The sequence below is a fragment of the Gallinula chloropus genome (assembly GCF_964237585.1).
Source record: "Gallinula chloropus genome assembly, chromosome: 1".
NCBI classification, from domain to species: domain Eukaryota; kingdom Metazoa; phylum Chordata; class Aves; order Gruiformes; family Rallidae; genus Gallinula; species Gallinula chloropus.
The window spans coordinates 119,398,079-119,508,547 of NC_140085.1; the positions used below are offsets into that span (position 1 = coordinate 119,398,079).

The 110,469-nt window shown below is 45.8% G+C and overlaps 2 protein-coding genes across 2 annotated transcripts; one reads left to right on the plus strand and one right to left on the minus strand.

The window, feature by feature from the left end:
* Positions 1-36,630: 36,630 nt before the first annotated feature.
* HSF2BP (heat shock transcription factor 2 binding protein) lies at positions 36,631-73,735 on the minus strand (the record flags this gene model as incomplete). The annotated part of the gene is made up of 9 exons (XM_084279416.1): positions 36,631-37,142; positions 45,778-45,881; positions 54,666-54,783; positions 56,917-57,055; positions 61,973-62,122; positions 65,940-66,043; positions 70,458-70,659; positions 71,546-71,576; positions 73,596-73,735. 9 exons carry the CDS (start codon positions 73,733-73,735, stop codon positions 36,934-36,936), a joined length of 1,197 nt encoding a protein of 398 aa, XP_084135542.1. The 3' UTR covers positions 36,631-36,933.
* Positions 73,734-92,179, plus strand: RRP1B (ribosomal RNA processing 1B; the record flags this gene model as incomplete). The annotated part of the gene is made up of 16 exons (XM_084272128.1): positions 73,734-73,866; positions 77,277-77,359; positions 78,283-78,340; positions 79,068-79,153; positions 80,202-80,263; positions 82,482-82,611; positions 83,144-83,208; positions 83,771-83,934; positions 84,569-84,663; positions 85,480-85,577; positions 86,066-86,085; positions 86,522-86,650; positions 87,424-88,169; positions 89,767-89,913; positions 90,651-90,717; positions 91,810-92,179. 16 exons carry the CDS (start codon positions 73,734-73,736, stop codon positions 91,998-92,000), a joined length of 2,274 nt encoding a protein of 757 aa, XP_084128254.1. The 3' UTR covers positions 92,001-92,179.
* Between the last annotated feature and the right edge of the window lie 18,290 nt (positions 92,180-110,469).

Here is a 110,469-nt window from a genome sequence, read left to right on the forward strand (position 1 = left end):
GTGGGTGCAGAGCTGCTCAGTTGCGTTGTAGAGGCAGCAGTGACTCTGTCTCAGGAAGACTGCGCTGCACAGCCCCAGAAGGCGGGCTGGTGCCTCCCCTTCCCCTTGTGCCTTTCACTGCAAGTCAGAGCAAGGCTGCAAGCAGGATTCGCAGCCTTATCACCTCCTCCTGCCCCTCGCGCTGGAGTTTACATCAGCCCGAGTCTGGCCTGGCTCATTTAAACAAAGCCATCAAAGTAAAATGTCACCGTGTTTTCCTAAGCACGAAGGGGTTTAGAGAGCCCAGTGCAGCAAATAGCACCGTAAAACTCACTTGCTTTACAAGTCCAGTCTTGCTGATATAAACCAAAAGGCATACGCCAAGGGAAAGTTTAATAGTCACCTGGAAAAAACATTAACTGGAGTTACATCTATTTTCTAATGGCATATTGTGTATGTAACAAAACACCCACAAAGAATTTTGGGACCTGGGATGTTCCCCCTTCTAATTGTTTTCATTCTGGGGGCCGCCAGGGCTCTTACGTGCGCTTTCGACTGCCGCTGTGAAATATGTGTTCCCTGTTTGTTCTTGTTCTGCCTCTGCAGGAAATCAGAGACTCTGGCTTCCTGCAGGCTGCAGATGCTTTATTCTTTGTATTCCCCGAATAGGAAGTCCTGGGGTCATTCTGCCAAATATATGGAAACTTAATTTCATTTCAACACAGGATTAATCACTAGGAAGTGTCAGGACATTGATGGTTTGATAACAAGACAGTTACAGCAGAAACCTTTTATGGGCACCAGGGCTAAAGCATTTGGCAGCAGACATGAAGCTGCAAGTCTCCCCATCGAATGGGGAAGGAAGGCTACCTGATGAGAATTAACACCGGCAATTGTAATAGTGGTGTTTTTTTAATGCCCTGTAAAACCTCTCCGATCTTTTATGCCTTTTTATATTTTAAGAGGAAGGTAGATTGTTTTTGATGACTAACCCCTGTTTTTTGATGACTAAGCTCTGTGTTTTCTCTCTATAAATCATAACAGCCCGTGGTGAACATCCCCTCACCTACCACGGCCCGGCAATGGCACGCCTCCACTCGCGTGAAGGAAAGGCTTCCGACTGGCACCCTTGGAAGTCAGGGACCAGCCCCCTTCTGCCACTGCATGCCAAAGGGGGTGCACATCTCAGGATAATGCATACAACAGGAACACTGGAAAAAAAAACAATGGCTAAATTCAAGGCTGTCAGCAGTGCAGCGGAGTTTCACCAAGTGTGCTCAGGCTTTCTCTTTACAGCACCATTTAGACACAGCCACGGCCACGCTGCTGGGAGGTCAGCAACTCTTACTACTCCCATCCTAAAGGCCAGGAAAAGCGAGGCAAGAAGCCCGAGCGCTTGCTCTGTGCCCATAGAGTTGGGCTCTTTGTCAGCACTCGGGGATCAACCGCACTGGTCCTTGTGCAGGGCCCAGATTTTTGCTCGGGGCTCAGGACAGCTTGCAGAAGAGTCGCTTTACTCAGCATCCAGTTTTAACTGACCGGATCCCGACAGGACGACCCTCGTAACAGCTCCTCCTGCGTTCCCTTGTGTGCAGGATAGCTGTTACAGGCCACCCCTGTCTCTACTACTGCACCCCGCTCAGCTCATTGGGCATTTTTACACTTTTTCTAAGGTCTGGCTTTAGGGACAGGTGCAACACTGCTTTACCATGCCCCTGGACCATGTTCATCTTGGCCGCAGCTGGGACAGAAATGCAGGTCTGTAAGGGATTAATATGTTTTATGGTGAGCAGTTAAGGACAAGACAGGGTTGTGCAAAAACATTTCATTAATACAATGTCATCTCCTGCCTTAGAGGAAGGGATCTGCCTAAATCACAGTGTGCTTCTAAAAAAAAAAAAAAACATATTCAGTTTAGCACTTTCTACAAGGAGTAAACAGGGAGGGAGGAATCTCCTCTACAGTGATTAAAGCAAGAGCCCCTTCACAAGGACCAGCAGGCATGCAGTGCTCTGCCCAATCTGCTCCTGCCTGGTACACAAATGGAGCTGCCACCTTCTCCAGTCTAAAACCACACTGCAGCAAATGAGTATTTCAGTTTCTACCCTTTTGAGGTTGTGTGAAATCTGCTGTGGAAATGCAGTCGGATCAGACCCACTGTTATTCATGTGCCTCTTCCATCTCCATTGTCTGAAGCCAGAGATGAGGAAAAACGCATGTGTAGAGGGATGCCCTCCGCACACCACAGGGGACCACCCAGCTGCCATCACCCTTCCTGCGCAGCAAAGCTGAGATGCTCACCAAGGTCTTCAGCACCTCCACAGGCCGTTCCACCTGGCAAATCCAGCACCACAAAAACGTCCCTTGGTGAGCAAGGCAAAAACATCAACACCATGCCCTGGGAATAAACTGTTGGGTGCATGGCTGGTGGAGGGAGGGAAGCCTTGGGGGAGGAGTGCACCACTCTTCTATCTGAACCCCGCTCAGCAAAGCTCCCCCCTCCTTTTAATTAATCCCCTTCTAATTCAGTGGTGTGGTGTGGACATTTATGTAAATCCAACAATAAGCCATGGGATTTGAGCACGAGTTTAATATTAAACTCATGGTTAAACATTCTGCTGAGTAGAAATGGAGCAAAAAATTGGCTGATGTGCTTTGCTGAATAGGAATGGCTTGCTGTAGCTCAGCCTCAGTGGAGAAGGGAGATTACTCTGTGGGGATGATTCACTTCACTCAAGCCCAGACAACCCTGAGCTCTGCAAGCCAGATCCCACCCTGCTTGTAAAGGAGAGCTCGAGAGCACGAGAGGCTGGGATTGAGCAGTGATGCATGTGATGACTGCCAGAAGACACCCAAGACGTGAAAATAGCAAATGCAAAGAGGTTTGCTGCAGAGCGTCACTCCCCGGGGGGACCACACGAATCCGCAGGAGCCGCTGCCTGAATAAAGCGGTGACCTTACCCAACTGACGTATGGCAATTGAGTCAAACCACTGGCACTTCAGTCAGCTTCACTTAGGAGCACTTGTCTACACTACAAAACCTTTACCAGCAGCTACACTGGCTGATTTATGTCAGCAGCGTCTCCTAAAGCAGACTAAGCTTATATATTTGGAAGGGGGTGATCTGGAAGATTTATCTTAATGCCCTCCCTGAATAGAATGAGCTGTGTGCTGCTGCTGCTGCTCTAAATTCTGCTTACTCAGCAGGTTTTTCCTTACTTACCTAACCCGGTCTGGGAAATAATCTCTTTTCCCCAGAAAAACTTCAGAGCACCATCTTGACTGAAGAGACCAATGCAGCAGCAAACACACATAAAGAGGGCAGCCCAGGAGAAAAGAAATATAAATATGACAAGAGGCAGGAAATTTGGGATAAAAAAACAAACAAGGAAAGGCTTCCCAATGGTAAATCATTTTTGTTACAGACAAAACCCAAAGGAAAAATGCTAAACAGCTTATCACAGAAAGAGTCATGCTAAAAGCCTGTCACAGGGAGAGTTTACATTAGGGAACAAACAAAAGACATTAAGAAAGGCGTAAAATGTTGCCCTGAAGGACATGTCCTTTTCAGAAATGGCCGGGCTCTGGAGGACAGATGGATTGGGAATAAGAGGGAAGCTGAGAGACCTAGATTAAAAGATCCTGCTGAAATTTGTTGAGATATCTGTTTCAGTATCAAGAGTGTGAACTGGAATAGCAAACACCTCCCCCCCCCCAAAAAAAAAAACCCCACCAGTTAATAACAGTATTTCTTCAGTTGAAGGGTTTTACCAGAAGCCCTGTGAAGATTTCTGGTGTGCATTTGTGTAGCCCAGGGCATGAGCTGTCTACAGCCCCCCAGGCTGGTGGGCACACGTGGGCTCTAGCCGGCCTCTGTGCCAGCCAGCTCGCGCTGTGGCACGCAGAGATCTCCTGAGCATGGAGCTGGCACCCCTGAGGTACCTTCAGGGCCAGACCAAGCCGCTGGGGAGGTTGTTCGTGCAACGTCACCGACCTCTCTGTACAGCTGTGTGGAGCTGGGACCAGGGAAATGGGCAAGGGCTTCAGCTGGGGATATACCGAGAACAAGATGACCAGTGAGAGGAGCTGCATTTCGCAGAAAGAAAAAAAAAGAAAAAGGGAAAAAAAAAAAGGGATTTCAACACTTGTTCCTCACCCCATGCCAGAGCAGGAATTCAAGTTTGGATGGCCCCAACATGGGGAGAGCAGAGAGGAGAAGGGAGCAGGGGAAAGGGCAAGGGGAAAGCGTGGAGACAGCCAGAGAGGAGCGCCTCGGCAGGAGGCTCAGGCCGAGGTAAAGCCGACATGCCTGAGGTCAGGCGTGGGGAGCACTTAATCCTCAGCATGGCCATTCACTTCCTTGCTGTTTAAAAAAATCCATATATTTACAGGACCTCTCAGGGAAGGGAAGTTCTGTGAATCAGTGTCTGACTATTAGTTGGTGACCGAGATGAAGGCATTAGCAATTTGGAGCGACCCTTTCACATCTGCTCCCCAGGCATCCTGTTAGCTGTGTGCCATTATTGCTAACCCCATCTGACCTTGCATCGCTGTCATGTTGATACAGCACTAGTAATGTCTCTCACAGACCTGAGCTCACCTTGGGGGCTTTCTCTTCCTGCCTTCCAACTCTTCTTTCAAGGTCCTTGGCTTGTCAAAGTGTGAAATATTTCATCTTCAAAAGGAGGACTTTTCTTTCTCCACTGGACTATCTATCCCTGGAGCTTCTCACAGCAACCCATTTCCTACCCTAAGGTGGCTTTAATCCTATCATTGCTCTGTAGAGCATTCCAAAATATATACTGCCAGTTTTCAAGAAGTATGGATTGCCCAAAGAAACCCTGAAGCTGCTCACATGCTGCTAGGTATTAAAAGAGGTGGTCCTTTCCCCCTGTGAGCTGCCACTAGGCTCCACAGTGCTTCTCCGAGGCTGAAGGGTCACATCTGATTTCAGCTGCTGTTAATGAGGTCTTTCTAGTACACCACAGCCTGGCCAGGGAGGGATGGCATTCAGCTGGCACAGCCACTGCGGCTTGCCTGAGTTCACCATCCCTGCAACGAAGGAAGTCCCTGGAGGAGAAGTGCTGTTCAGGGCCCTGATGGATTAAATAAGTCCTAAGCCTTCTTCATGGCATCTTCCAAACTGCCAGCCAAAGGCATCCCCATGAGTTGAGGAACAGCAGGTCAGCCCACCCCGGGGCCACATGGCCACAGGGTGAGGTGACATTCAAGTCCATGGAAGTGATGGAGAAACCTGACAGTTCCAGTGGTTTCTGGTGAGATTAGGCACCCAGAATTACATTGGTCAAGGCACCTAGCAGGGATTTCAGAAGATCCCAATCTCCCAACGCATTTACTTCAATGAAAGTTGGGGACTGAGAGGCTGCCCAGAGCCCTGTTGGTCCCCCTGCCACCTGGAGCTCATTGCACATCTGGCCTTTGAGAGCCACTGGCATCCACCACCAGCAGGCTTTTGGGCCCAAAGGCAGCGTCCTCACCACCACCAGCCTCAGCTCTCTGCACTGGCAGTCACCTGGCAGCACAACACTCAGCTCGAGCAGTCACGCTGACACAGTTGCCTCTCGGTTGAATTGGACAGAACACGTAGCCCAACCACTGTGCAGCTTAACCCTGTCACCCTGGGCTCGTGCCAGCTGCAGGGGGACATGTATCACCTCATCTCACGTGGAAGATCCTTTAATAACGTTAACCCATTCAAACCCACGTTGCCTGGTGAGTAAGAAGCTGCAAGGGGATTCCAAGCAGCAGGTCACAGCTTTGTGCTGTCTGGCTGCAATGGATCCGGGTCAGCGCGAAGTGCCCTGAAAGTTGATTTACTATTTCATTGAGCCATGGCCTTTGCTACCTGGGAAAGCTGAATAACGTTTACAGAAATACCTAAGTGCTCCTGATAGATTTCACTGCCAAAAATTAATTTCCTTCATTTCCTCTTTTTCCTCCCACTTTCTCCCCTTATTCCCATTATTGTTTCAGGAGCAAAGAATTGATGTCAGTACCACGAATAGCTCTGAATTCATTTGCTTACAGCTTTAGTAGGGAGATCTTATTTTTTTTTTCCATTGGAAGGTTTTATTGTATTTATTCTCTCCTCCTCCTCCTTGCTTGCACCTATGCCTGGGCTCTTCCTCCCTGCACTAGCATTTCAAGACTCCCCCTCAGCTGCTCTTGTAACGGAGGCATCACTACTGAGTCATTCTTTTGCATTCAGCTGGTTGCTAATCCACCTTTTGCTGTTTTCTTCACAAGGGTTGTTCCCATCTTCCTCTCATCCATCCACGGCAGTGTGTGGTTTGGGCATTTCCACCCTCAGTCACTCCTGTTACCTCCCGTCTGAATTTTCTCTCTCTCTCTTCTCTGGAGTCTGCATTATTGAAGATGGTGCCCACCCCTCTCCCCTACCTGCTGTTTATGAATGCCTTCTTCAGCTGTTCTCCCAAGCTTCTGCCTCCCCCATCCCAAGATGAAAGCTGCTACCGTATCCCCCTCTTTACAGTCACTGTGGATGCAGCAGGGACAGCCTTGGCAACCTGTCGTTTTGATAATTTTCCACTGGAAATTGATTTCCCTGTTTTGCCTTTATTTTTTTTTTTTTTTTTCTGCTTTTGTTTCTCTGCTCTGGCCACTGGAGTCCTGAGACATCATCCTTCACCTCCTCCTCATTCTCCTCCTCCTTCTTCAGAGGTAACTCCAAAGGAAGGAGGCCTGGCTGCTCTTGGAGGTCTATGGCACGAAGTCCAAGCCTCTCCAAAAGCCTCTCAGTGCCTTGTGCCACTGAGGCTGGCTCAGGAGACAGCTGTAAGCAGAGCTCCTGCACAAGGTATGGGAATGGGAAAGGGAGGAGACCATTCCCTCCCTGGTGCTCCTAGACACGCTGCTCAGGTCTGTGGCCAGCTGTCTCCCTTTGCTCCAGCAAGGCAGCTGAGGTAGGATGAAAACCAGTGCCCCTCACACCATGGTCTAGTCAGAAGAATTGTTATTTCCAATGATACACACACTATTTAGCACATTGCAACGACTCTAAGGGCAGGTTGTTTGGACTTCACCAAAACCCTTGGTTTTCCCACCTCTTCCTTCAGTCCTCCAGGTCCTTCCCCTCCCCTGCTCTTCCTGCAGCCCTCTTCTTGTGAGCCCATAGGGCTGGGGACCCAGAGGATTTCTTTCTCAGGCTGCCTCTACTTAGGTGTCTAGAAGCTCAGAAATACCTGGGATGAGCATCACAGGAGGAGGGAATCACAGAGAGTGCCTTTCAGAAAGGAGCTGGGGCTCTATTGATGCATTTGACTCCCCACATCAGAAGCTGGTTGTCATTACCACAGATGAAACACACTTCAGAGGAGTGGGCTGTGGCCAGAGGCAGTGACTGACAGCTGACTGCTACAACACGGGAGAGTGCATGCTATTGTACATCCAGGTCAGGAGCTTTCATACCACATCCTCAGGGAAGGACAGAAACCACCACAGAGATCAGACCCTTTCTCATCCAAGCAGCAGCTCTGCCCTCCAGTACAGTTAAAGCCTCAGGAGCAGGGGAGACATCAAAACAGGCTGTCACACCACTAAGCATACCTGTGACAGCACCCTCGCTGTTGTCATCAGAAATGTCCAACGTGCGATATAGAGGTGGAAGATGGATATGGACCAGGATGTACTTCTCTTCCAGTTCATCCAAAAACCTTTCTTTCAGAGAAATATGAATACAGTCCACATAGCCAGGATATCAGCTGGCAAAACTCAAATATCCAAGTAAAGGGGAAAGTTATGTGATGTTTTGCCAACAACAACAACCAACCAACCAACCAAACCCCAACAAAAAACAACAAACACGCAACATTCAAACATACAACAAATAATTCAACCCATAACAGCTCCAAACTTTCAGCAACTTACTGGCTATTCAGTAGCTCCCAGTGCCATTTTTATTAGCTGTATAGGATGGAGATTATATGCTCTGATCCAGGTAACACCCTTAAACCAGCAAACGATACTACAGCTAAACAGCCTTTTCTGTGGCTTAATTATATGGCCCTGATCCAAACCCCCCCTGAAGTCAGTGCGAATCCTCGCCCCTGACTTTAATGACTTTGCACGACTGAATTCTCCCAGCAGGGATTTAATAGGGAAAAAGACTGAGGTTTAAAAGCTGCAAAATACAGGATATAATCTGTACAGCAGGAAAGCTGCTGATATACTTCCAATAGCATAGGCAGCTGTCATTGATGGGAAAAGGAAGATCCTGACCTCATGGAAGAGCTTTAAGGTTTGCATCTTTGTTTTCTGTTTATGGACTTCAGGAATCCTTTGGGATTTACATTAACAAACCAATGCCTAACTATAAAACACACACAGTCAGGGGGCCAAAACGCACGTCTCTGCATCTGGGAGAGGTAGGGCGTGTTGAAACCCACAGCTTGTATTTTTTTACTGTGCCAAATCTTAATTGTGTTGAAACGAATGGAAACGCTTCCATGGGCTTCAGCAGGATGACGATTCAGCTTGCTCTCTGGCAAGGGCTGGTGCTGTCAAAGCAGCATTGTCACACACTGTGGACTGTCACTTTGCTGTGTCCTTTCTATAGATGCTGCTTCTTTAGAAGCAAAGGTACTTGCATTAGCGTTGCATAAACAAATAGTCTAATGCTGTTACATTTTAAGGGAACATTAACTCAGAAGAGCAGCCAAGTTTGTTGACTAAAATGATTTACACAACTCTAAGGCCACTAAACAAGTATTTCTCAACATCTCATCAGCAGCTCAAGGGAGAAGAAGCTAAAAATGCCACAGCTCAACAAACAGTTCTGTGTTCCTACTGTTGGTAAGTACAACATGTTTCTTTGCAAATAAAAGACCATCAGGGCTTGTTTTAAGGAAAATAAAACACACCAAAACAAGAAACAAACTAATAAACCAGAAATAAATAAATAACTTGGATAATTTCTAACTGTACATACTGTCTTCTTCCCCTCCTTCCATTTCCCTCATATAACTCCATTACAGCAGCCCCAACAAGTCACCTGCAATATGCCCAGGACCCCCTAATTATCTTCAGACAGGTTGTTTGCTGGCTGGCCAAGAGGCAAACCCTAGTGTGGCTGATCCAACACAACAGCCCTTTGCTTGGCACCAACAAGAATGTCCAGGTCTTAGTAAACTCCCTTTACACAAGTTGATCATTCAAAGTGCTCAGGTTGCCTGAGAGATGCTGAATGTCCTCCACCAGCAAATATTTTGATGGGAGGTGAGCATGTTCAGCATCACAGAGACACAGGAAGTACCTCACAGGGGCCAGCCAGCCCTAAGAGCACAAGCCTATGCATGGCCATGGGGCCCTGTGCGTAATTCCAGTTTGCAGATGCGCCCTGTGATTTGTCAAGCTGCAATGGGAATAGATGCCTGTCAAAGCCCCTTCCCACTCAGTATATCCTAAAAAACTACATGAAACTCTACAAAAAGTCATCATCAATGAAGAGCTCAGTCAGGATCTCTACTCTGCTCACCAAAGGGAAGTTTCCAGCTGCCTTGCCCAGGAAGCAGTGTAAAGTGGGGATGGTTCTTCAACAAAGCAGGTGAGGGAGTGGTAAGACGAGCAGCTGGGAACTGAATTCAGGAAAGCTGTGTGCTAGCAGACGTGTAATAACAGAGCAGTCAGTCAAGGGATTCACTATCGAGGGAAACCATGCAGTCCCCATGACCTGATGCTTTTACATCTGGGCCGGCAAAACTTTCCTAACAGACACTCTTCAACCAAAAGCTGTCAAGCTTGATTTTTAGGAAGTGGGGGATGAAATGCAAAAAGTCCTCCCTCATACAAAGGTCAAGTCAGGTGATGACAGAGGATTTTAAAACATTGCAGACTATGAATGCAACCATTTAAAATACCTGAAAAGCGCTTGTCACTGTCAAAATGTAGGGGAAGCAGAATGGGAGAGTGTGGTCCACAGCCAGACCACAGGCAGGGAATATACCATGAAGCCAGGTTGGATGGGGCCCTGGGCATCCTTGTGTAGATCCAGGCCTGGAGGTTGGTGGCTCTGCCTGTGGCAGGGGGGTTGTAACTCTATGATGCTTGTGGTCCCTTCCAACCCAGACCATTCTATGATTCTATGATAAGCGCTACACTGCTCTGTTGGTTCTGGTAATGTCTATGTCTGTGGTTACCAAATAACAGAGATCCTCACTGATGTGTCAACTCCAGCAGGCCTAGCGAAGTGTGAACACGCCCAGCTTTCACAGCTACAGAAGGAGCTGAGAACCACTGTTTTATGTCACCCAGTCACATAAAACGCACGTTATGTCCTAACGGAGGCCTGCAAAGCGCTCGCCTTACCTCCTCTGCTAAGCCAGCTGAGAACATGTTCTGCTGTTGCAGTAAAAATGGTCAATCTGCCAAACGTCACATTTGGGCCATATGTCTTCCATCACATATAGTCTGTCTTTTCCATCAGGTTCCCTTCAGTTCCCTGTAAGGTAGTAAGAGACCTTCACTGTAAGTTGTCAGACGTCCTGCAGACTTGCAGCTCATTCCAGTCCTATATCCTTATTTTGCATATTCATTACACAGATCTATTCTGTGCAAGAACATGGCTGGTCTTTTGCCTGCAATAGGATTACTTGCCAGAAATTATTTTAAATAGAGCAGACAATGAGCATGTTATTTAGAAATGTTTTCTGATAATTATGTTCTGTCATCCTGAGCCAGAATGATACAACATCTTTGCTCAAACAGTTCCTGCACAGATGCTGCCTGAGACCGGTTCTCCCCCTGGTCGTTTAGTGAACAGTGCAAGAAGCAGAGCAGGAAAACACCACTTTGAGTAACATTTGGCAGCATCTCCACAGTGCAGGGAGAAGTCCATGAGCTGAACTCTCTTTACGTAAACACCAATAGGGGATAAGTCAGTACTCTTGAAATCAGTATGTCACCTTATTTCAACATCAAACTAAAGCTTGATGTGAAAGTTCAGTCAGAGCTGAATCTGGCTTTGTGATTTATAATATTTATGTAACTTAGGAGCCAGCATGGTTGTAAAATATCTCAGATATCTTTTTAATCTGGATAGTTTATATCCCAAATTATATTTAACTATTGAAGGATGGGAAGGAGGGAGAGTTGATGTTTGGGCTGGGTTTTATTTGTTGCATTGGGAACTGCCCCTTGGATGTCCATCCTGGGGAACAAGATCGGGAGCGTGACTCCAGAGCAGGGGTGAACTCTGGCCTTGGAGTCCAGAGGAGAGGCAGAAGAGGAGCAAGGAGGGAAAAATACGTCATTACAGAAGGGCAAAGGCACTTGGGATTTCCCCCCCAAAATGTATGCTACAGGGCAGGAGGCTCAAATGAGAAAAGCATGGGCCAAGCTTGGCACACGAGGCAGCCTGACCGACTACGCCACCCTGAGAGGAGATGGGAATGGCTCCGACGGCTGCCTGCATTGCTCAGCTCCCTCTCATGCTCCCTCCATCCATGCTGATAATACACATGTCCTCTGCAAGGGATAGAGACCAAAACCTGGGGGGGGGGGGGGGCTGAGCTTCACCACTGTGAGAACACATCCCCCGCCTCAGGCTACAAAATGGGGTCCTGCTGCCGCAACTGGCAGGACTGACCCCTGTTTCCAGAGGGGTTGCTGAGCAGCCGGATGAGCACGGGGGGCACCAAACACCCCCAGGTGTTCAGCGTCTGACTGAACAGTGGCAGCCCCTGATGTAAAGGTTGCTGTTATTTTGGATTTTTTAATGACTGGGCTGAAAGATGCTTCAGCAAGGAATTATATACAAATCATCTTTGGCATCTAGGGGGGGGCAGCAAACAAAATCTCAACAATTCACAGATTTCCCCGTGGGAGATACCACTATGTGTGTGGATTTTTAAATGTCAATTTTGACCTTACATATCCTATAAACATATACATTTATGCACATAAGTATATAAAACTCAAGAGACTTTCTTTGAAAGGTGCTTAACTGTGTTGGAAGGTTGTCCCACTTCCCTCCAGGCAGGGCCCTGAAATGCCTCTCCTGGCCAGACAGCATTCCCTGTCTTTCTCCACAGAAGTCTGGAGAAGGCAGCAAGGGTTTTGTGTTTGCTCCAGAGCCGGAGCCCCTGCGGAACTGCTGAGGGACTCGTGCTGCCCACCTCACACCAGCTCAGCAGGGGATGGACCTCAAGGTAGAGGCTTTGTTAAAAAAAACCCTGAGGCTATTATCCAGCGGCTGCTACAGCCAAAGCACCTGGGTGTGGTCTTGAAACTGCCACAGGTCCCAACACAGACCTGCTGTGGGTGGCACAGGCACAACGGTACACTTGGATCAAAGCCACATGCACCCACAAACTGCCATGTTGAATGGTTTGGTTTGTTGGGATGGTGACAAGACCTAAGGAGGCACGAGGCTTTGGTTTATCCATTTCCTTGGTCTTGGTGAGCCAGTGCTGAGCTCTCCTCCAGGACATGGTGACAGATGTCCTGTCTGATGGTTCCCCCTGAAAAGCCAGGGCTTGCTGAGTCCTAAAACCAGTCATCGCTGGATGGTCTAGGAGGCAGGCCCAAGTGATTCAAGCAGCAAGCAAGTGCCAGCAAGGGGATGACTTCACTGCAGTATTGAGCACACATTTGACAGATAAGCCTAGCAACAGGGACCCTGTCTGCAGGCTGACTCCCAGCAATCAGCTACTGCTCTAGCTGCCTGTCACTCGACCGCACTGCTGTGAACGTGGGAATGAATCAGTAACCTCCCATAGCACGCGTGCAATAAACAGAATATTAGCATGTGGCTCTCAAGACGACCTTTATCAGAGGCAGCAGCATTTATATGGGAGAATCTTATCTAAAAATAAGTGATTATCACTCACGTATACATAGAAATACCAAGGGCAAGATATGACTTTCTATAATGCGAAATGACTCATTTTCCCCCTGAAGTTCTCAGTGAGTGTGGAAGATGTGTACTCCTAAGAGTGAATCACTCCGAATGGCCACTGGGTGACTGGCTGAGTTTGAGTTTGTTGGGGAGGAGAGCTGACGTAAGGGCCCTGGGACTTGGAATGCATCGGCTATTTGCAGGGCAAGGACGGCAGACATTAGCACTCAGTTGTCAGTAGTAAATCTCCAATTGCTTTGACAGGTGGCAGATTGTGAGACAGGAATGGTTACAGCTTCCAGGGGAACACTTCTTTTCATGGAAAGCGGGATGAGGCCAAGGAAACAGCCCGTATTTCTTCTCTATATATACGTGTGCATGCGCGCACACCCATATGTAGCTGTAAAAAATAAAGCACCTCTTTTATAGATCACTAAACTAACTTGAACCCTCGTTTATACGTGCTAGCTCAACCCCAAAGCAAGAGCTCAACATTTCTGGAAGCATAGCTGGATTGCCAGCCTCCAGAACAAGCCTGGAAAAGTTCTGGTAAGTTATCTACGAGCTTCCTAAGCGTGACAGAATCCAGCAGCTCTGCAGCTCTGCATTCAAACCACTCCTGGGGCAATCAGTGCCCACAGTATGAAGCCTAAAGCGTGGTGGGTTTATTTTCCATTTACCCCAGTGAGTTAAATTCTCAGGTGTCCACATCAGTACAGGTGCTGATTGGCACCCCAGGAGATGGCACAAGCCCTGGGAAGGGGTGGCATCCCCTTGTCTTCCTGGATGCAGCCAGTCTGGCCAGCGTATTAGTTGTGACAGCACAGGAGAAGAGTTTTCTTCTCTTTTCCTGATGAAGTAGATGGAAATTGAGAGTGGCAGGACTGAGCAGGCACGGCTGCAGTGAGCTTATTGGGCACACAACGAATTCCTGACTCATTTAGGAGTGCCTCCCCCAGGGCATGGGAGTTACATTTACAGAAATATCTTACTGGAGACATGTCCCAAGAAAGGAAGTGAAAGAGAAGCGAGCCATGACTTTACAGATTAGCTCATAGCTGTTCTCAGTCTCCCTTCAAACAGTGACTAGAGCAGCCCAATAGCCAGGAAGGGAAAGTTCCCCAGGAAGCGCTGTCTTCCAGGGGGAACTTAGCAGCCTCCATAGCCAATGTGAACACACCTCTACTTGGCTGTAACACATGCCAGCCATGCAACACAGCTCACAGTTAAAACAGCCTGAAACAGCAATGCACTGACACCTCAGAAATGGCTGTGCCTGCAAGCTCATACTCTACGACCCACCATGTAGAGCTCCCAGCACACAGCCCAGTCTATGCCCAGCAAACTCAGCTCCTTACACTCAGCAAACCCACACGGGGTTCACACCTCGCTCAGGGACTGGCTGGCCATCGTTATCCACTCTCAGAGGGGGCACCAACACAGCTCGCCCTGCTTTTCATGAGAACTAGTTCTGCTGGGGTACAAGTTTTGCTGTGGGCTGCAAGAAAAATTGAAAATCAAACCAAACTTATCCAGGGCAAACTTGTTATGAAAAACTGTTTCCTCAGAGGGCAGAGCTGTCAAGCTGGATGTCCTTCAGACAACAGGAGAAACCTCTTTTGACTAACATGGTCTGCCAGAAAGGCTGAGATCCTGGAAGGACTTTGAAAATGAGAGGAAAACATGGGTATTTGCAGTACTGCCACAGAGATTTTGTGTGGCCTTGAGACAGTGGTTTAACCCCTCTGGACCATAACTTCTGCCGTCCTCCAAAGGCAGAGAGATGACAAGAAGGCCTGCACTTCCTCCCACTCCATAAGGGCATCGATAAGTCTAACACACCAGACAGGTAGGGATTTTCAGCAGATGAATTATTTGCTATAAATAATCTTTTCCACTTTAGTAATTATTCACGTACCTACTTGGACAGCAATAAATTTGTTCGTGATCTTCAGACAAGAGAGGGATGCAGCTGTACGTCATCCTGTATGCAGAATCTCTGCAGCTGCACAGCCACAGCCAGCTGCTGCTAAGGGAGGGATCTCTTAGCCAGCCTTATGCAGGAGTAAAACAGGAACAAACTGCTCATTTTTTTTGCTGCTGTGGAGTTACTCAGGTGTGCTTCCCAGTCCCATGGCAACTGGTGGTCAAAACCACAAAGAAATGCCATGCTAACACTATGACCCCATCCAAACATGGATATATTTGCATTTTCCCTTCTCGAGAAGAGTCTCAGAAAAACGTGCAAACTCCTCAAGTAAGTGCAGTCCTCGATAGCTAGTGACTCATGTGGCTTCTAATGAAATGAAGGTTTCTGGGCCCTTCTAGGAAAAATTGAAACTGCTTTGCTCTTACAGTGTGCGCTGGTGTTGGCTGGGACAGAGTTAATTTTCTCCATGGCAGCTGGTTCAGGGCTGTGGTTTGGGTTTGTGCTGCAAACAGAGTTGGTAACACAGGGATGTTTTAGCTGTTGCTGAGCAGCACTTAGAGACAAGAGCTTTTCTGCCTCTCAGCCCACCCCCTCAGTGAGCAGGCTGTACATGGTGTGAGAGGGGACACAGCCGAGACAGCTGACCAAGGGAGTATGCCATACCATATGACATCAGCATGTAAAGCTGGGGGAAGAAGAAGGAAGGTGAGGACATTCAGAGTGATAGCATTTGTCTTCCCAAGTCACCATTATACGTGCTGGAGCCCTGCTCTCCTGGGGATGACCCCAACTGCCATAGGCAGTGCTGAATGGATTCCTTGGTTTGCTGGGCTTGCACGTACAGACTTTGCTTTCCCTACTGAACAGTCTTTATCTTAACCCACGAGTTTTCTCACTTTCACTCTTTGAATTCTCTCCCCCAACCCCTCAGGGGTGCGGGGGGAGTGAGAGAGTGGCTGAGTAGTGCTCAGCTGCTGGCTGGGGTTAAACCACGACACAGTGATGAAGCGAGGGAAAGATGCCCTACAGAAACACAGACAAGCTGGGTTCAAGTCCCACTGCACCCCAGCTCTCCGCTGTGATTTCAGACAAACTGGGTAAGCATTAACTACAGTTTCCATTTCCCACCAGAGGACATTCAAAGGACTGTTACACCAGTGACTACACCCATGAGATCTGTAACGCTGGCACAAGTGAGGCAGGAGACTTCAAGACAACATGCTTGTTTAACAGAGAGTCAGGTTTTCTCTCTTGTAACAGGCAGTAGTTGGTACCTGAAGAACATTTTTGTGCATGAAGAAATTTTGCTAAGCATATCCCATTTTCAGCGGCAGAGATTCTCCTTTGGAGAATAATTAAGCATGCATATATGGTCTAAAACAGCCAGGAAAGAGACTGAAAATGTAGAAAATTAAAAGGAAATTATTTCAAACTGGAATGCTCTGACTGTGGAAACTAAGTTATAAATGCTTTTGAGAACCTGCATTTATTACTTGCAATAAATAACTTTTCTTCCAAACATGCCTTTGTGTGAGAGACAGATTAGCAGTGCAAGTGGAGCATATTTCTGCTGTGCAGAAGTTACTTATTTTAGAATAATGGACGTCACAAATTGGCCCTGCATAGCAACACTCATTGGAAAAAGATCACAGTTCCACTTAACACAAAAGTGCAATCTTGAAGCCCATTGAAACTGAAGTCTCTTCACAGGGCAAACACTGAAGTAGCTCCTCATTTGCGTAAAGCCGGACAATTGCTCCACTTCCATGCACAAAAAATTGCTTAGATATCTGCTATGCATGGGGAAAGGCTCATTAATCTCATTACAGCAAAGTGAACATCCCAAGGTTAAATCCTCCTGCTGTGGAGCACTTCTATAAAGTCATCTAAATGGGATTTATACCCGAAAATCTTCACCGCACGGTGAAGATTTGGAGCTTACCTTTGAACTGGAGGTGCTTCGTTTTCACTGTAGGAAAAGCATGGTTCTGAAAAACAAATTTAGATACATAAAGTCTGATTCTCCACTACATTAAGCCTGTCTTACAGCTGTGTCACGGCACTGCAAATCAATGGAGTGGCACCGGTGAAAACAGGCCCAACATAATGACAAGGAGAACCAGCCCAGGCTCTTTAAGAGGCAATTCATGCAGCCATTCCCTCAGGTTTTCTCTGAGTCCATTTTGCTAGCTGCTATGTGGCTGGAGGGTGCAAGCCTTTCCACCCTTGCTTGCTTCTTTTTATGGCATTGCTGTCTTTCTGCATCATAACTCTGCCTTTCCTTCAAGGAAAAGAAAACAATGAGACCTGGATTTATCCTCACAAAGCGAGCTGCCTTTCCTTACGTGGTTTTTTTTTTTTTTCCTGTGAGAAGCAATTACACCTGAATTTGTTCCAGTGCTTCTTTCTGCCTGGGAGGATGGCTGGGAGCACGGGCTGTAAGCCAGCGTAACTCTAAATGGGACCAAGGGAACGGTGCTGATTTACACCCACAGAGGATCTGTCTCATGAGGGTTTGCCATCAGGCATATTATTTCACTTCTGGAGTCTCCACAGACAGACACTAAGCTTCCCCTCAGAAGCTGGCCAAAATTGCTCAAAAATCTTGCAGACCGCTTCAAAGTCACCTTGAAACCACTTGTGAGCAAAAATGGGGCAGCTCTTCTGCTTGTCACCAGTCACATGCGTCTCTTCCCGTGCCGGCCTCCTCCCACCAGCACTCCTGTGGGATGCCCAGTGTGGGGCTGGGCCCAGTCTCACCGCCCTGTCCCAGACAGAGCCAGCTGATAAGGCACATGTGCTGGAGTTTCTCCTCATTCATCATACCAAAAGCTGCTCTTATGTGGCTGGAGCCTAGACACAGGAAGTCTGAGCTGGTGTTTAAATTTGCTATGGACTCTCCCTGTTCGATTAGGGAAGGCACTTGCCCATCTCCAGTGCCAACACCACGGCTTGTCCTCTCATCCACACTCCATCTGGTGCATTAGCTTTGGGGTACAGGGGGTATTTTAAGTGCCCCCCCCTTCCCTTCCCCCTGGCAGGCCCTGCCCCATCCCACTTCACCATGTTGAGGGGTTAAAAAGCAGAGGTGGGTTGCTTACCTGTGCCTGCACTCACTTCCTCAGAGCAGGCACTCTCCCAGAGTTTGGGTATAAGAGGCCAATTGGCAGGAGAGCAAGCTGGCTGCTGGGACTCTGTTCATTGTCAGAGAGCTGCTGGCAGGGGAGGAGGTGGCACAGGACAGCCGGCAGCAAGGTATTACCAGAGTCAGGGGAGCATCTGAGCAAAAACACTTCGTGTATGAGCACAAACATGCTTCAAAGAGGGGGGCACACAGCTCTGGAGAACTGAGAAGGGAAAGGAGATAGAACGACTGAGCAAAATCCTGGGGAAGAGTCAAGAGCCACGTAGGCACAGAGCAGCACAATGCACCAGCTTGGATGTTTCACACCTCTCTGATTCAGCCAAGAAAGGTTCTTCCTCTTAAGCACTGTGTGTCACACAGCCACACTGCTCTTTTGCCTGGGAAAAGCGATCTAAACCCAGACACGTCACCTCCTGGACACATGGCCCTGCAGCTGATGCTGTGGCCATGCTGGAGACAGCCCTGGGGAAGGGGGAACAGGGGTCCCTGAGCAGCAGGGTAGCTCTCTCATCACATCTCCCATGGGCGCCGCTGCAGCTGCGACCTGTCCATGTGACTGGCAGAGCTGAGTCACCCTTTGCTAGATTAACAACCACTGCAGAGGCCAAGCAGCTGTCATATGGTCCATCCCATTGCTGGGGTCAGACCACTTTAATTTTAGCACCCCCACATACCTTTCGGGCTACTTACAAGGTCAGAAATGGGGGGTTTCCAAGTGAAAGCTGTGGGTAGCCGGACCCACCCAGGGCTTCTTCATTCTGGAAATGACACAGCCAACTGGGCATCAGCCACTGGAAGACACAGACAGCTCCTTAAGGTGCCTGGGAGTCATCTGCCTGGGGTTTCTGATTTGGTTCCCCTTTGTCCAGAGGTAAAAGTGAAGTGCCACGACTCCCAGTAAAACGACAAAGCACAAAGATGAACTGCAGGGATTCACCCAGTGCCAAAGTAATGAATGAGGAAGAGAGGAATCTCTGCCTGCAGGACTCTTCTGTTTCATCTGCAGCCAGATGAATTGCTCCTCCAACATGCACACACCGTCCACTGACAGCAGGGTGGGCTTGAGATTCTCTGCAATGTCCAACAAAGTCTAAGCTTCAGCAGGGGCCAGGTAAAGGAATAAGTGCGGTGAATAAGTGACGTTTCAGGAATAAAACAAGGTAAAAGTGAAGTTTTGTCAGTGGTGTAGCCAGAAGTGAACACAGGTAAACACAGCTCACCTATTTCTAACTGAGACACTTCCTTCCTCTGTGTATGAGGAAGCAGCCACACAAGAGTTTACCCACCTCCTTCCTTACCAGCTCCCACCAAGCTACGCTGTATTATATTTAGTTGAACAGCCGGCTTCAGCACTGACCTTTAAAACACTATACAATCCTTTCTACACCCCCCCCTCCCCTGTAAATAAGAGAGCCTTCTATCCTAAGGACAGGCAGCTAGAGACACCCAGGCCACCATCCATATCAGGCATGTCCAGGTCTGTCCTCTAGCATTAAGGCCAGACAGCATGAGATATTCCTCTTCCAGATGACTGAACTTTCTTATCTGCCAAAAAGAGACAGTTTCCTCTCAAATGTCTACTGAGAATGGTCTCCAGGCCTCACTGGCTTCCAAGCCAGGCCTGGGAAACATCTGAAGGACCACAGACGACGTGCTTCGGCCATTCTGAAAATTTAACAGTATGGATGACTCAGTCTTAATGTCTGGGAATGTGCCCTGGCACCATTTAATTAAGTAGCAGAGAAGTAGCTTGAGGTGCTGAAGTACTGCTAAAACCAGGGGACAGTTTCAGGCAAGCACTGGCAGTCAGCCCTTCAGGGGCCTGAGCAGAGAGCACCAGCATCCCAGGGAACAGCAACAAAGCAGCTTTCTAAAGCCTCTTTGTTGTGACTGACTCACTCCAGTAACAGAAGATGTGTCAAATCACTGCCCCAGAGCATGTCTTGGATGTCTCTTATCTCCTTCTACAGAGCGATGTGGGAGTGAGAGGTCCTTTCTCTCATCCCCTTTGCACCCCAGTTCCCACATCAAGGAAACCCGAGAGCACAAGCAGAGTTAGACCCATGCCACAGCGTGTGGAAAATGTAGATGCAGCTGCAGCAGTGGTCCAGAACTGCGAAACATCCTCCTAAGAGCTCTACCTCTCCTCATGTCCTCCCTCCTAAGAGCTCTACCTCTCCACATGTCCTCCCTCCTAAGAGCTCTACCTCTCTGCATTTTGCCCAAACTTTCCGGTCAGCCTGCTCCTGTGGCTAGGTTGTGGAATCAACCCTGAACTTAACTTAACTGCACAAATGACAGCATGCAACTCGTTAATTAACGACAGACATGTCAGCCTGCTTGCAGAGAGCTACACACATGCCATGCATTTTTAACATCGCTTAGTAAACAGTGGTGATGAAACCTGATAAAGAATGCCAAATGTTTAGTGCTGATACGATGCCCAGACAGGTTTGAGTGCCTTTGGCAGACAAGGGAGAGGGTGAGCTCCTTTTCTTTGCCATCACAATAACCCAGCGGTCTTGCTAGAATCGTATCTGAAAGATCTCAGAGCTAAGCAGGATGTCCTGTTCATAAATCAAATCCCTGCAGACCTCTCCCTCGACAGGCTTTTCCCTTCCTGGACTGGACTTTCTGGAAACTTAACATTTAAGATTATAATCCTGCAAACATTTGTACACATGTTTTCCTACCTAGAGGCCCCATTACTGAAGTTAAATCTATGCACAAATGTTGACAGGACTGGCCTCCGCTTAGGAAGAGATTTCGTAATGCTTCTTTCTTGTAAGTTCCCTATTTCTAAACAAGTTATCTGTATTTTTCACACGACCTCATAACTCTGGGGCAAAAAGAGAACCGCATACACCCACTGAGTGACACTATAATCAGTTGCCTTTGCAGCCTTGCCCTACACCAGATTCGGGATGTGCCCGAAGAAGTACCTCAGATATTGCTCAAGTCTGTTGCACTTCCCTCCCTATTATTTAGGCAATAATAGCTGATGGGGAGGGTATTTCCTGAGAGTCATCTGGAGAAAATGAGGTCTCTGCCTTAGGTCCATAATTCAGAGAAGAATGTACCGCTGGGAAGTAAGTCCCACCCTATCCCCCTACGCTGGGCCTGTCGCTGTTACAGCAAACCAGCAAGTGGATGCTTGGGTTGGGGTTCTCAGGTGTAAAAAACATACATCAGATGTACATTGGTGCTTTCTCCAGTGAGCAGGTTCTCAGGTTTACAGTGTGACCGGTGATTTTGGAGACCCAGAAGGCTGCTCCACTTCCAAAGGGAAATTTTGCCTCAGAAGGTCAACGAATTGTGGTGCATGAGGCTGCAAAAAGGGAGATACACAATAGACAATACATGCAAAATACGACTGACAAGACACACGATCAATGGGTGATCGCATCACGTGTCGTGCACCAATTGCTGCAGCCTTCCCAGGACATGCAGGGGGGCTGCACAAGCAGCGGGGGCCTTCGCCATGCATCTGAAAGGCCTCTGCTTTATACAGGGACTGATCCAGCTGCACACTCAGAGGCACTGCTCTCACAGCCATAAGCTGCCGCCTGTAAGCAGCACTTACAGCTGTACTGAATTCCCAGCAAGCTGCACAGCAATGAGAGCACCACAGAGGGGTAGGCCGCAATTATTCTGTGCCAGCATTTCCTTGACTGATGTGTTCTTTGCTTTTCATGGAACCTTCTCCTACTTAAATTGTTACGATAGCAGGACTTCTTCTCAGCAGTTAGACACATATGTGCACACACGTATATATAAGTATCTATATTTTTTCCTAATGGAAAAGTAAATTTAAAAAAACACCCCAAAACCACAGGGATTTTAAAAACCTTGGATTCAAACCTGGAAAAATGCCAGTATTGGATATTCTGGGGAGCACATTGTTAGCTTTATTAATGTCAGCTGTGAGGAAGAGAAAATATGTTTTCAGCTCTGTACCTGTACAAGTACAAAGACTGCGTGTAGCACAGCTCCAGCAGCCCACAGAACTCGCGGCTGCAGGGCAGCAACGTGTTCACAGGCTGGGCAGGATTGATGTGGAGTATTTGGAGCTACAGGATATTCTCTCAAATTACTTGTTGCTGCTGTAAATTAGCACAGTTCTCCTAACTTTTTACCAGAGAGCTGTTGCCGTCGGCTGAGGTTTTAGCTGCAAAGATTCCTGTGGACATCTTAACACCAGGACTGACAGGCTATGGTTTCACAGTACAAAGGCATCAGTAGCAACATTAGCGCAGGCAATTAACATTGCCCTCCCTCCCTGTCCCTGGTGTCATTCTCTCACACTACCTAGCACTGCTGTCTGTGGGGCCACGTTTTGAACTCGCTTAGGGAATGGATCCAGCAGGAAAGTAATTTAAAAAAAACCCACAAGAAAGAATCCTTGGGTTTTGACCCAGCTCAGGCGTCCCACCTGCTTGACAGTGCTGGCCGAAAGCTGGCGGGCAGTACAAAAGAAGGCAGGGGAGCCCCAGTGCGAGGCAGAGGCCCCAGAGCCAAGGGCATCTACTGTGGAAGCCAGCAGTGCTGGTAAAGATCCATTGATGCAAAAGCATGGCCTGAGCTCCCCCGGCTCTGTGAACAGGGCAACCTTGCCTGATGCCTCTCATGAATGTCCTTCCAGCCCACGACCTGTGTGTTTTAGGGATTTGCTGAAGCAGCTGTGGTGTCCATAGCCCTTCTGGTGATTATCAGCGGATTTTCTTCACAAACCCATCCACCCTCCTTCTGGATCCACACAAACTTTCCTTAGCATCCAAAACACTTCCCCAAAAGGGAGCGAGCTGCTCCTCCAGCAGGTCATGGGATGGGATCACCCTGCCATGTAATGGAGGAGAGCCCAGGCATGGAGTGAGTGCCTCCTTGGCAAGGCCCTGCTGAGGGCAATGAGGCACGCACCATGGGCCAGGCTGACCCCTCATATCAGGCACGATGGTAAGGGGTTGTTACGGGGCAGGAGAGGTACTGTAGCACCTTCTCCTGCCAGAGCAACAAGGTAGCGGCCAAGGGACAAGTGGCAAAGGCCAAGGGGCCAGTTTATGCTTCTGAGTACAGTTCAGAGCAAACAAACAATGGGGACAGGAAGAAGTGTGTTGTCCCACTTCACCTACCTAAGAAATATACCTACTCCCCAGATTTCCAGCATTTTCTTTGAGAGCATCTGGTGGTGTTTCCTACTGGAAACAAGATTCTGGCTTATGGGCTCTGATTTTGCCTGACAGAGCTGCCACTCTTTTTGCACGGTCCCCACCGTGGTGGAAACAACCTACCTGTGGAAGATGCAATTCTTCCTGTTTCTTTAGTGCTGATCGATTGCACATTTTGGGCGGGAATGTCTGGATTACTGCTGATGTGAGGTATGGCAGGGTGTCAGCTCGTTAAGCGGCCAGAAGGTTTGGACATCTTTCACCTGCCACTTGGACAGCACATCCTGGCATTTCACATTTCCACCAGACAAGTACGTAAGCCCTTTACAAAAGCTGAATTTTCAAAGCCACCGAATACCCTGGTGTGACAGAACCGAGAGCCTTTCCCTACTCGCTTTAGCCTTCCTCCATTTGAAATGGCACCTACCCGCGAGCGTGGCTGAAACTCCACAAATCAATTGAAACTGAGTCACCGGGCTTGATAAAAGCAGACAGACGTCAGCGTAACCGGAGTGAAGCCCCGCTTCAAGCCTCTCCCGCCCCGCTGAGTTACAAGATTAATTAAAGGAATGTAGAAAACTCTAATGAAGGAACCATTAAACACGTCGCTAATATTTAAAGAAACCCGGCCAAAAAAAGAAAAACTAGCTAGAGGACGAACGTTTGCATTGTAAAATGTAAATTTACAGTGTTAACTTTCGCCATAATGGACAAACAAATATTTCAAAAAGAAAAAAAAAAAAAGCCTGCTCTTTTCAGCAAACGTTGACATTAACGTTGGCATCTCCTCACACTGGGGAAATTCTTGTCGTGCTTAACCCAAGTGTGACACAATGCCTTTAAATAGTTATCCATTACCCAAGCTTATCTGGGCTTGCTGATAGCCTGGTGTTCCCGCAGCACATAAAGAAATGTGTATTTTACCTCATTTATCTTGGGATACCAAGCTTGCTTAATCCACCCGCCGCCTCAGGAGGTCCAGCTGCCTGTATATTCAGCGTAAACTAAGAAGCACTTGGGTGCTTTGAATGATTCACTTGGGGCTACAGTCAGCCTTTGGAGACCTGACAAATCTGTCAGCTCAAATGCCTAAACCAGGGCGGGGTGAGTATGTACTAAATATCCATCTCAGGAGGCTGAAGGTTTGGTTCCCTGCTTATAGTTTCACCAGTGGAACCAGAGTTTCTTTTAAAAACCATGAATCTGTGCTGCCTCATAAGCAGATGCTTCGGTACTGCTGGAGAGTGGGGGAGAGAAAAGGTCCGTGGCGACTGGGGGAAAAGTCTCTTCTTCTGGGGCAATCGTAACATTCACAGTGGTGACAGCCTGCTTTGGTGAAATGAACCCATATTGGCCACAGAAGATCTTACTGGCAAAACCCTGTGCACTGAAGCCATGGTGACGCTGCTATTGCAGCCTTCAGAGGTTCTCCTCAGGGCAGCTGGAAGGCCACCGAAGGGGAAGCCTTTTTCTAGACCAAATTAATCAGCGGCCACAAAATACTTGTGGCAAAGGGACAAGCAGATGCTGATGGCCTCTCCCCACCACATGGCATAGCAAATGCAGCCCACAAGGCAGATGGCAACACAGGAGGGGAACCGTAATCCCCCTGCCCACATTCCTCGTGTTCCCCCATCTAACCCCTAGCAAAGGGAATATCCAGTGTGTCTTACTACAGATTTTCCTGTCCTAATGCCTGTTTGTGGCCATGGGTTCAGGCTGCCTGGTCTGCAGTCCAAGAATTTAAAGATATTGGTGAGTCAAACAGATGTGTGTGTGTGGAACACTGAGGAGACGGGGAACAGAGTAGAGTAGATAAACAACCATGTTACACTCTTTGCACTTCTGACAGCCCCACATTTTCAAGCCACAGAATGTAATTTTCATGCTGTCTCCAGACATAAGGATAACTGCTCTTCAGGAGCTACTTTTTGTGTTAAACAAATATGACATTTACAGATTGTTTTCCCTCACTATTTATTTGCTATGTCCTGAGCTAATGACCTTAAAAACTGCTCTCTCTGATGGCATTAATGTGAGACGATTTCCAAAAAGCATGAAATTGCAATAAACTGTCAAGTTTGCACAGGTGCATTAGAGATTAAGAGATCAGCCACAGAGCCATTAAGATCCATGGCAAAGCGCCCAATGGGACCAAGATCAAACCTTGAGAGCGTTTTTTAAAATGTCATCATTAGTAGAGAGATGCCTTGCCTGGCAGTCCCAGGAGTTCAACATACTGCTGGATTTTAACCATACCCTTCCGCAGTAGTCCTCTGAGATGGCAGCTGCTGGAATTTCCTATTCATCTCAAAATAGATGAAGCAAATATTAATTCTGCTGGAACAAAGATCAGTGGAGCATCCCCACTGAGATGTTGGTATATACTACTTAGCCTTCAAACTCTTCCTAACTTGCAGGAAGAGGGCATCTCACAGCTGCAAGAAGCCCATTTGCACTTGTTGGACGGTGACAGATTTTTTACCTACCATGAAAAACTCTAAGGAGACAGCTTTTGTGAAAAATCACACCGGCCACCAAAAGGTGGTTTTGAGATCAGTAACTGTCTTCTCTGCAGTCACACGAGTTTCCTTCTTACTCCACTACCTTTCCACATGGAAGGACTCTGGCCCTGGGAAGCTTCTGCAAGCTGGTGTGCCCTAGGGCAAAGATCCTGAGCTGCCTGCCTGCGGCACAGAGAAGGTGAGGAAAGAAATCAATCAATGTTCAAAATCTCTCATGCTTTCCCTGATCTTTTCCTGGAAGGACAGGCAAGTTTCCTTTTAACTGCATGGGAAAGAGCTCTGGAGCATCTCAGCCCAAAGAGCCACGAGATACGCCCCAGGCATACACAGGCAAATGCAGAAACATCCCTACCGCAGGAACGCAGGCGGAGGTTTGCTTTGCAGCGCTCACACATGGGGCTGGCTCTGCATACATGAGAGGCAATGAGTAGAGGGTTTGGAATGGTCTGGGAATGCCTTTCAGTGCTTCTCAGCTGAAAAGTGACATCACTGATGCTGAGGTCAGGTTTTGCTTCAGTTCTCTATTGGCAAACTCTCATTTCTGCCCTCTTGTACTGCTGCTTTTGCTCCGAACCATACCGCCCCGCAAAGGAAAACAAAGAGAGAAAGAACAAAAGTTAATCCAACTTTTTTTTTCTCTTCTTTTTCCCAAACTTCCTCTACGGCTTTTCCCAAGACAAAACCCGAAGTGTTCACGGAAACCCACAGTCTGTACGTTGAGCACATACTTCCAGTTACTTCTTCAAGTATTTTTGGAAGAAGACTCAAGCAGGAGGTGGCAAACGACTAGATCTGAGGGGAACACATGCTTGGTGAGCTGAGTCACCCCTGGACCCAGCCAGCTGTCTGCAGACAGCTCCTCTGCTGCTCAGCCCCGAGTTAGTTCTGGCCTCTACAGAAAATCTGCTAAACACCACACTATGGGTGCTGCTTCTGTAGCACTTCACTGCTGCCTGTGCTGTCCTCGTCCCCTCCCACCGGCACCTGAAGCCCTGCAGATGACATCGTTATCTGCACGATACCCAAGGGGCTTTCTGCTTGCTCTGTCGCAGACATCCAGGCCAGGAGACCATCAGGACGAGTGCTGCTGACAAGAGAGGGCTAGATCCCAGCCGCTACTGCAGTTCTCAGCCTCCTTCAGTGCAAAGGCCCATGTGCATCCTCTAGCGCTTAGCTCCCGGGGGAGGAAAGAGGGCAGAGCAGAGGAAGGTGCCTGTTGTTATGAAAGGGGTGGGAAGTGCAAGAAACGGAAAAATATTCCCATTGCCAGCCACAGACACCCAGGAGACCTTCTGCCCGTCCCCGCTGCTGCACCCTTGGCCTTGGTGGCTATTCTCAACTCAAGGACAGTGACATTTTCAAAATGAAAAAAAAAAACCCCAAAGCATCCCCTGCAGGGCAGGGGAAGGAAGGGAACCGTGGGAGGCCTTCGGGTCAGGAAAAACAGAAAGTCACAGCACCTACCTGCGTGCCTCTTCCTCTCTCTGCAGGTTGAGGAGAAGGCAGAAGGCAGCACCCCGCTGCAGCTGGGCAGTTCCCAGTGGCCCGGCTCGCCTGCTCACAATGGGCCAAGTGAACTCCAGTCACTGCTGCTGCTGCTGTTTTCCCTTCTCAATTCTGCCCTATCCCCTGCAGCAACCCAACACTCATTGCTGATGCAGAGAAGCCGAAATATCAGCCTGCTTGGCTAAGGCAGGATTTGCAGCCCCTTGGGGATGGCATCCCTGCAGCTACCCTGTGCCAGCTCATTAGAGACACGGGCCAAAGGCACCAGCAGGTTCAGTGGCAGGGTGAGGCTGCTCTGAGACCAGGTGAAATGAAGGAATTTCTTCAAGACCTGACAGGGAGATGAGGGCTGCAGGGACACACTCTGTGCTTGGCTTGGCTGTGCCTGGCTGCAGGTCTGGGAGATGTGCTGATCCACAGCCAGAATGATGCCACGGACCCAACCAGCTTCCCCCTTCTCTGGGCTCCCAAAAGCAGCTGGAACAAAACACATAGGGTGCTTTCCAGTTTCCAAGACACAGTCTGAGTCTTAGGCTGCCTGCTCCCCCTGAGCTGTATCTTTTATTTCCAAGGAAGTTGAGCTCTTCAGCAATGACCACATTCGACATTCTAAAAGCCTTCTGCCCCAGCCCCCCCAGGGGAGGGAAGGAAGCCAGGTCTGGCTGTGCTGTGGCATGAAGGAGTGCACACCAGACCTCCTCAAAGCCTGGCCCACCACCAGCAGCACACCAGCGCCACGGGCAACACAGCCACAGGCGGTGGTTTCTGCTTCTGGAGATCGAGGTCCCCAGGGAACAGGCCTACCTCTTTGCCCTGCCCCACAGGACAAGCTTTTGTTGCTGAGCTGTTTCTTCCTTCCCCACTCTTGAATTTCCTTTCTCACTTCCTCCGTAAACAGAATCTCCTTCTTTCTACGTCACTGTGCTTAAGGGCTGAACCCTTGGAAGCAAGTTTCGGTTTACTCTTCCCTTTGGTGCCAGAATGGCCTTTGTCCTTTTGTCTTCCCTCAAAGTATCCAAAAGGCATTGCTTAATTCTTTGTCTGCTCTTCTCTCATTTAGGATTTTAGCAGTCTCCTGCCTGGAGGGCTAGAGGAGCACAGGGATGGAGTGTTTCTCCCGTATATAACCTATGGTGGTGAGAGCAGGAGCACCAGTTTTACCCCTTCCTGCAACATAGGAACTGCTCCTCTCAGTACCTGTGTCCTGCTTTCACAGCACGAGCCAGAGAGAGCTCACGCTGTCCAAATCCAGACCACTGTATGTGAGTTGGGCTGAGTATAGGCAAGAGCAGCTGGCCTGGGGACACCTTTTCCACTGAGCTCTCTTTAACCAGGGAGGAGCAACATTTCCTGGGCTGGAAAGGATTTGCAGGACTTAGTGGAGATGGGTCCTCTTAGCAGCTTTCATAGGTGTCACTCATTACCCATGGGTGGACTACCAGGTCACATCACAGCTACACAGCCCAGCCAGGAGCCAGCTGGTGGCTGGGAGCAGTAGCCTGGGTATCCTTGACACCTCAGGCTTCCTCTTCTCCTTCCTTCTGCCACCTATTACTTGGACTGCAGCGCTAGCCAAGCGAAATGACAGCCCTTTTGTGCCTGCCAAGACACTTACCCAAAGACTTCTGCAACCCAAAAAAAACCCAGTCAGACAAAGGGGAGTTATATGAAAGGAGAACCAAAGCAGAAATCTAATTTGGAGGACTGAACCCTCCAGCACACTCCCTCTGAAATCAGGAATGCTCCAACAGAAGCTCAGCACCTCAGCAAATCTGATCCACGTGGCTCACCTGGGCGCACAGGAGGTTGGTGACTGCAAAGGGAATGGAATCCACATCTCCAAAGCCCCAGATAAGCCTGGCAGCTACACCCTGCCTTGTCCTGGAGGGCTGCATCTCAGGGCCCAGCAGAAACCATGGAGACATTATCCCCTGGCCACAAGCACAGCACATGCTGTGCAATCTTCCTGTGCCCAAAGCAAGCGTAACGCAGGTCTAAGAAACAGCAAATGAGTAGCAGCAGAGCACTGCAGTGGGAATGCTCAGTTTGGGTAGTAGCATTTCAGGGTTTTTGTGGCATTAGAGCAGTGCCTTAGAAACATTTTCCAGTCTTCTACTCTCTGCCCCTCTTGTGACAACCTTACTGGTGAAAAGGTTTCCAGTGGGCCACCCCTGACCGCAGACAGCCTGGACAGTAGAAATATCTATCACTACAGAACACTCAATTACAATGAAAAATTAATGGCAAATGCACCTCCTCTCTTTCTCCACCCTGAAAAATGTGTAACATTCTGGGGCCAGCGGCTTGTGGGGTACCAAGCACTCTGCGTCGCTCAAAAGCTGCCTTTCTGCAGCAGCTTCCCCATCAGTTTCACTGTGCTCTTGGGCTTGTAATCTGCCCTTGACACCTCCCCTCTCCCCAGGCCACTTACAGCAGCACTATTGTTTTTAGCAGCTCAGTTTTTCAGCTGCCTTTTAAGATCCCCAGAGGCAGTCCCTTTTTTTTTTCTGACTCTGTTCCAGGTCGCCATCAGTGCTCACGAAATTACTCCAGTGCCTTTTGGTCCATTGCCATTTACAGCCAAAAGGGTACCTCCTTTCCCTTGGCTTCCTTACCCATGATCTGTCTGCTGCTAGATTAGCTGCCTGGGCACTGGAGACACTGGCTGTGCCTGACAAGCAATCTGGGAAGGTTTCCGGGGCAGTGTTACACGCTGTCAGTATTGTTAAGGCTGAATAGCTCGGTGGCCAATCAGGGCTGCACAGGACATCATTGCTAGAGAGGCTTCCTGGAGGGGCTTCCTTACGGGAACAGGGGTGACTCACTCCTACTCAGCTGCTCTTGGTTCAAAGAGATTAAGCTTCTGCTTGGGACAGGGTAGTAATGATGCTCATGGAAATCACTCTGAAGGCATAAACAGTTACTGTGATGAGAGGGAGAGAAAGGATGCGTCTGGGAAGAACAGCATTCGCTACTGGTAGCTTCTCCAAACAGCTTCCGAGTGCCTGGAGAGCTCTGCATCCCTTTGCAACAGGCACAGGGTGAAGTATCTACTGCATCTTCCAAACTGCAGCTGCACCCAGCCAAGCTGTGAAATGCATAGAACAGTCACAAGAGCACATGTATTACTGTATGTGCACGCTGGGGCTCTTGTGAGCACCATGACAAGCCTACTCATGCAAAGAAGAGGCAACCACCTGCCACATGAGTGCTGTGACTGCGTCCCCATGGGTGTTGCAGATCCCCCACAAGTTCCCCATCTTCCCTGTGAGCAGCTCTGCCCACACACCTCCAGTGCCAGCAAGGTCTGCCGGGGCGGGCAGGGGACCTGCGGGGAGGCCACTGGGGGAAGCCTTTGCTCACCAGTGCTTGGGTTTATGATGTCTGTCTGCGCCTCAGATTGGCCGCCCTGTCTCTCAGCCCAGGTTGTTTACTCAGAAAAGGCATCCTGCATAATGCTAGTGACACTTTCTGGCACAGGCAAGGCCCTGGTGCTTTCAGCCATCCCCCCCCACCAAAGTAAGGCATTTCAGGAAACTCATTCAGGACTGTGTGCACCAGTGTCCCCCGCCCAGGCAGAAACATGCCTGCCCCACTGCCAAGAGAAGAGCCCAGAGCATTGCTCATGTCCTGGCCATGTCTGCTCCCAGCCCGCTCTGCCAGTCGCCTCCTCAGAGACTTCACTCCCTCTTATTGCTGGCACCCAGCCCACTTCCAAGCAGCAAGGTCCAGCCACAGCCTGGCATGGTGGCAGGTGTTCCTGACTGCTGACCATGAGCTTTCTGAGTCTCTGCTGGACTGATTATGGCTCAACCCAACCCTCTTTGATGGCCATTCAGACCAAGGAGGGGCAAGAGACACTCAGCTTGAAAAGCTTCACACAGTTCACCCACCAGGGAAGCAGTCCTTCAGTCAGAAAACCTCATTGACCTTTCCTCTCGGCAGAAGCTGCCCTGCACCCACACACCCACAACCAGTCTCTCCCCCAATTACTGCACCCCTTATGCCTCACTTAGACCAGCCTCAAGAGCCATCCCCGTGTTTCTTTCCTTGCCATCACCTTGACATCAGCTCATAAATACTTCACCTCTGAATGTTCTGGCATGTGCTTAGGAGTACCAAGGGAGATACAGACTACCTTCACAGTGCCTTCTTACCCTAGCAAGAGGTCCTGAGTCTCCTTGGCCTTTGAATGCCCACCACCTTCTTCCCCAGGCCAGCAGCTCCCAGAAACTCACAGGATGAGCAAGTGGAAGAAGCCCTCCTGAAGACCTGTCCTTCTGCTGCACCGAAGGCCCCAACAAGCCTCATGAGACCTGTAAAAACAACAGGAACCAGAGCAGCAAGTCCTCCAGCAAAGCTGCAGTATGCTGGGAAGGAGCAAGGGGCTGGTTGCATTGATCAGCTTTCGCACATGCCACGGCTAAGCCAAAGTGCCCTTGAAGTGGGTTCTGGACAGCATAGATCCCGCTTGGGGGGGGAGGTGTGCAGACCCACGTACTGGGCCTTTTCTTCCCCCAACATTCTCCATTCTCTGTTTTCTGCTAATGCAGGGTGACTCCTGCACTATTTGACTCCTGATGGCAATAGAGCTGCAGAAGAAAGGAGGCAGTTGTCTCTCTGCAGAGAGCCTCCAACAGCTCGCTTGCTTTCCTAACCCCCAACCCACTCCCCTCCCTCCATTCACAGCGTGACCCGGGTGACGTTAAAGCCACACACGCGGCTCGGTCAGACCCAGGTCACACAACACCTTGCCTGTCCCCAGGCCCTGGCCAGCCTTGCCCTCGGTGGCTGCTGCCTCTCGTGACTGCAGGCTGACAGCACAGAGAGGGGAAAGCACGTTGCATTCAAAAAGAGCGAGTGCCTGGCGTCAGAAGTGCTGTAACTGCAGTCGCGCCCACAGTAAAAATTACAGCCCCATAAATTACACGCGGAACTGTAATTTGGTCAAAGTCTTTTTAAGGTTTCCGACTGAGCAAGTTATAGGTTGTAAAGGTCATCATAAAGCACTGGGGAAGTTAAAATCTCTATGAGCTCAGGAGTTTTCTGATGGCTTCTTATCAGCTGTAACTTGTAACTCGCATTTGCGAGAAGCAGCGAGGAGCTGCACATGTTCCTGCACACAGATCAGGAAAACTGCTTGCAGAACGCCACAGGCACAGCCAGGTGTAGCTGCAGGTGGGATGCTGGCCAGGTCTGCCAGCCCCTGTGAAGGGAAGGGGCAGCCACGCTCTGTGTTTCCCTTAACTTGCAGCGGGCAGGGATAATGGAGGAAACAGAGGTTCCTTACTCCCCAGTAAAGCTCCTTTCTCCTCACCTCCAGCATCCCTGCAGGACTGGAAACAGAGATGAATAATAAAACATTTGCAAGGCTTGTAAAATCTTATCAATTCTGAAGTCCAATTTGTGCTAATCAGCACATATCACAGGTGCAAACGTTAACCCAAAGGAGCAGCCAGTGACCGGTGCCACCAGCACCATGTGAGAGTTCACTTGTGGCCATATGATCAAATCGCCACCCTCTCCCATTCTTCCTCCAACTTTCCTCCCTCTCTTGAACAACCATAACAGGATGACGTGTCTTCAGCTCTAGTTCAGCACCTTTGCCACAAGCTCCTGGGAGCAGGTCAGCATCAGCACGCAGCCGAAGACCAGCTTCCCTCAGGAACTGAGCTGCCAGTTCCATTGTCATCCATGACCCTGCCGTGACCTTTGGAGATGCCAGGCCACTCATACTGCCATGCCTACCACTCAGCATTGGGTACCAATCTGCCAGGAAAGGTCTGCCTTCAGACCAGGGACTCATTTTCTTCTACCGAGGTTCTCCAGCTTCTTTTCAACCAGCTCATTGAGTCCAGGCCAAACATCAACCTAAGCTACCATGCCAAGAGCTGGTGGGGAAGTACATTACATGGCTAAAGTTCCTAAATTACAGGAAGTCCATTAGGGGATCCTCATTTATGTTTTCTTTTGCATCTAATTGATCATCAGCATCAAATATTGAAAAGCCAGTACTTCCCAGGAGCGTCAGCAAACTGACGTCATGTCAGCAGCTCTGCACGCAGTATATAAACCCAAAAGGAGTAAAGTTCAGTTTTAATTGTGCAGCTGATACTGAGAAGTAAACAGGCACCTTCTCCTGAGGGTTTTCCAAACATATTTTTCACCTTTTGGGATGGCTTAGCCTGAGTCAAATCAAGCTTTCAGTCACATGGCTACCAAGCTGGAGTAACCCTGGTGCTCTCAAAGCAACACCAAACTCAGCGTTGCTTCTTCACTGACATTCTGAGATTGTGCAACGACAGACTTTGAACTGGGCTACTGAAGCTACTGCTTTCACTGTGTGAACCCCCTTTCCTCCTGCAAGCTCATAATGCAATTCATCAAGCACTACAGAGAAAAATCCCAAACTTTCCAATGGGATCCAGAAGCAGTCCATTGCTTTCCAAAGCACATGCTCAACTCTTGATTTTAAACCAGTGAACATTTCTAAGGGCCCCCAGTTCCATATTGGAGCAAACCTTCTCAGCAAAGTAAACCAAACCCAAGAGATTTATAACGTGCATGTTAACCAGCCTCTTAAGTGCAGCAGCACCTTACAGGGCCATACTGCGTTCTGCTGTCACCTATTGTTCAACTGAGTAAATTAAGCTTTGACATGCTCTGACTTTCTGAAGCACCACCTGTTATTTAGAGCCTTTCTTTTATTAGTAAGCTGCCAAAAAAGATGTGTTTGAGGGGAAAGGAAGACTCAAAGGAGACCCACCGTTACTTCACAGCCTAATTTCTAGCACCTGCCACACGAAGACTAAGACTTTAATGCTCTTCTTCAAACAAGGATTTCTAGGGCTTATCAACAAATGAGATTCTACAAAGCTGTCTGTGAACAGTAGGGTAACCTGAAAAGCGTGTTCTGTATCTGCTGCTCCAAATCAGACCCCGATGGGTAGGATCCATCTCACCTAATTTTAGCCATCTGAAATAAACAGCCAGCACCTCGTCCCAGCTCTATAGATAGTGGCACAAGGCTCCCACCAATTTTAGCACGGGGAAAGAAACAATAAAGAAGACACCGACGCCGCTGACTGGGGAGTACAGATCATTAGTTTTATGACAGAGAATTCCACCCCACCGTGCCCAACAGTACGTGGGGGGTATAGCTGACGCCCATGTGGAAAGCTGCAGGCTTCACTCCCACAGCAACACAACCCGTTCAACTAATTGCAACACATCCCAGGACCTGTAGAGGAGCGGGAGGAGGGAGCTGGTCCCTGGTTGCACCAAATGTGGGGTTGGGGAATAAAGGAACCTGCAAAACAGCAAGAAGATGTCACAGCTCATAGTGCAATCTGCAACTAGTAACATCCAACTTATTTTGCTAAAAGATTTAAGTATGAGAAACCTTAATGAAATTTCAAACACCCTGAGACGTTAAGGGGTCAGGTTTATCTCTGGGTTCCATCTACTTGCCTTCAGCACAGTTTGAGTCCAGTGACCTTTTGGGTTTTTTAACCCAAAAAGGATTATGAATTTGCTTTCCTGTGATAACAAGTTCCCCTCAAATATCATCTTTCTCTTTTCCGTAAACTCAAACAAAGAATTAAAAGTGGCATTAAATGCAAACACCTAGGCAAACTAAACTTAGTGAAAACATCAAGACTTTCCTAAAGGCCTGTTTGTCACGGCTTCTCTCTGATGCTTCTGACACTGTTGCTCTCTGGTGTTTTTGAAGATACACTTGTGTTTCACAGATGGGGTGACTTCTTAATTATCAATCTTGCACATTCAAACACTTTGTGGAGAAAAAGACTTTCTCAAGGTCAGTGGATCATCAGCAGCTTGATCCTGAAGGAACAGTCCTGGCAAGCCAAACTGAAAATAAAGTTATCTGGGGGGTATTTGTAGACATACATCTGAGTAGCTTGCTACTGGATAAACTACTTTAGCATGGCTTTTAAGTGCTGACTAATTACACAGTCCTGAGTGTTTTCTTTCCTGATTTCCCATCGAAGTGAGGTGCAATTGCACTGTCAGTCCTTCTCCTAACATTGAATCTGTCAGTCAGCTCCCAGCAAACTTGTCAGAGGGAGAAGACTTCTCAAAGACAGCCCAGCTCCTTCAAGCTCCATGGCCAGCTAGGGCAAGAGCAGAAAAGACCTAAATTATAAACTCCATGATGGAAAAGCTGGCAGAGTGACGTACACCCTGCTTGGTATCCAGCCCATTGACACAGCTTGCTTACCTGGCCATGAGCACCCTGTCTCCCTCAGCTCGCGCACTCCTCAGGTGGAGTTGTTTTCAGAGGGAAGGACAGGGAAGTTTTCAAGAAATATCTCAAATCCACGGGACATGAGGCTTCAGTGGCTGCTCACAGAACTACTTTTAGGAAAGAGCTTCATGGGCATATAGCAATTAATGGAAAGTGGATGCCCTTTAGCGTTTCTTAAAATCAAAAGCTTTCATGAGTTGATATTCCAGGAAACCGATTATCTTTTCGATCTCTTTGGGATTAAACTCTAGGAGGTTTAGCCAGGACAGCAAGAGAAGCAAACAAATCCAAAGAACACATATTTTAAAGACCATTTAAAGCCTTTTTAGACTGCCAGAAATCAGTCTGATACCATTTGTACCATTCCAGCCAATTACTTCAAGTAATTTTAAGCTGCTGTATTATATTTCTAACTCAGACCATTCACGATTCTGCAAACAGCCTAACGGGAGGTGACCTGTACCTTAACTTACACATTTTACAATGTTCCGCCTCTAAAATTGTCTGCCAATCTCAATATTTAGAATCCTGTGAAGTTTACTTCACATTTTCTACACCTTTGGATTAGAAGCCCACATTGTATTTTGTAGATATGCTGGGTTCACAGCTGAGGTACCGTAACATTAGTATGAAAAAGTTACTACCCCAGCACAGCATTTCCCATTTGCTATTCACTTGAGTAGCATCACCTCACTCTCCTTGTCACCACAGAAATAGATGCTATTTTAATATATTTTTCCCTAAAAAGCATGTAAATCTTACTAATACAAAGCACATAAATGCTTGTATTTACACCGAGGTACACAGAAGCTCTAACAAACACTACAGTTGTGAGGGAATGCAGTGCCGTACACGACAGGGCAAGAGTTCATTTTAGCCTCTTCAGCCCACAACTGGGTAATTAATTTCCTTTCTTCAGGGCCTTCACAAAACAATGGTTCAGTTCCTAGTATGCCTGGCAGCCAGGGCCAGGGTCAACTCACAGTTTGAGTGAATCTCAATGTGAATTTTGAAAGCAGAATCCATTGCACACTACAGATTTTAAGCTTTCTTTTATTAGAATAGAAAAAGAGAGGTGAGAAATAACAATAAAACTGGAACTTGCAACGCATCCTGACACAGAAGAGTTATGAAAAGCAACAAAGCTTTCCTCTCAGTATAATAATTCCTAAGGATGTACCAGAAGGATTATTTACCACTGCAATAAACTATACATTATGAATGAGATGACTGCTTTACTCCCTATATATGGTAAATGGACAACAAAACCTGGATCATTTTGGAAACCCATTGTCAACAATATCCTACAGGAGGAAATTAAGTCTGTCTCATGTCTGCCAGGTCACCTAAGATTCTATTTGGGCAGCTAAACCCCAACACATTTTCCCAAGTATTATTTTAGGTGGGTTACTTAACTTCCGAGAAGGATTTTGTCAGAGGAACTTGGGCTTGACTGAAAAAACTTCTGCTTATCTCCAACAACTCTTGCAGCAGAAAAATACAGGATGAGACGTAAGCAGTTGGTGTCATAGAGCTCTTCTATGCTTCATACTCGAGTATTTTAAGATCTTCAAGTATTTCTTTTGCAAGTGCTTGCAGATCTGCATTGCGGCTCTTCGACAGCCCGATGATGCGCTGAAAGGGCAAAGTATCCCGCATCTCGGAGGCCGCCTTGGCTAACACCTCTGGCTCCAGAATCACCGACTGGAGGAGCCGCAGGGCGTGAAGACAAACTTCTGTGTCTGGATCTAAAGGTGAGGGGAGGGAAAAAAAATAATCCAGTGCTTGTTAGAAACGAGTCCGAAAAAGTAGCACTAAAGCTCTACAGTGCCACTCCTCAGGACCCACCAAACAGACAAGCAATAACTGAGGCTCCGTAACTCCCGGCTGCCATTTGGTCCTGGCTCTAGAGGGAACCTGAAAACAACATCTTTGCCCTCCTCAGGAGCTCATGCTCAGCAGTGTTTGGGAGGGAGAGATAGCCAGGATCCTTTCTCTTTGTTTTCTAACTGTTGAAAATGGAATAAATCAGGGAATTTATCAACTTGAATTTCTCCAGTCGGTAGCTAAGATGTACTGCTGGATGCAATCTGATTTAAGAGCGGAACAAGCTGTGTTCCATGACTATTCAGACTTAAAAAACAAACAGACCAACTAATCAAGTCTGGTTTTAAAACAGCTTTTCTTCAATTTCTTTTTGTGCAAGCCCTCAGATTTCTTCAAAGCTCGATAAAATATTAATCTTCATAAAACTTTCTGGTAACCACGTATTAACCATCCAAGTGTTTAATTCAGTCTGCGCTGAAAAGGGCACTGAAGCTAAGCACTGCTGCTTAGGAATGCATCAGAGAGATGCAGCAAAGACTCACTAGGGCTAGGAAGACATAAACTAACTCTGCTGTTAAGAACACAGGCTGGATTTCAGTCACTGGAGCATTAGGAGCATTACATTTTAATCGGTCACAACAGTCCATCTGCATCTAGTTGTTTATAGTTTTATTGAAAAGCATCTGGTAGAAAGCCCCATTTTTGCACTTCTCTATCCTGCACATCCCAAATGAAAATGTATAATATATTTTTACAGCTGAAGTAGTAATTTGTTCCATGTGCCATGCATTTTTTATGTGTTTGTCATTAGCATATCTAGTCTCCAGCATGCTTTTGATAAAGCCTCGTGCAGAAACGCTGAGAGAAATTAATTCACATCACTTTGTGCACAAAATCACCACAGAGACCAAGAACCTCACTGAAGGAGCATAAATGCAGTGCAGCGATAAACTGCCTTTGGTGGGCTGAGGCAGCTTAGGATCTCTGAATGGGCTGGGTTGGAGTGGACCTTAAAGATCATCTAGTTCCAACCCCTGAGACCTGTCCTTTCCTTTCTCCTTTCCTGGCTTATTTAATACCTAACACCGGTGAACTGAGAAAGGACTAAGCAGAATTATTCATTAAAGCATAAGGGGAAATGTTGGGAGCACCCAGGGGAGAAAACGGAATGTGATGGACAGCGAAGACGACTATGGCTTTAAGCCTGAAACTGACAGTCGAGATGGGGATTTTTAAGCAATTCCCCCTAGACTGGAATACAATGTTAAAGATTGTGACATCTGATCTACACCCATGAGCCAGGCAGTATCTCTCATCCTCCATTTTCCATCATAAATGAGGTGTGTAGGTCTTTTCTAGCATATCCTACTCCCGAGTTAAAGAGCAAACCTCTTCAGGGAGGAATTCTACCTTCTCCCAGGCAACTAGCAGAGCAGGGTGTAATCTGAGGAGACAGGAATTGCCCAAGACCAAACAATAACATGCATTTTCAGCTTTGCTCTGCAACAAGAGCCTCGTCATACTGGGTAACTTTAGGCATTCAAATCAGGCTTTAAGAAGAGCAGCAATTCATGCTGCACACTCGGCAGAAGCGGCTGCACCAACAGCACAGCCACCCCTATTGCTGCCCCCTGGGCCGAAGGCTCTAAGGAGTCTCCTTCCATCATCATGGACGCATGCAGGACCCACAGGTGCCATTTTTCTGAGTGATGAGCAGTCCTAACTCATGGAGAAACGCTGCAACTCAGCCTCATGGACAGAGAGACTTTACCTCCAATTGCTTGGGCAGCAACACATCAGTGAATCCTTTTGAGGAAACCTGGGTGCAAATTTTGGTTTTCAGATTTATCCTTACCTCATCAAAATATGACTGAAAGCCTAAGATTCACCCTCCCATTCCATCCATTTTTGTCTTCATGCCTGCCAGAGGGTTTCAAAAATTACTTTCTTTTTTTTTCCCCCCAGATATAATGTTCAAACTGCACATACCACCTGCACCCTTTCTCTAGACCTCATATTACTCTACTAGAAATAGCAGCAATGAGCCACAGCCCATATAGGTAAGAAGGCAGAAGCTTTGGGGAGTGAAATCTATGTAGTTCATTACAATTTTCTTCTTTGTGGCATCATTCCTCCATGAAATAAAGCCTACTCTTAATGGCTTGTGGTACTGCTGGGAAGCTTCATATATGTGAGATGTTTTAAATCCCTGGATAAAAAGCACTTTGTTATTAATGCTGTTACAGGCATCCCTGTTACTATTATCTGCAAGTGTTTAAAGGCTGTAAAAAGTAAAGGATTGATCAGGGAAGAAGCATTAGCAGGGGAGCTAACAAAATTAGGATCTGTAGGAGATCAAGAAATGATTTCCAGCTTGATGAGCAAGAACATTTTCCAGTAAGAGCAAAGAGGTTCTAGGAAGAATCTCCAGCAGCAGCCAGGGAAACTCAATGGCTTCGGTTCCTCCAATGAAGAACAGATCTGGCACACAGGCATCCATCAAGGGAAGGAAATGATCCTGCAGCAGAAGACTACTTAATACGCATTTAACCTCTGATTGCCATTGTTTTGCATGCATTTTGGAGTTAAATAAATGCATATGCCTTAAAATATACTCCCTTAGGATTACATGTGGTTTTGAGAATACTACTTGTTACGGATAATCATGTTTGCTAAGCGGATTTACAAAAAAAACCCTCCCAAGTTTTTCTCTTGTCTCTCCAATATCACTCGGGATTTTTTTCTAAAAACCTTGTCTGAAGAATATTAAGAAGAAATTTAAGGAATCTTCATTATTCAGCATTATATTTTTTTCAATAGCTTCCAGATTTAGCCATTTCTACACTAGCTGAGTAACATTTTGTTTGTACAAGACCAAAAAAAAAATCCTTTAGCTGTAATCAAATCACTGCATCACATCCTCCCAACCACTAGCACACACATCTCTTCAACTAACATTTCAAAACGACAATGATTATTTCTGCAGAACAGGGGAAGAAATCAAGCTGCTTGCCTCAGTTGGGGATCACACACGTAGCCTAAGCCTGCCACCATTATAAAACGCTGATGCAATTTTAACAAGGTGTTGAAGCTGCTGGAGTTCGCTGACGTTCTGCTAGCTGCCAGTGCTACCGTTTGATGTCACTGGCTTTCAGTCACTGACAAAAGCAGCTGATAACGTGGACAGGTTTTAGTCACATCTGTCATTAGCACCATGCTCACAGATGAACTGTGATTGCATTACATCAATGCTAAACAGCTTATCTACAATTGGCTCTGAGTTGTGTGAACTCAATTTACACATGGCCCTGACCATTCCCTGGCCACCTGAACACCAGATTTATTACCAGCAAGCTGTTTACAGCCATGTCTACGCACAAAAACTGTATTTCAAATGCTTCCCACCACTGTCGTACATGTCATTCAATTACTGTCTGATTCTATAGCATGAAGGGGGGGCACCTGCCACTCCCTCTTTTCCTTTTCATGAACCTGTCAGACCACCTTCGTTCACAGCATGTCTAAGGTCACAGCATGTCTAAGAGAGAGAGACAGGGCCACAGCTTGCCCCATCCTTGTGAGATACCTTTGCATCGCCAATGCTGGCAGAGCTGAGCCAGCACCTGCAGCAGCAGAGAGTCTTCCAGATGTTTTCGTAACATCAATAGGTCTGAGGAGACAAGAAATGCTGCTATAAGGACACTGTGTGGGGAAGGACAAGGAGCAGGGAGAGACCACCACGGCACAAAAAAAGACTGAGTTTTCCTGCTGCAATTCCTATGGACACAAATGCACTTTCTGCCTGCAACATACTCGCTCCGGCTCCTGTGTAACAGCCGGGTTTGCTTCAGTCTCCTCCCTGGCCAGGTGGCTGCCCTCACATGGGAGTTCAGCTAACCAGAATGCCCCACTCTCCTTACAGACACACGCCTGTCACGCTTTGATCAGGTAAATCCCTGAGTGAGACTCCCAGGGTCAAGAGTGAAGCAGGAATTTGGCTTTGATTTGACTGACTGCTACTTAGGGGCTGGGAGTGAAAAGGAGCTTGCACAGACATCGCTCTGCAGCTGGCAGATTTCTGGGGGAGCTGTTAGATATGTTGTCCAGCTCCCATCATCCCTAGCTTGGGCTTCTGAGGATTCCCACAGTGGCTGCTGAACCAGAGTAACAATGTAAGAACAAACCAATGCCTTAGAGGCAGATGTATTTACCTGAATTAAGGTTCCTTACATATATTCACAAAAGGAGAAACACCGTGCTTCTTGTGAGAACACGAGTCTGCTGCTGGGCAGGGTCAAGACCTGGTCAAGAAGCCCCTGCAAGGATGGCAAGGCCAGCCACACCGTGCCTGGCCGCAGCTCCATCAGGGCAAGTATCCCGAGCAGCAGCCCCTTGGAGAAGAGTATGGAAATGGGCAAGCACTGAGTGAGGCTTCCCCCAGCCAGCTGCTCCTTACAGCCTCTCAGCTAACTGTGGGTCAGGGACTTTCCTGCGTCAGATCTGACATCTTCACGTGGGGTCTTAAAGGGCAAGAAGGGCAATCCTCTTTCTGAAGAATAGCTTCATAGTCCAGAGAGTACGGGGACCTGTTGAGCGCTTGGAAGACTGGCAACTGAGGCTTTTGACTTTAGAAACCAAAATTTGTTTTAATACAGACATCAGTTTATAAATAGGGGGGTTCTCTATGCCCAGTTGTGTTTTAAATAACGTGCTGCCATGCAAATAACCCACATTTTCAACAACTCACTGCCACAGCCAATTCAGACAGAAAAGCAAGGCATTAGAAACCTCCAGGGTTAGTCATGGAAAGCAAATATTGAAGGTTGCAGGCAGCATTAGCACAACGAGAATGTGCTTCACACAGGCATTTATAATAAGAGACCGTCATTTGCAAAGAATTTGGATAAACAAGGTTAGATTTCCGTGTGGAACTGTGGTGGAGGAAACCGAAGGGCACGATCTAAAATTAGTCATACTTCTTTTGTTTTCCTTTGTTTAATGAAGTACCTGGAGCTTTCTCCCAGCTATAGATGAGAAATGTCACTGACATAGTGTGGAATTCAGACACTCTCATCTATCCAATTCCAAGAGCAATTACTTTTTTAAACTGCATTCAAAGAAACAGAAAGTGGGGGAAACCAAAACAGAGATTAGTAAAACGCAAACAAAATAAAACAAAACCACCAACAACAAAAACAAAAGCCCACAGATAAGAGCCTAGACTCTTTTTCTTCCAGCACCCATTTGTTGGTAGATGTTCTGTACAATCAAAAGTCCCAGTCTGCCTATTTGGGAATTACTGAATGAAAGTCTTATTGCATCTATAAAGTATTGGGGAAAGATGCTGACAAATCTTAGGTGGATTTCTAAGCAAAATTATTCTCATCTCTTTTTCTAGAGCTGAGAACAGGGTTTCTTTAAATCTGAAAGTGAAACCCTTAGCCAAGGTATCAACAGTAGGGCAGCAGCTGATGGAGGAAACTAAAGCTGTTCCAAGATGGGAACAGCTGCTCTGCAAACAAATGGTGCTCCACAAGAAGAGAACTCTACTGATCCCACAAGCTGCTGCATGGACAGAAACCTGAGTCATCATTCACGTGCTTTATGCTGGCATCAGGCTGAGAAGGCATAGGTGATTCCTATGCAAGGATACAGCAGCCACGTAAGCTATCGAGAGTATGTTCTTCAGTCATCAGTGTTGCTTACTAAAGGGTGTCCATCTTTTAGAGTGTTTAAAAAGGAGGAAAAAGAGAGGAAAAGAATAGCCCTCCTCAAAGTGCAAAACCCACAGAGATCTGCATCACCTTCAAAAAGTGTGTCAAGCATTTGTTTTTCTATTACCAGCATAGCCTCCAGCAGAAAGAGCTATTAAGAATTCTTGTTAGCAAGTGCCCATCCAAATTTTCCAAAAAGAGAGCAGGACAGATGAACTCAGTTTGCTGTTAACATTCTTACTCCACTAGAAACCCTTATTAGATTTCTCCTCCTTTCTCTTCCAATCGTGTATTCAATGTCAAGGCATATTTCTGTCTCTTCAAAAAGCCTGCTAGACATCTGAATCAAGTCCCTCTTTGCTTCAGGTACAGCAAAGAGGAATAAAGAAAATCAAGTTAATTATTTGTTCTCTTCACTTAATGGGAAGGACATTCTTCTTCAGGGGACAAGAATACTGGGCAGAGACTGAGAACTCAGACCAGGAACAGGAGGGATTTGATCTGCTGCGTACAAGCCAGTGGGAGCAAAATTGCCTTGAATGGATAGGCTGAGGTCACAGGCACTGGGGGACACAATGGAAAAGCAAACAGGATGATTCTCCCAACATACAAAAAAATGTTGAAGGATGATTTCTGAGGCCTCTCTCAGAGGGAACACTGATAAAAGCGTACAGAACTGTGGAAAGATGAATCATCTCATGTGCCTTAATCAAAACACCCTTTGAAGAAGCTTCCTGCAGGAAGGCAACACATACAGGATACCCTGCCAGCTGAGTGTGGTGCTCTACTGTCTTGCATGGGTGGCCTCTCTTCAGGTAGAGGAAGGGTCACTTTTGTCAGGGGTGAGTGCAGTTACAGTGGTCAGTGTCTTTCCCCAAATTAATATTATTACATTAAGACCTTATGCTGTAGCTACTCCAGGTATTTGTAAACTGAATCACAGGTAGCAGAAGCTTAAGATGCCGGCCACAGAAACAGCAGAAGAGCAAGAGTGGGAGGGAAGCTACTGAGTTTTGCACATTGAAACGTTAGAAATAGATTAAATGTAGAGAAAACTACAGAGATCTCCTGCAAAATGATGGGAACAAGATTGGGTCTTGGATCTGACCTCTCTTCTAATACACAAACTAGTCATCCCTCTCCCTTGACAGTAAGCAGACTTCCTCCAAAGTCCGAAATCCGAACCAGCAGACGTGGTTTATCTGAAAATCTTCCTCCTTCGCTGTAACCAGAGAACTTTATTATCAAAAAGTGAAGGAATTAGCCATGCCCAGTCTTCCTTCTACAACCCAGCCACACACAATTAACACTTTCAAAATGCAGGGTAGCCTTTCCATTTCCTATTTCCATTAGCAACTGCAGATTAATTAGAAATGTGCCCAATTTCATGCTCGTATATGACCTAGGAGCCTTCTTCAAACAATAAACTGCATCAGATGATTAGCTTCTTTGTTTCACTGCAACACTGAGAAGGGTGCATTCAAGAACAGGGCTTTTGAGGGTGTTTTAGGTTGGGATTTTTTCCTTGTGTGGGTTTTTTTTATCCATAGAACAACAGCTCACGCATATATTAGCCAAAGTGAAAGGAAAATCTGGGCTAATATATATTAAAATTATAACCACAGCAGCACAGAGGACCATGTATTTAACTGTCCCTGAGAATACAATTTTTCTTAAACTATATTAAAAAAAAATTATAACACTGGTGTTTTCCAACAGTCTTGGAAGAATGACTTGATTTTCTGAGATGTAAGAAGAGAAATCCCATGGCATTGCAAAGCAGGAAATTATTTGGTGAAATGCACAAGTTCCTACATTTTCTCTAAAATAACTGAGGGAACTGTGAGCTTCCAGTTTACCAGCCCAAATCAAAGCTTCAATATCAAATTAATTCCTTGACAAAGCAGGTGCAACCTCTCTCACTTCAGCTGTTCTTAGTAATTACTACTTGTATTTTAGCAGGGTTTTGCACAGCAGCACAGTGCCAGAATGACTAACCTCCACAGTCCTATGAACTGCACACCAAAATCTTCTCACAGACAAGCCACAAAAGCTTAAGAAAGCCAAGGCAGAGCAACTTTAGGAGCAGCTCACAGGCAGGACAGCGTCATGGGTCTGTCCTCAGTGATGTTCTCGCTACCCCTTACGAGCTGTGCACACAGCTGCCAGCCAAGTCCGACGCACACTGGCAACGTCAATCTCTGCTGGCTCCTACGCAGGGATTTGAAGCCTCTGAAAGAGCAGAGCCTTAATGTCACTTAATGTCAGACACACCTGGCAAAGGCAACAGAAGTCCTTGATGTCCTTGAAGTCCTGCACTGGCCAAAGGCAAAGCTGGGAATAGCGCTCACGCCCTGCTAGCCCAAATCCTATTAGAGCACAAGGCCTCTCTTGAGGTGGAGGAAGGGTCACTTTTGTCAAGGGTGAGTGCAGTTACAGAGGTCAGTGTCTTTCCCCAAAATATGTCAGAACAGTTACGCTTTCTTCTCTTAAATAGTAGCAAACTGATACATAGTTTCCTCTCAGGGTATATTTAAAACTTGGCATGTGAAATACAGGTGGCTTTTTTTAATCCACTTCATTAAATTTCTCCATTTCTTATTTTTAATTCTACCAACCATAAATTTTATATTAATGGAACATTACATGAAGTGCCAAAAATATTGTGGGAAATGCGCATTATCTCCCTCTAGCTATTTGCCCTTTTTGTTTACTTTTAATCTGTCAATGGCTATAGGTAATCAGGTTACAGATAAAAATTTCCAGTTTGTTATTTCCAACATCTATTGCAAATCTGTCACCCTACAAAAGTGCAATTTACTAAATTCCTACAGCAACTTACCATTCAACAGCCACCAAAGCAAGGGAATAAAACCCGGACTCTCACTGATATACTTCAAGCCTTTCAAGTTGATACTCACATTGTAAAGCGACATTAGCATTAGCCTAGAATTGAAAGAAAAAAAGATGGATGTTATTTGAGTCCTTTAAATGTTTTAGCATCTTTTGCTTTTTAATAAAAGAAACATGTCTCATTATACATAAGATACGTGCAAAACCTTGTTTCTACTGTTAAATCATGTACATCCAACACGTGGAAAAATATCCCACATGAGTGTAAAAGAAGTCCCATCAAACTCCATGAGATTCACTACATAAAATGTGCAAAACCAGGACTTGGCTTTACATGACTCCACAACCTATACAACAGAGCTTTCATCACGACCATCCCCACTAGCGTGACCATGGCCTCAGATAAGCTGTGTGCCCTGACAACTAAAAGGGGTTCAGAAAGCAAGACTGCATATGGAGCACTAGAAAAGACAACAAAATCTCCGCTCCATCAGCTGCACAACACAGGCCTTCCTGTGCAGACCCTCCAGCCAGCTGACACACAGACAGACACATGGCCAACACCATCCCCTTCCAAGCACCCTTCCTGCAAATAGGAACAGATGCAGCGTACAGCCAGCTTACAGCAAACACCAGCGCGGCCTCTTTCCACTGGCAGGGGGAATTATTATGCCTACAGAAGGACTTAGAAGAAGGGGACAGGCCTAAAGGAGGGAAGAGGGAGGCGTCAGTAGGCCCAGCACAGCTTAGCACACTGCTCCCAAGCCAGACTCGCCCTTTTTGCTATGGGTGCAAGGCAGAGAGCCGCCTCGCCCGGGCTGCTCTCCAGCCCCTCACGGCCAGGCAGGGCCACACGATCTGGGACAAGGAGTGTGACCTCGCTGTGAAAAAAACCAACAGCTTCTCTCTCAAAACGTCATCGTGGACTTTCCTATTTACTTTGCCTTCAGGAATCCAGATTGATTGTGTTCAACGTACAGTGGAATTAATTTATTTTTTTTTTAAAGTCAATAACACTGGAATGCAATTTGGCTGTAAACTGTGCTCTTGCCTTTGTATAGATCAGCACCAGGATAACGCAGGCCAAACAGTACTCTCACCCACACATCATCAAAACTATTTACTAATAATATTTGGGCCTAGTTAAAGCCTTCCCCCCTCCCCCCCCCCCCAGTTCTTTCCCCAGAAGGTGATTTCTGTTGGTCTCTTATTACGGTCATTGATGTCAAAGGACGGAACCCATATCCTGTCTTCCACGTAACAGAGATGATCTATGGCCTGGCAGCTAGAAAACATTTCCTTAATTGAGCATTGTAAAAAAAAAACCCAAACAAACAACCTAAGATGACATCTCTGACAAACCAAAACCAAGACTGTCAGTGTGTAAACAACAAAATATAAATACACATAGTAAGCAGATGTTCGTTTCAGCCACATTTTCAAAAGCTTCCATACCCTGGATTTCCTAATTTACTGACCTCCTAAAATAGGGAGTTCATGAGTCACTTTGGGGCTGCATACATCACAGGTTATAAATTAAACCAAAGTCTTAACTTTTCTACACAGAGAGAAAACCAGGTAGACTGGAGAAGGGCCTGTGTTTTAAAAGGACTGCTCCAGCCTGCTGATCCCACAGCGGCTCACGCTCAAGTTACTGCAAACATGAAAAGCTTCAGTATGATAAATACTGTGCTAAATCTGACACAGAATCACAGCATTACCAGGTTGGAAAAGACCTTCAAGATCATCAAGTCCAAACATTCCTATCCTATGCTAAACCATATCCCTAAGTACCTCATCTTACCCAGGGTGACTCAACCCCCTCCCTGGGCAGCCTGTTCCAGGCTCTGACAACTCTTGTTAGGAAAAACAAAGGATCCAAACCTGCCCTGGCACAGCTTTGTGCCATTTCCCCTTGTCCTGTCTCCTGTCACCTGGCTGAAGAGACCATCGCCCACTTCTCTACAACCTCCCTTCAGGTAGTTGTAGGTGGTGATAAGGTCTCTCCTCAGCCTCCTCTTCTCCAAGCTAAACATCCCCAGCTCCCTCAGCTGCTCCTCAGGATTTGCCCTCCAGCCCCTTCCCCAGCCTGGTTAACCCTTCTCTGGACTAATTCAAGGACCTCAATGTCCTTCGTATGGTGAGGAGCCCAGAACGTGACACAGCACTCGAGGTGTGGCCTCACCAATGCCGAGTACAGGGGCACAATCACCTCCCTAGTCCTGCTGGCTATGCTATTTCTGATACAAGCCAGGATGCCGTTGGCCTTCTTGGCCACCTGGGCACATTGCTGGCTCATGTTCAGTTGGCAGTCAATCCACAAGGGGAAGGGGTTTGGTTACTGGCACCCTCTCAGCCTCAGCCATGACAGAGCTGAGGTAATGTCAGCTACAGGAAAACGCACACGAAAATGGCAGCTTTGCTTCTTCATGCAATAAAGTGCCTGGGTTAAAACTTACTTTTGCTTGCTTTTGCCTGTCAGGCAGCATGGTAACTTGGGTCTCAAAACAAGTCTCACGTTCCAAAGCTATCTGGAACAATCATTAAAACTCAATGGAGAGCATTTCCCTGGGATTAATACTTCTGCAGTTTCCAGTAAGTCCTCTTTTCAAACATTCAGTGTTGATGTTGTTACGTCATCTTCTACAATGCTGATACGAGATTTTTATGACAGACAAACCTTCTCTTTCATCTAAGCAGATCTCAGTGGGCTTAATGCAAATGATTTCAATTTCCCTCTAACTTCCAGTAGGAAAGGGGCCTGGTACTCAAAATCAGAAAGCACTCAGAAAAAAAATAATCCCCACTGACATTAAGACGACAAACAAATGCTCAGTTTCTTTAAGAATCAGATTGCTGCTCAACTCTGAACTTCCAGGCAAGAGACCCCTGATGTTCCTGAAAAAGAGAGCCGTACTCTGGAGTCAGAAGTTATCTCACAAATTCTTTCACCCCTCTAGCAATGTTGTCCTGTCCTCCCTTTTATGGAAATCATCTTTACGCTCGGGAGCTGCTGGGCAGGGACAGGGCATTAGCACACTTTACGATGTGCTGTGATGGATGGAATTACTTTTTTATTTTATTTCTTTTCAAAGATGATAACACACGAGCCAATCTTCTGGACAATGAAAAGAGAAGATGAATGAGCAGGGTTCCTCTAACATTTATGGAACGTGTCATCATAACCACTCGCAGCCAGCGTGCATACAAAACAATTACAGGGAAACGGGAAGGGGCTGGAATGTTCTCTGCTCTAGGGCAAGCTTGGCTGCTGCTATCTCTCACAACTGCAATAAACCTGCACACCACCGCAACTCCACCATCTCCAAACAGAAGGGAAATAAAAGTTATTCCAAATGGACTTCACACCTCACATCCCATTCTCAAACAACATCTCATGGATAAAGCAACTATGCCACCAGCTGACTTTTCAATACTCCCTGTGCATACCTGCACAAAGCAGGAAAATAAGTAACCCACTGCAGGCTAAACTGAGCTGTACAGGCATAACTTACATTATGTGCTGCAACACAGTGAGTTTGATCAGCTGGGCTCTTAAGCAGTAAAAGAAGAAATATACACAGCCTCTGAAGCCCTTACTCAGCTTCCAGAGACCCAAGCCCTGACCAAGGAGTGCAGACAGATAGGTATGATCAGCCAGACTGAAAATGATCGATAAAAATGTATCTTATAATGGAAAATGTTAACAGCTTTTGATGCCTTTCCTCCTTAACCTGTTTGACATTTGCGGTTAGAAATAAGGTGACGTCAAAAGATAGTGCTTTGTTTGTATTTTTATTTCTCTTGTTTGCTTCGTGCAGACAAAAGGGACTGGTGGTGGTGGTAGTGGTGGTGATCCAGGGAAGCGCACTGGGTTTGGAGTGTCAGAAGATGGCATCGACCACTCCAGAAGCCAGTGTAGTGGCATATTATGACTAACTAAATGCACTCACTGAAGCACAACAGAGAAGCATTTCCAGGCCCTTTATACCACCTTCACCTGTAGTACACACATCCTAATGAGCATATTTTGCTATAATTGTTGCAAAAATGCTATCTGAAGCAAACATGACACACATAATTACTGAATAAACAATAGTTTGTGGGTTTTGGTTTGTTGGCTAGGGGTTTGGAGTCTTTTTCATATGGAATGCTTTTCAATATAAGGTACATAACTTCAAAATTTCACCACCACGTATGTTAACTATCATATCCTTATCTCACAACTGTCTTTCATTTTGCACCACCTTGTGTCCCTTAGAGGGGAAAAAGGAACCCTTCTGACACAGTTGCCTATGAAAATGTTGATTATTTAAGATTAACAAGCAGCTAAAACCTTAGATGCAGAGCACAATTTAAAAACAAAACAACTAACCCACCCACCCAGCCCCAAAACCCTTTTTTGCTGGGCTGGGAAAGCATAAGAGATCTAGTGTTAGTGGTGAGTTTTAAGAACTAAACCGTGACAAGAATGTAGGAAGCTTGTAGACAAAAAAGCAGCTGACCCCAGACATGAAAGACAAACACAGGGGAAACATTCTGCACTAAAGCATTTGAACAAATTAGGATCCCTTGTTCCATGACAAGGTCATGAAGAAACCTCCTTTCTAGCATTTGCTCTAATGTCATAATACAGCAATTTTTATCTTTTTTTTTTTTTTTTAATTAAATGGCAAGTTCAGAGTGGGAAAAAAAAATGTTGGTTCTGTGGAACATCAGGAAACATTATCGCTGCATGGAATTCAAATTATTATAACACATGCTTAACATTTCTCACTTATCAAATACCTTGTGCAACCTCTTTCTTAAGCGTCACTCCCTTTGTTAGCCTAAGAGGCTGGTCCCCGTTGAATCCCTAGCCAATTCATGGCATTGTTTTATGTATGTTTTATGAGTATTGCTGTATGGCAGCCAAGTTTGTATCACCTTCTTCTGCAAAGCAGGCAGATTTTGAAACATAATTAAAGCCACCCAAAACATCAATCCAAAGGAAGGCCCGTAAATCCAATTACATTGTCCAATTACATTAATACAATCTGAATCAATCAAAAATTACTTATTTGGACCCATAGACACACTTTGCCTTGAAATTCAGTGTATTTAGGAACGTTTTCCTCTCCCCCCTCCTCCTCTCAAAATAAAGTCCTGTCATGGTTTAGCTTTGGGTGTTTTCTGTACAGATTTTGAAATAGCATAGGTCCTCTTTTCATGTTCGGTTTTTTGGTTTGGGTCTTTTTTTGTTATATAAATTAAGGCACAAATTACTTTTTTGCTTTCTTAAGTTGAGATTCTTGTACAAATCTTTTAATTGAGGCTTTAAAAAACCCAACCCACTGTTGCAGGAGTTAACAACCCTTTTTCCAGTGCTGACCTTCAAGCCCAACACTTGGGAAACAGAGTAAACGACTGACATCGAAGTATCTAACCACTACCTACCAGCACAGGCTATTCACCTTCCCCCTCGCTACCCAATGGGAAAAAGCAAAGCATGTTTAGAGGGCAACTCATTCCCCCTTACACAGGCTGAGCGAGCCACCATCTGACAACACCATCTCCTTCCACTGACTGTGGGAAGGAGCCCGGACAGTCAGTAGATAGTTGGCAGTTCGCTTTCAGACAGCTCAGGTCAGGCAAGATAAAACCTATCCCAAGTTAAAGCCTGACTTCATGCCTATCCCGTACAACCTGCCTGAACACATGCATGGATGAAGTGAAGTTAGTGTGGCTGACAGGTACATTGGCCAGAAGAGACAGGCCAAAGAGAACGTACCCCCCTTGGTAAATGAGAAAGGAGAATTGGCTGCGACTGATGAGGAGAAGGCTGAAGTACTGAATGAGTTCTTTGCCTCGGTCTTCTCTGGCAGCCAGGATTCTCATAATTCTCAAATCCCAGAACCTTGCATCCCTAAAACTCAAGGTGGGAAATGGGGGAGTAAATCCCCCCCCACTGTAAGAGCAGAGCAAGTCCGAGACCACCTCATGAGACTGAATGTCTACAAGTCTATGGGGCCGGATGACATGCATCCCAGGGTCCTGAAGGAGCTGGTTGATGTGGTTGCCGAGCCGCTCTCCATCATATTTGAAAAGTCGTGGCTGTCAGGAGAGGTCCCTGGGGACTGGAAAAAAGGTCACGTCACTCCCATTTATAAAAAAGGGAACAAGGAAGACCCAGGGAATTACAGGCCGGTGAGCCTCACCTCTGTGCCTGGGAAGATCATGGAACAGATCCTCCTGGACGACATGTTGGAGCACATGAGGGAAGAGCATGTGATCCGGGACAGCCAGCACGGCTTCACCGAGGGAAGGTCGTGCCTCACCAATCTGGTGACTTTCTATGATGGAGTGACAGCATCGGTAGATAAAGGGAAGGCGACCGATGTCATCTACTTGGACTTGTGCAAGGCCTTTGACACAGTCCCCCTCCTTATCTCTAAATTGGAGAGAAGTGGATTTGATGGGTGGACTGTCCACTGGATAAGAAACTGGTTAACAGACCGTAGCCAAAGGGTGCTGGTCAATGGGTCTATGTCCAGGTGGAGGTCGGTGACAAGCGGTGTCCCCCAGGGGTCTGTCTTGGGACCGGTGCTCTTTAACATCTTTATCAATGACATCGATGATGGAATTGAGTGCACCCTCAGCAAGTTTGTGGATGACACCAAGCTGAGTGGTGTGGTCGACACCCCAGAAGGAAAGGAAGCCATCCAGAGGGATCTTGACAGGCTTGAAAGATGGGCCCGAGGGAACCTAATGAGGTTCAACACTGCCAAGTGTCAGGTGTTGCACTTGGGATGGAAGAATCCCAGACACAGATACAGACTGGGAGAAGAGCTTCTTGAGAGTAGCCCTGCTGAGAAGGACCTGGGGATTGTGGTGGACGAGAAGCTTGACATGAGCCAGCAGTGTGCTCCTGCAGCTCGTAGGGCCAATGGTATCCTGGGCTCCATCAGGAGAGGAGTGGCCAGCAGGGACAGGGAGGTGATTGTCCCTCTGTACTCTGCCCTTGTGAGGCCCCATTTGGAGTCCTGTGTCCAGATCTGGGGCCTGCAATACAAGAAGGATGTGGAACTGTTGGAGAGGGTTCAGAGGAGGGCCACAAGGATCATTAGAGGGCTGGAGCACCTGCCCTACAAAGAGAGGCTGAGGGAACTGGGCTTGTTCAGCCTGGAGAAGAGAAGGCTGCGGGGGGACCTCATTGCAGCCTTCCAGTACCTGAAGGGAGCTTATAGGCAGGAGGGGATTCGACTTTTTAAAAGAGCAGATAATGGCAGGACAAGGGGGGAATGGACTAAAGCTAAAGGAGGGAAGGTTTAGATTAGATATTAGGGGGAAGTTCTTTACAGAAAGAGTGGTGAGGTGCTGGAACAGGCTGCCCAGAGAGGTAGTGGATTCCCTGTCCCTGGAGGTGTTCAAGGCCAGGTTGGATGGGGCCCTGGGCAGCCTTGTGTAGATCCAGGCCTGGAGATTGGTGTCCCTGTCTGTGGCAGGGGGGTTGGAGCTCTATGATCCTTGGGGTCCCTTCCAACCCAGACCATTCTATGATTCTATGATTCTATGACAGAGCTGCTGTTTGTCAGCTGAGCTGGGACAGCTGGCTTGGGAGTGAATTCTTGGGGTGCGTGTGTCTCATTTATGATAAAACTCGCCCTGCTAGCTTAAGCCATCTTCATGAACAAATTAACCCATGTTTATGGGGCAAGTGCTCATGACTTAGTGGATGAGCAAGTAATCATTTGCTTGGTCAAGACCATATATTCTGAGCTAGTAACAGCTCTGAGAAAAAGGCTGATTTAATCTCTCCATTGGCTGGAAAATAGAACTTCTCCAGCACCTGAACTGTGTAACATGGCCTTTTCTTTACAATGCTGTACTAAAGGTCCCATTATAGGCATTACCTTCTACAAACACAAGTGCATGGTGCTTCTAGCTACTAAGTAGCATAAAGGAATTTAATTTTTGCTCTTAGCAGATATATAACTCATTTTCTCCACTAAGAAGTTGTAGCATTTTACAGTCTTCATATTGGAAGGGAATAAATATGAGTCCACATTTCCCATAACTTCTCTGTTTTAAAACTTGACATCATACTTCCTTTATCTGACCTTCAACTCACAAGCCACTCCTAAGGTAGAAGATTGCATCCCCACTCATCTATACAATATTATGGCATTTACAGGACTTCCTCCAGCCTAAAGTTAAGTTTAGGGAACTTAAGAGACACAAAGCCTGGATAAAGTTATCCTTGTATATCTGCCAAGCCTGGTATATCTGCAATAAATGCTACTGTAAGAAGTTTCTAAAAAATGGTTTCTTCTCCAGGAAAGGAAATAACAGGAGAGTGGGAAAACTACTGTCATCAGTGCAACCTACACTACAAGATAACACATTCCACCATATCCACAAGACAACACATTCCACCATACAGCATTAAAGCTGGTGAAAGGTCTAGAGCACAAGTCTTATAAGGAACAGCTGAGTGAAGTGAGGTTGTTTAGCCTGGAAAAAAGAAGGCTGAGAGGAGACCCTATGTCTCTCTACAACTATGCGAAAGGAGGCTGTAGTGAGGTGTGGGTTGGTCTCTTCTCCCAAGTCACAAGCAATAGGAGAAGAAATGACCTGAAGTTGTTTGAGGGGAGGTTTAGATTCGACATCAGCAAAAATCTCTTCACCAGAAGGGTTGTCAGTCACTGGAACAGGCTGCCCAGGGAAGTGGTTGGGTCACCATCCCTGGAAACATGTAGATGTGGTGCTTAGGAATATAGTTTAGTGGTTGGACTTGGCAGTGCTAGGGTAACGGTTTGACTTGATGACCTCAAAGATCTTTTCCAACCTGAAAGATTCTATGATTTGAAAGGAGAAAAAAAAAGAAAGTCATCATACACTTTAAATTTGGTACAGAGTCCCGGCTTCATGTCTCCCAGGAGCTGCATCATTGTGTCCAGTAATTCACGACTTGAACTAACCAAGAATTCACGGCCACATGCCAGCGCAGCCACATCTGTGAGAGAACATAAAACAGCACCATAAAACCCACATTTCAAACAAAAGTTTATGCTAATTATTTGGCTCACTAAAAAGATCTGTCAAGCATGTGACAAACGATCTACAGCACCTACATAAACTTCTAACTAAATTCACCTACACAGCAACTACTGAAGCAGTAAATTATACTGGTCAAACTCCTTTATAATCCTATTTTGGTAATTAAAACACTTATTCAGAGTGGCCAGTACCCTAATAGTAACATATTAATTATGAAACAAGAGGCTGAATTAATCCACAATAGGAGACTGAAACAAAGCTGACTATTATAGCTCCAACTTTAAAGAGACAAACTTGCAGATTTGTTTTGAGGTTGGTTTTTTACAATTGCTCAATCCAATATACGTGGCACACAACAAAACCCAAACTCTCATGGGCATCTACTCAAAAGCTCTTCTCCTACCTCTCCACAAGTGCTGCATTATTCATGCACAAAGCAAAAGACAAAAGTATTTCCAAAGACTAATGCTCCAAAGCAGACTTTCCTTTAGTATTTTCCCCTTATGCCTGGCCCATACTTTAGGTCATCCTTACATGCAAGAGGTATCTTCCAGCAACCCAAACTTCTTTTGTACTTTGCAACTGGCCAAGCCTCCTCCAAATGCACAATGAGCAGCGTATGTAACTAGTGACAGAGCCCAGTTCCCTGGCCTCCCATTCAGGGTAAGTCTGGGGACCTGCTGCATGACACAAGACTTCTACTTTCACGTAGCCTCTAGTTCTCTCTCCCATACATGCACATCATGGTGCTTTTTTAAACCTCAGAAGGAGGAGAGGTACTATGGCCACAGCATATAATTACAGACTGTTAACACAATGCTTGTGCACACCGGGCTCTGTTAAGACTGCACTGAGAACTTCTGTTCTGGAGTCTTCTACCTTCTGAATACCTGGCACTTCGTGACCACCTCCTTGGTGTTCTTTTAATAAGGCTTTCTAGTGTAACACTACTTCACAGAGTAACTAGGAAGATTAAACTGATACCTTCTACATTGTTCAACTGACTGTATCCTTTATCACATTTGGGTTTCAGCAACATCCCTCTCCAAACTAGAGACAAATATCTTGATAATATCAAATTCACTGCCAAAATTTATATTCACTTCAGGAAAGCAAGGTTTCTTTCCACCACCCTGATTCCTCCTAAGGCAGAATCCCAACACCTCTCCTCCTCAGCCTTGAGACATTTTTTTTGTTCATACTTTACTATTGCTACACTTCTGTTTTCAGTGAAGCAATTGGAGAGAACTGGATTCTGCTTTGGTACAGTGACATAATGCATCACACACTGTCTTTTATTACAATCTTAAATGGCACCACAACACCAAAAGTCACACATTCAAAAAAAGCTGTTAATGAGGGATTCACTTATTTGTATAAACACCCACTGCTTCATCTATCTTGCATGACATCATTAATAACATTTTGACAGCCGCATAGTGTTACAAAAACACAGATGAAGTATCAACCCCATTTCTCACAGCCTTCCAAACCAAGGGCAGCCATATTAAGATAGATCTGTGGCTTTCTACTTATTTTCTGACCCCCAAAAGAAATGTTTAATACGTAAGTCAGGTTTGCTACCCTTTACTCCTCTTAGCACTACAGGCTTAGGACAGTGAAAGTGGGGCCCACCTGGAAGCAACAAAATTCTTCAGTGTGCTGAGCACATACCTCAAGATGGGCCTCATCTGCTCACATCATCTGCAATTCATACATCTTGAAGATGTTGGTATTACTGACAATTCAGAAAGCAAATTACTTGAGGCTTACAAACTAAGGTGAGCACATAGACTAGTAGAATGGTCCTTGTCTTACTCCAGACTGAACAGACATGTCAAGGAATTTCCCAATTCAATGGCTCTTACCTACCTAACTCTTAACTGCGTCACAGACAGTACAGTGCCTCATAGAACTATCAATGACAAAACCTGCTAGAACTTTATAATGGACTAGGAAGGCACCCAGGAAATCAACAGTGACTAAACACCTGACTTTGAAAAAGCTGTATTTACTGCTGCATACATAAGGCAATACAGAAATTCCCAATGCACATGGAATGCTATTCTGAGAGACAACATTAACTTACTTGTTACAATCCCCGCCAAAGCCAATACAAACTGATTTTCATCAGAATCCAAATCCTGCTGTTTCATGTCTTCACTTAATGACTTCACAAAGCTTTCCATGGTCTGTGCAGTGATTGTGAAAAACTTTACTGCTTTAGACTGCAAGCATGGAGGAGGAAAAAAAAAAATAAGAAAAAGATTATACACACCACAGTAGCCACGATTATTCGATGCTACAGTAGAAGAGGACAATCTTCAAAATTACAAAAATATCCAGTTACTTCAAAAATCCAACAAAAAACAGCAGCCATACACTAAGTGACATGTTTGATCCCCTGGCATTTGAAACCGTTACCCTGTAAGAAAAGGAGAAACTGCTCAACGCTACATTCATTTATAAAACTAAACCACTGCAAATTTAGTTCCCAAACCCACAATAATAAATAACAAATAGCATAATTAAAGCTTATTTTCAAAAAGTGACATTATCTCATTGCTTCTCAACAACTATACCAGGTGTTTCGCATTTACCTGGGCTACTACAGCAGCTTTTGTCAAAACCATGTCCAGCTGAAGATGGGAGAGCAGCATGACCTAGTGCCCAATTTCCTAAGAAACCCAATGAAATACCCATGGTAAAAAAAAAGCAAGCAGAATTTGACTGGATCCTAACAGGATTCATTAATTCCTCAATATAGGATAGACAACACGGGGCTAGGTAGAAGTTCTTTAAAAAAGGGAACCAAGGTCTCTCCTGGATCACAGGTTGCACTCAAGTCAGCAATGAGACCATCACACACACAAATGGGAGTAGAGTCTGTAATTATGCTCCACCATCTTCTCCCCTCAGCTGGAATACTGCTCCATTTTGGGATATTTCAGAAGCAGCTGTCTGATACAAAGCTCAGGGCAAGTCAAAAAAGCTGGTCAGAGGAACAGAGCGAGCCCATGAAAAAGGACAAGGAGAACTGTTTCTGTTTATTAACAATCCTGACCCATAAAACATTGCTGGAACACTATTTCACACAGAAGATGCTGGGTTTCACAACAAAACCAGCATAGCAGACAGCCCATAATGCCAGGTTTCCTAGTGTCTTTAATAACTTTGCCAGTTGTTTGATGAAGCAGCTGAAGCTTTTAGTCGCTCCCAGCAGTGACCCAATGGGACAGGCCAAGAAATGCCTCAGCTTTTACTGATTTTGCAAAGTGACTGAAAGTTTTAATACTTTGTCAAAACTGCTGATTTCACAATATGTGCAAAGCTACTGGTAGCATTTATTTATGCCTCTGCTGCTGCACATTCTCCTCCAAGATGAGTTCCTGGGGGTGACTCTGGAAACGGGGCATAAAAAGCAGGGTCAGCCAATGCTCAGTACCTTCACAAACGATACTGTGGGTCCCAGAATAACAAGAAGGAAGGGATCGTGGGGAAAGAGAATGGAAAAACGTGCACTTCTGTGTGTGCTGGATCTACTTTTTAGACTTCTAGGAAGACACCATACCTCAAAGATGGCAATTTTAACATAAGCAGGGGTTAAAGAACCGGAATGTGCGAGAGAAAAGGAAGAGCCTGCTATAGAAGCATAGAATCTCCTGAGTTGGAAGGAGCCCATAAGGACCATCGAGTCCAACTACTGGCCCCACACAGGGCCAGGCAAGTCAGAGCATGGGACTGAGGGCATTATCCAGATGCTTCTTGAACTCAGCAAAGCTCGGTGCTGTGACCCCTTCCCTGAGGAGCCTGTTCCAGTGCCTGACCACCTTCTCAGTAAAGAGCCTCTTCCTAATACCCAACGTAAACCTCCCATTGCAGCTTCACACCGTTCCCTCAGTACAGCAGACTAGCACAATCTAACATGAATTCACATGGGAACATAATACAGGACTAAGCAAACCAAGTAGTTTGTATGTTGCACAGAAAAGAAGCAAAATCTTCTATCTGTCAGTCTTTTGAGGTGCTCTGCTAAACAACAGCCATCAATGAACTGTCAGTGAGGTCTGAGGAACTGCAGCAGAGACCAACCAGATTTATAAATAGCAAGCGTTATGTACGCAGCACCGTCTCTTATTAGCTTGACAGTATTTTCAGAGGACTGAAGAATGTCTCACCCACAGACACTGAGATAAGGACAGCTCTGAGGGCAGCCATTAGGTGCTTGAGCTCAGATGGTGTAACAGACCCTTTGCTGTCCAAGTCACTCCTGCGTGAAAACATCACTTAACGTGAAAATTGCTGCCATAAAATATAATGCCATTTGTCACTGTAGCACACAACTGAAGTAGCAGAGCACTTCACAGGATCCAAAATTTCCCAGGTTGAAGCAAGCCTTGATGCTGCTCTGAAATCAAAGCTTCCCTTCTCATTTCCACGTGAGAGCCCTGTCATGGGGGTATCTGGTTGAGATTTCTTTGAGAGACAGCTAAAACAATCTCAGGGGGATTCACTTCTTTGTTTCGCACATGCAGGTAGGCTCCCTGGAAAACTCTCTCACGCTGCTTTTCTGGATGCTTCTGCCAAGTTCTCCCTAGAAACATCATGCATGGGCAGAAGCAGTGGGGATGACTCCGTCCCTTGCCTTCAAAACTACTGGTGTCACATTTCAAACTTGACGCTCAAGTTTTGACTCTGCCAGCCCAAACAGGCGCACACAGTGTATCGGTCCCAAACGTCACTTCAGTTAATCTGCATTACAGAACTGTAGGAAAAGGCCTACTTCTGTATCTGTGCAAAGATGGAAAAAAAAGCTTGAGCACTGTTCCCTAAAGCATGAAATGATTTTGAATCGATGCCACCCTTCCCACAGGCTTAAACACAAGCAACCGTTTCAAAGCATTCTGGATGGTCTTACACATTTCTGTAGTTCACAGCACCTTCTCAGGAGGAAGGGGACAGGGGGAAGATGCCACAGGCTGTACAGCCTGTCCAAAAATAACCCAAACTAAAAACTTTGTATGGCAAAATCTCTACCACCTTCTAATAACATGACTCACTGCCAGTTGTTATCTGTGGTCAATGCAATGCCATGCAATCCCTTTATGCTTTTCCTATTAGTCCTGCTACAAACCCACTCACATTTCTCAGCATGTTATATGCACCAGCACAAGAAACTGATGCCCAAAAATGTCGCTATGGCCTTCACCAGAAGAACAGCAGTCCAGTAACTAATGATTGCTAGGAATGACTATAGTAGAAGTATTTTGCACTTCTAACAACCCAGAAACCAAAGTATTGCATCTTCACAGTTGGGCTTTTTAACCCTTGTACAAATCATCAGGTATCAATTTTGGTTTTATATAATTATACTTAATTTTGATTCTTAAAACTGTTTCAAGAAATCTTCTACTGATTTTATTCTCATCTTGTAGAAATACAGTCATTTTCATCACTGCTAGCGTTTTGTTTGTGGGAAACATCATTTCAATACTGTTTCACAAGTCAAATGATGGCTACTCACTAAATACTGTGTACAACATTAACAGCTATAAACTGCTCTGAAAACTTCGAATGCAATTTTATGCTGCTTTTGTTGCTATGTAGGGGCTCTGTAGTACCCACCTGCTTTTTAAAAAAAAAAAGTAACTGGTTTACAGTATGTTTTATAGACTTCTTACTTAATAACTCCTGCTGCTTGGATCTTGAATCATCTGAAGTTATCACCAAAAGGTATCACTCCACAGCCTTCTAATATCCAATATGAACTGTATTTTGGTGCACCCAAACTGGAAAACCTCTTACAGACACACTAGTTTACCAATTACTGTAACAAACTAATCCTATTCACTCAGCTGTTTGTTACGCTGCTGAAAAATCAAGACAGAAGGAACTGTGGACTTGGTTCACTCAGATTAAATACAACTGTTCCTTTTCACATTGGCTGCAGCAAGTCATATCTGTAATCTGTTCCTCTGATACTTCGAGTACCATGTGCAGTTCTGGGCCCCTCACCATAAGAAGGACATTGAGGTCCTAGAGCGAGTCCACAGAAAGGCAAACAGGCTAGGGTAGGGGCTGGAGGGCAAATCCTATGAGGAGCGGCTGAGGGAGCTGGGAATGTTCAGCCTGGAGAAGAGAAGGCCGAGGGGAGACCTTATCACCACCTACAACTACCTGAAGGGAGGTTGTAGAGAGGTGGGCGATGGTCTCTTCAGCCAGGTGACAGGAGACAGGACAAGGGGACATGGCATGAAGCTGTGCCAGGGCAGGGTCAGATCAGATGTTAGGAAAAAGTTTTCACTGAAAGAGTTGTCAGGGCCTGGAACAGGCTGCCCAGGGAGGGGGTTGAGTCACCAGCCCTAGATGCGTTTAAAAGATGGGTAGATGAGGTACTTAGGGATATGGTTTAGCTTAGGATGGGAATGGTTGGACTCAATGATCTTGAAGGTCTTTTCCAACCTGGTAATTCTGTGATTCTCCCAATTCCATCAGCTACACTTAGCAGTGAAAGTGTGCTAGTTGTAATATTACTATTGTCATTCACTCTTGTTAATTTGTAGTGGTTTTGGGGGCCGTTTTTGTGTTTGTTTTTTTTCCCTCCAAATAAGCTACCTGTTCACCTTTAACACTGATGACTTAGACTCGCTGGCAGCTAGGCACTCTACACTTCCAAGTGTCATGTAAGTATTAAGGCAGCACAGAGATTTAAAGAAGTAGAGAATCAACGGATCTGTCTTCCTTCTATGGAAATAGTTCCTCCACACTCTCTACAGGCCTGGGAACTGCTGCACATGACCAAGAATTATTTTCTTCTTCTGTCATCCTGCAAATATATTTCCACTTTGCAAGCTGTAGCCTTGCTTCCAGTTCACTTGTGTGTAGTGGAAAATAGATAATCCTTGTTCGGTATCGTAAGAATTAATTACTGCACTTATTCCCAGCCTGCTTCCTAATGCTTTATAGTTCCAACGCTTCTTAAATGCAAATGGATGGATCCCAAAAAATGCACAATTCAGAAAGCGTTTTTGCCATCCAATTAATTTGTGAAACATGTCAAGTATTAAATAATGCTACAGAGCAAGGTCCTTATTTTAAAGGCCGAACAGCATCATCACCGGTAAGTATTCACCTGCCATACTTACTCCTCCGAGCATGGTTTTAACAGCTTCCTCATTGCTCGATACGCCCCACAACAGCGTGCACACCGCTGCACCCATTCCTGTGCAATACTCTGCTTGCTGCAGGAGCTGCTGCTTGGCCTCGTGCAGCTGCTGGCGCAGGTCTAGCTTCTCCTGAAATAGCAGAAGGAGGTTTTGGTTGGGCTTCACATCAGCCAAAACACGTTTCTGAGCTAAGGGACAGAACAAGGAACGGTGTCATGGGTGCAAATGAAATGAGGGGAAGGTGGGGGCGTAGGGTGGCGAACTCAGAGTAGTTGGGGTTACATACCTTCTCCCCTGAGCTATATCTAAGTAGTAGGCACACTGTGGAGGCTGACAATAACCAGAAGCCTGTCCACAAGGTCAGGCTGAGTGACCTACTGAGACTGAGTGGCACCTAGAGAAGTCTGATAGGAGAGCCTGCTCCTCCTAAGCAAACAGCTACGTGTCTCCTGGAGAGAGAGAAGGGGTTTCAGCATCTGGGGACAGCCTTTCCAGACACCTTACAAGAGATACTGGAAGCATCTCACAGGAAGGGAGGGTTGTTTTGTTTTTCAAAACAGACTTCTGCCTTAGCTAACGTAGTGGAGTTGCTGCCTATCTAGGCTAAACACTGTTGTCTCTTCCAACCTTTTTCTGTTGGTATAATCCCGATTAAGAGTGATAAAGTGTGGCAGGGTCCCTGGAAAAACACACATATGGTTTGAAGTTTGGAGGGCCTTTCATACCAAGAAAGCCCAAGCACCATCGTGCATCCATTGCCAAAGTGAGTTGCTCAGTGGTCTGTGCCACAAAACAAAATGAGAGAACAGAGAATTCCAACAGGACCAGAACACAATTTCAATTTGGCAGCACATTATTTTCCAATCACACAGGAAATTGGCCAGAAGAATATAATGATTAGGCATGGTTCTAGGTCTCACTGGCTTCCTACCCACTGCCACAGGGGTGGCAAAGCTGCTGCTCTTCCCTGTTTAGAGCTAGTGTGGGCAGTGAGATCAAGGCAGGGATGTGGCAGTTGGTGATCTCTTAGGGTGGGTACAGGCCCCCTGCTAACTCTGAGTGGGGTGGCATTAGACAGTGCTGCAGGGAAAGAGAATGGCCACTCAAGAAAAGTGATGCTAACTCAAGTACAGAAAGACAGATAGAAAGAATGAATCATGGATCACACAATGTCAAAAGAAAAGAATGATCCTGCCCTGTGCCCATGGGATTTTCAGATTCACCACTGAAAGCACCCTCCTCAGCCCAATCCCTACTGTGCTCAGCTCTCAGGACAGTGTGAGGAAATGAGAAGGAATCTCTCCTACATCAATTTGGAGAGCAAGTAAACAGAACAAAATTTCAACCATATATTCCCATCAAGTTATTGTGTCATTTTGGGGGTTCACCTCAATGTTGAGGATTTAGAAAGAATAGAAACTCATCTGAAAATGTAGGCAATGTGGTAACAACCAGTTTAAAGCTGCTTTTACTCTGTTTGTCATCAATTACCCACCTAGGCTCCTGGATCACATGACAGCCTGATTTACATTGCTTTATTATGCTGCTAATGGAACACAGGGGTGAGGATTTGTAAAGTTCAAATGAAAATTATCAAGCAGATTTCTGAGCACATGTTCTCTCTGGGGTCTCCTTCACCTTATAGTTTAATATATGCAGAAAGACTGACACTTGCTTCTGATTCCCCAGGCATAGAAGTCCCAGGAAAAGTCTCTTATTTCTTAATACTTTGATCACTTTAAGCAAGTGAGTCAAATTATATCTTTTACATAACCAACTGCCAGACCTATCAGCTGATGCACCATATGCATCAACAAAACATCCATGGGCATCTCCCTGTCTAACCCCTCTATTGTCTTTCTTTTCTGCACTGTTCTTGTCTTCAGAAAATGTATCTTTTAATACATTTTATTTGCATTTCAATGCTAATACTGACTAAAAAGACATAAAACTCTTAATACCAAAGCTAGATCCCCAACAAGGATACAAAGCCAGCACAAGAAATGCCAGAATTTTTAATAGATCAAAAGCAACATCAGAACAATGATACGGAGCAAGGAAAACAAAATAGTACATTCAAGAGCCAGGAAAATAAACAGAGCCTGCAAAAGCAAATAATCTGTCTGGAAGCAACACTCCTGAGAGTTCACATCATGAAGCAACCCCTGTGCTATGCAACACCACCATCTTCAGGAAAGGGTCAAGGCACGAGAACTCAGCAGTGCTTAAGTACATAACTACAAAAAGGCAGACAAAAGAAGGTATTAGCCAAGAAAAACACATGTTTCAGGTTTTGCTCAAGTTCAGAAAGCACAGCAATTCCCTAACCAGTGATGCAGCACTGCACAGAAACTCTGGAATGCAAAAGGTTGGTTTATGATCCCTTAACTAAAGGGGTGCTGCTCAACTAGAAAATGCATTTATATTTTATGTTTGCTTCAGTGAATCATTTCAGTTTCCTTCAGAAGAGAAATATGTAGAAAATAGCTCAAAGTATACACAAGGATACCCAAAGCAGAACAACAAACAAATGAAAAAAGGCACACAAAATAATTATCAAGAACAAACCCCACATATATTCACAGAATCACAGAATTGTAGGGGTTGGAAGGGACCTCCAGAGAACATTGGGTCCAACCCCCCTGCCAAAGCAGCTCCCCAGCTCATATTGCACAGACAGGCGTCCAGACGGGTCTTGAATATCTCCAGAGATGGAGACTCCACCACCTCCCTGGGCAGCCTGACCTGGATGCTTATAGAACTAAAGACCTGGGTGGATGCGCAGCAAAAGCAACCACGTACCTATTGCAGAACTGCAACAGTTGTCCCAGGAAATACTTATTTTGAATAAGGAATACCCAGACAGACAACTATTCCATCATACTTTATATTCCTGCCAAACTTAATTCTGGAATGACTTGTCCATGCACATGTACTCTAAAACTTCCAAAATCAAGTAATTTCTTAGATTCAGCTGTCTCTGCAATCCCAAGGCTGGCAGATGCCAACTTGAGAACCCCAACACAGTGAGCTTCTGCTGGCTACTGAGGATAGCTATGAGCTCTACAGAAACAGCAGCAAATCATCAGAACTGGTTCTCACCACTCTCAGCGATCAAGGCGCTGGTTTGGGTGATCCTATCAGAACCCCATCAGCTTCCCAGAAGAGCCTCAGTCTGATGGTCTTTGCTATTCCTTCATTGTTTGGAATCTCCCTTCTCCTGATAACCAAATACAATATTGACAGAGCAAAAGACACCCTCAAACTGTTCTTCGACTCACAGCTACACATGGCAACTGAATCAACAGCTGTACAGAGAAAGACTCTTAAAACCAAACAAAGGTATGCAGCCTAGGAAAGCCAAAAGAGAGGCCGGGTTCATTTTTGCATGGCACTGCTTATATTGTGTTCCTCCACTGTCTTGCTTGAAAATACGTTAACAGTTCCATCAAATCCAAAAGGCCCTGATTCTGCAAAGGACTTTTTGATGCCAGTCACACCACAACCTTCCTGAGTGCTTCACTTCCACACGCTAACATCAGCAAAATGCTAACGGTTGGTTTTTAACTTTGCTTGCACCAAAACAAACCCCGCTGAGAAGCTGATACTGCAATCCCATACAACTGCACCTCACACAGCAGGGACGAGCAATCTATGCTGTTATGCACCTAACTGGGAGACCGACTGCCGGTTGGTACCTCTGCATCACGCTATATTCTGCCTTGTTATAATATTGACCCCTTTTGCTCTAGAAATACCAAGGGGGAAAAGTTGTTAACTTATAGGTAAGTAAATTACTTATCACCTGACTACATGAACAGAAATCCCAGATTGGATTTTCAGGCCAAGCATGTATTTTGTGACACGAACACAAAAAACCCATCATCACTGCTTTTGTTACAGAACCTCAAGCACGCAGACACCAGTACTCTGACAAGAAATCTACCTTCTTCTCTCTCATGCCATCTGCCTGGGCTGTTTCCAGACGGGCTCTGAAGTGTTCACAATCCATTTTCAGCTGCTCTATTTCCTCCTCCTTTTTCTCCATATCTGTGAGAAGATAAATCAGATGAAGTAAGGAGTTAACGACCTTGCGCTAAAGAGAAGAATCCACCAAGTGCAACTCTAATGTGCTTCGACTATTTGCTTGTGTTATACCACCTCCTGGTGGCCAAACCGCCATATCGCGATTTGCCACGTTTCAATAGTTCCAAGAAACGAACCCAACGTGATGTTTCTGATTTAAAACCGGGAAAGTCTGAAAGAATCAAATCTAGCTGTTAAATACCGCGTGCTGACAGGATACCATTCCAGAGCTGAGCTGCAGCTCTTCAGGGATTTCTAAAAGTTAACTCAGTGCTCTACTTTGTTTTTCATGACAGTTTGTGTGTCTGGTGTCAGTGAGTATAGTGAAAAGTCTAAGAAAAAGAATACCAAGAGCAGCCAAAAGCGTTCCACTATACAATGTACAAATTATGGGAATAGTGAGAATGAAATACCACTACCCCAAACATTTTAAATTAACGTTGGTAACGTATTGCAAGATATTATAAGCTATTTAGATATCATGCCAGTAACATTGGAAGTTTCACAATTCCCTTTAAGGTATTAAATCTCTGGTACTGTCAGAAATACACTCCAATTTAGATGCTTTATTTTAGCAAATGGAAATCAAGTTAAAACTATTATAGGTCACAATCATGATGTCTTTAAAAACATCCTGCAATGTGAATTTTTAAACAATTGTGTACTGAATTTTACTTTTAAGACCATTGTTCTGGATTCTTAGTATTTATACCGAAAAAGAAGAAACACATTTAAGTAATTCCAAAAAGTAACGCCCCAACAGGATCTACTGTAATTTTGGTTACCTTAAATAACAATTTACACCCCACATTGAGCACCATACCCTTGAACACGAGTATGGTCCATGGCTTAATACACTTCAAATACTTCCCTTACTTGTGATCAATATTTTTAAAAGTAGTTAACAAAGAGCATCTCAAACTCAAACATAAAAACATAGTTTTAAAAAGTCATTATCCAACAAGCTTGGATTCTGGCATTTTATTTGGTTCTTCTACATTACTTGGAAATAAATTCCCTTCTTTTTGGTCCTAGCTGACAAAATGCTATCATCTCCAATGCATACACATTGCTTTGAGTAGAAGGTATAAAAGAACATAATCTAGAAACAAACAGCTTTTCTGAAGAGGTGGCACGTACTTCCAATTCAGCCCTTGTATGACTCTAAGAGTTTTTTTTAAACAAGAACCAAACTCATTGAGTTTTTGATGAATAACTCTGGTCAATGACAGGAAACTTCCTTTCCTTCTGTCAGGTAAAGAAAATTCAGTCCCATGGACCTATTATTATATGGGTGTTAAGTCTTAAGTACTTGGCAGCAAGATGTCTTGAGCCAGAGCAGGGCATGCTCTGCTTATCAACTGTGGACCAAGAACTTATCTTTGCCAGGTAAGTACATCCACAGAAACCCAGTTCCCACTGAAAATCCCTCTTGCTGCAAGGAAGCAAGCTCTCCTGAATGAGAAGAATCACTTCCAGCCATTGAGAGGATGGATCCACCCTGAATCCAGCATCAGCGCAGCCAAAAGATACACAAAGATGCCACATCCTTCACTGGCAGACTCCAAATGTCCTGGAGCCAAAATGGAGCCAGGAGAAGGGGAACAGTATTTACTGAGTGCAAATGCAATGATGCTTGAAGTCCTCCAGATAAAAGATAACACCTCGAAAGTACCATGATGCTTTATGTCAAGGGAAAACAGGTCTATTCTAGAGGGAAAAATCGTTTAATATTGGAAGCTGATGAAGAGAGATCTACATCTATCTGTATCTCCTTCCTTGAAACTCTTCGGAGTGTGTCCAGGCAGCTCTCAGAGCAGCGCATACCTTTGGTCTGAAGAGAATTCAAGGCTGAGTGCACTACTCCTGGCATTTGACAGCCTTTTGGCACGCAGCAGCAGCCACTTTGCAGACACCAAAGACTGCAGATGAGCTGTTTTGACTCCTGCACACAGTGGTCCTGAGCAGAACATCAGGAAGCCAAACAGGTCCTCCCACTGACTTCAAGTTCCAGCCCCCAGCAAGAAAGTTCCTTTCCTCTTGACACTAAAATCTTGAATCACAGACTATCTACCTCACTCAGTGAAGAAGGTTTCACTATCAACTTGGATGTCATCCTCATACAAGAAGGAAATGTACAACTTTACCCCTGCAGCAGTGAATCTGTCTCTGGGAAGAAGTGGCATTTGCCCCCAAGAGAGACAGCAGACTCCAAAGCAGGACAAGACAATGGGTGCAACGAAAGAAGAGGAGGTACCCATTCCAGGCCTTTTCAGCTGGACTCATTCTCATCCATGCTGCAGGTCACAGCTGATTTTCTGGAGCAGAGATCTGACCTCAGAGCTGTGGGAGGTGAAGAAATGAGTACAATTGCCATGAATGCTGATGAGCAATGGGATTCCAATTCTCCTGATTCCAATGCTACATGAAAGCAGACCTTCCTTTCTGAAGGGAACAAATAACCCAGCAAAAACCTTGGCAAAGACCTTCACACCAGCCTGAAAAGCAGCTGTTGGTTGCACTGCCTTGAACTCAGATTTGCTCCCACAGTAAACAAGTATCCCTATTGACCTACATATACAAGTGAAACACGCAAATATCTCAAGGCCTCTTGAAGCTATTTGAGACTCCATCAGCCTTACAACCGAATGGGCCAGAGGTGCTGGAAGTCTCTGACTATCACCTGCACTTCTTGTGGAGCAGGAGAGCCTGCTAACCACTTGAAGTTCACAGCACCTAGAAAATTGCAACAGCTGCTGAAGGTCTAGAGAGATGTACAAATCTTCTGCAAGAACAATCAATGTGAAAAAAAAAAATCTCCAGTAGCTGCCAGGACTCCTGTGAGTTTCATATGCCAGCACCAAGAGACTGTATTTAACAAGTACCACCAGAGAACTCCAAGACTGAAGACTGCTCGGGACGTGGTGATGTCCAACCTTTTGCAAACTGTATGCTCCAAAGCCCCCTCCCAGTCTGCCTGATTCCATGCTGCGGAGGAAGGAGCAAAGATCACCACCTGACTGGTCCAGTTGTAGGGACAAGCAATGGCAAGAGCATGAATAAATACTCAAACAACTTCATTAACTGCAAGAGACATCTCCACTGCAGGGATGCACTCAAGAGAGTTCAAAGCCTTACTTAGCTTCAGGTACTCCCCCAAGGGATCTGGAGTGCTGTCTACCCAGCAGAACATTTGAAAGAAAGCCTTAGATTCCCCAAAGCTGATGCTGCAAACCTGCGGCTGGAACACCCTGACAGTGTCTCTTTGATGCCTGACACAAGGAGTGCAGGAAGGATCAGTGAGAAAAGTCTTCAGACTGAGCACTGGTAAAAGTAGGTAAAAACAAGGATCTGACAAGCTGAGGATCTTGAACACTTAATGCAAACGGAAGCAGTCCTTGATGCCTTGCAGTAGCATAAATAGGACATTTTTAGATCCTACGGCACCTCTTGTGACACTGATGATGTCACAACTGGCAGCAGGAGAAGGTGGTACAGTCTCCCCATCTCGATTAGGACTTGGAGGCATGGAAAAGTCCTTCATCAAGGCAGCCGGAAGGTCTATCCCAAGGTATCTCCTTGGCACCAGAGACAGGCCTTGAGGCTCTTACTCTTTCCTAGCCAGCTGTGGCAAATTAGTTTTCAATTAATCAGTTCTGAAGAGGTACACTCTCTGTCACCTGTGTCAGTGCTTCTCCGTGTCGTTTCAGACAAAGCCAATTCCCAGGAGAGCCGGAGCACTGCTGCGCGTCAGCTCCGGGCCTTAGGGGATGGAGCTGACTCAGAGCTGGTCCCGATGGCACGTTGGGAGTGATGTGTTTAAACGATCCACAACGCAACTGGACTTGAGTGACAGCAGCAAAAAGACCTTTATAACAGTGAGTCAGCACTCAACTTTTTTTAAATTATTAATATTTATGGTGATAAAAGCGTACAAGCTAAAAAACAAGCAAAATACAACAGCATTCTCTCCTCCTCTAAATATAACTTTTTATCCACAGCTATTTACTACTTTTTTTTTTCTATTTTTCTTCTGTGCATCTAGTGACATTTTGGGAAAAAAAAAGAAAAGAGAATGCTTTTGCCTTTTCTCAAAGAATAATCATGTTTTCCCTGACGCAGCCTCCCTTACTGCCTGAATCACACATGTTTACATCCACGGTAAAATATTTTTAAAGATTGATTTGACATGTCTAATTATTTCTAATGCAGTCATTTTCTTCATTGCAAACACATTAATTTAGGGAAGCAGACACTGAACATCACAGCTGAATCTGGAATACCTCTGCAAACTCTACAACTAGCCATAGGGGCACGACAGTTTGTTCTAAGCAGTTTGGGCAGAAACCGTGACAGGTTGTAACAGGGGACTACTCACTTGATTCAATAGCATCCAGTTTCTGGAATGTCCCCAGGATATCCCCATTTAGTATTTTGGGTAGGAAATCCCGCAACTGCATCACCTCAGTTGTCAGCCTTTCCAAATCCCTCCTCCTAACTTTCACAAATTCCTCTTTGGTCTCAGCCTTCTGAAATAAAAAGAAAACAAATGTAAACAAACCAACAACCAACCAAGCATACTGTTACAGCCTTGCAGTGCTTTTCTGTTCGAATCCCTTCTCTCAGACAAAAATATTCCTCTGTATTATATTATTTCAGAAATTCATAACCTTTTAAAGGAGAACTATCCAGTAATAACTAAACCCAAAGGCCTCCCAAGACAAACTCTTCAACTGTAATCTAATTTTTGCCACTCTGGACTCAAGCAAATCACATTACCTCTCTGCATCTGTTTCTTGCCTTAAAGTGTGTACAACGTCCCTCAGAACAGTGTAAAAATTAAAATTCACAATTTAAAATGTGAACAGCTATGCATTTGCCAAACCATTGAGAATATTGTAAAGCATACATCATGACTCAGCTTTTAATTACCTGAAGTATCTCCAAGAACCTCAGTCACCTTGCCAAATTACTGCAACTCTTTTAGAAGAGATTGTGTTTTTTCCAAAAGAATTCATTTTTGTCAGGAGCAAAAACTATTTTCAACCTAATCACTCATACAATTAATTTAATCCTAAATTATGACAAAAAATGTTTACTAGTTTCTTCCTGTGCCAAGTTATTGCTATAAAATGACTCTGATTTCACAGTCCAATAGAATGTGTGCTAATTTTAAAATTGCAGAAAAAATTCTGTACCAAAACACTCTTAAACTCCATTTTTGGGTGTGTGTACACTGCTGTAGCCTAAAAAGGCTACCATACACACACAGCCATGAAGTTTAAGTTCCTTGGCTAAACCATTAATCATCTAATACACTTTCAGGTAACACCTCTTAGTACTGCTTCACACCACATTGAGCATGGCACAGGAAAAAATGAGATATTTTATGTAGCTCATCTTCTTCCAGAGGAAAGAAGGCACCACAGACCAACACACGGTGTTGTACCTCCTAAAGGTACAAACCTTGCTGTCCCCGCAGTCTCCTCGAGTCCAACTGCACAAGACAAACAGAGGTTATCATCACAGGCACAGACAACGCTGCCCTGGCATTTCCATCCTTTCCAACCATTTCCTACTACTTCCTCAGGTGAAACACTTCCTTTCAGCTCTGGTTCCTACTCTATCTCTTTCAAATCCAGACAGCTGTAGGATCAGAACAGGCCAGTCCACCCTTCGCAGTTCAGAGCCGTAAGAGCCACGATAAAGGTACAGCAGAAAGATTTTGCTTTTAGCTTGAAACGGATGCTCTGAGCGTCATTTCACAGGCGCTTCTGGCCAAGTTAATGTGGCCAAGCACCAGCACATTACTTGATTCAAGAAAAATACAACTCGCTTAGGTGTCAGGAAAGTATGGAACAAACACATGGCAACTGGAGTCCTCAGAAGGATACCATCTGCATGTCAGCAAACAGGAAGGGCAGAGAGACAACTCAGTATTGCTCAAAATACTGGAGCACAGTTTGTTACAGGAATAAAAATAGCTCTACCCACTAGCAGAAGCTAAATCCAAACAAAATACACTACTGAAGTGGCAGGGTTGCAGTATAAGATATACAACAGGGAGAAAATCCTTGTTTATAGTTCCCACTATAAGCACGGATCTCTGAAATGCTGCAGTTCACGAGGCAGGTTTGATTTCCTCTGCTTTAACCAGCTACTCAACGTCTCCCCCACTACAACAGGTTGGTAAAAGCACCTACAGACAACGGGGAACAGCGGTTTTCTGTCCAGCCCCTTACAGTAACGGCAAGTGGGGGCACATAGGAAAAACCTGACTTCGGCCCTCGCAGAGTTCTTGTGCAACGGCCACGTCACTCCGCAGTGTCCCTTAGCTTATCACCTGCAGCGCCCGAAACCCCCCTCCCTGCCTAGGAGAGGGCTGAAGCCAGCAGAGGCCCCAGCCGGCCATGAGCACCCAACAAAGCATCGCAAACAGCCCTCTCTCCGCTATTCCCCAACCCAGAGCGTCTCATGCTCACCCTTTACATGGAGGCGTGACCCCCATCCTCGCCCCCACCCTTGCAAGGACGAGGAACCCCCATCCTCCCCATCCCTGTTACAAGAGGGACGGGACACCCATCCTCGCCAGGCCCCTTGCAAAGGGTAGGGACCCTCAGTCCTCGCCCCCAGGCGTGTTACAAGCCAACGCTGCAGCCAGGGGCCTACCGGAGCCGCCCCCGCGGCCCCAGACGGGGATCCTCCCGGGCCCAAGCACCTGCGCGCCTCGCACAGCCCGCTCCCCAGCGCTAGTCCTGCCCGGCGCTCCCCGTCCCCCGGCTGAGCTCGGGTGCACAGGCCGCGCCGTGGCCCCGCAGAGCCCCGGGGACAACGCCATCCGCCACACAGGCCCTCCCTCCGCCTCTCCCTCTGGGGATCCGACCCCCCCCACGGCGGAGCGTCCCACGCACACGGGCGGGCAGAGCGGTGCCGTGGCCGGGCTGGACTCAGCCCCAGGGCCGGGCGGGCCGCGGCGCTACCTGCGCGTCGCCAGCGAGGTGCCGCATCGCGCCGCCGCCAGCCTCGTGGGAGGGAGCGGCGGCGGGAAAGACGCGGCTCTGGCGTCACGCCACGCGCGATGGCGGCCCCGCCCCCCCGCGGCAGCCCCTCCCTCCCCGCGGGCGGGGCCTCGGGGAACACGGCTTGGGCGGCCGGGGAGCCGCGGCTCGTCCTACCCGCCGCCTGGGACAGCCCCAGTCCCAGGCGCGTCCCAGGGAACGGGCCGAGACGCGAGCCAGAGCCGGCGGCGCGCCGCGGCCGGGCATGGCTGCGGGGGGCTGGAGCCCGGCCCTGCTGCGGCGCGGCCGGGCCAGAAGCGCACGGCCCCGGGGGGTGACGTTGTGCCCCGAGGCGGGTGGAGCCCCGGGGTCCCGGGACAGGTGTTCCCCTTGCCCGCCGCTGCCCGCTTCACACGCGGGCGTGTTCCGGCGGTCAGAGATGGGCGCTCAGGCGCCGCTCCCGCAGCCGCCAGCCCAGCTACAGGGCGGGTTAGGGCCGCCCCCCGCCGCTCCCCTACCGCCGCGGTGCCCGCCCTGTGATGACAGCAAAGGCGGGCGCCGGGGCTGCCCGTGACGCAATCGTGCGGCGCCGGGCTCTGCGCGGCGCGGACGGGACGGCTCGGCTCGGCTCAGGACGGGAGCGGACGGGGCAGGCCATGGCTCCCGCCGCCCTGCAGCCGCCTGAGATCCAGTTCGCGCAGCGGCTGGCCGCCAACGAGAAGCGCATCCGCGACCGCGCCTTGAAGAAGCTGCGGGGCTACATCAGCGTCCGGACCCAGCGCCCGGCCGGTAGGGCCCGGCACGGCCGGGTGGCCCGGCGCGGCCCGCGGGCGGTGGGGCTGGGGGGGGGGGGGGCTGTAGCGGCTGGGACCGCAATGGGGCCGGCGGCGTCAGCGGGGAGGCGCGGGCGAGGCAGCGGCCCCGGCCGGGTGGCGGGGGTGGTGAAGCACGTGTGGCGGCGAGCCGGGCCCCGCCTCCACTTCCCGGCCCGGGCCGTCACGGCCGTGACGGCCCGGGCCGGGAAGTGGAGGCGGGGCCCGGCGCCCGTGGGGTGTTTGAGGGGGTCTCTTTTCGGTTTTGATTCGTTTTTAATGTATTTTCCTTGTTGGGGTTGTTTTTATTTCTCTTCACGCCTGTCTTTCGTCAGGCGATGCCAGCAGCCGTTAGCGGCGCGGAGGGCCTTGCGCGTCCTCGCCCATAAAGTTTCCCCGTGGTGGGAGCGGGCAGGCCGGGCCCCGCGGCAGGCTTTGGGGTGCTGGAGGGCTCGGGGAGGATCTGCTTGGCCCCAGGAGGGCTCTGGCCGGCGGCATTAACCCTGCGGGGATGGGAGTGGTGTAGCTCGTTCCCAGGAACAGGACAGGACGGAAAGGCACCGGCCTCACCCAGACTGAACCCACGTCAGGATCTGGAGCATGTTAGGAAGAGATTCTTCCCTGTGAGGCGCCAGCACAGGCTGCCCAGAGAAGCTGTGGCTGCCCTCTCCCTGGCAGTGGGTTGTATGGGGCTTTGGGCAACCTGGTCTGGTGGAGGCTGTCACTGCCCATGGCAGGGGGTGGGACTAGATGGGCTTTGAGGCCCCTTCCAACCAAAACTATTCAATGATTCGGTGATATATTTTCTGCTGTGCCACCTGGTGAGGTGGTGGCTGCCTGTTTCCATGACTGGTATGCAGGAGCACTGGAGGCAATCTAGTCTATTTGCTGTTATCCATTTGGGTTATCTGGGTTACATGTTAGCTCCCCATTCATGGTATCAGAAGTTTTTTTCAAAAAACATTTATTACCGTTCTTTGAGCTGTGCTTTGCCACTTTAGAACCAATACATGAGCTAGCTTGCATCTAGCCTGGCCAGTCTCAAGCTGCCTGCACCTGAAGATGCCTTCTGTGCACCCTCTGCTCATGGGTACAGCTTATAGGAGGCTTGTGAGCTCAGTCGTGGCATTGTGTGAATGCATGGATCCAGTTTGGTAACCATTCCCTTTGGAGCAATGAGGAGCACCATGTAGAGATATCCAAGAGATTCTGTGATGTTTCTGAACTGCCTTTTGCAGTACACTGTGTTGCAAGCTGGACACAACACAGAAGGGAAACTGGTCATGAGCATTTGCAGGCACCGTGTCTGACCTAGTAAACCTTCCAGCTGGGAAAGTGGTACTGAGATCTATGCATACATACTCCTGTGTCTTTGAGGTGGCCAGCCTAGACGTGGCACCCTGAGAGCTAAACTGAAACTGGAATGCTGCTTGAACCTTAGCTGATTCCTTGAAAAGGCACTGGGGGATAAATGTTACTTCTTTCCTTTACCCTCTTCACTTTCCAAATAGTATTTGACTCACCAGCCACGTTTAACAGGGGGAAGAGCACATCAGGACAGCCTTACAAGGTCGGGCCACAGAGCCAGAAAGCCCGTTATCCCATTTCTGATAGCTACCATAGATCTGGGGGTTGCCTGAGAGCTAATAAGAGCAAGCAAGTGCATGCAGTACTTGCTGAAAGTACTTTCTGAGCCTCCAGCTATTTTTAGCCCTGGAGTCCTAAGCAGGACACGGCTTCTCTGTTCAGTAGTGCTCTGTGCATTGCAAAGCGCAGGTTCCTTTATGTTTGTGGAAGTAGCCTGCCGAACGGAACCGGAGCACCCTGTCTGAGGGGAAAAGGGTTGGAGGGGAAGCCAATGCCTTCAGATGTGAGGGAACCACCCCAGGGACATTGTCAGTTCAGATGAGAACCTTTTGCGTACTAGAGTCAGCCCACCATGGAATGCAAATGAGTAGGAAACAGGGTTACTAATTTCCAGAGCTCTTAGGTTTACTTACTGGTACGTGCTATTCAAGCTAGTAATATTAAAACAAAGGTTAACATCTCTGGACTTGAAAGGAAAGTGTTATGTTCAGGGGAGAGATTTTTTTTTTTAAAAAGTTATTTCTTAATCAGCAGCCTGAGCTCCGTCCAGCCTTCCCAGAGGGAGGAGGTGCAGACGTTAGCCAACCCACCTCAGTACCCTCACTTGGACAGCTGAGAACACACTGACTGTTGAAGGAGGTGGTGGAGTTCAGCCAGCTCTCACCTCAGTCCCGTGTGCCGTAGTTCCGTGCTAAGGCCGCTACGGGCTGTGTGGGGGAAATGTCTTCAGAGAGCTGGAGACCTTCATTTTCAACAGGAAGTTGAACTCTACAGAAGGCACAGAACTGCTGATGTTGTCACATGTGCAGAGGAGTGTGGGTGCACACATTATGCCTTGGAAGTATCTCTCTTTTATTAGGTGGGGTTTTTTTCTTCTTAGCTACCTTGAAAGCAAAGAAGAGCATGTTGTCCTGGGCCTGTAATAGGAGGGTGTCTTTGCAGGGACGTTGGTAAATGAGTTGATGAAAGAATAAGTAAATAGAAGTTACTTTTAGTAAAAGAGGAAAGATTGTTGAGTGATTTCTTCTCTCAGAGCTGCACTTCCTTGGGCCCAGATCTATAAAGGATTTAGGTAGTTGCCTTGGAATTGTGCCCATGTGGATCTGGTCCTTAGAGATTATCCAGAATAGGAAAAATTGCAACAATTTTAATGATAGCAATGTCGTAACAGCATAACCCCAAGGAGAGATGCTATCAAGGCATTAAAGGAGCATGTCTCAAGTGAATGCTTGTAACATTGCTAATCCAAGCTCCCACACTGTATACGGGGACAGAGTTACAGTCCAAACCCTAAAACCAAAATCTTTCTCAAGAGAGTTTTAAGGTAAAGAAAACCTTAAGTTTTGTGCACTGCACTTCCTAATGCAATAGATTCGGGTTTTAATATCTTGCTTGAAGGATTGTTATTTGCCAGCTGTGGATGGTGGCAGGAAGGCTCATTGAAAAAAAAGGAAAACAGGCTGCCCAGAGAAGCTGTGGCTGCCCCCTCCCTGGCAGTGCTCAAGGCCAGGCTGGATGGGGCTTTGGGCAACCTGGGCTGTTGGAGGGTGTCCCTGCCCATGGCAGGGGGGTGGAACCAGATGGGCTTTGAGATCCTTTCCAACCCAAACCACTCTGTGATTCTGTGAACCACCAGACTACAAGTTGCTTTCCAATTAGTGTGCTTGCAGTAGGAGCCAAGGTTTGCTCAACAGAATGCAAGAAAACCAAAGAAAGCAGGGAGTAGAGGGAACTGAATTAAAACATTTTAGTGGAAATGTGGGATTTTTCATTTACATTCAGACTTCTTCTGTGCCGTAGGTGGTTTCAGCCAGGAAGAACTGCTAAAAATATGGAAGGGGCTATTCTACTGTATGTGGATGCAGGATAAACCTCTGCTACAGGTATAGTAACTGTTTTTATATTTGCTGGAGTGTTTCTCTTCTAAAACACACTGTGGGGACATACTCATTCAGAATAGTGAGAATGACCCTGGTGAGTTTTGCTAACTTTTCTCTCTTTCCCCTGCTGCTTACATGTGGCATGTGCAGGAGAGGTGGCTCTCACTCAGCGATCCTCACCACTTGAACAGAAGCCTAAATGGCATCACGTTTGGAGTCACCCTCTGAATGACAGGTGTAGCTGTTTACCTTCCAGAGCCAGCCCTGCAATACATACTGCTACACAGTACACTGATGTGGCACAACCAGAGGAGTAACAGCAGGCTGCCTTTGACTGCACCTGGAACATACCTGCCACCTTAAGTTAGCACCCTTTCAAAGATTCACGCTTTCTTTTCTTTTCTTCCTCTGCTACCACCGTTGTCTCCTCTGGCTTTTGTCAACCAGTATCAGTTTGCCTCCCTGCTTTAAAAGAACTGGTTTTGGAGTACCAAATCTTAGTAACCTCACATAGTAATTTTGCAAATCACTTGTCTGTTCACACGAACAAGTTTTCTCTCGCGCGTAGCACAGAGAGCTCTGCCTATAACTAAGCTATAGGAAAACAGTACCCCTAAAGCTTTACATCATTTATTAACTCAAATGTTTTGGGGTTTTTTCCTTGTAATTTAATTTTGTCTGTTGTCAAAAAGATTACTTGTGCAGAGATCTGGTGGAATGAGCAGGGCTTCATACCCTCAAATCTTCTCTTATAACTGACCTAATCCTGGAGAATAACTGCAGTACTGAAGCAGGTGATATGAGAATATTTTGTATTTTGAGGGATGTTTCACAATATTGGTACTTTCTGCTGTTTTCTGGTTGTGTGGTGTTTAATGAGGAGACCAAGCTCTCAAACATATCATTCTAACTATATTTACTTTTAGGAGGAACTTGCAAACAATATCTCACAGCTTATCCACGTGATTCAGAACACAGAGGCTCGTAAGTACTATTTCATTATCCAATGTTTTGTAAGGTATTTCCATCTTTGGCAATTTTGAGGTCACGATCACAGTGCTAGAGTAGAGACAGATGGACAGGGGTGCTGCTTTTTAGGTTTTTTTCCTTGCTTTTTGTTCAACTGGTGTGTGTGTGTGTGTGATGGCATCAAGGGAAGCATGAGATGTGGCTTGTTTCTGGTTCTTGTGGGGGAAGAGTCATGTCTCCAGTGTGATAAAACTGAGACTTGCAGGGTGGGTAGCAAAACAAACTTGTCCCCTTACTTTGCTATTCTGCATAGAATTACTTGTTCTGTGTATCTCCTACACAAAACCAACCTTGTTTCATGAACTGTTAAGCACCTGATGTTCAAAATGCACTTGAAATAGGTGCTCAGTGAATGCCAGGCTTGCGTGGGTAGAAACGGGTGCAGAACTGATATTTTTCTCGAACTTGTATGTGTGTAACACACAATAGATACAAAGCTGTCCATGTAATTATGCTTCTCTGTAAAAGTGGCTGTGTGCCTTTTCCTGTGCTGTTCTGAAGTTTGATTTGTCATTGTACATTCTCAAGCATGTCTTCCCATAGCTCTGTCCCCATCACTAGGTAATTCCCTAGGGAAACACATCCCTTTCTCACGTCAAAGTGATTTCTTGAGATTTGTTTAGACTCATGAAACAAACAGCTGTGCCAGACCAGCAGTTAATTTCTTCTCACTCTCTTACAGGACTCCTCTTCGTTCAGACATTTTGGCAAACTATGAACCGTGAATGGAATGGGATTGACTATCTGCGTCTTGATAAGTACTATATGGTAATAGTAACTCTCCTGGGGATCTGTTCTTGCTGAAGAGTGGTGGTGGTGGTGGTGGTAGTGTGCTGGAAGGCAGTTCTCTCTGCATGTGCATTGATGTATATTGTGAGAGAAGTGACAGTCTTTGTGATGCACTGCAGGAAACACTTGTGTTAAAGGCTTTCACTCACCACTGCAAGTCTAAGAGCCGTTATGGTTTATGTCAGGCTGCAAGTGCTTCCTTGTTTGCCACCTTCTATGGCATAGTGAAGTTTCTCATTGATTTCAGTATGGGATATAAATATTGTCTCAGTGGACACTGCATTAACATCAGTTGTTTAGATCAGGCTGTTCAAAGACTTTTTTTATGACTCTATATAAGTTGTCACTAGAACCCCAAGTTTCCACTACTAAAATACTGTCTGTAGTGCATTCAGCTGTCAGAATTCTTTCAATGCGAAACCCTGTATTAAAACTAAAGTTAAAATTGGCAAGAGAAGAATCATAAAAGACCTGCTTTTGTGGGCAACAAATCTTCTTAATCTCCTTTGAAAAAAGTTAATTGCAGGCACGTTCACTGCTGGCTTTTGTCTCTCAGTGTTAGCAGAAACCAGGTATCTGTGTAAGTCAAGTGTTCTGAACCAGTTTAATGTAGCTATTTTGCATATGGCTGTCTCTTAGTGCACGCTTCAAATAAATTATTACTGTTATCTTTTGCCCCATATTATCTCCAGTTTAAGCTGTGGATACTTTTACATTTGGCAGCGCTTAATGAAGAAATTAGGGTGGTGGAGCAAGAGAAAGCTGTGTGGTAGAAATGGTCATGGATTTTTCTGGGCTTAGGATATGAAAATAGTTTATTGTCTTTTGAGCTTCACAGCATCCTTCGGTTGCTCAGTGTGATAGATGAATCTGTCAAAACATTCACATAAGGAAGCTTTCCACCTTGTTGTGCTAGGAACAGTATCCATATCACAGCTGCAGTAATACATGTATTCACCTTGTAGCCACAGTAACTCCTTTATCTGTTTTTGTGAACATCACCTACAACTAAATTTTTACTTTGCAGCTAATGCGCCTGATTTTGAGGCAATCCTTTGAGGCTCTGAAAAGAAATGAGTGGGATGAAAGGTAAGCACATTTCTGAACGTGGTTGCATCGTAAAGAAGTTGCCTGATCTACGTTTATCAAATGATTTTTTCATTTAGTAGATCCTGTTTCTCCATAGATGGCACTGTTGTGAAGTCGTAGCACTAAGGCTCGTCTGCAGATCACTATGAAATGTAGTTTAGAAGCAGCGTGAGGTGTTACACTTCATTAAGTTAGATACGCTCTGCAATTAGCGAAGTCTCCTGTTCTCCTAAGCCCTGTAGTGTGTGTTTCACAGGAAGAGATTTGAGAAAGTAATTCCTGCATGCTTATGCAAAACCTGAGCGCAGGGGCTTGTCATGCAGCGCTCCAAGCAGTCGTGAAACATGAGGGCTCCAGATTTTTAATGGAGTCTGCTAGATCTGACTGATTCAGCCAGGAGCATTACTGGTGGAGTATCACCAGTGGGGAGGTGAGTTGGGGAACCTGCGTCCTGGAAAGTAGAGACAAGGGGGGTTAGTGTTTTTCTGGTTATGTTGGTTTTTTCTGATTGGCTGTGAGGTTTTTTTAATGTTTATTTTACTGTGTTTAATTATGGTGGCTTGTCATTTGGTAAGATAGATCTCCCTAATTGTCAACTGACTTCCTGTTTGTTGGGTACATCAGTGGTTTTGCTTGTATTACTTCCATATGCCATCAATTGGCAAGTAATTGCAGTCATCTTGTGCGGTCTAGACCTCTTGTGCCACTTCTAAGCTTGCTCTGTGTTTAAACTGAAGAGGAGCCTTAAGCATGTTAATTAAAAAAGTGCTTGATAACCCAGTGTTTAAGTTATCCTTTCACTCTCATGCCTTCTGAAATGTGGAATGCATATAGACATGTTTTTGTGGAAATAGAAAGGAACACAAAGCTAACACCACCTCCTCTCTGTTCTACCTTAATTTTGTGTTGAGGAAGTGCCCACAGGTTGAAAAGATAACAGTGCTCCTTGACAGGGACAGAAAGTGCAGGAGGAGGTTTGATAAAGCCAGAGCCCTTCTTCCCCACTTAGATTTCCATGGAAGAGACATGGTCACCCAAACTGATCTTTGACAACTTTTCCTATGGATTTGGCCTCCCTTTTTCCAGCTTTACTGTAAGGGTGGCCTGGGGGCCCAAAGATGGGAAGCAAAGATCATGATTCCTTTCCTTGCAAAGCGAGGGAGCTCAAGAGCTGCCTCCCCCTCTTAGTTGGAGCCTAGAAGCTGCCCAGCATGTCTTCCATTTCTCTGTTCTTTTGAAATGCTTTTGAAGAAAGGAGTGTTATAAGGCAAAGCTGAAATAATCTTTCTGGTTTTGGAATGCTTTAAATTCATTGGAACTGGAAATGATTGTTCTGGGCAAAATTGTAGGAGGTCCCACAGAACGCCCAGGGGAGAAAGCATGGACTATACAAAGCTGCACTTATCTAAAAGAGAGCAAGGGTAGGCCTCAGAGAGAAAAAAAAAAAAGAAAAAGAAAAAAGTTCCAAGTGCTGCTTAGATGCAGCAATGACAGCATGTCTCAGTGAGCAGAATTTGTTGGTACCCCAGAAGTCAGTAACTGAACAGAGCCACAGTCCTACTTGTACGCAGCCCAGTCCCTTCTGGCTTGAGCTACTGGGACAATGATTTCTTTCCTGCCCTTCCTTTAGCCCTTGATTTGTTCTTCAGTGTAATCGTGTTGCTCTGAAGGACAGTGGAAAACATGCTCTAACAGAGGCACAGTCTGCACATTAGAAATGAGTTACAGAAGGATCCGTATTAAATTTAATCCTTGGGTATGCATCAAAGTGAAAATCCTCTCATAAAATGGAAGGGAACGAGGTGTTGCCCATTAAAGATGGGTGAATGTGATGGCTGTGTCTTCAGAATACCCTGCTCAAATGGCAGAATCCCGCCCCCTCTTGTCCATCAATCATTTGGCATAACAGACTTCAGTCCAAAGTAAGGTGTAAAATTTAAAACACTGATTTTCACTGTAGAAAACTGAGTGAATTGTCTCATCATCTGAGACAATTATAGATGGATTTTTTTTTTCTTGAAAGTTTGCTTTATGATGTGAAAATGGGTCACTGGATTTATTTCTTCTGAGTGTTGGACAGCCATCTTACAAAAAAAAAGGGTCAAACTGTGAATGCCTGGAGTTTGTTTTCACAGCAAACAAAACATGAGCTATTGAATATGAATAACTTGTTCTTTTTTTTTTTTTTTCTCCTTTTTCTTTTTTTTTCTGCTCCCAGTCTGGCTGAATCATTACTGCAAGTACTAATGCAAGAAGTTATGGAGCCAGACAGCAACTCTCCCACTGGAATAAAATTTCACTTCGTTGACATCTATCTGGCTGAATTGGCTAAAGTTGGTGCAAAGGAGGTTAGGAAATACATTGTAATTTTCTTCCTGATTCATGTTAATTGTGTCAGGCAGCATTTGATTTTTAGACTATGTATATTTTCAGTTTTAAATGGGACATAGCAACATTGACTACTCACGAAGAAAGTGGCTTGCTACTATCTATGCTTTTACTTTGGTTCGTGTCTTAGTAGAGACAGTGAGAGCACAGTAGTTTCTCTCAGGTTCCTGAGTACTGGTACACCTCTCCAAACTGGGGTTGGGAGTAGTGATAGAAAAGTTGCAGCATTCTCATGTGGCTCTTCCAAGAGGGAGGGGTTACCTGTTTGCCCTCATGCAAATGTCTTCTCCAGTCTTTGCCTTTGCAGAAACTGCCATGAAGCCTCCTCTTGGCTGATTGTGTGTAATGCACCCAAATTGAGGAGCAACGTGAGCTTTTAAAGTGCTCTTTTACTTGATTATTGTTGGCTTCAGTTGTTGCTGCCTGTGCTGTTTGAGTATACACATACAGTATTTACTGTCTAATTAATTTTTTTTCTTTCAAATCACATAGCTCACAGCAGACCAGAATCTCAAGTTCATTGAACCTTTCTGCAGAATTGCTGCCAAATCAAAGGAGTAAGTTTAATTATTTTTTAAAGAATTTAAAAATATCTGCATATATCACTCAGCATGATAATAAAGGGATTAAAGAAGAGTCACAGCATAACTTCAGAATGTGGAGTTAAAAAAGGATATTTTAGCTTCAGTGGCCACAGTCATTTGAAGATAACTTGTGTTTACCAAAGGTCTAGATAATCTTCATGGATTCATAAGAACTAGATCAACTTCTGTTGGTTGGTTTTGCCTGGTTTTGATTTTGTTTTTTGTTTTTTGTAAACATGCATGGAACAGCTGAGCTGGTTAGATTCTTTGTGTTGGAGTGTGATATAGAGCAGCATATGAACACAATGAAATGTAAGAGGAGAGCATTTGCAGGACGCTGTTTGGATTAAAGGACTGCTGTTTAGGAAGTATCAGGTTTGCTTTCCTCATCTGGAGAGCTAGGTCCTCTTCCACTTTCTTTTTTCTTACCCATTTTCCTCGTATCCCTCAAATTCCCTTTTTTTTTTTCATGTGAGAGGGAAGGGTTTGTATGCTTCTGCCTTTTGACCCTCATCCCTGCTCTCTTGTAACACAGCCGACGTGTGCTGCATGCTGTAGCCACTGGTATCTTCGAGCTCATTGTGGATCAGTCCCCCTACGCCATTGAGGACTTAATGAAGGAACTGGGTAGCAACGGTGATGAGGAGGATGAGTCTGAAGAAGACAAGCAGGAGAATGAAGAGGTGCTTAAAGCCAAAGGTGAGGACAAAGTTCTAAATGGCCTTGGTAACACTTGATAGGATTTAAAAATCAGTTTCTTAAAAATACCTTTCTGCTCTGAACCAGTCAAGCACAGGTTCAAGTTGTTGTCAGAATAGTTGTGTTCTCTTCACTTCACATGTGCTGAAACAATGTGACTGCAGAAATCAGCCTCTATAAAATGAGGCGATTATCAGCTGTCTTCAAGAGTGCTAGATGGTAACCCAGTCTGGCTTCTGGCTCTTGGATGTCTGTAACATTTTTTGAAGAAGATGAGGTTTTGGTATTCTTTGACAGTTTTAATTTGGAAAAAAAAAAAAAAACCCAACCCAAAAAATCCCCAACAAACAAAAAAACCAAAACCTGAGCAGAAATGTTTTCAACCCAGATACACTCTGTACAGGGGCAGTTTTTTAAAAGGCGCTCAGATAATGCCACAGTTGTGCATTGTGTACTGGTGGCATAAAGTAGTTAAATAAATCCTGGCTCATAAGATTGCTTGAAGAAAAATGCACCTGATCTTCCATCTATCAGAGTAGTGTGTGCTGTTTTGGCTTTTACAAACTACCCATTAATATTTGGTTGATTTTTTTGTTGTTGTTTTTTGTTTTGTGTTTGTTTCTTGTCATAATAGCAGACAGATGTATGTCCAGCAAATCAACACCGAACTCTGAAAACCCAGAGGATGTTGATGAAAATGCTGATGATGGTATCGGGGCTGTTCTCCAGGTTTGTGGTTTGCTTCCTTTGTTACTCATATTCCCTGCTGGTCTCTTTTTTTTTTTTTTTCCCTATCCCTCTCAAGCAGGACAGAAGTAAACAGTGTCAATCAGATAAACATGTTACAAAACTTTATTCTTCTGCTTTACTGTCAGGTGGTATTTATGAAATGTGTACTCTGTGAGAAGTTTATAAGAACATATATCTGTGTCTCAATTCTGGATTCTCCTTTTCTCTCTCCCATACCTTCATTTTTCTGCTTCTCCTTTCCCAATTCAGGAGTCTGGCAAAAGCCATCTCACTGTGGGTGATGAAGCAGTCAGTGTATGTTTCATTGACAGTAGGAGCAAAAGTAATGGATGATAGAATACATAGGAGAGAGGGCAACATTTTGCATTTTGGGGGTTTGTAGACCCCCTTCTGGTGCAGTGATCTTTTGACAGACCCAGCAGTCAAACACATATGCAGTTAGATGTGCTTCATGCATCTGCAGCTTTGAAGATTAGAATTAGGACATGACGCATCAGATCTGATACTTCGCTGAATATTTTGCAGGAGATTTGAAGTCTGTTGACTTCTCTCTTGAGTAAGAGTTAAGGTTAGGAGTGTTTGAGAGAGTGATACTGAATTCAACCACCTGTAAAAGTCAGTGTACGTGTGTGGAGGGGCTGTAAATTTTGTCAGAGGAAAAAAATACTTTGGGTTTAAAGGAAGTGTTTGGTTTTTTTAAAGAATGTGTATGCTGCTTGATGTGTTGATAACGTGACATTGGGTTATCTTGCATGAATAAGCTAAGAAAAGCTGTATGGTGCTTTCCTCCAACAGTTTGATTATAAGGCTGTTGCTGACAAACTCTTTGAGTTGGCGAGCAAGAAAAATACACCTTCTCTTAACAGAAAGCGCCTGTACAAGCTGGTCAAAAAGTGAGTTCTGTGAAATACACCTTGCATGTGACACCTTGTCCTACACAGCTTCTACTCTGCTTTCTCCCCACCCTCCCTCGTCCCGGTGACGGGCTTGCCTCACGACCCTGGCTGACAGGCGTGAGGGGCTTGAAGGCTGTGCCGCTGTTCCCCAGCGGTACTAGACAGCTGCAGCAAGCCGAGGGGCAGCTACACTGGGTGGGTTGTACCCCAGGGTGTGACATGAGATGATGCGCGGTGCAAGTTACAGGGGAAGCGTTGGACTGCTCTCTTCTCGGTACTTCCAGTGATTTGGAGTGAGGTTTTGTATTTCTGAGGCAGGCCTCTTCCGAAATGAGCTCTCTGTCACTCTCCTGTGTAAAACCTGTTCATAGTTTGACAAAACCAGAATAAGCACAGTGGCACTATGCTGCTAGTGGTGCTGTTATTGGTACTAAATCAGTAATACTGTTTTGTTTTTCCTTCTCTCCCTTCCTCCCCACCTCCAGGTTCCAGGACTTAGCAGAAGGTAAGGACTGAGCAGCAGTTCCTTTCCATTAAAAGACAGAGAATATTCCCATACAATGTATATTGCAAAATTCTTTCTTTTTTTTTTTTTTCTTCTTTTTTTCTTTTTCTTATTTTTAATGTGTGTTTCAAGAATACTGTTTTGGGGGGTTTTGAGATATTTTTTTTTTTAATGTCATTAAAACATACTACATGTTTTTGGCGAGATGTCCAAATCCCCTTCACAACTGGAGCAACTCTGTGGTTTGTCCTTAAAGGAAAGGTGTGTAGTTTTGCTTAAACAAATAGGTGTCACCCCTATGATTGTCTTTTGGGTTGAGGGGGGAACAAGGAAGTTGATTTTCCTTCTGTGGGAGTTATATTGTATGTGAAGAGCATAACAGTTCATGGAAACAGGACCGTTGGTTTTCAGAAACCTTATCCTTCCTCCTCAACAGGAATCTTCCCCCAAGATATTCCCGAAGACGTTTCTACGGATGAAGATGATGACGATGAGTTTGGCAGGCGAAGGCGAAAGAAAAAAGCTGCCAAGCTTTGGGAGAAAAACAAGGTGGAAAAAGTAAAAGGTAAAGCAAAATCAACCTTTGGAAGAGAGGCAGTCTGCAGCCACTTGTGTAATTTGGCAAAGTATCAGCTACAAGCTGTTCTGAAGAAGGTAAACCTTGTTCAGGATGTGCTGGTTTGTATCCTGTTGCAGATGAAGGTTAAATGTGAGATTAAAGTCTCTTTGAAAGTGGTGGAAATTGTGTTACCAAATTTGAGGCGTGTGTCACCTCAGAAGTTTCAATCAGAAGCAGAACTGGAAGCAGTTGTTTGCGTTGCTCCCTTGAACTGTTCCATTCGTTGCAGGAAAACAGAAACACGTCAGTCTCCCTAAAATAGGATGACTGTTGGAATAGAGGAATTTGAGGGTGTTTCTGGGCAGGTACTGAGAACCACATGCAGTTGTCTCTAGCATCACAGCTTATGCAGACGTGGCACTAGCCCTGTAATACCCCAAAATATCTCACTTAAGTACTGAACCCCTGTATTGCCTTTCAGTGGGCTTAAAAGCTGAGTAATAACTTTTTCTAGGAATATATAAAATAGAGTTGTGACAGGGACTGGCTTAGATGTTAGCTGCAATGAGGCAAGATCAGCAAAATATTGATTAGACTGGGTACCAGAGGAAAGCAGTGTCCTGACCAACTGTAACAGTACCATTGTCATGCTGGCTGATAGCAGGAGAATGGTACACCTATTTTAAAATAAAAGGGAAAGAAAAACAAACAATAAACCCTGTTATTGCAGGTACCTTTGTGTTTCACATCTGTCTCATAAGGCATTCTTTTTGGGGTAGATTTAGAGGATGAACAAGAGATGTCAAGTGTGAAGGAAGCATCAGCTCCCCAGAAGAAGAGGAAAAAGAGGAAGAAGAGGGATAGTCCAAGTGCTGATTCTGGACCGGCTGACGGAAATTGTGAGGAGGGAATAACCAAAACATCTGGATCTAATGTTTTTAGCCAGGGAAAGGTGCCAGAAAATAACAAGGACAGGAAGAAAAAGAAATTGCTAGTAAATGAGGCAAATGAGACCACAAATGTAGCAACTGACACCACAGCAAATCACAGTAACTCTGTGCAGAAGAGTCTGGCTGATGCAGAGCATGGTAGAAAGAGTCAGCTGAAGAAAATGAATCCAAAAGCGCAGACTGTTCCTCCTGTAAAACCAGCGTGTCAGAATGGACCAGCTCATGCCAGCGAGGCAGAGGATGTCAGCCCATCCATCACACAGTTAACTCCTAAGGCTGTGAAAAAGAAACAGAAGGCAGGAGCTGGCTTGGTGAATGGGGGTACCCTTTTGCAGCCAACTGACGTGAAATCCAACAAGGAGAGCTTGCCGGGGACCCTGTCGGGAGATGCAGAGTCAGAATCTGCACCCTCCAGAAAGGGCAAATTGAAGGCAAAACTAGTTGGCTTGGAAGGGGTGAAAGTCTCCAGCCAGAAAGCAGCAACCTTGAAAAAGAAGAGAAGAGCAAAAGAGGTGCTGGGCTCTGTCGAAGCCAATGGAGTTTTGGAGACAGCGTGCAAGAAAAGCAGGAAGGAGGTATGTAGATCTCATTCTTTTCTTTGCCTTCTTCGTGCACTGCCAGGCTCATGGTCAAATTTGGCTTTATCTTTCTCAGTGTGAGGCTTCCTGGGCAGGCTATGTGCTGATGTCATCATGCATTGTGACCAAATTAGCTCAATTTCCCAGAAATCCACACCCACACGCCTTACACACCTTACATCCTCCTGTGCAACCACACCAAAGCCTGTGCCAGCTACTCAGCTGAAAGAACTCATCTAGCTGAAATTTAGGTTGTTAGGGTATGAGGTTGTCTCTTCCTCCTCTTTGTCCTCCTCTTCTTGTCCCTGGGCTAATTTTTCTTTTGCCTGGGGTCTCTGACTGAGTTTACAGCGTGTTCACAGAGGCCACATTTTGGGAAAAGAATGAGAATGGAAAGATGGAACATGTCTTTTCCAGCAGCAGCACATGCTTAGTTAGATTTGCATAAGTGCCTTGTGAAATTGCCCTCAGCAATTCCAGTAGTGGCTTCTTTTGCTAGCACATTCTCCATCTTAAACTAATTGTTAGTGCTGTATGGGGAAAGTATTTGGGAGAGGAATGAACAGAGACTATGATGCTGTGACCTTTAGTGTCATCGGTGGCTGTGTACAACCATGTTTAGGAATGGTTCAGTTTCTTACAAAGATAATACTGTATTTTTTCACTAGGAAAGGTGCAATTGTAGTCACCTTCAAAAATTTGCTGCTTGAGAACAAGCTAGGGGCTTGGTTTGATTCTTGATTTCAAAGACAGCTGTACCCCCAAAGAATTAGCTTCAGATATCAAGGGGGGGAGGGAAGGGGAGGGAAAAACAGACAGTTCAGCATTATATCACAGCTGTCTCCAAAATTCAGAAAGGTAAAAGGCTTTTTCACTTTATTTAGGGCAAGAGTGATCTACAAACCACTTTCAAATGCCTCTGGACACTTTCCACAGAGTGGCTGTGAACTGCTTCTGAATTTCACAGCCGTAGGTTGGTGTGAAGCGTAGCTGAACCTCTCCTCATGGTAGTCCAGATACCTTGGGCCCATAGACAACAGGTTGTGAAGCTATGAGTGTCAGGACAGAGGCTAAGGACTGCCTTGTGCAGCAGGGAAGGATTGCGTTAAATGTCAGTCCTGGGTATGCACGTGAGGCAGCAGACTAGTAGCCCTACACAACAGCTGTAATTCTGAGGGTATAAACAGACTTCATACTCGGGTTTTTTTCTTCTAAGTCTCCCTCCTAGCCTAAAACTGAGTTTGTTCATGAGCTGCATTATCTTATCAGGCACACAAAGAGAGCATCTTTCTTTGCACTCTGCCAGGCCAAGGAACTATATTACAAGTTACTCCTCCTTTGCTTTGCAACGACCTTCCTATTTCAGCACAGAGCCTACTTAAAGTTCTGGTTTCAGTCATCCTAACTGCAAAGCTAACTCCTGAGAGTTAACCATGATGGTGAGCCTATGGGCAAACCAACTAGCCTGCTCTGGGCTGTGGCAGTATTGGCAGAAGCTGTGTGTGGCAAGCTCTGAGCACAGCTCACTGTACTAGGTGTAGTTAAGCACGGTACTTTTGTACTGAGACTGTTTTTTCCTTTCTTTCTTGTGTAGGAAAGCAGCGCTGCTCTGTCACCAGTAAAGAAAAAGAAAGCCAAGCCAGGAAGTGATTTTGTAAAATTTGAAAAGCCAACTTTGCCAAAGTCGGTGTTCTTCAGGAAATCCAGAAGCGCCGTGTCTTCCGCCAGGCCATCCGTGCAGGTAACTAACGGGATCTCAGGGATGACAGCGGAGCCTGGGCACAGGTCTCTTCCCAAGCCACCTTCCCAGGCAACGGGCATGACCTCACTCGTGCTGCCTTTTCCACTCCCTGTTTAGTCTCATAACATGGGGAGGTAAAACTGGAAATGCTCTTGCATTTCCGTATAGACGGGGTCACGTGTGGCACTAGAGTGTTGGAAGACGAGCTGTAGGCATCTTTAAATCTCTTCTTCCTTCCCTCTTCTTTTCATAAATAACTTCTTGTTGAAAGGGCACCGTTCTGAACCTGCTCGCTTCACAAGACAGCAGAAGCATAAACTGACTTTCAGCCTTGCTAAGGGACTTTGAGCCTCCATTTCTTCCCATTTATAGAGCCTGGTAACAGTAGAGGGTTTCAAAAGACTGCCCTCTTCTCTAAACCTTTTGAATATATGATACCTTTTCATGCCCTCTTAGCATTTGGAGCCCTGAGTGTGGTGGGGCCAGTGTATTTAATACACAAATGTGGCTTTGTTGTTGAGTTACGTAACAACATTGAGGAGATCACAAATGGAATGTTTGCTTTCAGCTAGAAAAGCAGCCCTGCCCTAGCAGGGGTCAGTGCTGGAGAATTGGGGGAGTTCTAAGTCAAACGAAGGAAGTAAGCTGCTTTGCACTATTTTTGTTGGAATGCCAAAGAACTTGTAGCATTGCCTCAGAAATCTTATGTTATTTCATGTCTTTATTTTGCTTTATAGCTGAACAAGCTGCAGCCATCCAGCTCCAAAAAAGTCACGTTTGGCTTGAATAAAAACATGACTGCTGGTGAGTCTGATGTGTCTGTGTGTCTCCACAGTCTCTTGTGGCCAGGAAGGGGGAAGCTGTGTGCACTCATACAGACCTGTACTCTTCACCTCTCTAGAACAGGAAGATTCTGGTCCTTTTTTTGTCCCAGTATTTGTAGATAGTTTATAAATCACCCTCGAGTTCCTGCCCAGAGGAGCCTGCAGAGTGGAGGGGTTGGGCCCAAGAGCTAGCCTTGTGTGATTCCAGCTTCACTGACTTGCAGCTGGACCCGTAGATAGAGTGCAGCAGAATGATGGGCTCTCCTTCCTGAGCCGCCTGTTCTGCAGGGCACCTCTTAGGGAAACACGTACTCTCTGGTCTTCATTGGTCATTTCTGCCTGGCAGGACAGAGGTGCTGATGAGCTCAGGCTGTAGAATAGCAAGGTGTCAGTTTTATCTTGGCTGCCTGTGGTTGGTTAACGGTAATGAGCAGATGTATGTCAGCCCCTCTTTGGGTGCCACATGTAAGCAGCCAGCGTCTTCCCCAATAAATAAAGGTTCTGCTCCATAGCATAAAAGTTTATTCCATGTATTCCTTTAACTGTGGTTTTTTAAAACTCTATTGAGGTGTGCTAGAGGCCAAATCCAAACAGAGAATAGTGGGTTAAGATATATGTCTTTATGGTAATGTAACCAGCTGCACAAAGAGGGGAAAAAACATGCTTACCTGCTGGCAGAAGGAATAACCAAGAGTCTCTAGAGCAGTGCTGTTTAACAGTCAAGAGTAGGGCCACCGCTTACCCATCCTCACCTTTTAAACTAAACTCTGGTTTTCTTTGGGTTAGCTGGGGGCTCTTGTTTCTGAGGAGCAGCCCAGGGTCTCCAGTGGTCTGTGAAACCACGGGGATGGCTCACAGCCTCTCCATGGCTTGCTACAGAGCTCCTTCTTGCAGGGACTCTACTGAGGGTTGCGCTTCACTGCCATGTCTCCATGCTTTTTGCAAAGCCTTAGGCTTCTGACCCTTAGTGGGGGACTTGAGCATCTAAGGCAGACTGCCAGAGTTGGGCAATTCTGCACTATTACTCCAGGAGTTCTATTTCTTTTGACTTGCTTGCTTGTTTTTTCAACAGAATTTAAAAAGACTGACAAAAGTATATTAGTGAGCCCAGAAGGACCCTCCCGTGTGGCTTTCAATCCCGAACAGAAACCCCGTCATGGGGTGCTGAAGTCACCCACAGGTACCCCAGCAAGAGAGCTCCACGTAAAGAAAACATTTACCCTATCAGCTAAGAAGAAATCAACTGCTACGGACTTCTTTTAAACCAACAGATGTGGCCTACTTTTGTACAGGACATTTTGCTAACCTAGAATGTTCTCTGGAGGTATTTTAAACTTCTTTATTTTTTTAAGTTAATACAAATTGTATATACAGAATTCTGACTGTGACCTGGGTCATCACTATTTTGACACCACTTCAGCTGTATCTTGAAAATACTTGTTTGTCTCTATTTACAGAAAAGAAACAAAACCCAGTCTCTGCTCAGGTTTGGTCTACAAAAAGTATGGTCTCTGCCCATATCATTCTTGGGGGACTTGTTCATTTAATTAAGGAATGTTCAGGGTTTGATTGTTCCAGTGATATATTTTGTTTTGGAGCCAGTTTAAGAAAACGTGCACTTCATGCTATTGAACTGCATTTCATTGGACAGGGCTTGAAATGAAGAAGACAACGTAGATTTTTAAACATACTGGTTGGCCATGTGTTTTAAGATTTTACCCCATTGCTTCCTGTGCGACACCTTGGCATCCTGTTAACTCTTCTTCTGGAAATAACAATTACCTCACGTCTCTGTTCAGCAACAGCTGGACTTGGCATAGCTTTACAGATGGTAAGCAAGCTTTCCCTGGGGTAAGAAACGCCTGGCTGCTCCCGTGGCTGCTGCTGCAGGTCAGCCCTCACAGCGGGCTGCCCGCTGAGCTGGGAACAGTCGCCACGTTACTTTGAGTGACACAAGTGCCAAAGCTGGCCTGCGCTTGTCGGGCTGCAGGCTGGCTGCTTCTATGTACTGTAACTGAAATAATGCTCTCGCACAGGAGGAACACTGGGTATCCCCAGGTCTTCCCCCCACCGCCGTCTCTCCTGAAGGTCTGACAAGACTCCTAGTTTTCTCCTTCAGCAGGTGGTGTCGCCACATTTTACCAGAACTCGGATCTCATTCAGTGAATGAACCTCTTGTTGCCCTGAAGAGAGCTGGAGCGATGTACTGCACCTTCGGTTCAGACACACGTCTCTCTCTCTCAAAACATTGGTGCCTCTCAGTTCCCAGTAAAACTTCACAACCCAGACAGCTTGGGTTTGGTCCAGATGTAGAACCAGAAGAATTCTTTCTGCAGCATTTCCTTGCATTAGGATTTTTATTTGGATATTTTATTACTGCTGTGCATGTCTTGTTTTTCCTTTGCATCTTCTGGTAAAGAATCAGGTGTGCTCCTCTGAGACGCTGTTAGTGTGTTTGGAGGGGGAGCTGCAAGGAGAGCAAATGAAAATCACAGAATTGTAGGGGGTGGAAGGGACCTCAAGAAATTGTTGAGTCCGACCTCCCCCTCCAAAAAAACCCCACCTCTTTATTTTTTTTTCTTTGATACGGTTGGAAGATTTGAAACTTTAGAAGTTTTGCTGAGGTGAACGAGGCAAAGGCTCTGCAGCCAATCTCCGCGTTAGAGCTCAGCTTCAGAGCATGACCTGATGCCAGAGCGAAGCTACTCATGAAGCCTCCCACCAGTTACTTCTGTGATCCTATGGGGGAGAGGGTAGCCCTGCTTCACCGCCTTGTCACACAGTAAACATCTAGCTACTTCCACCAGCAAAGTGAAATTTTGTGTCACACTCTAACTGCACACTTCAGTACTCCCCTTTCCTGGCCTTTGCTGACTGTCCTCTGCCATGTGATTCCCATAAGCAGCTGTTCTGAAAGTGCTCTTTTGTAGTACATCTGGAGATTCTTTGGAGTACTCCTGTACCTGCAGATTGCTGGTTGGTCTCCGTGGCTCAGTTCGAATCCGTGCCAGTTCCTGCGCTAGGTCTGTGACCGTCCGTGGTTTGCGCTGCTGCCAGGAAGGCATTTTGCTCTCATCTGTCCTCATTTAAAGTGAAGGGCTGAATTTCATGTAGTTCCAGTTTAGTTTGTATTGGTTTGACTGATCAGTAAAGAACTCTGGAGAATACATCTGATGAAATTAATCATACTTGCTGTTTGAGCAGTTATTGTTCATGTATGTTTTTAAAAAGCCTCATTGTATATTAGCATAATGATTTTTTTGGACAAGAAGATGGTAAGTAGGATTTAACAAAGACTGTTCAATATGTTGTACTGTTTATCTTGTGCTGTGAGTGAGAAGTCTCTTGTGGAATATGCATAAATGCATTTGTATGTGCATGGTTGTCAGTGCATTAGGTTGAAGATCATAGACTCATAGAATGCTTTGGGTTGGAAGGGACCTCAAAGATCATCTAGTTCCAGTCCACTGTGACACCGTTCGTTAGGTCAGGTTGCCCAAAGCCCCATCCAACCTGGCCTATCACTCCCTGGTGAACAGTCCCTCTCCTGCTTTCCTGTAGGACTCCTTTAAGTATTGGTACATGGCAATTAGGTCTCCCTGTAACCTTCTCTTCTCCAGGCGGAACAAGCCCGACTCTCTCAGCCTGTCTTTGTAGGAGAGGTGCTCCAGCCCCCTTTGGATAGTGAGAATTCTGATAAACACTGAAGAAAAGGAAAAAACATAACACCTGGGATATCCACTGCACAGACACAATGGTACTGCAAGGAGAGGTGTATTGATAGACCAAGAGAAAAGGAAAACTGATCTGACCTGACCTGTCTATGTCACTTCATAGTTTCTTCCTAGTGTTACTCCAACTCTACAGCTGCCACTCGTGCTCTGAGTCCAAGCCAGCTAATGTTATGTACCTTTCCCAAGGATAGTCTCTTGGAATGATCACCTCTACATTCTGGTTGAGTCAGATCTGATTTGTACTTTTAAAGCTCTTAATAGTTTGTTGTTCTTCATAGCTTCAAGAGAACTCAAAAGCACAGAATGAATCCAGCAAGGCAGAAAGCTGAAATTTTATTTAAATTATTTGGTATGCAAGTTCCTTTATAATCTGTCAAAGTTGTGTGACTCGGAAAGCATCAAATACCCTTTCTGTCATTTAGTTGCTATGCTTAAAGAGGGAGGGGGCAGAAAAATCCATGTGTCACTTTATGTACCTCTGCAACAGCATTGTTAATGCAAATACAGTGTCTTAAACATTACATTGTTTAGTCCAATAAACCATCTCTTTTTGTGGACATTGAATTTTGGGTAGATCTGTAAAGGGTGGGGAGGGAGATGGGAGGGTAGCATTGGCGGGGGAGGGAGGCACTTGAATGCACAAGGAAGTTGTTGCATGTGGGCACATGCCTGTTCTCTCCTGTTATTTTATTTTTATTGTGCAAATAACCAAAACTGCTGAAGATTCTGATACGTGTCAGCAGTGAGTCGGGTTGCGAAAGGATGCGCCTCTTCACACTCCACGAGCTTCTGACCTCTGTAATTGGGCCACGGAGTAGCTACCAGCAGCTGAAAGACTGCTCCAGAGAAACGAGTAGATCATTCCTTGAATGGGTAATGGAATTAGTTGCAACATGAGATTTGGGGTGAGGGAGGCCCTACCATTGAGTCATGAGGTTCAGAAAGGACCCCCTTGCTTTCTGGACTCCTCAGAGGGTAACCAAGGCATGCCAGGCCCAGTCGTAGCCTCAGGCTCGGTTGGCGGTTTGTGCCTAAAGGATTAGATGCATCACAGAATGACTAGCTTGGAAAAGACCTTTAAAATCATGGAGTCCAACTGTTCCTGTTCTCTACTAAACCACATCTCTAAGAAGAACCATGTCTACCCTTTTTTAAAACACATCCAGGGCTGGTGACTCAACCCCCTCCCTGGGCAGCCTGTTCCAGGCCCTGACAACTCTCTCAGTGAAAAATTTTTCCTAACATCTAATCTGACCCTGCCCTGGCACAGCTTCATGCCATTTCCCCTTGTCCTGTCTCCTGTCACCTGGCTGAACAAACCATCTCCCACCTCTCTACAACCTCCCTTCAGGTAGTTGTAGGCAGTGATAAGGTCTCCCCTCAGCCTCCTCCAGGCTGAACACCCCCAGCTTCTTCAGCTGCTCCTCAGAGGATTTGCCCTCCAGCCCCTTCCCCAGCCTGGTTGCCTTTCTCTGGACTCGCTCCAGGACCTTCATGTCCTTCTTGTGGTGAGTGGCTCAGAACTGGACACAGCACTTGAGGTGCGGCCTCACCAATGCCAAGTACAGGGGAGTCAATATTTGCCTGTCAGAGCACCCAAAAACCTTTCCTGAGACAGTTCCACAAAGTGGAAACTAACCAAGTTTATTAAAAGGGACAGATGTAACGAGTTTGGGATTGCTGTTGACAAACGCACTTACTGCAGTAGCGTTGACATATGACTATAATTAGAATTAAAATGCTAACAGAATGCTATCCTGGCTATTTTCACCAAAAAAGTGACTTGCTTACCAAGGAGCTGTCCCTGTATTGGGTGGAGGAGAAACAGCACAGCCCCTTGACTGCCTCTTTGGGGTCTTCAGTTTCTTCTCTCCCTCCACAGGGGCAGCTTCCTCCATACCCTTTATACCCCAGTCTCAGCCATTCCCTCCCAGGGGTGACGGTTCACATAATTTAGGTGGAGAGTCAGGTGCTATAGTCATATATGTTTAGCACATGCTGCTTTTTGCTCATTAGCATATTTAAGGGTGTCAACTTTTATTATCAGTTTTGCTGTCAATGCAGCAGCAGATCTTGCTGACTTGTTAGCAGCAGCATGCCGTATGGAATTATGTACCTAACAGGAATCCCACAGGGAGTACTGTGCCTCCACCTCAGTCCTGACAGTTCCTGCAGCCACCTAAGCTTCTAGATGCTAGGCAGTGTTGAAGATCATAGTGATAGCATGCAAATCAATTTAAGTGCTACAAGTGCTTTGGGCAATCCCAAACACAACTACAGGCTGGGGGATGAAGGGATTGAGAGCAGTCCTGAAGGAGAAGGATGCGGAGCTGTCAGGGGATGAGGAGCTCAACATGACTTGGCAACATGCACTTGCAGCCCAGAAAACCAACCATGTCCTGGGCTGCATCAAAAGAAGCACGACCAGCAGCTCGAGGGAGGGGATTGTGCCCCTCTACTCCTCTCTCCTGGAGTACTGAGTCCAGCTCTGGGGTCCCTGACAAGAAGGACATGGAGCTGTGAGAGCAAGTCCAGAGGAGGGCCATGAAGGTGACCAAAGGGCTGGGACATCTCTCCTGTGAAGACAGACTGAGAGAGTTGAGCTTGTTCAGCCCAGTGAAGAAAGCTCTGGGGATACCTTACTGCAGCCTTCCAGTGCTCTAAGGGAGCTTATAAGAAAGATGGGGACAGACTTTTAATAGGGCCTGTCATGACAGGACAAGGGGCACTGGGTTTAAGTTGAAAGAGGGTAGATTTAGCCTAGATACAATGACGAAATGTTTTACAATGAGGGTGGTGAGACACTGGCATAGGTTGCCCAGAGAGGCTGTAGATGCCCCAACAGATCAGGTTGGATGGGGCTCTGAGCAACGTGATCTATGTGGAGATGTCCCTGCTCATTGCAGGGGTGTTGGACTAGGTGACCTTTAAAGGTCCCTTCCAACCTAAACCATTCTATGATTCTAAGTTTAAATATTATTTTTCTCCTCTTACCCCTGAAGCCATAATGAGAATGTGTTCTCTGTTGTAGGACCCAAACTCAAGTGTTTTGTATCTGTAAAAGCACAGATCATTTTGAGGAGGATCATTTTCATCTGCAAAATCATAGTGACATGTTGCATTTAATTTAACTAATTACTGTAAATCAAATCCAAGAGGCAGTCAAAATACTTTTAACACCATTTTGTGCAGTGGTTTCTGTAGTATAGCCACTTTATTGACATGTCTTGTTAGATGCAGAAGAGGAAAGATCTGCAGTTCTTTAAGAAGTGTTTTTAAAGAGGATTAAAAACCCTCCAAAACCTGTTTTTAGAAACATGTTTGCATTAATTTCATCTTGGAAGATGCATTATTTTACAGTCATTAACAAAAGGTATGGCTGACTCTGTTCTGAAGAGCTGCTGACGTTTCTTATTTCTGAGCGGCGGGCTTCAGGTTGCAGCACTTCCACATTGTCTTTCTGATACCAGCCCCACACCAGAAAAAAAACCACCAAAATGTTAAACGAGACATTTGTGAGATTCTTTCCCACATATGAAGTATTTAAGATTTCTTCTTGGAGAAGAGCTTCAAGGAACAAGCTTAAAATCCTTCCTACAACCAGTTGTGTGTTGATTCCTTTCAGGGAGTTAAACAGAGGAGAGTACTTGTTAGTAATGTTTCTTTAGGATTTGTACACCTTTCTTCCAAAACATCACAAGGTTTGGGATTCAACAACAGCAGACACTAGCCAGTTTCAGAGTTGGGTGGCTGGTTGGTTGGGGGTTTTTTAAGTATCTCCAGTGGCTTCAGCACAAGCATTTCCCATCAAGCATGTAACCTGGTGCAGTTACACAGTTCCTAGGCTAAGCTGTTCCTTATTTACATTTCTCTTTCAGATGTTTGTCTTGCATAATCAAAGTAAAACCCTGTGAGGTTTGAATTCTGCTCACTGTGTGGTTTTGACTGTGGGTACAAGTTCTGCAGTCTTGGAAACTGGCTCCTGTTTGCATTCCTGCAGTGTCTATTGCTGAAAAAAGGCTGCTGGTGTTTCTATGGTCCACCTTCCCTGAAGGCTAACAAGGCTTACATGATGGTGAACAGTCAGCACAAAAATACAAGGTCAGAAAAACAAAGAATTAAAACAAGGGGAAAAGTCTGAAACTGGAATTTGAGATTTTCTTAATGGCAAAAAAAGCCAGACCTCTCCCTGAAAGCTGGTAGGATTTCTGGGTGCAGAATTTCTTGGAATTTCCTTCTGCTGTTGAGAGCTTTATTTTAATGAAGGCTTGGTTGGGCTCAAGCTCAAGATCGCTTCTCTGTGATCTTGCTCAGAGGAGGACTCAATACTAAACTAGCTCTCTGTGAGAAAATTTCCCTCTTTACAAAGCAGTGGGGATGTGGAGAGAATCCCTGATTAAAACCTAAGTCTTTGAGACAGAATTGTGGAAAATGTGGATTTGCCAAGATTTAGGCTCTCCAGGGAGGGGAATTTCACACTCAGTTTCGGGAGCAGATCTCCTTCCAGCCTCCACCCATGTTTTCACAGGCTTTGTCACAATGGTGAACATCTGGGCAACATCTGCTATAAAATGAAGGCTGAAGCTGTAAACTCTTGTATAATCCAATAATATGTACTTGTCTCTGCCGAATGTTGCCACGGAATAATTCTGCCTCCGAAAAGAAAGCCCTCAAGTCTTTCCCTGTCACTAATCCCTTGGAAAGGAAGAATGGGAATCGCTCACGCAGTCTGAATCGCTGCCTTCTGACAGACTGACAGGGAGGACAGAGCGCCCACCATGGGTTCTTTAGCAATTCACCCAGGAGCCCTTCATGGCAAAGAGGGGAAGAAATTGCTGCTTGATGTTCACAAGCTGCGAGTTTGGCCGTCGAGGGCCCGAGCTCCACCACGGCTGTGTGCCAAGTGCCAGAAGTGCTGCATTGCGCTGCAAGGCCAGGCACCAGGATGTGCAGCTGACCACCCGCGGGTTCAGGGCTTGCTTATGACACCAGATATTTTGCTGATTTATTCTGACCAGCCTTGGACAATGACATTAACTGGCCAAGGAACCTGCCATTGCCACTGATAACGATAGGCAGCTCGTCTGTTGGCTGGGATCCAGTGGCAGCTTTTAGTTTTTGCCCATTTGCCTCATGCAATCTTCCTCTCTTTTCTGTATCTCTTCAGCTTATTTAATTATAGAGGTTGTTAGTTGTTCTGGAGAAAAATCTTTGCTATCAAACCTATGGGTATCTTGCAGGATTTTTTTCATTCTGTGGCATTGATAATTTCTGTAATAATTTCAGCTTCATATGTAAATCAAGTTTCTCTTCTCTCCTTTAATCTCAGGATACCAGATTTGGGAAGATGAAAGGCCCTCATAAGAATGAACCTTGTCTGAAGCAATGAAGCCTCTTGCCTTCTCTTACGTGAGAGGCTGAAATGAGTCCAAAACAATGTTCTGTTTCCAGGCCCTCCCTTTCCAGAAGCCCGAGTCCAGATTCTGTGGCTTGCACATACTTGCACTGCTCATGTTATGCTAACAGTCTGTAACCTAAGGTCCTCATTTTATCCCTCTTACTTTTGATAGAGTTCTGGGGGGCTGCCTTTGAATTGCTGCTGTTTGCTGAGAGGATCTTAAATTGGGTTCCAGAAAAGGATTTCTCATTTTTGAACATTTTTTTTTTTCATGTTTGAAAGTTTGGTATGAAATCCTGGTCCCACTAATATCTGCCAACTTCATCCCACCGTTATTTTTTTTGTGTTAAGAAGGTGTCATGTCCCAGTCCAAAAGGAAGGATGGGTGACTCAGATTCCATGATTCCCTTTGTTGGAACTGAAGTGAGACAACACTTAAGGTCCATACACAAATGTTAGCGGTAATAGGAACACAGAGATCAAATGTACTGTGAACATTGGCACCTTCACAATTACACATGTTTGAGCTATGTGGCACCAAGGTGGGCACTGCAATACTCAGCAGTTTTGAGAGAAAGAAGAGAGAGAGATCACCAGTCCTGGATCCAGTGTCATCCCTGCCAACAGGGTGTTCAGTGTGAAGTGGCCCCATCCACAAGTCTGTGCCTTGTTCTGTTATGCTCCTGGTTCCTTTCTTCATTTGCATAACTCCATCTCTTTGCTTCATATGTAAATCAACGTGCATGCTCGGAACAAGGGAAGTTTTGAATCTGTCAGTTTCTTGGGTCAGTGGTTGTGGTTTCCCCCTGCTGCCTTTACTTTTCACCCAGTTATTGTGGTTTTTGCTAAGTTGGTGCTTAAGCAGTCCCTCTTCTTGTTCAGGTGTTCAAGTCACATTTAGTTCACTTCGGGGAACTTGGTCTCTGGAGCGTGACTGAGTTCCTCTTTCAGCTTCCACATGTTCCAAACAGTTCTTGTGAGGGTGGCCTGGCGAAAAGGACAAAAAGGGAAATGGGGGAAGAGAGGGGTCTTTCCAGACCACCTGCAAGCTCTAGTTGTTGTCTTACAGAAGGAAGAACCAGGAGACCTTCAGAACTACATAGGTTAGCTGTTGCTATTCCTCACAACAGCCAAAGCTACAGTAGTGGGGAGAACTGTCCTGTAATAAAGCAGATAAAAGCAAAAGCAAATTAGAAAGGGATTTCCAGCCTGGAACAGAACTAACATCTCTCAGGTTCCTGAAATCTGGCCTCTATTACCACTATTTTATTAATTGGGGAAAATTTGTGTTGTCTGTTTCTGAACTTCCTGTACTTCTTTCAGAGCTTGAAAGGTTAATCTCAAGTAGAAAATGTTTCTGTAGCCACAAAGAACAAAGCGAAATTACCATTTACCCAGGTAAAGGGACTAGAAATAGACGTGGTATTAGTCAGCTTGGCGTGTTCTGCCTGCAGCTTGAACTCAAATGCAAATCTCTTCTGTTTGGAGCACAGCAGTGGCACGACTTCCCACTGCCTCGTGAGCTCATTTCCCCGGAGAAGTAAGCTGCGTAGGGACACAGCTTTGCCAAGTCAATACCCCTGGGCAGTGGAAGCTGAAGCAAGTGACTCATGACTGCGAGACGACAGCGTGTGATGCAAGACACGCATGGGACAAACTGCTGAGAGATGCAGTTCATGACTGAGAGGTTTATTCCCGCTGCCAGGAAAGGCCTTCTTGTTCTTTTCCAACTGTTACCGTGTTTTATAAAATAAATACACACAGCATGGCATTTCTGATCCAAAATCTCCATCTATCAATTTTCAAATATTAAAAACCAGGTACAGAAGTGTCTATGAACACTTAATATTTGAACTATTAAAAGCAATGGAAGAACACTGTTTTCTTCCCTCTTCCTCACCCAAAGCGCCTTAAAAATGAAGGGAAAACAAACTGGAAACATTTGTATGCATTTCTCTAAAGCTGTTGTCACGCCCACATGCCACAGTGTACTACACTGCACCTTAAGGTGCGTAAGGACAGGAGGAAATGGCCTCAAGTTGTGCTAGGGGAAGTTCAGGCTGGATATTAGGAAAAAAAAATCTTTTCTGAAAGAGTGGTCAAGGACTGGAACAGGCTGCCCAGGGAAGTGGTGGAGTCACCATCTCTGAAGGTGCTCAAAAAATTTGTAGACGTGGCACTTCAGGACATAGTTTAGTGGGCATGGTGGTGCTGGTTTGATGGTTGGACTTTATGATCTTAGAGGTCTTTTCCAACCTTCATGATTCAAAGAACCCCAAACATCTGCTTGCATCTCCTACCTCTCTGCTTGCCCGAGGATGGTTTTGGTCTGCTACCAGAAATACATTGATGGGTGAAGAGGTATGTGCATTTACTCTACTAACTCCTTAATACTGGTGAATTCAAGGACAAAAAGGGGTAACTGGGATTAAATCCCTGATAATAATGAGATACTTCTCTCCTGGATATTAGTCTGTAGACACTAAACACAACAGGACTGCAACCTGAGAGCATGAGCATGAGCATTCAGGACAAAACTGCAAGCTGATCCTAGGCACTGCAGCTCCCTTAGCCAGCCAAAGGAGGCCTTCTGCTTCTCTTCCACTACTTTCAACCAGTTTGTTACACGGGCCCTGGAACCAAAATGTGCAGACATCAGTGCCAAAAAAAATTATCCGTGTACAGTTATAAGGGGTGTTGTAGCTTAGAGCTTCACAGCAGAGGAGTCTTGCATTGTTTTAAAAAGAGGAGACTGCTTATGTTCTGAAGGAGACAAGGATCAGGACAGTGCTGTTCCACTGTGAAACCCTCTGGCAGCAACACAGTGTTTTAAAAAGAGCTTTGTTATCACTGGCCTGTCTCTCGGCTTGACACCCAGTCCCCTTGCGAGTCTCTCACAGGAGCTGATCCACCTACCTCAATAAAACAACTGATGTGAGGATTGTAAGACTAGGCCTGACATTTGGAGGCTGGTACGTTCCACCATCTCCTCCTCTCCCCACGGGCCCGTTTTGCAAAAAACACTCAGAATGTCTGGAGCTTCAGCAAGTCGGTGGCAGGGGCCTGCTGCCAATCAGAGGCCTAAGAGGATGGATAGCCCAGCATTACTCTTCTGCTTGTGTCCTCTCTCCGTATATAAAATGACTCTCTGTTTTTTTTCTAAATGGCTACAATGCCAGGCTGCTCTGGGGTGTGGGAAATACTGTAGGGGCCCTTGTTCTGCAAGTGTCAGAGGCTGTAAGAGAAGGGAGCGCCCAGCAGTCTGTGTGATTGGATGTTGAGCAGAGAATTGCACACACCCCTTTTATTATTTACCGCCTGTTGTGAGGACTGTTTCCCTCAATTCTTTCTAGAGAAGTTGGGATACCTATGAGTACTCTTCTCAGCATTATAATTGCTAGTGGAGTTGGATATGGATTTAAGTCCAACATTTTTCTTTCTGCAGGCATTTCTTTCACCACAGCTAGTCAAACTTGCTAGTTTGCAGTTCTAATTTATGCTAGGTTTTGGAGAAACAGCACCGACAGGTGCTCTTTTTGTACTGCACACAGCAGCCACACCTGCCAGTCAAAGGTTTTAGAATGGCCTTTCTAATACCCCTTGTGCAGAACAGCTTCGATGGCAAGATCAGTTTTCAATAATCCGCTTGCTTTTGCTGAGAAAATGCCTCCTTCTCTGCCATTATTGGCAATTCCTGACAAAGTTAATCATTTTAATACAGGCCGAGTGAAAATTTGGTCTGGAACAAGAATAACAGTGCCCTCCTACATCAAATGCTGCTAATACTTTGTTATTACTATTACAGTCATAAATTGGTACTTTACAATCTGTCTTAGCAAACATTCAACTGACCAGCAAAAATCAGTATCTTAAACACAGATGGTCTTCTGAGTGGGGAGTGCACAGTTACTTCTCCGTGATGGTCCAATTCTGCTGCTCTGAAGACTTGTTGAGGAACTGAAAGGCTATTGATACAATTTTTACATTAACCTTGGCCTTTTATTTTCTATCAATGCCTGCAACGATTATACAGAATCATATATACAATCTACATAATCTGATTTAAGACCCTTAGACCCCTTCTCCAGAGATCTTTTATCAAGCTGAGTGTGTCATATTCCTGGCAGCAGCATCTCTTCCATTGTGCTAATGTAAGAAATCTGGACTTTCGGGAGGCCTTGTCTTTCTCCCCATTCCAATACTAATTTAAATATAGCTATCAATATTTATAAAAATATTTCTTCTACTAGTTATAAGCCCCCCCCCCCCCCCCAATGAAGATAAAAAACTATCATTCTTCCAAAGCAATCTCTTCCTATGCTTTACAAGGTTGAGGTAAGACCTCCACTATGGACATCGGTTTGTTCCCTTCTGCTCCTCCACAGATCTGTATTATATGCATTTACAGGCTGTTAGTAGAGTTGAGCTTTCATTAAGCCGAGGAAACCATTTTCTTCTAGGTTGTGTCTCCTGAGCCTTGGATTCTTCTTAGGGCCTCTTGCATTGTTCCTTCATGAAACATCATTCCAAAAACTTGGCAGTACTCCACCAGAGACCCTCCCAAGTGCTGAATATGCTGCAAGGGTTGCTTCATATGTCTGGCAGAGAATATTCTTGTTTATGCAGTTCCAAAAGGTGATTACCTTTATTGCAATATTGTGACATTGTTGACCCATGTTAAGCTGCTTGTTCACTGTAATCTCACGATTTCTTCATGCGTAGTGTGCTGGAATTCCAAAGGGTATCAACACAGACCTGGGAAGGCAGCAGCCTTTGCTACAGATGACCTGTACATATGTTTGTCCTGCCTGTCCAGGAGCAGAGAATGTAGGTACAGATCTGTATCTTCCTGGATTGCTGTCTGGCCAGCTGTCCTATCTGTTATTGCCTCAGGTCCGCCACAGGGTGAATTGCTTTTTGGGGCAGTGACAGGGTGAGCAGAGGAGTGGGGGATTTGTAGAAAGACAGCATAGGAAGAACAAGGAACGCTTGTGGAAGAAACATTGCCAGTTGTTGATAAAAAGCAGCGGCCTTTCTGACCATCCTCTTTCCTGATCAAATTATTATAATCTTCAACTCAAACTTCATGATTTCCAGAAAACACTCTGCTCTGACCAAGGACAACTAGTTTGACAAAAATAAACTTAAAAAATAAACCATAAAACTCCATGCACAGTCCGGTGAGGTCAGGAGCTTAAGAAGGTATTGTCCCAGTAGTACTACAGATGGTCTGCTCATTGGGGAGTAGGAAACCTAGGACAGCTTCCTTATTGCCTATGTTTGATGATCTAACCTGGACTTCTTTTTCCTTTTCTCCCAGTGAAGCACTTTGTTGCACACTGAATGCTTCTTAGCTCTTTGAATACTCCTAGTAACACCAGATTTGGAGGAGTACTCAGGAGTCTTTTTTTTTTTTTTTCCACACAGAAAAGACTTGAGAAGGTTGGCATAGCAGAATGTATAATTACTACGGAGTTGAGGTCCAGCTTCATGTTTTCCTCTGAAAGGTTTCTTAAAGAATAAATAGAGCAAAGGCAAAAAAAATCCTCTGCTCTGAAATTGAGTGCTCACATTTAGATAAGCTGCTTTCTGGAAGGGAAGGAGTTTCTGGTCTTTGTTTTGCTTATGGCAACTTCTTTAGTGTATAGACATACAGGTTCCTCCATATTTTGAACAAAATTTGAGGCTCGATACTGTTGAATCATGCCCTTGCTTACTTTTGTTTGTGTATGCAGATTCTACCCCTTAATCCATGAAAATCATTTTTACAGCTTAGGGTATAAAGGGAGGTTTCAGGTGTTGCTCTGGGGTAAGCATAAAGATCGCTAGGAGTTAGACCTTTCCGAATATGAGGAAGCAGGTAGCAATCCTGCATAGAATGGGTTTCTCCTCTTGCTTGGAGAAACAGCATGCATTCCCCTGTAACAAAACTCTTTCACTGACAGATGAAGGCAAAGCTCTTTCTGCTCCAGAGGAAAGCAGACCTGTGAATGTGCACTCTCCCTGCCTTTCTATGAAAGACCTCAGTGCTACTACCTGTGTTGTTTCCTCACTCAGGTGTACAACCAGCCTGGTGTTAGCTATGCTCTGCCGTGTGAGACTTCTCTGAGCCTGTTCCTAACTGCCTGTGTGGTCTAGTAGGTGCAGGAGTAGCTGCTGCACAAAACCTAAGGGCAGGCATTAGTAAGTGTAGGAGTTGTGCTCTCCTTCTTGGGGGAGGAACTTGCTTTGATGAGAACGTCAGAGATGCTTGAGCAGTTTTAGAAAGAACAGCTTTAAGTGCCAGAATGCATCCTGGCATCTTCCTTGGACAGTATTATCATCATCAGAAAGGGAAAGATGCACTTGCTGTAGGCAGTAGAGAGACAAACCATTAATGTCATGGCACAACTGTCTTAACAGAGGCCCAGCCTCACCTGATAACATTGTGAAACCCACAGGACAGATCTTCTTGAGTCATCCTGTAAGGCCCTGATAACACCTGAATGTCACAAACACCCTTGCCTTGGACAGGGATGGGCTGATGACTGGGGATTGTCTACCAAGAAGAGAACCTGTGGAAGCGGGACACTGCCTTGTGGGCCAGGTCCCTGTTCCTAAAACATGCAAAGACCATGTGTCTTCTGCACATGCATGCCTGTGAAAGATCATCACTTGGTCAGTCCCAGGGTGGAGGTGGGGGAGGGGAGCAGTGAGCCCCCCAAGACCCCCACAATCCACTGACTCATTTCTAGACCATCTCTGGACATTCCTGAGCACACACTGTGCCCACCTGGTGGTGACAAACCCCCCGCCTATGGGGCGGGCACACTGGGTTATACAAAGGGGAAACATAGTTTTGGAGCGCACCCATCACCTGATGACTACAGCAAAAAACCTCACTGGATGCAAGGGCGGTGATACCTTTTTCTTCTCTTTTTTTTTCTCTCTTTATTTCTGCCATTCTCTTTGTCTCTAACTTCATCTTCAACACATGAGGGTAAGACCGTTACAGCCGTTATCTTTCGTAGTTCCACTGAGTTTGAAGTAAATTTGTGATTTGTTTGAACCTCTTGAGTATCACAGAATCACAGAATCACAGAATTGTTGGGGTTGGAAGGGACCTCGAGACATCATCAGGTCCAACCCCCCCATTACTCCTGACTACTGCACAGAGACTTAAAATTTAACCTCACCCACCAAGTAGGATGGGACACATCCCAAAAAGGAACATATGCCAGTATATATTTATTTATATATATATATATTATATATATATATATATATATCACAAGTTTACAAGGTTGAAGTGGAGCACTGGGACCAGCGCTGTTTAACATCTTTGTCAGTGATACAGACAGTGGGATCAAATGCACCCTCAACAAGTTTGCCGATGACACCAAGTTGTATGTCCTATAGACATACAGGAGGCAAGGGATGCCATCCAGAGGGACCTGGACAACCTCAAGAAGTGGGCCTGGGCAAACCTCATAAGGTTCAACAAGGACAAGTGCAAGGTCCTGCACGTGGGTTGGGGCAATCCCAAGCACAACTACACCCTGGGCAGAGAGTGGATCGAGAACAGCCCTGAGGACAAGGACTTGAGGCTGTTGGTGGATGAGGAACTCAACATGAGCCAGCAGTGTGCACTTGCAGCCCAGAAAGCCAACTGTATTCTGGGCTGCATCAAAAGAAGCGTGTCTTGTGAGACCCCACCTGGAGTACTGCATCCAGCTCTGGGCTCTCCAACATAAGGACATCGAGCTGTTGGAGTGAGTCCAGAGGAGGGCCATGAAGATGATAACAGGGCTGGAGCGCCTCTCCTACGTGGAAAGACCTGTTCAAGCTGGAGAAGAGAAGGCTCTAGGAAGACCTTATTGTGCCCTTCCAGTACTTAGAAAAGGAGCTTATAAGAAAGATGGCGACAGACTTTTAATAGGGCCTGTCATGATAGGACAAGGGGCACTGGCTGTAAACTAAAAGGGCAGATTTAGATTAGATATAAGGAAGAAATCCTTCCTTGTGAGGGCGGTGAGGCGCTGGCACAGGCTGCCCAGAGAAGCTGTGGCTTCATCCTCCCTGGCAGTGTTCAAAGCCAGGTTGGATGGGGCCTTGGGCAGCCTGGTCTGGTGGAGGGCGTCCCTACCCATGGAAGGGGGTTGGAACTAGATGGGCTTTGAGGTCCATTCTAACCCAAACTGTCCTGTGATTGTATGATTAAGCCCTGTTGCTGGGGAAGGGAGGAAAAGGCCAACATTGATATTCCAACAACTGCTCTCCAAGCTAGAGGAAGACCAAAGAAACTTTATTCTTCAATGTATCAAGACATGTAGAGAAAACAAAGAATAACAGCACATCAGCTGTTATGGCCTCCCTTGAAACACAGAGGACACATAGAGCAAATGCTATTAAATGAAAAACAGGTTTCATGTCAACAGTTTTCAGCATGTTTCTTGTGCAGGTATGTATTACAGAACAGGCTGTGTCCTTCAGATACGCATCACGGGAGCAGCACCTGAATGTGGCACACAGCTTACTGCATGTGTATGTTTATGGTGTGTGCGTTCTGTACTCGGTTATTATGATGAGTGGCAAACCTAAATAGGGCTGGAAACTTCTCTATGGTTGCCTAGCCTCTTCCATGTGAGACCAACCTTTTAGTTGTTTATAAATTTGCCGGTATTTGAGTGTTTTCAGAGAATTTTTCTGTCTCATGTTCATTTTGGGGTGAGAGAAGAAGAGGGGAGAGAGGGGAAGAATATTATCTAGAGCAACTGAGGCACGTTTGGAAATCAGTCTCACAGAAGATACCCCCTGTATTTTGGCAATGTTTCTTTTATAAGATGATAACGTCTCACGCTTTGGAACCCCGGATTTCTTATCTGGGGAAAGATGGTGCTTTCATGGCAAGAATGTACTTTTTATTTAGGAAAAGCAGCCCCAAACATAAGCTGGTTCTGTTAGCTTTTGTGAAGGGAAAAAATAAAGTCAGTCTACGCCCTCTTAAAGTTTTCTAGTGCTTTAAATTTTTCCAAGTTTTGTCTTCTCTAGAGTAGATTTGACCTGTCGCTGTCAGTCTGGACTCTTTAAGTATCCTGTCTGGTCTCAGTGCTGAGATGCAAACAGAAGCAGGGAATCTTGCTTTTTCCTCCCCTGCGAGTTCAGAAAATGTTGACCTCAATCAGCTGCCTGATTTGGACCAGAGTAAGACGTGTTGGTGGGGAGAGTGCAAATGGGAATGAATGGGTTAAGGAGTTTGTAGCAGGAGATGAAGGTGAGACAAAATGACACTAAGAGTGAGTACGGGAAACAGAGACTAGATAGTCAAGAACATGGACTTGAGGAGTATGGGAAGAAAAAGAAAAGATCCTGGAGTTGCTGGGGATAGAAGGTGGAGTTATTTGGAGCAGTGGGCAGATTGAATTGAAAGAGGCAACAGACCTGGCAAGCTGCTTTGTCTTTAAGATACTAAGATGGTGAGAGGATGAAATTAGAACTTAGGGTCCTGCAGGCTGAGGAATGTATTGGGTAGAGGAAAGCAGGCAAGGAGCTTATGGATAAAGAATGGAGATGGATGACCAGAAACTGAGGAAGGTCACATCCCAATAAAAGCCTCTGTCTCTAATCCTTCTAGCTTATATTGCCATCCAGACCTCTGTCCCCATCAAGATAACCTCCTCACATGATATGCTGTTTTGTAATGTTTTCCCAGACTGCTAGATCTGGAGCACACATGGTGCAGATCATTCCCAACATATATGGTGCAGATCATTCATTGTTCTGACCCTATACTCCAAAATGATGCAACAATTTCTAGAATTCATGAAAAATACCTACAGGTATTATATAGATATTATTATAGGTGATGGACATACTGTTACTAGTAAGGCCAGACTAGAACAAGCCCCAAGTTGTGCGACCAGGCTGACAACGGATCAGAGAACAGTATGTTCCCTCATTTTCCAGCGGCTTAGTTATGATGCGGAAAATAGGCTTTCATGTTGCTGAGCAATAACTACACTATTTCAAGAGTCGATTTAAAGCTATCCACTAAGAACAACAAGAGGAGTCGGGGGTGATTTCTTGATGTGAAAGGACTGAATCTGTGACAGTCAATAATGACAAATGACATGACTAAGATGAAATTCCCAAACAGGTTACGAAGTCCTATCTCAGCAGAGTCTTGATGTATTGTAGCACTTGCCAGCCAACACGTCTTCTTTCACTCTTTGGCAGCCCTCCAAAGATTTTTCTTCTGTGGTGTCTGTCAATAACGCAATTGCATTCACTTCAAAACCTGAGGGCAAGGGTGGTGCAAGGTGCCTGCAGCTCGGGTCAGTGTGCCACTGCATGGCATCGCTTGGGGCTGCCTGCAGCATCCATGGCTTTGCAGGACCGTATAGACACTCAAGGAAGGGAAGCTGGGGCACTCTCGGGATGTGTGCGCTGCTCCTGGCTCTCCAGTACATGGCGGGGCAGGTGAGGCAAATGGCACAGCGTGGGTGGTGCAGGACGGTCGGGTGGCCAACGCTGTGTGTGCTGGCCAACGTTTGGGCACGCCTGTGGGCACTGGAGGTGCAGTTGAGGTGCCAGGTGCCATGGTGGTGTGCAGTGAGGGCAG